Source organism: Pantherophis guttatus, chromosome 9 (genome assembly GCF_059756535.1).
Source record: "Pantherophis guttatus breed Tessera chromosome 9, ASM5975653v1, whole genome shotgun sequence".
NCBI classification, from domain to species: Eukaryota; Metazoa; Chordata; class Lepidosauria; order Squamata; family Colubridae; genus Pantherophis; species Pantherophis guttatus.
Genome location: NC_142071.1, coordinates 15,820,799 through 15,942,694, shown reverse-complemented (window position 1 = coordinate 15,942,694; position 121,896 = coordinate 15,820,799). Strand labels below are relative to the sequence as shown.

The window sequence follows — 121,896 nt, the reverse complement described above, 5'->3', positions numbered from 1 at the left end:
TCCAATCCTCATAGCATCCCTGCCCAGCAAAATACAGGTGCTGAGCAACCAGCATGCATTTAGAACGATTGCAGGGTCCTGGGCCATGTGATCCCCATTTGTGACTATTTTATTTATTTGGAAAATTTATATTGCCGCCTACTCGCACATGGTGACTCAAGGTGGCTTCTGACAAGCAAAGTCAATGGGAGAAGACAGATTTGCTTTATGTCCATAGTGACTCACTTAACAACCCACAGCAAAAAAGGTGGTAAAATTGGGCATGACTCATTTAATGACCACTTTGTTTAGTGACAGAAGTTCCGGTCCCAGTTTGTAGTTGTAAGTCAAGGACTACCTGAATCTGATTCTTCATGTTTATTGCAACATGCTGGTTTGTCACACAACATACTAACCCATTATTAAATAAGCCATCATTCACTCAGTCCATATTCTAGGTTTGCACACACATTGCCTCTTAAAACTATTCACGTGAACTGAATTCATGTATGCCCTTGGTTTTATGGGGTTTTTTTGTTGTTAGCTGCCCAGGGTTGTGTTCTAAGATGAGCCTACAGACAAAACAGATAGGCAGGCAGGCAGGCAGGCAGACAGACAGATGATGGCTAGATGCTCTCTCTCTCCCTCCTTCCCTCCCTCCCTCTTCACAAAGTTAGATTTCAGTAGCTCCTCAGGTACTTCCACAGAACAGCCAATCCATTGGCTATACTCAGATATACAGGTGAAACTCGAAAAATTAGAATATCATGCAAAAGTTCATTGATTTCAGTAATGCAACTTAAAAGGTGAAACTAATATATGAGATAGACTCATTACATGCAAAGTGAGATAGTTCAAGCCTTGATTTGTCATATTTTTGATGATTATGGCTTACAGCTCATGAAAACCCCAAATTCACAATTTCAAAAAATTAGAATATTACATGAAATCAATAAAACAAGGATTGTATATAGAACAATATCGGACCTCTGAAAAGTATAAACATGCATATGTACTCAGTACTTGGTTTGGGCCCCTTTTGCATCTATTACTGCCTCAATGTGGCGTGGCATGGATGCTATCAGCCTGTGGTACTGCTGAGGTGTTATGGAAGACCAGGATGCTTCAATAGCGGCCTTCAGCTCTTCTGCATTGTTCGGTCTCATGTCTCTCATCTTTCTCTTGGCAATGCCCCATAGATTCTCTATGGGGTTCAGGTCAGGCGAGTTTGCTGGCCAATCAAGCACAGTAATCCCATAGTCATTGAACCAGGTTTTGGTACTTTTGGGCAGGTGCCAAGTCCTGCTGGAAAAGTCAGCATCCCCATAAAGCTTGTCTGCAGAAGGAAGCATGAAGTGCTCCAAAAATCTCCTGGTAGACGGCTGTGTTGACTGTGGACTTAATGAAGCACCGTGGACCAACACCAGCAGATGACATGGCTCCCCAAATCAACACAGACTGTGGAAACTTCACACTGGATTTCAAGCATCTTGCAGTCTGTGCCTCTCCATTCTTCCTCCAGACTCTGGGTCCTTGGTTTCCAAATGAGATGCAAAAGTTGCTCTCATCAGAAAAGAGGACTTTGGACCACTGAGCAACAGACCAGTCCTTTTTTTCTTTAGCCCAAGTAAGACACTTCTGACATTATTTGTTGTTTAGGAGTGGCTTGACAAGAGGGATACGACATTTGAAGCCCATGTCCAGGATCTGTCTGTGTGTGGTGGTTCTTGATGCACTGACTCCAGCCTCAGTCCACTCCTTGTGAAAGTCCCCAACACTTTTGAATGGCCTTTTCCTGACAATCCTCTCCAGGCTGCTTGTGCACCTTTTTCTTCCACACTTTTCCCTTCCACATAACTTTCTATTAATGTGCTTTGATACAGCACTTTGGGAACATCCAACTTCTTTTGCAATTACCTTTTGAGGCTTTCCCTCCTTATGGAGGGTGTCAATGATGGTTTTCTGCAGAACTGTCAGGTCAGCAGTCTTTCCCATGATTGTGATTCCTACTGAACCAGACTGAGAGACCATTTAAAGGCTCAGGAACCCTTTGCAGGTGTTATGGCTTAATTAGCTGATTAGAGTGGGACACTTTGAGCCTAGAATATTGAACCTTTTCACAATATTCTAATTTTCTGAGATTGTGAATTTGGGGTTTTCATGAACTGTAAGCCATAATCATCAAAAGTATGACAAATCAAGGTTTGAACTATCTCGCTTTGCATGTAATGAGTCTATCTCATATATTAGTTTCATCTTTTAAGTTGCATTACTGAAATAAATGAACTTTTGGCTGATATTCTAATTTTTCGAGTTTCAACTGTAGGTGAAACATGGTTTATTAACTCACTGGAATCATAGGGCATGGAATCATGCATTAACCATACTGGGTGGGTTCCCACAGCGTACCATTACAAAGTAGCCAACTCTGTTTTAGCCTCAAATGCTCAACTCAACCATTCTTTGAGGATTGACTATATTATCTCAAAGCACCTTCAGAATGAAGTAAATGATCTGTAGCCAGGAAAACCCCAAGGTCTATGGAAGTACAAAAATATTTTAGAGAAACAGAGAGTGGAAGGAAGCTTAAGCAGTTCAAGAAGAAATCGTAAAACTTCATGGCAGCAGGAAACATTTTGGAGACAGGCAAGATATGGATCAGGTAGGAAAGGGTTGCCATGAAGTTTTCTTCTCCTGACAAAAATATTCTTTTCATGAAAATATTATTTCATGGGAACTGACTTGTTTCAAAGCAAAGCAGATGCCTTCAGCAACACTTTTACTCCAAGAGTCTGTCAGGCCCATGGAGACCTGACAGGTCTCTTAGAAAATGAGACTATTTTCTACATCCCAACACTTTGGAAATGTTCCCACTTGCCTATAAAAAATTTAAAAACACAAAAGTAAATGGAAATGGAATAACATGCTTTTCTGTCCTTGTCTAGAGAAGGGACTGCAGACAGACATATCCACAGGGCTGGTCAAACAAATAAGGTGGCAAGTACAATTGGATGATTGTAGCCCCTCCCCCCCACAAGAAGACTAAATATACATATTAAGATGGCATTCACCACTGATATGATTAAATCAGATGGTTGTAGGTGCTAACTTATTTTTTTAAATCCCACCCTTCCTATGGGTGCCCTTCAGGTGGCAGGGATCATTTTTACCATCTCTTGAAAGCAACTGTTTGGCAGTCATTGTGTGAACATGTGTGCACCATTTTTTAAACATTCTGAGTGGGTTCAGCAATCAAGCAAGGTTCCATACTCCCACAATGATAGACTTTGGATAGTAGCGCTTCTGATTGACTCAAACCTGAAGCAGAAGTCCACGTCAGTATTTTGTGGCTTGTTCAGTGACTACATTTCACAGGATCAAAAGAACTAAGATGTACTATAATATGAGCAAAATGAGGCCTCTGACGTTTAAGGCAAGGGAAGATAAGTGATACGTGCTTCCACACTTTATAAGCGAGGGTGAGCTTCCACAAGTTAAGCCAGAAAGAAGCCATCTTTACACAGTCAAAAACCCTACTTAACTCCCCATTTGCTTACATTTGCATGTGTTTTCCCTTCAAATGCAGTGAACCGAACAGCCAGCTTTCACCAGTCATGGTATGAGTTACAGGTTCCCCCTACTAACCCATAAAATGTGGTTCACATAACTTGCTAACTGTCTATGGAGATTCTCAGTCATCCAGGTCAGTTCTAAAGATGCTTCTTGGATGAGAAGCGAAATGTCTTTAAGCAAAAACAAAGTCCAGTTGCCTTTTGAAAAAGCACCTTTGGGATAACTTGTTAACACAACGCATGTTAATCCAACCAGGTCACATCATGGTTCAGCTTGTTGGTAGCCAGACCTAGAAATTAGTACCAGAGCTATGATCTACTCCATACCATCAAGCACAGGGCAGATTTTTCAGATTTTATGAGATGTCCCTGCCCTTGAGAAGGAGCTCATTTCTTAGAGTGATTTGCATAAGAGGCTCTGAAACAAACCAAGAAAATAAATCAGCATGTGGCAGAGATTATTGGTACAACCATAAATAAGACCCTGGCTTGTTCCCATGGGTTTCTGCAGCAAGATCGGGAACTCATCCAATCAAGGAACGTTAGCATTATGCTACGGCAGGTGCCAATGCAATCTTCATCTCCAGATGAACAGACCAGGCATCAGATGATGGAAGCATTCCCCACTGACAGCTGCTGGACAACTGCTGCTGGTAAGTGGTCAATATTAGCCAAGCTGGAATAATAACTTGATCCTTCTAAAGTAGCTTCTTAAATTCCTTTAGTACTGTACAACCCAGACCACAAACAGTTGAAAGGTGTTTACAGAGCCAACAGCTCTGGACAATTCATTCGTACAATAAAATCAATATGCCCTTCAAATAAGCCAAAGAACCAGGATGGAAAAGTAGCCAGCAAATCAGTATTGCTGTTTTGTTTTGCTTTCTAAGACGGTGATTGGGAGTCCAAGCTTGGCCTCAGTCAGTTAAAGAAATGACAATCCTTTACCTGCCCATCCCACCTTGCTAGTTTTCATGAGGCCAGGCGACAAAGGCATTGCACAACAGGCAGAAGCATGGGTCCTCACTTTTGCTAAGCATCTTATGCTGATGACATGCAGTATAAGGCAGGGGGATAGGGAATTGCGAGTTGGATCATCCCACTGCTCAAACAGAGCACTCCTTGGGAAAGTGGAGTCAATTCTCTTTGAACCCGCCCTGCAGAGCATAAAGCAGGAGCGGAGAATGGATTCCTGAGTTTTAAGATTTCTTCAGAGCAGATGATGGCACCCCCTGAGCCCATGCAAACTAAGTCCCCCAGCATCGTTGCCTGCCCATGTCTGCCTGTTGCCATGGGCACCGTGGGCGTATGTGGGGGCTGCATCTTGCTAACAGATATTTTTATTCTAACCATAAAGGAATTATCATCATGTAAGGCTCTGGGAAGTAGTGGTGCAGCTGGGTGTAAGCTAACTAGGGTGGCAAAGCACAGGCTGAATGTGAGAAATGATCCAACCCATTTCATTTGGTGGGGGAGAAAACCTTTGGGAACAATTTTTCCCCTTTTCAGTCAGTGAGGGAAATGATATCCTCCCTCACCTGTTCACACCTCCTGCTTTCCAAGCAAACTGAATGCTTCCACCTTGTCTAGGTTTTGGTGTTTTGAAGGACCATTTCCATGAATTCAGTTCTATGCTAAGCCATAATGTGGTTTGGTTTGGGTAAAACCCAAGATTACTTTTTGCAAATCATGTCTAAGGGTAGCATACAATATAAACCCTGCCAGTTGTTATTTATTAAACATAGTTAAACCTTAATATGATCTGTCATCTGAACCAGACCTTTTTCTCTCCAGTATATACAGATCTTAATTCAGGATGCTGTTTTTATAAATTCCATTTTAGAAAGTAGCTCATTCTCCCAATGTCCAATGAAATTAATCTTAATATTAAAGGCATGATTTTCTTTCATGTATGGTTTGGGGCACAAACAAGCTTATTGGGATAGTCTTAAGGGCAAGGCTAACTCTAGAAAGTTAGATCAAGATTGATGTGTTTGAATCCCTTTCCTGCCTCATCTCTCTGCATTTCTTTTGACACAAAACGGATGTGTTCGCTTATTTTCTCACTTGTCCTTTCTTAATATTTCTAACACTTCTTCTGAACTGAGAGATGAACCATGGCTCACATGTTGCATTAAAGCAAAATGTATTTTCAATGCTTTTAATGTAGTGCTGTTTTTACTCCCAAGTTGTTCAGTCGTTGGTGAGTGGGTGGCCTTAGAAACTGAAATTATAAATATACTTTGCAAACCAGGGCTTATAGATTTGTAAGTTGGGTAACCCCTGTTAGTTTTATTCCCTCAGTAAACTGTGGTCAAATAAACTGTGGCTTATGTGTTATGAAGGTCGAGTCTACATATTCACAATATTATAAACCACTTTACTTAGAAGTGTTGTTGAATCTGTTTAAGTTAATTTAACAGTATTATCAGCACTTTTGACTAAATTTAGAGAGATGATAGCAGTAAAACTAATTACTGGGTAAAGTACCTATGACATTAATACAATACCCAGAGAATGAGAATGTTATTCACTTCCAGTATTGTGTTTTGCAATTGTTGAGTCATGCTATTGTTTTTGCATTTTGATGGACAGGTCTTGGGTTAAAACAATCACAATTTCTATGAACAACTGTAAAAAAATAGATCACCAGTATCTTAAAAACAATTGCTGAAATATTTAACTGGATTATGGAACTCTGTCATCAAAGCTGATGAGGCCGAGAAGTAAGTAGCAATTGTTTGAAGTATTGCATCTTTATAAATCATATAAGGCATGTAAAACTTTAGCTTTTTAATTCTTTACATACAGGCTTGGTCTGGATGTCCCTTTGATGACAAAAGAAAGTAAGCCTGTCCATTCAAAACACAGAATGGATGCAGAATAAGCAGAGGCATTTTTTCTAAAAACTAAATATCCTGGAGGCTATCTTCTCCTAGCAGAAAGCTAAGTTCAGTGCAATCTCAAACCAAATGAATGCCAAGTGACCTGACTCTATACAATACTGTTGTTGGGTTGAAGATTAGATATATTAAAAATAAAATCACACTTCTTCAAAGGCTCCACTTTCTTGTATAGTTTAGATTCTTCCCACTTCCCCACCCTACTCCTGATTCAATAACTGTGCATTATTTGGGCAGAAGATATTCCGTGGGACAGGATATCTTCTGCCTTCATATTATTTTTCTTCCTAGAATACCTGTGGACTAAAATCGAATCGATATTATCACTGAGTTTTTTTTAGTACGTCCTCTTCTGTTCCTATTTTGCCAAAATGTATTGCTACAAATCTATACGGTGACAAACAATTCTTGGAAAAGGTTTGATAATTTACGTTCTGTGAACGGCCATTATACGGACTCACCAAAATGATCAGCTAATTCCTGGGGTTTTTTTCTTAGCTGGAAATTTAACCAAGCTGCTGGATTGCTTTGTTTAGTGAACTGAACCCATGAGTTTTTATTTCCAAGAGGAGGAGGATGCATTTCTCCTAGAGAACTGTCCTCCCTTTTGAATTATCCTACTTCAGACTTGTTAAGAGAGTCACCCTCAAACACACTGGAACCAGAAGTGATGCATTTCTACAAAAACTCAAACTCACAAACATTATTTCTAAGATCCAGGGGCTTTTTTCAACAATGAAATGTGTGGGTGGACAGGGGACAAAATACTAATCAGTAGCAGGTCTTGTGAAGTTTTTCAGAATAATGTGCTCCTAGGAACCACCCACAGCACTTTGGACAAACCTCAAAAGCTGTTCCGTGGTTGATTTTAGGTGCTTTAGAAATAATAAATTATGTAAAAACAGAGAAGCACTTACAGGCAGTTGAGTCCTCAACTCTTTAGCTCTTTTCCTTTAAGGAAAAAAAAATTAGGCACTAGAATAACAAATGTACTGTAAGTTATACTGATTGCTTAAAGGAAGCTGGTCTAACACTAGGTACTGTTTGGGACACGGGCATTCATCTGTGCATCTAGGAAACCTACAAGGGCCATGGAATATAATGGATGGAATACATGAGTAAGGACCTACCCCATTCACCAGAAAATGGCTATAATGTTAAAAGCTCATTTTTTGCAGGAAAAAACATATTTAAAAATCCAGAATGCAAAATTACCCAGGCCTACTTTCTACAACCAACATACCACTGTCGTTTCCTCAGAACTTGGATTGCAGAGGAATGGCCACTACTGAACAAAATGCATTATCTGCATTATCAAAATACCATCTTCTGAAGCAAGTGCAGGCTCACATCAAAGAAGCCTTCGCCTTGCACATGTGGGACTGGGATTCCAGCCCTGCCCAAACAGCTGAACGTTTGCCTGCTTTTGTGGCATAGCAGCTGCTGTCCTGGGGGCATGAAATACACCAAAAAGCATGTAGCAGAATGGCTGCTCTCTGCCAAGGTAATGGTTCTTGGGTACTGCCTTGCCATCATGGCCACAGCACTCGGTCTCTTGTGAGTGGAATGCCAAGGTCTTGCCTAGGTCACTTCCCAAAGCTCACATTGTTTTTTTACTTAACTATGTTTCTCAAAAAGGGATGAGATGCTTCCCCACTGCAAAAACCAGAGCAATCCAAGGACCAATATTCTCTCTATTTGAACCACAGGGTGATTCAACAGGGTGTTCCTGTAAGCCAGGGCTGTCAAACTCCCAGCCCGTGGGCCAGATGCGTCACGTGTTGGCCACGCCCAGTTTAGCGAAGGAGAAAAAAGTCATATGACAACACTGTGACGATGCGAGTTTGACACCCCTGCTGTAAGCCATAAGAGGTGATTCAACAGTTCATTGTCTCTCTCATCCTGGACGTATATCCAACAAGATGACCCTGGCTTCATCTGCTAGCAGAATTCAGGAATGATGCTGTCAACACACTAAAAATAAACCATGGCTATGTTCTCTCATTTCTTACTAGAACCCTTAGCATGTTATGCCAAGGTTGGCGAATCAAACCATTGATGGCTCATTAGCCAACCTACACACAGAGACAGACCTAATGAATACATTTGTCTCTAAGCCAGTCTTATGTTTTAATGGGATGTTTTGTGCAGTTTCAGTATTTTACTCAGTCATAGTCTAAAATGATACAGGTAACAATCAACATGTTTCCAATCAACCCACATTCTCTACATCCATATTCATCCATATTTTTTGACATTATATGTTGCTTTCTGGTTCCTTAGATGACATCGTCATTCTATTTTTTCTTTTCTTCAATTGTCTATCAGCTTGCTGGAAGATGAAAAGATCACCTCTGAAAAAGCAAATCTTGTCAATTCTGTGCCCAGCTTTCACAGGGTGGAACACCTTCTGGATGGACACATCTTCTGTGAAATTAGACTTTGCCATTGTTATACAGACTTTGTTGTCAGAATTATAATTCACTCAGGGAAACTGAGCCCCCAAACAGCATGTATTCTATCCGTGGACCCCCTCCCCTTCAGGACAGAAGAGACAACTCTTAGTTTCTGAGAAGCCTGTTTACAGATTCAACTCCCTTAAAGTGTGTTTTTAATATTTTGACAGGGTTGGGGCTTTTGTTATAAATGGACCAATGAAAATGTACCATCTCTTTATTTCTTATTATGTACACAGTAGAGGGTTCTTATGTAATGTCACAAGTGTGGAACTAGTTAAAAGGTCCCTAAAAGGACATAGCCTATCCAGCTATAGGAGGGCGACTTTTCCTTGTTTGATTTTTTTTAAAAAAAGAGTTATAAAGAAGATAATCACAATGGCCACATGCATGCATACATACATACATATGGAAATTGCTCTGCCCTAGGAGGAAAATTACCATTGGCCTTAATAGCAGTTTTCTTTCTGGGGCAAATAGCAGCTGGGGGGAGGGAGGCTAATTTTGTTGGGATCGCTCTATACAAAAAGGGCTCTTAAAACCTCTGCCAGATGGTCCTGATTACCCCATCTCCTGTTGATAAAAATCCCAGAAATGCATAAAATACAATTATGCACTTCATATAATCATAGGTGGGGAAATGAGGACAATGGGGCTATGAGCTCAGAAAGCTTCCTGGCTAGAGCATTTGGAGAGAGTGGCGGGGAGGAGAGGGAGGGAGGGAGAGGGGGAGAGACACAGAGGGAGAGAGCTGCAGTTTTCTGAGGTTCTGTGATCTCTAAATCACAAACACAAGCAAAACCACAGCATGAAGAACCTGTAAGTGTGCCCTCTTTCATATGGTTATTTGTTGGCCAGGCTTCATAGGCCGTCATAGAAACGCTGGTGCAAGTGTTGCCTTCTGGACTGGCTCGTTTCCACAGACTTGCCTGATCCTCCAATGTTCCCCTCCCACTCCTTGGGTCTCAAGGACCAAACCCACAATTTAGATCATGCTCAAATGACACTGATTGCAGATTGTTGTCGCTGCCCAGCACACTGAGGAGTTTGGGTTCCCTAAAAGCTGGAGAGCGGGGAGACAGACACACACACACAGGAGGCGGTTTCAAGGAAGCCAGTGAGAAGTTGTCACCATTTCACCCAGCTGCATCTATTTCTGAAAAGGGGAGGAGGAATACCTTCAACCAAGCTCTCCTCTTCTTCCCACCCCCACCCCCCTAAGCAACAAATGAATCCATTAAGGAGACAAGGAAATGCTACCAGCAGCTGCTGGTTGCCGTGGTGACACAGTACGTAATGCTGCTTTTGCTAGGTTTTCCCCACATAAATATCAAAAGCACTAACCTGGAGCTAGAGGGAAGGACTTACACCCACGTTCCCACTTCAATTCCCTCTCTGCCCCCTCCCCAAAAGCAAGCCCACACATGCCAATCATTTTTTAACAATCTTGTCATTTTACAAACAAGCCCCAAAGAACAAGCAGGGACAACAAGAGACCCTTCTTGCACCAGATGCAAGAGTCTGGCAGTAGCATCGGGTTCGTGTCAAGGATGAAGGCCACGATGTTCTCCTCCTCCTCCTCACTTGCTGCTACCATCAAAAATGCATGTTCCCCGGAGAGATGTTGAACATGGAAGGGTCGAACTTCTGCCCTCGGAATGGAGAGCCTTCCGCATCCCAGCCCTTCTTCAGCATCTCATGGACTTTCTGAAAACAGGGCAGAGGCAAAAGCTCAAGAGATGAATTTATCTTTGCAAGGGTGGCCCAATGCCCATACTTTAAATCAGGACTCTCTGGAGAATTCGGGGAATTGAAATCCACAGGTCTTAAAGTTGCCAAGGCTGGGTACCCCGGTTTAAATTACAGGACAGGCATTTTCAAGGGATTGCAGACAGATATTTAAACTATTTGAGGAAACCAAATCAATTCAAGTTAATGTCAGCCCATGGTTTTATTCTGATGGGGTGAAAGCCATGAATATCACTACAAACCCATTAGTACAGCCTTCAGTTAGAGTGTTTAAGAGTTTTCAACAGTTTAGTGCAATTTTCCCTACCTGGAACTTTCCAGACATTGGGGACTGCATTTCCCAAAATTTCAACTAAAATAGAATTATACCTTGAAGATGGTTTTGATCGTGATGGTTGGGAATTTTGGAAGTTGAAGGTCCAATATGTTGAGAAAGTGCAGGTTGGAATAGACAAGGTATACCTCCCCCTTCCCAAACTGTGATTATTCTTAATAGTTGATGGCAACGGTTTGATAAAGCATATCTGGAAGTTAAATAGTACAGTAGTACAGATTGGCCAATATGGCCACATCTAATGGAAACCAAAATGCATATGAATTTGCAGTTATACCAGGAAGAGCACAGCATAAAGGAGCAAGGAGACATAAAGTTCATTCCCATCATAATACATCATGGTTTAGGATGAAAGTACAAGAGAACGTTGTTACTTTCGGTAAATAATGTGAATGGGATCTTGTATCTGTAGGTTATGCTCAGGAGTGTTCCTCTATTTACAGGTGGCTGTTTTTTAAACAGTGGTTTCCATTTTTTAATTTACCAAGATGAAAAAATGTTTAGTTCCTACAAAAGATTTTGTTTGATTGATGAATTCAGCTAGTTTGCAGGATGAAAGCTAGATACATCCTGGTAGTTCACATAGAGCGCTATGAACTGAGTTTACCCTCTAATAGCCCTTTAAGAAAGAACACCACCAAATATCGATTTTATTTAGTAGTTCAGCTAAAAAACCAACCTAGAATGGTAGATTGGGACCATTAGGAATGGTCCTAATGGTAAGACCCAATATTAAGTATTCTTTTTTTAAAGAAAAGAACCATCTCCAATAGCAACAAGGAACAATCAGCAAACCATAATTATTTTTCCACTTTAACATAGGGCAGTGGAGTTTTATGAAACGTACCATTTCATGGCTCTGGGGTTTGCCTTGAAGTTTCTGATGATAATCAAAAGACAGTCTGTCCAGCACTGCATGTTCCTCTTCGTCCACCGTGGCCATAGAACGCTCCTTATTGATTTTATCAATGTCGATCTGTTCTTCGCCTTCCAAAATGGCACTCCACCAGTATTCACCTACTTTGCTGAGGTTAATCTAGGAAAAGACAGAAACAACATTAGCTGAGATTGAAGCAGATAGCGACAATCAAAGAGGAGGAGGTCCTTGGTGCCATTACAGCCTGGGACTCTGAAACAACTTTCTTCAACCTGGTGCCCTGTAGAAGTTTCATCTTGTACAGAGGTGTCAAATTCGATTTCATTGAGGGCTGCATCAGGGTTGTGTCTGATGCCAGGTGGCCGTGGCTTGGGTGGCCATGGAAATGCAAACGCAAAAAGGGAAACATTTCTCTCTCTTTTTTTTAATTGAAAAGTTTTAAAAAATTTTACACATATTTTCCCTTCCCTCCTCCCCCCTCCTGCCCCAACCCTCCCCCCCACCCGGACTTCCCAGAGCAAATACAGGATATAGCATTTAACAAACATATATAAAAAAACATAAGCTAACTATCTATAGATTTATCTCCCTTTTGCACTTTAACTCCCCTTGTTCATATCTGAATATAACCATTTAAACCAATTATTGCTTGAAAATAATCAATCCAACTTCATTCTTGTCCGTTCTTCAATAATAAGCAAGTCTTCTTTCTTCCAGCATTGCACAATCAGAACCCAATTACAATTAACCATCATATCTCCAACCCTTACATATATTAACACATTAACAAAATATTTTAACCAATCTCAAATAAATTATATTGTAAAAACCTTATTTTTACTTTTTACCCTATAAACTCATATTGATTCTTCCTGGAAACATTCCTTACTTAATAGCTTTGCATAGACTTATTCATCTTATTCTCTACAAATCCACTGCTTATAATCAAATAACATCTTCACTATTTGATATCTATAAAAAATATTGTAAAAACCTTCCCTCAACCCTTGCACCATTTATATTTTCCTTATAACCCACAAGTTTATATTTATTCTTCAACAAAACATTCTTTATAAGCTTATATAAATTTTTCAGCAAAGCATTCCTTGAAATATAACTTTAGTGTTAATATACTTCAGGACAAAAGTGAAAGTTTGGTCAGTAGCCCATAACTATTCAAACGTAACATTACTTAATATAAGACAAATCATGTCCCTAAATATAAGTAAATCATTCATTTACACTATAACATAACTTTTCAAAACAAATCATATCCCTAAATACAGGTCTAGTCATTCATTTTCACTACTACTATCCTCCCCAGGCAAAAAGATTGTAATTTTTCCATCTCAATTTTTTCCTGACTTTTTTGTGAACCTTCTTCTTCAGTCTTATTCCTCCATCTTCTTTTATTTTTATAAGTTCTTGAGTTTTCAGCTGAAGTTGCTGTACCTTATAATCTTGTTCTCTTCGCAAAGTAATTCCTTTCATTAAACACACCTCTTTAACTGCGATTGAGAGTCCATTTTTGTAAAAAAGTTGTAAAATTCCACTTTGAAACTTCCTTCTTATATTAGAGATCCCAACACCTCCTGACAATTTTCCAACTGACTGTATCAAAGCCTCTGGAGAAATCTCTCTCAATATTTCCTGGTTACACTCCTTCAAACCTCTCAGCCTTTCCTTCTTAATTTGAAAAACATCTATTCCATTTTCCAAAAGCACATTAAACTGGATTGTTTCTTTCACCTCTTCATTCAGCAACTCACTATTATTTGGCAACTGAAATACCGATACAGTCTCTTCGCTTGTAACTTTGTTTCGAACTTGAATAAAATCCTTGTTGAAAAACCCTTCCATTCTTTCCAACACAGAGGTAAATGATTCTAAAATTTCTTTAAAGAGATCTTCAATCAATATTTATGTATTTACTGATGTTTGTAATAGTGAGCCTTCATCACTTTCAAAAAAGCCAGCCTTTTTTTCCCCATCCACCTTGAACAATGCTGGGTGTTAACAGCTTTATTGAGAGTCAACTTTCACTTTCACACCCTATTAAGCACAAGCGCCATTTTCTTCACTCCTTTAAGCAGCTTCAAAAAGTAGCAATTTAAGCATGGAATTAAGGGTTTGTTACTTGCGATTGTCTGTTCTCCTGTCTTCACTCCATCTGCATAGATAATCAACTTAGATCTCAGTAAAGATTGCAGAAGTGGTCGCGTCGTTTTTTTCTGCTTAAAGCAGAAGCGCCCTGGATCTTGGAGTTTCACTGGACTTCCTGGGGAGCTCTCACCCTCTGAGCCCCCAAAACTATTTCAGGGGCTTTCGGGGAGCTCTACCCCCATCCGATTACTCTCCTTTCCCTCTTCTCCTGGGGGAAAGATTTTCCAGCCGCCAGACAGCTGATTTGCGCTGTCAGGGAGGCTTTACAAGATCACAGGGCTGGCGCTCCGAGAGAGAGCGTCCAGCAACATCAGCGGTGCCACCGGAAGTCCAGAAACATTTCTTGATGCCTCCTTGCCCTGTGATCAAATGCCACTTTTGCTAGTAGTTTGTTTTGCTAGCACTCTGCCAGCGAAAACAGAGCTCGGGAGAGCTGCAGGCGCCCCCCCAAGCTCCATTTTCAGCTGCCACGGCCTCCTTCAGCACACTGCCAGCTGTCACCAGGTTGTAGATCAGCGCCTGGTCCTTTGCTGTTTCCAGAATGGCCCCATGGGCCAGATCTAAGTACCTAGCAGGCCTCGAGTTTGACATCCCTGATCTTGTAGGATGGTTCCTATTTGATAGGCTAGGAAAGACAATATTAAAAAGAACAGAGGAAACTGGAGGCTAAAACATACGAAGAACGGTTGCAGGAATTGAGTATGTCTAGTTTAATGAAAAGAAGGACTAGAGGTGACACAATAGTAGTGTTCCAATATCTCAGGGATTGCCACAAAGAAGAAGGGGGTCAACCTATTCTCCAAAGAACCTGAAGGAAGGACAAGAAGCAATGGATGAAAACTGATCAGGGAGAGAACCAACCTAGAACTAGGGAGGATTTTTCTGGCTATTAGAACAACAATCAGAGGAATGATTTGCCTCCAGAAGTTTTGGGTGCTCCAACACTGGAAGATTTTAAGAAGAGACTGGATAGCCATTTGTCTGAAATGGTATAGTCTCCTGCTTGAGCACGGGGTTGGACTAGAAGGCCTCCAAGGTCCCTTCCAACTCTGTTATTCAGTTATTCTGCCTAGCTCTGATGCTTCATCATAAAACAACATGCAGCCTTTTATAGAATACATCCAAAAGAATGCAGTCCTCAATATAAAAAAGGTTTCCTCAAAGGGATCTATAATTGAAATGTCTCTCCTATTGAGTAATTTTTCAAATCCTCTTTTTCAGCTGGGACAGTAAAGATACCCACATCATAGAAATGTTTACAAAATAATAGAACGGGAAAATAATTTCCTTAAACTACTTAGATTAACATAGATGAAGGCAGGTAATGCACAAGAAGGAATATAATTTCTTAGCATGCATTGGCTCTCTGCTATAGGGTAACTTTTTTAAAAAAAAGATAAAATGGATGTGTAATGTAAAAAACAAAACAAAACAAAAAACCCTTCAGTATCACATTCCACATATTGAATGGAAAATTAAGATAAGCCATACTCATGAAATGAATCGGTTTGCATACACCAAGAAAGAAGATTCATATATCCACAATATAGAAAGAAACTTAGTTTGATTAAAGCGAACAGGAGGAGGAGGGATTGAAGGGGGAGGAGGAGGCTACACATTGAATCTCCACTCTTCATGTGTAATAGACTGCATAGTTAATGGGCAACTATAGGAGAAGATTCTATTCTGTGACCATTAATACAATTATTAAAGAAACAGGCCTGTTTTGCAATGTGGCAAGAAAGAGAGAGCTGCTCTTTGGGAGGCTGTGGGGAGAAACCAAGAAGTCACAAATACCACTGGCGGCAAGAAGGAGAAATTATTGATGATCACATTGTTTAATTAACAATAGAAAAGATGATAACTTTGGTCAAGTGCCCAGTTGAAACTCAAGGTTTCAGAGAGCTTAATGCATAGCAGAATCATAAGTCTGTGGAATCTAAAAGGAAACAAAAAGTAAGGGGAAATGCAAAGTGAAGGAGAACTGTTTCTCATGAAAATTAGGGCATAGTTTGCTTCTCAAAACATTATCGATTATTTGCAGAATATTCCTGATGCAATCCCACACGTTTACACTTTTTGTTAAAAATATTCAGACTTGACAAACTCTATAAAACTGCCCTTATTACTTTTTTTGCCATGTAAATGAAGATGAAACTGCATCTCGATCCATATAACACAAACTATCAGGTTTGTGTTGAATCAGAAAAAGGCTAAATCACTGAAGGCTTCCAGTTGTCAAAAAGAGAAGGGGAACGCACCATTTTAGAAAGTTAGGCGTGTATGAATTCAGCCACTATGGTTAGTAAGCCACAATTTATAGCTTAATATATCATATGAATTCAATCCATTGGTGGCTAATAAATAAAATGAAAACGAAAATAAAAATGAGTTTGAAGATTCTCAAATATATCTAACATATAAGGCAGAAGCAAAGTCAGGGAAATAGGTAGTTTCCAGAAATTAATGACAATTTCTGGAGCACCCAGAATAAAAAAATGCAGGGTTTATCACTGAAGACCACTAGAAATTCAGAAAAGTTGCACTTCAGGTCACAGCCCCATTTTCCTGTTTTCCCTATTCTCTGGTGCGTAAGCTCTGCATTCAGTCAGCATGACAATTGTTTATACCTTGCCTCCTCTCAATGGGCTTTCAGCTGGCTGCCCCCTTGCCCAGTTTTTCTTAAACATCTGGTGAGCTCAATTAAGCAAAAAAGTACAGGTATTCTTCGATTTACAACAGCTCATTTAGTGACCATTCGAAGTTACAAAATGATCAGTTTTCACACTTACAACAGCAATCCCTAATAGTTTCACCTTCCTCTCCCTGTACGCAATAGCACTTCATGATTTTAAAAACATAATAGCTCTTTTGGAGCAATGCAGTGTTCTACTGAATTTGGTAGAGCAATTTTTTTCCAAAATTCAAATGCCATACAAGAAATGCTATCTGACTCATCAAATATGAGTTGTCACAATACCTTTCACCTAAGTATTCAGCTGATTTATACACTATCAAACTTCATGTCTGCAAGTCATTTCTGGTATCTAGAATGAAAACAATTTACCATAAAACAGCCTTGGCTCTACTCTCCTATATTCAAAAAACTTAACAGTAGCAATAGCAACAGCACTTAGACTTATGTACTACTTCATAGTGCTTTACAGTCCTCTCTAAGCAGTTTACAAAGTCAGCATCTTGCCCCCAACAATCTGGGTCCTCATTTTACCCACCTTGGAAGGATGGAAGGATGAGTTAATCTTGAGCAGGTCAGGATCGAACTCCTGGTAATGATCAGTTATCCTGCAATACTGCAATCTAACCACAGGGCCACCACAGCACATGCAGTAGTTTCAGAGTTATTATTAAAGCACACAATAACTGATAATGATGGGGTGTCTAGAAAAGCCAGTTAAATGTAATGATTAAGGTACCAGGCTAGAAACCAGGAGATCCTGAGTTCTAGAAGGAGGCAATGAAAAACTTTCTGAAAACCTCTGACAAGCAAACTGTAGGAACTGGTCCAGGCAGTCTCTGAGAATCGGACATGATTGAATGGAGAGAAGAAAAAAAATTATCAAGAGAAGAAGTTGGCAATGCCACACTATGAAAAAAATCAGGCTGGTATTGTTACCATTCCAATCAAATAATACGCCATCCCATCTGCAGCACAAATGCCACAAGCCTGATTTTTGCAAACTCTTCCATTTTCATCTCGCACCCTTAGATCTGGCTAACTGCTTCTCCTCTCAGTTTTAAGCGTTTAAGAAGGTATTCTTCAAACATCTGAAGGAGCAGGTGCAGATGTGTAGGTTGCTTTGTTTATATTTATTTATTTAGCCTGCCCACACACCAGGACACTCTGACTAACTCACAATATCCAATACATGAGCAAAACAGTTAAAAACATAATACAAATTGAGACAGCCTACACAAACAGGTGTCTCTCGAGCACATTAACCCCAGGCCTGAAATCAGACCCAGGAGAATGAGTGCCATCCATATCTTGGGAGGTGGGGGGGAGACAAGGAAGGTATGCTTCCTCAGTCCAACAACATAACAATGTTTAATGAAGGGACCTGGACTTGATCTCCACTACCTAGCTAATATTCAATTTGGACTTCTAATTAGAAATGGATGAAAATTTGTAAAACAATTGATCTAATCGGCGCTTCCCAGACAAAACAGAACCAACCATTTTTTAATCAATAAACTTCTTTGAATTTTGCAGTGTTAAGCTCAACATTTGCATAAGGCTCAGAAAAGCCACATGAGAGTATAAATGGAAATTTTTCTATGGCCCTGAAAAAACAAACTCAGAGATCTACTCTAAAACTAAACGGAACATATTTAGGATATAATGCATGCATAACTGACATCAAAAGTACATAAATTATTTCTTTAAGTATTAATAATTGTTCAATTTCTACTTCTAATACTAAGTTAAAATATAAGCCCTACCCTAATAAAGATTCCTGCCGTAATAGAGATCCCTGTGCTATAGTCTGTACTGGAATACAGTTCTGATCAAATGCTAAATTTCTATTTCTTTTTTGCCTCCCATCTCCCAGTCCCTCCATTTGGTTGTATATTTTCTTTAAACATTTTTTAAAAAAGACATTCCAGAGAACTCTGACATCTTTGATCATTTTAATAGTGCTATTACTCTAATGTGAGCATTGGGTTGTTTTCTCCTCTATAGTGCATGTCATTATGTGCTACTATGAGCAGTCCAACACACCCAGACACAGACACATATAACACTCTTGTAAACCAAACTACAGGTTACAGGGGAGGAAGAATTCAACTGAACTGGAGCCTGCAAAACCCAGGAGGAAGAATACAGGTAGTCCTTGACTTACAAGCACAATTGAGCCCAAAATTTCGGTTCTTAAGTGAGACATATATTGAGTTAAGTGCCCTATTTTACAACCTTTCTTGCCATATTGTTAAGTAAATCACTGCAGTTGTTAAGTTAGTAACACAGTTGTTAAGTGAATTTGGCTTCCCCACTGACTTTGCTTGTCAGAAGGTTACAAAAGGTGATCACATGGCCCCAGGACACTGCAACCGTCATAAATATGAGTCAGTTGCCAAGGGCCTGAATTTTGAGCACGTGATCATGGGGGTGCTGCAACAGTCATAAGTGTGAAAAATGGTCCTACGTAACTTAAAAATTCTGTTGTAACTTTGAACGGTCATTAAACGAACCATTGTAAATTGAGGATTACTTGTACACAATGCCAAGAGAACCAGGCCAACATCAACCAAAAGGCTCTGTAGACATTTTCTCAAATGTGTGTTTGATTTCCTCATTTCATAGGATATTATAAATCCTTCCCTGCAAAACTTGCATATAACATTTTTGTTCACGAATCCTGCCCATAAGCATCCTATCAAATCAACTCCTTTGAAGCAGACATATAGTAAGCATGAGACAAGTTCCTAAAGATGACAGTAATATGACACACTGTTTATGAATTTCCAAGGCAACTGCCTGGAAAAATTCCAGCCTTATATTTTCCACTAAAAATCAATTATTCATTCAATCCATTGTGATTATGAGTATTCTCACCACTTTTGCCTTTGGAGTTTCTCTCCAAAAACATAAACATGTTATAATTGTCCACCAAAAAGCAACAATAGAGTGTTTGTCGAAAAAAATCCAAGCAGCTTGCTACTGTGTTAGTAAAAGCAGAAACAAAAATGGTTCAGCCCAGCACCCAGAACAGGTTCTAAAAACAGCTCCTGTGAATCTATTTTAGTCCTGTTCTCCGACAGCTAATTAGGGTAATGGAGAAGGGTCACACAGAGAAATATTACCAATAAGGCCAGGAGTTTTGTGCATGTGAACCAAAGACAGAAGTAAAACCACTCTTCCAATTGGCTGACTTTGAAGAACAGTATTAAAGAATTCAAAAGTATAATTTCCTCCTGAGATACGCTTGATTTGTATTAACACTTACTTCCACATAAGAGTTTTTGCCATATCAGAAAGCAGCACCAGGACTACTTTGCAATGGGGGGAAAAGGAATTAATTTTATTAATTTATATCCCACCTTTGTTATTTTTGCAAATAACTCAAGGCAGCAAGCGTATCCAACACAATTTCTTCTTCCTATTTTCCCTCAACAACAGCCATATGAGATGAGTTGGGCTAAGAGAGAGAGAGTGACCTAAAGTCACCCAGCTGGCTTTCATGACTAAGGTGGGACTCATGCTCTCTTGCTTTCTAGCCTGGTGCCTTAACCACTAGACCAGCGGTTCTCAACCTGGGGGTCGCGACCCCTTTGGGGGTCGAACGGCCATTTCACAGGGGTCGCCAAAGCCCTCTCTCGCCCCCCCCCACGCCTTCACTCACCCTCACTCTCTGCTCTGTTGGATCGCCGGCTGTTCGCTTACCCCGCCCACTCCCAATCTATTGCTGCCTCCTGAGTCCCAGCTGATGGCTAGAGGAAAAAAAACTGTTTAAATTCTTGCCGCGGAGCTTCAAAGGGCCGCCCTATAGCCAGTGGTGGGATTCTGCCGGTTTCGCCCCGCCCCTTGCCCCGCCCCTCCGCACCACTATTTATTGCCAATAAATAGTGGTGGGCAAGGGGCGGGCAAGCCAGCAATTTAACAAATGGTTCGGTGTTTTTTTGTAATTTTATTGGCCCGCGGAGCTTCAGCATAGGCTAATTAGCCCTTGATTAGATTGGCTCCCGACTCTCAGCTGATTTGCTCTCAGCTGTTTTGCTCAGGGCTCTGCTGCTTGCTGGAGCAGATTTTTTCCCCCCTAGCTATGCTGAAAAATGAAACTGAAAGTAAAGCAGGCTGTTGGCTTTGCTGTAACGTTGGAAAATTAGGCAGGCAGATTTCTTTTCTTTTTCCTCACCAAAAAAGGTAGGTGCAAACAATGGGAAATTTAGGGAAAAAGAGGAGAGTTCAAGATTTTAAAACACAAAAGAAAAAAAAGCTCTATTTAACTAGGGAATTGTAATAATTGAGATACTATTAATTGTATATTGTGTTGAAAGCAGAAATGGTTAAGTTGTGGTTTGGAGGAATATAGGGGGGAAATTATTTGGTTTATTATTATTGGTAAATATAATTAATTGATTTGTAAGAAACTGGATTGCATGGAAATAATTGGAATATTCATGTTCATATTGATTAATATACAAAAAAGGTAGCTATATAACTAATTGATTTATATTAAAATGTTGAATTTATATTAAACAACTGTAATATTACATAATTAACCAATGTGAGGATGGATATAAAAATAGATGACAATGGGAAGGGGTATAATATAGAATAGAAGGGAAAAATTGAATTTGATTAACATTAGAGATGAGGATGAAGGGTAATATTGGTTTTTTACAAAAATAGATGAGGAATAAATATGGCAAAAAGGAAATATAGAAATTGTAAATTTAATTGAAATGACTAAACACCGTTTAAATTTGTGAACCGGCCAAATACTCTATTCAAAGAAAATACATTGTATGTTTGTATGTGTGTTTCTAATTATTATTTATTCATATTTGTTCTCTTTTATTCTTTAAAGTTTAACAATTCATTCTTTATCTTAATATCTTTATATTTGTTTGGGGTTGGCTTTCTTCCCTTTCATCTTTTTTATTGTACAGCAATCTTTCTCCTCAAACCTACCACCTCTCTCTTTTCTTTCCTTCTTACTTTCTCTTCCTCCCCTTCTTCTTCTCCTCCCTACTTCCTCTTCCTTTCTCCTTCTCCTCCTCTCTTCCTCCCTCTCTTACCCTCACTCCTACTCTAATTTCCCTTCCCTTCCTTCATCCCTCTCTATTGCTGTATCCTTTGATGCATATGGACTACTCTGAGGGCTGAAAAAGTTATTTCTGACTGGTCCTCGCACTTTTGACCAGTCCTCGAACTTACGACTGTCCTCACATTTTACGTTTTTGCCCTATCTTGTCACCATGGTGAAGAGAAGCAATTGTGAAATGAGTGACACGGTTGTTAAGAATGCTACAATGGGCATAAATGATGACCAGTCATAAGTGCGAAGACCGGTCAGAAGTGCGAGGACCTGACAGAAATGACTTTTTTCAGCCCTCTGAGTAGTCCCTATACACATAGCCATGGCCACCTGGTCACATGACCAGCTAGCCACGCCCACCCAGTCACATGACCTCCAAGCCACGCCCACAAAATAAGCCACGTCCACAGAACCGGTAGTAAAAAAATTTAGAACCCACCCCTGTTTGGGGGTCACCACAACATGAGGAACTGTATTAAAGGGTCGCGGCATTAGGAAGGTTGAGAACCACTGCACTAGACCAAACTGGCTTTTTAAAGCAGCTATGGCAATTAGTTTTAGGAATTGCCTGATCATAAATTTCTGAACTTCATAAAGCTGATGAATAAATGACTTGGAAGTCACCTGCAACCCAATAACATCCCACTATTTTGTCTATGGAGATTCTCAGTCATCCAGGTCATGGTTGTCCCAAAGGTGCATTTTCTAGAGGCAACTGGACTTTCTGGTTTTTCTTTGAAGATGTTTCACTTCTCATCCGAGAAGCTTCTTCAGCTCTGACTGGATGGTGGGGAATGGAAGGATTTATACTCCTTGCAGACAGCTGGCCATTTGCATTCTTTTAGCAAGTCATTAAGGCTAGCTGGAGGTTTATCTGTGTCATCAGGGTCACCTGAATGGTGCAGATGAGTGTGAAGCCTTCTTGAAACTGTTGAAAGGACTGTGTTGTAGACTGGAGATAGATGATGTTGTATCCCTCCCCCTTTGTTGAGAGAGGACTGTTCAATTTTGATATAGATGGCCTCTTTGACCCCTTTCAAACCAGTGATCCTCTCTGTCCAAAATATGGACTTTGCTGTCTTCAAAAGAGTGGCCTTTGTCTTTTAAATGCAGATGGACTGCTGAATCTAATCCTGATGGGTTTGTTCTCCTGTGTTGTGCCATGCGTTTATGAAGTGGTTGCTTTGCTTCCCCAATGTATAGATCTGTGTTCTTCCTGAACACAGATGACTACAAGGCCAAGATGAACAACCTTCTGAAATTCATGCTACATATCAGATACTGAAAAGAGATCCCACCAATAGTTACAACAAAAAGATCATTGATTTCTTGCAACACTTACTGAAGGACAATGCCATTGACAAGCTACAATATTACTGTCTTTGCCCTGGGGAAGCCATCCCATGCATATATGGACTCCCTAAAATCCACAAAGAGGGAACTCCACTCAGACCAATTGTTAGTAGCATCAACTCTGTCACCTGCAACATTACAAAACACCTAACAACCTTATTAGCTCCTCTAGTTGGCAACACTACCTATCTCATCAACAATTCACAGGACTTCGCCAGCAAGGTTTGGAAACTAAAACTGGACCTGGATGAGACATGGTTTCCATGGTGTGACTTCCATCTTTACCTGCATTCCGACAACAGAAGCTGTCATGGTAGTGAAACAACAACTGCTACAAGACAGCTCCTTAGGTGACAGAACCAATCTCAATCCAGACCACATATGTGCCATGCTGGACCTCTGCTTGATCACTAGCTATTTTAAATACAATGAAGGTTTCTACAGACAAAAACACAGCTGCGCCATGGCTTCACCTGTATCCTCTACATGGAAGAGATAGAAACCAAAGCCCTAGACTCCTTCACAGGAATTCCACTCACTCACTGGTATACGTATATGGACGATACTTGGGTCAAGATCAAAACACAGGAATTGGAAGCATTCACCAAACATATCAACTCTGTGGACAGATACATCAAATGCACATGGGAAGATGTTAAGGAAAATAGTCTAGCCTTCCTGGACTATGCAGTACACATTAAGGAAGACAGAAGCCTTAACACTGAAGTTTACAGAACCACCCCACCCCCCACCCCCACACACAGATCAATATTTACATTTTGATTCCCACCACCAACTGGAGCACAAAATGGGAGTCATCAGAACCGTACACCACCGAGCTGGAGGCCTGCCTACCAGCACAGATGGGAAAGAAAAAGAACTAAAACAAGGAAGCCCTCAGAACATGTGGCTATCCCAAGTGGGCCTTCATCAAATCTCAAAAAAGACCCTATAGGAGCTCCTCAATAACAGATAACAAAGAGGTCAATAAACAAAGCAACATTGTCATTCCATACATTGCAGAAGTATCGGAAAAGCTCAGGAGGATCTTTAGCCAACGCAACATATGTACACACTTCAAAGCCAAGAATACACTAAGGCAGAAGCTTGTCCACCCCAAGGATAAAACACCCAGACACAAACTGAGCAACATGGTATATGCAGTATAATGCAGTGAACCATGTGCAACTACTTGGTAAACAACCACTTCATAAATGCATGGCACAACATAGGAGAACAAACATATCAGGACTAGATTCAGCAGTCCATCTGCATTTAAAAGATAACGGCCACTCTTTTGAAGAAAGCAAAGTCCACATTTTGGACAGAGGACCACTGGTTTGAAAAAGGGATCAAAGAGGCCATCTGTGTCAAAGAGTCCTCTCTCAACAGAGAGGGAAGGATATGACATCATCTATCTCCAGTCTACAACACAGTCCTTTCAACAGTTCCAAGAAGGCTTCACACTCATCTGCACCATTCAGGTGACCCTGATGACACAGATAAACCTCCAGCTGGCCTTAATGACTCACTAAAAGGATGCAAATGACCAGCTGTCTGCAAGGAGTATAAATCCTTCCATTCCCCACCATCCAGTCAGAGCTGAAGAAGCTTCTCGGATGAGAAGTGAAACATCTTCAAAGAAAAACCAGAAAGTCCAGTTGCATCTTGAAAAAGCACCTTTGGGATCCCATTTTTTTTGGTTGCTTAGCTGTTTCTGCACAGAAAAGTTTTAGTAACATAATGTTTAATTATTAAATGCAGTAAAAATCAAGCATAAAGATATTCCAATTAATTGCAATAGAGATGTTAAACTTGCAGCCCAAGGGCCGGATGCATCACATGCAGACCATGCCCACCCCAGTTCTGCAAAGGGAAAAAACACTGCAATACGTCATGATATGTCATATGATGCGATCGAGTTTGACACCCCTGAGTTACAGGATCACACTCATGATCTTTAGTATCTTGTGTGAAATCTCACCTTAAAACCCAGGAGAGGGAGATGGGCAAATAAAATTATAGAATTGTTTCCAGCCTGACAGGATGGTCTGTTCTTCCAACAATTAATCCTGGATAAAGGAATCCATCAGATGGAAGAAAGGAGGTGGATTGACAAGGAGAGCACCAGCATGTGTCACTGAACTGGTTTCATTTGATTTTTGCTTTAAAAGTATGTTTTTAGAATATTCTTGAAGTGCTACTAAAATAGTGAGCTTCAGCCAAAAAGTAAACATCAAATTCACAATAATAAGTACATTCTTAAAAAACACAAGTTGGTTGACCTTATAGAACTAGAAAATAAAAAAAAGTGGAAATGTGTACATACGATTGAGAAGGCCAAAGCAAAACTAACAATTGGCAAGTGATCTTCCAAAGGAAACAGGAACCCTCTAAGATTAAAGGAGATTGGTAGGGAGGTAAGATAAAGACAATAGATAGTTAAGATGTTAAATCAGTTTTCCTGAACTTGATGTTCCTGAACTTGAAATTGGCTGAAAATTAGTAATAGCTCCCTGAAGAACTATGGGTAGTCCTCAACTTACAACAATTTGTTTAGTGACTGTTCAAAGTTACAAGGGCACTGAAAAAGTAACTTATGACCATTTTTCACACTTATGACCTTTGTAGCATCCTCTGTGATCAAAATTCAGATGTTTGGAACTGATTCATAGTTATGACTATTGCTGTGTGCCAAAGTCATGTGATCCCCTTTTGCAATCTTTTGACAAGCAAAGTCAATGGGGAAGCCAGATTTACTTAACAGCCAGATTGCTAATTTATCAACTGTAATGATTCATTTAACAACTGTGAAAAGAAAGGTCATAAAATGGGGCAAAATGCCCTTAACAAACTTCTCAATTAGCAACATAAATTTTGGGCTCAATTAGTAGTGGTAGCTGAGGACTACCTTTATTACAAACTTTAATCCCTTGATTAAACAACACAAAGAAATATTTAGGATGTCCACAAGAATGCAGACATTTTGGCCACTGCTTTATGTCATCACATTTAAATATCTTTTTTGAGATTTCTTTAACACAGGTAGTAGCCTCCTAAAAATGTTAGAACTGCCCCCATATATGCCAAGATTTTACTGAATTTCCTATGTTCAACCCCTAAAGTGATCCAGTAATGAGGAGTCCACAGTAGAAGCCAAGACTGAGCAAGTTACCTAACTTCCAGGAAGCTTCATTTAAATGCATGGCAGGCACATATTCACTGGCAGAGTTTAATGCTACCAGCACATCACAAGAAAGCTTGAGCAGTCACCAATAATGTATAGGTAACGTCACTGGAAGGTATCATCTTGATAATGCATTGCTAAATATAATTGGATGAAATCCTTCCCCAGGGTAGAAGGATACCCTCATCCTTCTACAATGCTTTACTAAAACCTATTCATTTCACTGAAACAAATCGTTAAATGCCTATATCTGAAAATAGTTGAAAAGATTTCAATCAACTTGCTTTGCATTACAGAGAGTCTATTATTTTCCTTTTCTGACATAAACCAGCATCTTTAGTCTAGTCCATACTACCCGAGATAATTCTGAAGGCTGAGCAAATTTGATCTAGAAACACACAAGTTTAAGTACATCAAATCTGTAATGACTTATGTTCGGGTCGTCACTGTGTTTTTATCACATTGGTGCAGGATAAAAATCAAGCACCAGAGTTAGGAAGGCTTTGCCTAATTCTGACACCCACAGCCAACACTAGAACTAACAACAGCGGATTAAAACTGCTGCAGAACCTGCCTTCAGCATCAACTATTGCTGATTAAATCTAAATTTATTAATATAGTACAGCACGAAAACTTTCACCTCCAGCAAAATTTGCAGCAGTGAGCTGTATGTATAAGAAATAACATAGCATGCCAGAACTCCAAGTGTGTATTTTTGTAACATGCTGAAGCTAAATTTGATCACCTAGTTTGTTGGTTCATCTTTAGTAATCAAAGTGAGGACACAGCCCCATGCAAAGAAGATTGAGGCTGTATATCTTTGTTTGCAATATAATAAAAACTGTTGATAAGAAAGACAAAGAAGTCTGGATAGTGGACACTACAATACTTGGAGACAGCAGAAGAGCTGTCTCCAAGTATTAAATTAGCATTACCCATCCCCAAATCTGGTCAGAAATGTGGTCACAAAGCTATGATTAAACTGGGCCAGCCTTCCACAAACCACCCTGCCTTAACCATTTTTCAATTCTAATTTAATTCTGGTGTCATGTAAGATTTGGCTCAACGTATCATGCAATCTAAATCTAAAGGAAGGTATGATGGGCCCAAATGCAAAGTAGAATCAACTTTTCTGTCTCTTAACCATTCTATCACTTATGCAAATAACTTCAAAAACAACTTTCATAATGCCACAAATCTTTCTGCCCACTCCTTCAAATCCGCCTGCCTGAGAGAATCTTATCCATGAACTCAACGCTCCAAATCATCTCTCTCAATCTCTACTCAAATTAAGGGTATGAAACTGAACCAAATAGTTATTTTAACCTTGGTTTAGTTGTGTTTCTTTCTCCCAATTCTTCCCTGTACATAATTTTTTCTAAAGCAAATGATAGGTGTGCCCATTTGATTAGGGATAGCATGTCTTCTTTGTATTACTCAACAAAGCATATTCACACACTGCTCTTGCCTTAAGGCAGGGGTGTCAAACTCAATTTCATCGAGGGCCACATCAGAGTTGTGTTTGACCTCGGGGGCCCAGGGTAGGTGTGGTCAGGATGGGCATGGCCAGCTTGACATCACTCATGTTGGGAGCGCCTGTGGAGGCCCGAGCGCTCTGCCAGGAAAAACGGGCTCCTGCAACCCCCTGCCAGCGAAAACAGAACTTGGGAGGGCCACACACAGCCCTCCCAAGCTCCTTTTTCACTGGCAGACGCACCATGGGCCAGTCCTTTGCTCTTTCCAAGGCACCCCCCCGGGCTAGATCTTAGCATCCAGTGGGCCAGATCCAGGTCCCAGGCCTTGAATTTGACACCTCTGCCTTAAGGCCTTACCATCTGGACACCAACAACTACTTTTTAATGCCTTAGCACCTCAATATTTTTGGGAAGGTTGAAGGTTGAAGTGAGAGTTAACAACAAAGCAAAGTTGATGGGAACACATCACATCTGTGGGCAGAGCCAGATTTTTCTTCTGTTTGGGAAGAACTATTTTGAGGTTCAGAATACCATTTTAATGTGTTTTCCATTTTAAATGCTTTTAAAGAAGTTTCAAGAACTTCAACAAAAATAAGTGGGGACTGAGGGTTGCAACCTGGACCTGAGTGTTCCAGCTGCCCACTTCTGATATGACTTCAGCTGTGACTTAGACCATTGGGTTGAAGTTAGGATATGTTGTGGCTCCATTGCCTGAGCCTGGGCTATCGACAGATGCAGACTCTGAGAGTGAGGGGGAGGAGTTGGCAAGGCCTCCCTCTCCAGGACCCTCCTCTCTGGCAATGCCTCCGGAGGACACCGAAGGCCAAACGATAGGCTCAGAGCCAAGCACGTCCCCGCAGCCACAGGTGGACAGCGACGAGGAAGATAAGTGCTGCTGGACCCTCGACAGAGGCGCAGGGAGAAGCGTGCACAGCAGAGGGGAAGGCGTGCCAGAGATTAGCTGAGTCACTGGACCACACCCCACAGGGTATAAATGTGGGTGTGGTGGCCGGTTCAGTTTGTGACAAGCAAAAAACTGGAAATACTCCATGATCTCTGCGTTACTGGACTTTGCCTGCTTTATCGGACTGCATTTGGACTAATCCTGGTATTATTGACACTCTGCCTGTTTTATCGGAATGCTGCAGTCTAATCTTTGTTTTGTATGAGTAAAGTCTGAATTGGCAGCTAGCCACTGGGTTGCTGCCAGCTTTATCATCAAAGAGTTTTGTCGTGTGGCTTATTAACTCCGGGCCGTCTGTGGGTGTGTGCGTGGTATGGGGACAGAACAGGATACAGCAACTCCCTATGCTTCTAATAAACTATAGATAGTCCTCAACTTACAACAGTGACTGTTCAAAGTTACAACGGCACTGAAAAAAGGGACTTATGGCCATTTTCCATACTTACCACAGTTGCAGCATCCCCATTATCAGGTGATTTATATTCAGATGCTTGGCACCTGACTCACATTTGTGACAGTTGCAGTGTCCCTGGGTCATGTGATCACCTTTTGCGACCTTCTGACAAGCAAAGTCAATGGGAAAACCAGATCCACTTAACAACTGTATTACTAATTTAACTACTTCAGTGATTCACCTAACAAATGTGGCAAGAAAAGTCATAAAATTGGCCAAACTCACTTAACATATTTCTCACTTAACAACATAAATTTTGGGCTCAATTGTGGTCGTAAGTTGAGAACTACCTATCCAAGCAGAGGCATTTTTGCACTTGGAAAGAGTTAATTTTTCAACCCTCCACCTCTTTCAGACTTCTAAAGATTCTCCCTTATTTTATGACTCCACCAAGAATTCCAGAGTGAATACAGGGTCCTCCCCAGCTCCCATTTTCTATTAGGACATTGACAGAAGAGTAAGGATGAGGGACGGAGAAGCCTGAGGCCGTTTAAAGAGCTACAGGGCCCTAGAGAAAAGAAAGGGAAGGAGAAACAGACCAGTAATAAAAAAAATTGACATAAGAAGCAAGAGTTAAAAGTCTGTATCAGTCTTTTAATGTAAAAGGAAGAACATGATCTGAAACCTCAAGATGAAGCACTTCTGTTAAAGGATAACATTTCAGGTCTGGTTAGTGTCTTGATGACAGAGCGCATGGAAAAGCCTCATAGCAAAGAATATCAAACATTAAAAGCAAAACTGTGGAGTTATATATGCAGTTATACATGATGTTTTTGCAGCAAAAATTAGCAATGCCTTCACTATGCTCTTCAAAAGGAATGTATGTCCATCATATTATGTTTTTGGAAGGGTTACCCAGCTGAGAGGTGGCCCAACTGAAAGGTGGCCCAGCTGAGAGGCGACCCACCTGAGAGAAGGAGAGACAGCCGAGCTGAGAGACAGAGAGGCAGCCCAGTGACCCACCTGAGCGGAGCCAGTACAGTGCAAATGGAGGCCACTGGGTAGTGGTGAAACAAAGCTAGGTGGCAGCAGACCAGTGGCTGTGATCAGCACGGCAGACCTTGAGCAGCAGCAGTGCAGAGCTACATGACAGAGGAGTGAAGCGCCCTGAGCCGAGACTAAGAGCAGTGTGGTAGACTAGCAGTGGCTGAGAGCAGCAGAGGACCAGCTGAGAAGCAGCATGCACAGCAGTGGCTGGCAGACCAGCAGCAGCTGAGAACAGTGTGGTGGACCAGCTAAACAGAGTGCCCACATTAGCATATCATACCTGAAAACCCCGGCAGTGGCCAGGCAACCAAAGGGCAAGAAATCTGGGGGGAAAAGAATAAATGCAAAACACTTGTGGACAAGGAGAAAAAGGATAGTCAGGGAGTAGAGGGTTAAGAGCAAAGCATCATCTCCTAGAAAATAGCCTTCCAACAATAAAAGTGCATATTACTTCATAAGGGCCAAAAACTCTTGTAAATTCTTATTTTTAAAAAATTTCTGAATTCCCTTTCTTAAAAAAAATTCCTTTTCATTTTTTAATTTTTTTTCCAATTTTAAAATTCCTTGTTCCAATTTTAATCTTCCTTTTTTAACTCTTAAATATAATTTTAATTTGAAATTCTTTTTTCAATTTTGAAAATCTTTTTTCAATTTTTTAATAAAATTCTTTTTTCAATTTCTTTTTTCAAATAAACATTTTTTTAAAATTTACTTATTTTTCTTTAGGAAATTTTAATTTCTTAATGATCTAAGAAGAAAAAATAAAAAAACCATAGAAAAAACAGGATAGAGTGAAGAATTTTTAAAGACAGAAAACAAAAGGTCAAGAACTCTTATAAAGTATTGTAAACTGATGCTTCGCAACACGGAAAATATTTAAATTTTTAGAATGTTTTATTTTTTTAGCAAACAGACAAAGAAAAAAGTCATGGAGATAGACACTATAGTGACTTGTAAAGTGTGCCATATGTTTCAGCTTATGCTCACAGAAGATCCAAACTATGAATCTATTAAATGTAAACTACTTGAATTATTAGAAGACAAACTAAAAGGTTTAGAGACAAGTCTAGCCACTTTGAAAATCAATGAGTAAAATGACAAATCCCAACTTAAACAAGAGGACTATACCAAAATAAAACATAATAGGGAGCAGACAGCTTTTTAAAAAAATGACCCCATATATGAACATAAAGAAGAAAACCGATACACTCAAATAGAACACAATAGGGAACAAACAACTTCCATAAAAAAAGAAGCCTACATATGTATCCCAACAGCAAGACCAATGGCAACATGTCACTCTTAGAAGAAAACAACCAAGAGCAAAGTCCCTACTATCTACTATAGCCCACTCCAATGAAGCACCTCTGGAAAGGAACAATTGTTTTCATAGTTTCCCCCTGGAAGAAAATATAGATACTCACAAAAGAGCATTCATCAATAGTTTCCAAAAAAGAGGCACAACCAAGTATTCCTGCGACAGGAAGAAAAGTATTCCAGACTTCCCTAGCAGAAAAAAGGCGAATATTGGTGATAGGAGGCTCAATTCTTAGGGGACCAGAAACTATAGTCTGCAGACCAGGCAGGCAGTCTAAGGAGTTATATAATCTCTCTGGAGCAAGAATCAAAGATGTAACTAGTACCTTCCTAAAATAATCAACCCCATGGATTACTACCCCTTTCTTCTCCTACATTTACTTATTTATTTATTTATTATATTTCTATACCGCCTTTCTCCCGTAGGACTCAAGGCGGTGTACAGTCAAGAAAAATATAGATACACAAACATCATAAAATTGCTAATTAAAATTATTACTTAGTTTGGTCAATTAAATAAAACCCAGAATTAGATAACATTTTTAAAAATCATTCACATTTTCATATGTTTAGCCCCGCCTGTTGGAACATCAGGGTTTTGAGGGCACGGCGGAAAGCACAGAGATCAGGGATATTTCATATCTCAGGGGGCAGTTCATTCCAAAGGGTTGGAGCCCTCACAGAGAAGGCCCTCCCCCTGGGAGTTGCCAGTCGGCATAATTTGACTGACGGTACCCTGAGTAGTCCCTCCCTGTGAGAACGAACTGGTCGTTTTCAGGAGAAGGAAAACAGAATCAGTATAAAACAACAATATTTGGCTGATGTCAAACTTTAAAAAAAAAAACAAAAACGAATGAACCCCTACATGTGGGGACCAATGACATAACAATGAACCTGAAAACAATAACAAGAGATTATAAACAGCTAGGGAAGAAAATTAAAGAATTAGGAGCACAAGTCGTGTTTTCATCTATACTTCCAACAAATATATAATATAGGTAGTCCTTGACTTATGACCATTCATTTGGCAATTGTTCGAAGTTATGACACTGCTGAAAAAGGTCCTCAAACTTATGACTCTTGCATTATCCCTAAAGTCATATGATCATATGTGGTGATGCAGTGGTTAGAATGAAGTATTGCAGGCTAACTGTGACTACAGTCAGCAGTTCGATCCTGACCAACTCAAGGTTGACTCATCCTGCCATCCTTCTGAGGTGGGTAAAATGAGGACTCAGATTGTTAGAGGCAATATGCTGACTCTGTAAATCACTCAGAGAATGCTGTAAATGGTGTATGAAATGGTGTATAAGTCTAAGACTAGTACTACTGCTATCACAATTTGGGCTCTTGGCAACCGGTTCATATTTATAACCGGTTGCAGTGATCCGTAGTAACATGATCGCAATTTGCAACCTTTTTTGCCCGTTGCCCATTCAGAGGAATGAGTCCACACTTACAACCGTGGCATTCACTTAATAACAATGGATTTAATAGCCATCGTAAAATAGTCGTAAAATCAGATCTGACTCAAATTATGACTGCAATGACTTATGATGGAAATTCCAATCCCAATTGTGGTCCTAAATTGAGGAATACCTACAGGGTATGTATATGTGCAAACACAAGAGTGCATGAAAGGAAATGATGAGGTAGTCCTTACTAGAATACATTTTCCAGGTTCTAAACTCCAGACAGAGTTCTCTGTGTTGATCTTGTGGGTAAGGGCACCTTCCATGAGCACTCGGTGTCCACTTTCCTCTACCACTGACACATGGATTGAACTACTGTTGATGTCCACCGAAACCTGAAAGAAGCACAGAAAAATAAATTAGCAAGGTGATTCATCCTTTAATAGTCCTTTCAGGGTTACAGCAGAAGATTAGAATACAAACGCAATGCAGTACAAAGGAAACATCACACTTTTGAATTTCTAATTTATAGACTGCTAGCCTTTATTACCTTGCCAAGTCCACAGGTTCTACAAGATATAGAAGGATTATTAATAAATGTGGAATGGGTCAGGTTGTGTGGGACTGACTTGTGTGTCTTTTAGCAGAAGATGAAAAGGACTACATATGTCCAGTATAGGACTCTTTTAAAGTAGCCTTGTGTAAAGCAAGGTTGAAATGGAAAATGAAAACGAGTAGGTAGAATAGCTGTTCTTTCATAGAACACAGTCCAGGATTCCAAGGTGGAAGGCTAATCCTTTTACTGCAAGCTGCTCCCTCCATGGGGAAGTCAGGCTCCTCATACAAATCAGCAACAGCAATTATAGGATATTTTTATTTTATTTTATTTTATTTTATTTCATTTTATTTTATTTTATTTATTTTATTTATTTATTTTATTTTATTTTATTATTTTATTTATTTTATTATTTTATTTTATTTTATTTTATTATTTTATTTTATTATTTATTTTATTTTATTTTATTTTTTTATTTTATTATTTATTTTATTTTATTTTATTATTATTTTATTATTTTATTTTATTTTATTTTATTTTATTTTATTTTATTTTATTATATTTTATTTTATTATTTTATTTTATTTTATTATTATTTTATTTTATTATTTTATTTTATTTTATTTTATTTTATTTATTTTATTATTTTATTTTATTTATTTATTTTATTTATTTTATTTATTTTATTTTATTTTATTTTATTTTATTTTATTTATTTTATTTTTTTATTTTATTATTTTATTTTATTTTATTTTATTTTATTATTTTATTTTATTATTTTATTTTATTATTTTATTTATTTTATTTATTTATTTATTATTTTATTTTATTTTATTTTATTATTTTATTTTATTATATTTTATTTTATTATTTTATTTTATTATATTTTATTATATTTTATTTTATTTTATTTTATTTTATTTTATTATTTTATTTTATTATTTTATTTTATTTTATTTTATTTTATTATTTTATTTTATTTTATTATTTTATTTTATTTATTTTATTTTATTATTTTATTTTATTTTATTTTATTTTATTTTATTTTATTTTATTTTATTTTATTTTATTATTTTATTTTATTTTATTTTATTTTATTTTATTTTATTATTTATTATTTTATTTTATTTTATTTTATTTTATTTTATTTTATTTTATTTTATTTTATTTTATTTTATTTTATTATTTTATTTTATTTTATTTTATTTTATTTTATTTTATTTTATTTATTATTTTATTTTATTTTATTTTATTTTATTTTATTTTATTTTATTTTATTTTATTTTATTAAATTTCTATACCGCCCTACTCCCGAAGGACTCAGGGCGGTGAACAGCTACAGGATAAAACACATAAATACAAAAATTTAAAATAGAATAAAAACGAATTAAATAATTTGGCTGAACAAATTTAAAATACCCCATAATTTAAAAACAAATTAAAATTTACATTTAAAAAGGGGAGAAGATTTAGGCCAGGCCAGCTTGATGAAATAAAAAAGTCTTAAGCGTGCGACGGAAGGTGCGCAGATCTGGGATCCTCCGTATCTCCAGGGGGAGCTCGTTCCAGATCGTAGGTGCCCTCACAGAGAAGGCTCTCCCCCTAGGGGCCGCCAGTCAACATTGTTTGGCCGACGACACCCGGAGGAGCCCCTCTCTATGGGAGCGTACTGGCCGGTGGGAGGCTATTGGTGGTAGCAGGCGGTCCTGTAGATAACCAGGTCCTAAGCCATCAAGCGCTTTAAAGGTGATAACCAGAACCTTGAAGCACACTCGGAAGACCACCGGGAGCCAGTGCAGCTCACGCAGGAGAGGTGTTACACGGGAACTCCACGTCGCTCCCATAACCACCTGCGCGGCCGCACTCTGCGCCAGTTGGAGCCTCCGAATGCACCTCAAGGGGAGCCCCATGAAGAGAGTGTTACAATAGTCCAGACGAGAGGTGACAAGGGCATGAGTGACTCTGTGTAGAGTGTCCCGATCTAGAAAGGGACGCAACTGACGGATCAGGCAAACCTGATGAAAAATCCTCCCAGTCATGGCCGTCAAGTGCTCTTCTAAAGACAGCCGTGAATCCAGGAGGACACCCAAGTTGTGAGCCCTTTCCGTGGGGGCCAATGATTCGCCCCCAATAGTCAGCGATGGCACCAGCTGACTGTATCGGGACGTTGGAAACTACAGCCACTCGGTCTTGGATGGGTTGAGCCTGAGCCTGTTTCTCCCCATCCAGATCCATACGGCCTCCAGGCCCCGGGACATCACTTCAAGGACATCGTTGGGGTGGAGATGTACAGCTGGATGTCATCAGCATACTGGTGGTACTTCACCCCGAAACCACAGATGATCTCGCCCAGCGGCTTTACATAAATGTTGAACAAAAGGGGTGAGAGGACCGATCCCTGCGGCACCCCACATATGAGGGGCCTCGGGGTCGACCTCTGCCCCCGTCAACACAGACTGCGACTGGTCAGAGAGAAAGGAGGAGAACCACTGTAGTACGGTGCCTCCCACCCCCAACTCTTCCAACCGGTGCAGCATGATACCATGGTCAATGGTATCAAAAGCCGCTGAGAGATCTAACAGGACCAGGACAGAGGAGCAACCCCTGTCCCGAGCCCTCCAGAGATCATCAACCAACATGACCAATGCCGTTTCCGTGCTGTACCCAGGCCTGAAACTCGACTGGAACGGATCCAGATACGACGTTTCATCCAGGTACTGGGGAAGCTGTCGCGCAACCACACTCTCAACAACCTTCGCCAAAAAGCGAAGGTTGGAGACTGGATGATAATTTACCAACATTGCCGGGTCCAGGGAAGGCTTCTTGAGGAGAGGCCTCACCACCGCCTCCTGCAAGGCGGCGGGGAAGGCACCCTCACCCAATGAAGCATTTATAATCCCCTGGAGCCAGCCTCGCGTCACCTCCCAGGAATATATGCAGTCAGATATATGGTATAGGTGCCTCACTGCTGCCAGGAGGAAGACATAGCACTAGCAACATTAAAATATTATTCCTTTGTTGTCCCAGAATTAGGAGTAACTCAACAAGGAATTAAAGTTACTGAGCCATTTTCTCAGAACTGGTCCTCATCTTGTAAACAAACGAGTATCTGAAAGCAGACATTTAGCCATTGAATCACCCGTTTTTTTCCTTGTTATTTTCCTTGAGGTTCTTGTTGTTAAGTGCTCCTGGCATAATTTATTATTTAAATGTTATTTTACAATGTAATTGTACATGTTTATCCTGAAGTAATTGCTATTAAGTCCAATGGGATTCAGATAATAGAGCCCTCCAGCTTGTGCTGAACTACCAATGCCCATCTTCCTTTTATACTAGGGGTGTCAAACTCGATTTCATTGAGGGATGCATCAGGGTGTTTCACCTCGGGGTGGGGGGCTGGGGCATGGTCAGGGTGGGCATGGCCAGCTCGAAATCACTCATCAAGGCTCCGTTCTCACTGGCAGAGGGCTGCAGGAGGCCGTCGCGGCAGAAAATGGAGCCTGGGCAGGCCGCACACAGCCTCCCCGAGCTCCATTTTTGCTGGCAGAGGCACCACGGGCCGGTCCTTTGCTGTTTCCAGGGTGGGCCCATGGGCCAGATCTAAGCACCCCGCAGGCCTTGAGTTTGACACCCGTGTTTTATACTGATTGAACTGGTTAGGCTTGAGGAATCTTAATTCATCTATCCGTGGAGGTCATGGGTTTCCTACCTCTGGTATATAGACCTGCTCGAATTTAGTAGTGAATAAAAATGTATTTTGTATGGTCATTGCTTTCTAGAAAGACAGTTGGTTTAATAAATGGCATATGGACAGAACAAACAAGTGTGCTCAGCATTTCATTTGCTTAGGGAACAAGTGACATTGGCCAAACTTGGGTTCAGTTGTAAGGCTTACAACCTTGTCATTTTACAAAGATGTAGAACGCACACAGACCTACAACCATAAATACTATATTTACAAGAAACCTTTTCTTTTTCTGGTCTAAAATACAAGTTCAGATGGACTGTGTTTTCTGTAGGAATGTAATGCACAACATAATTGATTAATCCATATCAACATGTTCCAGGTACAAGTCCCTTGCCAGAGTTATTAATTCTATGCTAATGTTTGTATCACTCAGTTCTAATGCTGGGCAGATAAAAGTTATCAATCCACACAGTATTATTCCATTAAGTCTAGAGTAGTAATTTTTCATTGACCATTTCCTTCAATGCTCAGCAACAGATCTTTAAAAACAAAGATTCCTTCCCCCTTCATTGTCCTGAGATGGCTACTATAAAGGATGGGAGCAAGCAGAAATAATGACTTGTATGGACTGCTAATTATATGTGAATAATTCAACATACTCCAGAAACTGAGGAGCTCAAGATTGCAACTTAAACATAGAAGAGGAAGAGGGATTTCACAGCATTTTTTTCCACTCATTATTTTATCGCTGAGCAGGTGAAGGAGAATGAGTTGTAGTGAACTAGGAAGATGCACTTCTTAGAATAAGCCACGTTTAAACCCAATTTTGAAGTTCTGACAGATGCACATACACATACCATGGCCACATGACTGCATTTTGGGTGTTTGGCAGGCAGCTCGCATTTATGACCGTTTGCAGTATCCTACAGTTATGTGACTGGGATTTTCAACTTTTTTGCAAGGAGCTCCAGTGTTTATTTCCGGTTTCCACCATTGTATAAACGGATTCACTCAATGATTGCTGTGTTTACTTAATGGCTACTGCAAATAGGCTGACATGGTGGCGCACTTAAAAATTTTACAACCACAATTCCAGGGTCAATTACAGTTATAAGTCAAGAACTACCTGTATAGCAGGAAAAACAGCCGTTCTGACTATGGAATATTACGGAGATCAAGGTTAAAATCCTTGGTGTAAGAAGCTAAACCTGGTTATGATACAGTGGGCAACCCTCCAAGCTGTAGATTGGACAGCATTTTCTAAATCACGATCTAAGGAAAAACTCCTGCTTTGCTTCCTGTAGGGAGAGAACAGCCCTTTTTCGGTTTTCTTGGCTGAAGTTTTCCTGCAAGCTTTAAAGAAAAACAGTTTTTCATACAGCACACAATTTATGGCATCTTCTGCCACAAGAAGACCAATTGTTTAGACTGCTTTAAATTTCAAGAGTAGATAAATTTATAGGGGAAGGGCTATAAATAAATATTGCCTAAGGCCATTTAATGAAGCTTCATGTTCGGAGGCGATATACCACACGGAGTGGGGAACACTTGATCTTCAGCTTGATACATGCGAGACTGACCCTCGGATATCTGTTCCAGCTCACAAATAATGCTAGAGGTTAACCTCAGCTGAATGTTAAATGTATAACTTTGGGTTTATATACTTGCCCTTTCTCTCTTCTCTTCTGGCACAGACACAACTGATTTGGAAGTCTTGGGTTTTGCTTTCAATTAACTTGGGTTACTTTGCACATATGAACCAGCACTGTGATTAATTATAATTTAGGAAAAATTGTGTTCTTTATTTAATCTGTACATAAAATACCCCTTTTTTGTGTGTGCCTTCAAGTCAGTGTTGACTCCTGCTAACTGCCTGGACAAGCAATTTTATTGGCAAGATTTTTGAAAGTGGTTTGCCACTGTCTCCTTCTTAGGGCAGAGAGGGAATGACTGGCCCAAGGTCACCCAGCTGGCTTTGTGCCTAAGGCAGGACTAGAATTCAGAGTCTCCCGATTTCTATCCTGATGCCTTAACCACTACATTAATTTGGCACTCCTGATTATTCTACCTTGACCCAGTTGGGATCTAACAAGAAAATGCAGCTTGTGGAAAACGGAAGCAAAAGTTTCTTCAATTAAGCTGGAGGTGAAAGGAAGTTGAAGGACACAATACAAGGTTTTCTGCTATCTGTTCTTAGGATGTGCAGGAGAAAAAGTGCTGCCTAGTGATTAAAGCACAGGCTTTAAAGCAGGAGACCATGAGTTGTAGTTCCACCTTAGACAGGAAAGTCAGCTGGGTGATCTTGCACCCTTCACTCTCGCTCATCCCAACTCACCTCACAGGGTTGTGGAGAAAATAGGAAGAGGAAGGGGTGCTGGATATGTATATATGCTGCCTTATTTGTAAAAAATAATAAAGGTGGGATACAAACAAATCAATAAAATAAACAGTTGCTGGCTTCAAAATGGTGAGCACCTGGGCAATCAGAATCTACTTGTTTTAATGGGTATCGTATGCAGTGAATACAGGTAAAAAAGAGGCTGGTTTGCCTTGCCCAATCCCACCCACCATTCTGAAGTCAGTGGGTGTTGCTGCAAACACCTTAGTAGGTACTAATTCTTCTGCTAAATAGCCATATTACCCTGTGTGTGTCAGCTGACTCTCTTGAAATTCTGATGTGGAGCTAATGTGAACTGAAACAGATGTACCAAGAGGGAATGCTTGATTCAGCTGCCCTGAATCACAAGAAAAACAAATCACTTTACACATGGGGAAAAAAATGCCTACACATGTTTTTTTTCTCTAACAGTGTTTCTGATATGAGGAAATTAAAAATCAAAAAAGACCACACTCTAACCATTCTGATCACATTGCCTCTCCCTGCATACATCTTTCATCTCCTCCTTAGAGGACTGTAACAGAGCTCTGCAGACTGACAGAGATAAACTGCATCCCTCTGTTGCTTGGAAAGGAAAGTCAAGGAAAGGGTAGGAAGACAGAGAAGGGTGAGGACCGGTATTGTAAATTGAGGGGGGGCCGGGGGGGGGAAGGCGCCTTCAAGCGAAGAATATCTCCTGGTGACATCACACACAGAGAGATACAATTCCCCTAGTAAAAAAAAAAAATGAAAGTAGATTGATTGTGCCTTCTTTGGGATGTTATTTTTCAAGTCCCCACTCTAGTCTATTCCTTTGGACTTTATGGTGGCTCCCAGATCCCACCTTTTTTTTTTTTTTTGCTTTAATTTATATGCCGCCCTTCTCCGGAGACTCAGGGCGGCTTACAATGCGTTAAGCAATAACCTTCATACTTTTGTATATTTATACAAAGTCAGCTTATTGCCCCCACAATCTGGGTCATTTCACCTACCTTTGAAAGGATGGAAGGCTGAGTCAACCTTGAGCCTGGTGAGATTTAAACTTGCAGTAATTGCAAGCAGCAGTTGTTAATAACAGTGCTTTAGTCCACTGTACTACAGGCTCGCTATTAAGCAAACATGAGAAAGACTTCAGGGAAAACATGTTTCCTTTCCAGAGATCTCCCAATCTAAGCATGATTGTCTTCTGTCACTGCAAAGTCATGGCATGAAAACTGCTGATTGCTCTGGAGCAGAAGTCTGAGGGCAAAGTAACACAACAAGGAATCAAACAACCCCTCCAAAATAGGAGTCACCAGAATCCAGCCTAACTCCTCTTTCTTTTGAATCACCAATCCAGGAAGCCAGATGATAAGATACCCACCTCTGCTAGATGCTTTATGAACAGACATCAACCATCTTATAAATCCTTTCTACAAGCCACTTCACTGCGGAAGAAGCAGATCTAGCAACAACCAATATTTAACTCTGCAAAGCAAAAGGCATCCTGGTAAATCATATAAAATTTTCTATTCAGAAAAGAATAGAAAAGGCATCCTGGTAAATCACATCCTTCAGGAAAATCTAGTCAAAATCAATGAGATAGTTTACACAATGTTTGGTCTGTATTGATTATATCAGCTTTAACAGTGGCTGGGCATAAATCACTGCAAAAGAAGTATTGGTTGATGTTCCTGTGCAAAGAGTCTCCACCCAAACAGAGATGTTCGTTCTACTACTTTTTCATGGATAAAAACCACAAATCAAAATTAAGACTTTCAATTCACTTTACACATTAAAAGACTGGCTCTGAGTAAAGACAGAAAGCTAACTCAAAAATGGCGTAAATCACTTCTGGTTTGGCGTTGCAGCAAGACAATCGGGGAAATAGCGGGCTCTAATGAGTGCCGCAAATACTCTGGCTGCCGAACCGCTGTCAATGGGTCTTCGGACCGGAACCATCCTGCAGGGACGGGGAAGAAAGAGAGGCACCTCGGATGACCAAGAGGAACAGGCAAGTTCCTCAGAGGTCAGAGGGAACTCTCTGTGAGTCAGTGGCAGGGGGGCGGCAGCCATGGCAGTTGCCACAAAGCTGGGACAACTGGGCTAAGTATGGAGCTGGAGAGAAGAAAGAAACGGAACAGAGTCTTTTTGAAGCCGGGTGAGTGACAGCCAACTCAGGCTTGAATAATAACAAGAGAAACATCTTTCAACTATAAGACCCCTAATGTGTAATAGCAGCTAAGGAGCATGGGGGCAAAGAGGATTTTGAAATGTAATTTGGAAGAGAGAAAAACCCAATTAAAAATTGATTTCTGAACAAACTAATTGGAAACTTTAAATAATTAGACATGGTTAAAGGATTGGAAAGAAATGAAGAGATCCTTTTTCCCCCCTTTCTTTTTTAAACGTCAAGAAAAATAAAAAGAATGGACAATAAGCTTTAAGAAGAAGAAAAAAGGGATGTATAAATAAAAAGGGAAAAAAGAAAAAAAAAGAAGTGAGAAGAGTTATTTAAATTTGGACTGGACTTTAAATATGATTTGATATTTTTAAATTGAAAAAGAAAAAAGAGAAGTCAAGTAAGATCGTGATGTAATGGAAACAAAATGGATACTTATTAAGCAATTGGAAATTGTGGATTGCAGAGAAACACCATCTGGAGTAAAAAGGAACATTGCAACTTGGTTCTTTGTTTTGGAAAATTGTGAACTTCACCAGATAATAAACGTGAGAACTTATGGAGGAGGATTTCCTTGTCTACAAGAAGCTTGACTTTTGGAGGAATAAAAAAAGAAATAGAAGGGAATACAATGGAACTTTTAGAATTGGAGCAACTATTTGATTTGGAGAATGGAAATAAAAGAAATAACTATAATATTGCACAGAGGACAAAATTTGAGGATATAAAAATCGAAATGGAATATACATGTGTGGACAAGAAAATGAAGATGGAGAAATAAGACATAGAAGTGGAAAATAAACAAGATAAAGATATTGTGATTAAATATGAAGAAATAATTGAACATGTGAATACTAATAATAAAAAGGAGGTCTCTAGAGATTATATTGAGATTAACAATAACACGATGATTATACTGAGATTAATAATGATATAATGATGATTATATGGAGATTAATACTGAATGATAAAAGAATAAAAGGTTGGAAAATATTAAGAAATTTAAAGAAGTCCAGGACCTGGATTTATAAAATGACTATATTGAGATAAACAAATATGAGAAGAATTATGTTACAGATATTTAGAAATGAAATAGGGATTGAAGCTAAAATATATGGAAAATAGATTACATTAAAAGAAATATAGCAATGGATATAATGAACCAATTTTTTATTAAGATGTCAAAAGATAATATTTGAGGAAATTGATGGTTATAATAACTGGGATATTATTTAAATACTTATAACAATTGTTATAATTTGAATATTTTTAATAATATAACTACAAAAGTAAAAGATGATTATGTTGGAAGTAACAGTGAGAAAAATAAAGATAATTATATTGGGATTAACAATAAATAAAATGATTACACTGAGATTAACAGTGAGAAAAACAAAGATGATTACACTGGGATTAACAGTGGAATAAAGATGATTACACTGGGATTAACAGTGAGAAAAATAAAGATGGTTACATTGGGATTAATAGTGAATAAAGATGATTGCACTGGGATTAACAGTGAGAAAAATAAAGATGATTACACTGGGATTAACAGTGAATAAAGATGATTACACTGAGATTAGCAGTGAGAAAAATAAAGATGATTACGCTGGGATTAACAGTGGAATAAAGATGTATTTTGTACATTGGGATTAACAGTGGAAGGATAAAAGAAAAGGTTAAATTAGAAAATTGATAGCTATAATAATTGGGATATTGTTTAAATATGTATAACAATTGTGATAATTTGAACATTTATTACCTAAGTGAAAAAGAAAACTGAAACAATATATGATTATGATTTATAAACAAAAATTACTTAATTGGTGTTATATAAATGGTATGGTTTGATAGAATTTAGGATAATTGGGAAATTGTGTTAAAAAGCATTATTTGAACTAAGAATTATGTTTAAATGTTAAATTGCTATATTTCTAAAATTAAAAAGATAAGATTTAAATTTGATAAAGTAATAATGGAATCAAGATTTAATGAGCATGATGATATATCAATATGTTTGAATTGTAGTTAATAGTGAGGATTTAGGGTAAGAATTGTTGTATTATGAGTTATTAATTGAATTAAAAATTAAGATGGGTTAATAGAAGGGTAATTGTTTTGATTAAGTAAATATGTGTTAATTTTTTTTTAGATGACATTAGTTGAATATGTGATATAAGATTTAGAAATAAGTGCTATGGCAAAATAGTATAGATAAAATTTTGTTAAAGATTTTGTTAAAAATTGAACAAAGTGTTGACTGGATCAAAGCTCTGTTCCAAAAGGATGTAATTTGTATGTTTGGAAAAAATAAAAAAAAACTTTTTGCAAAAAAAAAAAAAAAGACTGCATAGATATGCCGGAGAAAATGAGTCCTAAAGATTTCTTGGGGGGGGGGGGGGGTTGGCAACCATCATAAATCTGCATATCAAGTTTTTTCTGCATTTCATATGCAATGGGAAGGGTGAGAAAGAAACTTAAACTAACTCTAATAATAACCCTACCTTAATTTTATTTGGTATAACATGGGATAAAGAAGAACTTGACTTTCAAAATTAGGTTACTCCACCATCAACGTTACAAGGTAGACCAGATCAGGAAATCAACTCCAGAAGATGACTATGGAAATACTGTAGGTTATAGTAATAGAATCTTGCAAGTCTGCTTGTGTTTTTGTTTTTTTTATTGAAAAGTTTTACAAAGAAAATTCCACCCCCCAATATTCCCCCCACCCACTTTCCCTCCCCACCACCCCACCCCCCTTCCCATCCCTCCCTCCCCCCCCCGACTTCCCAGAGCAAAATACAGGGCATTTCAATTAACAATCATAAGCTAAATTAACCTAACTTATTCTTAAACTACCAAATCACCCCCTGAAACCTTAACTCCACTATGGCTAGAATTTAACATTCATTCATAAGCTATTTGATATTTTCTTGTCTGATACTTATTTTGAATATAATCAATCCATCTTCTCCATTCCGATATGTATCTTTCTTGTGTATAGTCCTTCAGATATGCTGAAATTTTCGCCATTTCTGCTAAATTCGCTACTTTCAATGTCCATTCTTCAATAGTAGGCAATGAGTCCTTCTTCCAGTATTGCGCTACCAACAGCTTAGCTGCTGATATTAAGTTCAAAATCAGTTTAGTCTCTAATGCTGTACAATCCATCGTTATACCCAATAAAAACAATTGAGGAGTAAATTTCAACCTTTTTTTCAAAATGTTCTGCATCACCCACCAAATTTTTATCCAAAATGCCTTAATTTTCTTACAAGTCCACCATATATGATAATAAGTTGCATCATCACATTCACATCTCCAACATTTAGCTTGCAAATTCGGGTACATACATGATAATTTTTTAGGATCTAAATGCCATCTATAAAACATTTTATAAAAATTCTCTCTCAGGTTTTGTGCTTGCATAAACTTAACATTTCTAACCCAGATCTTTTCCCATGTTTCTATCATCACTGGTTCCTGAAAGTTTTGTGCCTATTTTAGCATACAATCCTTAACCAATTCCGTTTCTGAATCTATTTCCAATAAAGCGTTATACAACCTTTTAATATGCATCTGACTTTGATCTCTAATCTGTTTTACCAGGTTTTCCTCATTTTGTATGACACCAATTTTTTGATCTTCCCTCCATCTAGCTTGAAGCTGACCATACTGAAACCAAGTATAAATTATCTCTTCTTCTTTCAATACATTTAAAGGTTTCAATTGCAATTTACCCCTTTCCATAAAAAGAAGCTCTTTATAAGTAATCACCTCCTGTTTTTGTTCTATACTTATATTTTCTATTGCATGTCTGGGATTTGCCCATATAGGTATCTTGTAGTTTAGTTTATATTGATTCTTTTTCCAAACCCTCAACAACGCATTTCTAAGTATATGACCCTTAAACACTTTATCCACTTTTTTTTCATATAACAAATAAGCATGCCATCCATATAACAAATCATAACCTTCTATATTTAGCATTCTCTCTTCAGTTAAATTAAACCAATCGCTAATTTGTGATAAAACAGCTGCTTCATAATACAATCTTAAATTAGGCATTTTAAGACCTCCTCTCTCCTGTATATCCTGTATAATTTTCAATTTCACTCTTGGTTTCTTCCCACCCCAAATAAAAGTATTAACCCCTTGCTGCCACTTCCTCAAATTTCCATCTTTCTTAGGCACGGATATCACTTGAAACAAGAATAAAAACCTGGGTAATACATTCATTTTTATTACTGCTATCCTTCCCAGTAAGTCTGCTTGTGTTTTATCTTCCTCCCTCTTATGTCCCTTTAAGTCAGGGAGCAGCCAGCCTGAGGCTCCTTCTAATACTGCCTCTATCAGGAATCGGATGTTGACTTACCTGAATATCCCTTCTCTGCTGCATGGAGAATCCAAGTGTGGGACATACCCAAGCTTGATATCTATCGGCAGGAGTCTGCCTGATCCCGGGGTTCCAGGGTGGAGTGTACTGTCTGCAGCACTCGTTGTCCAAAGGACGCCTCAGCCGAAGCATAACTGTCTAACTTGTAGTGACGGATAAATGGTGTCAACGAAGACCAAGTGGCCGCCCTGCAAATGTCACTAACGGAGGCTTGGGTAGCCTAGGCAGCTGTTGTTGCTGCACTTCTAGTTGAATGGGCTAAAATTCATCCTGGTAAAGGCTTGGCTTTAAGTGCATATGCCTTTGCAATACACGCCTTCAGCCAACGACCCATGGTGGAGGGGGAGACTTTCCTGCCCTTTAATGATGGGTGGAACGAAACAAACAGTGCTTCTGATCTTCTGAAAGGTCCTGTTCGTTTAATGTACCTGTGGAGGGCCCTCCTAACGTCCAAGGTGTGCCATTTTTCTTCCAATGGATGTTTGGGATTTGGGCAGAAATCAGGCAAAATGAGCTCCTGGGCCTGATGAAACCAGGAGTTCACCTTGGGCAGAAAGGAGGGATCCATCCGCAGAACAACTCTGTTCGAATGGAAGATACAGAGATCCCCTCGCACCCATAAGGCCGCTAACTCAGAAATCCTCCTGACAGACTTCCGGTCGGCACCGCAGGCTCCATGGACAGTCTTTTAAGACCGCCAGCCCTGCGTCTCCATAAAAGCCGCTTTGACAGCGCAAACCGGCTGTCTGGCGGCTGAAAAACTCTCCTTCGGGAAAAGAAGGAGAGGAGAGCCGGTGGGCGAGAGTAGAGCTCCCCGAAAGTCCTCTGGAACATTTCCAGAGGCTTGGAGGATGAGAGCTCCCCAGCCAGCCCGCCAAGAAGCTCCGGAGCCAGGACAACTCTGCAAAAGCAGAGCGAGAAGCCGCAATCCGATCCTGCTTTCAAAAGTGAGTTTGACTGATTACAAGCACAGGCTGAGCGGAAAACAGGAGAACAAGCTTTAAAAGTACAGATCTTAACTCCGAAGTTACTTTATTTCAAACTGAAACTCATTGAGCTGGAGGCTGAAGATGGCGTCTTTGTTATGGTTTTGAAAGTGAAAGCCAGAAACGAAAGTGCTTGAGAACTTTGCGCTGGGAGAGTGACTAGCTGCTTATTAATTGCTGGGAAGTGAGAGTTTGTGGAAAACCAAAAAAAAAAAAAAACTATCCTGCCTGATAAATTGGAGACTATAAATTACAAACATTTTAAAGTTGTTTAAAAGACTTTGTGGCTTTCAAAGATCACTTTAAAAGAGGGGGGGGGAAGGCTTCTAGACAAGTGAAAACAGGAGTTGTTAAAGGAGGGGGAGGTTCTCCAGTTGTGTCAGTGGTGACACAGAAAGCACAACTTCCGGCTGATCCATAGACTCAGACTCAGAGTCAGGAGGCTGCACTTAATGATTTTAAAGAGTTTATGAGAGAAGCCATGAATAATCAAGCAATAGCAATGAAAGAAGCTATGAATAATCAAGCCACAGCAATGAATAATCTAACACTACTTGTGGAAGGAAAATTAAAGAAAGTTGAGGAGGATATCAGTTCAATCAAGGAGGTGGTTGCAGAAAAACACGATGAAATAAGAGATGATATTGTTTATGCTATATCAAGATTGTCAAACCTTGTTATCCAGCTTGATGGGAAAGTTGAAGAAATTAATGAAGCCAATTTAAATTTGGAAAGCAAAATGGGTGATGTCATGACCAGAACAGAGAAAGTGGATGATGAATTGGTAATGTTACAATACAGATCCATGGAGTTTGCTTTGAGATTGAGAGGCCTGAAAGAAAATAGCAAAGAAAACTTAAAAGATATTTGTGCTGATGCTATGGCAGAGATAATTAAAGAAAGACCAGAAGATGTGGCAATCCAAATTGATAAAATTTACAGGGTTAATTCCTGGTTGGCAAAACAAAGACAGCTGCCAAGAGATGTGGTGGTCTATTTCACAACTAGGAGGATCAGAAATGATATTTTACAAGCTTCTTACAAGAATAAAGTTCAGGTGGCTGGGCAAGAGGTGGTGGTTTTGAAAGAGATTCCTCCAAAGATGTTGAGAAGTAGAAAAGACTTTGGCTTCCTGGTAAATGAGCTGAGAAATCAACAACTGGCATACAGATGGGACGTTCCAATTGGTCTAATAGTGACTTATAATGGAGAAAGATACCGGTTAAACACAGTCTGGAAGGCAAAAGATTTCTATGTAAATGTTTTAAAGGATGGATACCCACCCTCACCAAGGGGGGGAAGGAAGAAAACGGAGATGTTACAACAAGAAAAAGATGGAAAACAGATACAAACCTATGCTGAAGTTGCAGCTGGAGGAATTATTATGGAAGAAGATTTGGATCTTGGGGGCTTACCCCCAACTTTGGAACCACCTAAGAAGGGAGAGCCGAAAGTACAACGACTGACCCGATCAACTTATAAACTTCAAGAACAACAATTAAAAAGGCAACAATCTCAAGGTTTATCTCAAGAAGTTCAAAAAACAGAAGCAGTGGGGGGGGGGGGCTAGGCCGAAGAGTAAGGTGGAGGAGGAGCTTCAGCTGATGCTCACAAGGCTTCGAAAGGCTAAAGATGGCAACTAAATTCCTATCTTGGAATGTCAATGGCCTAAATTCACCACACAAAAAAAGAAAGTATTTCACTACTTGAAACAATTTAACAATGATGTTATTTGCTTGCAAGAAACACATATCAGATTATCAGATCAAAAATATTTGATAAATTCAAGATTAGGTACAGATTTTGTGGCATAAGCGCTAGAGAAGAAAAATGGACTAGTCATATATGTAAGGAAAGGACTATCAGCTAATTTAATTGAGGCAGATGATCAAGGAAGATATATTGCAATTGAATTATTAACACAGACCGGAAAAATACATTCCGAGTAACCTCAACCAGAGGGCGGACGCGCTATCCCGTAAGCCGGAATACTTTTGCCCCAAGGACTCCCTTCCCCCCCGGATGGTGCTGCCAGCGGACTCCTTGGCCGCGGTCCAGGAACCGGTGGACCTGCGGGCTCAGGTGCTGGAAGCGCAGCGACGGGACGACTGGTCGCAGCAGCGGAGAGCGGACGTCGGCCCCGCGTCCCCATGGACTGTGGAGGAGGGCTTGCTCAGACACCGGGGTCAGCTGTATGTGCCCACGAGTCCGCTCCGAGCCCTCGTCATGAACCAGTGCCATGACAACCCCGCGGCGGGGCACTTCGGCTTCTTTAAGACTTTGAACTTGGTGACGCGGACTTTTTGGTGGCCTCGGGTACGGCACGACGTGCACGCCTACATGACATCCTGTGTGACGTGCCGACAGGCCAAAGCCGTGTCTGGCCCCCCTCCTGGACTCCTCCAGCCGCTGCCGACACCGGAGAGACCGTGGGGAGCCATCTCCATGGACTTCCTGACAGACCTGCCCCTGTCCGCTACGTACACGACCGTCCTCGTGGTGGTGGATGCGCTCACGAAGATGGCACATTTCATCCCGTGCCGCGGCCTGCCCGCGGCCCGCACCATGGCTCGCTTGTTCCTGCAACATATCTTCCGCCTCCACGGCCTGCCGGACCAGGTGGTTTCGGACCGCGGGGCCCAGTTCACGGCCCGCTTCTGGAAAAGCCTGATGGCCGCGCTGGAGGTGCAGGTGTGCCTGTCGTCGTCGCACCATCCGGAGACTGACGGGGGCACGGAGAAGGTCATCGGCATACTGGAGCAGTACCTCCGCTGTTTTGTCAACCAGCAGCAGGACAACTGGGCCGAGTACCTTCCCCTGGCGGAGTTCGCTTTTAATAACTCCCAACACACCTCCACCCAGATGACCCCGTTCCATGCCAACGTCGGATACCATCCACGGCTTTTCCCGTTGACCATCATGGACTCCCCTGTTCCCGAGACCTCCTCTCAGAGCTGCAGGCGGTGCAGCAACTGGTGCGGCGGCAGCTGATCCAGGCGAAAGAGGATTATAAACGGTTCGCCGATCGCGCCCGCCGGGCGACGCCACCGCTGGAAGTAGGAGATCGGGTGTGGTTGTCCACGAAACACCTCCCCACGGACCGGCCGGTGAGGAAACTGGCCCACCGCTTTATCGGTCCCTTCCCTATCGAGGCGGTCATCAATCCGGTGGCCTACCGATTGACTCTACCCCGCTCCATGCGGCTCCACTCTGTTTTTCATCGGTCCCTCCTGGTCCCTGAGGCCCCCGCGAGCCATCTCCGCCGCCCGCCGACGCCTGCCCCCCCAGCCGCAGCCGACGAGGACGACGCCTCGACATACGAGGTGGACAGTATCCGGGACTCCCGTGGGCTGAAGGGGCGCTTCCAATACCTCATCGCCTGGAAGGGGTACGGGCCCGAGGATTTCACCTGGGTAGACGCGTCTGCCATTCAGGCCCCTGACCTGGTGCGGGCTTTCCACGAACAGTTCCCGTCCCGACCCCATCCCGTCAGACCTGGGGGAAGGGCCCTGCGGTGGGGGATAGTGTTGTGGCCCCGCCCTCTGAGTCTGTCCCATCGGAGGAAGAAAGCTCCGAGCATGAGGAAGAGGAGTCAGCCAGGCCTCCCTCTCCAGGCCCCTCCCCTCTGGCATTGTCTCAAGTGCCGGCCGAGGGAGAAGAGACAGCTGATTCAAATCAGAGTGATGAGGAAACATCATTCCTGGACGCACGCCTCCGAAGGCGTGATAAACGTTTGCAGCAGCTTAGGAGGCGTGCTAGGGATTAGAACTGAGTCACTGGACCACACCCCAGAGACTATATAATAGAGGGTAGTGGTCAAAGGATCCTTGTGACGAACAAAGCAAACCTTGGATAGTCACTAAAGCCTCGTCCGGAGCTGCTGAGAGAAAGATTTAAAGTGTCGGACATTTGGACTCTTGAGTATTTATCTTTCTGTTTTACTTTGAAAATAAAGTCACTTGGCAGACGGTGTGTCTATCGCTGCCAAGTGGGAGATAAGAACTGGGTGCGTTCCAAAGTGTTTCCTTAACCCTCGACTGGCTGTGTGTGTGTGTGTGTGTGTGTGGGTACGGGGACAGATCAGGAGTATATATTGCAGCCTCAAACACGAAATTGTTTAAAAATAATTATGAAGCTCTTTGGCAAAAAGTACAGAAAGAAATGGAAAATTGGAAAAAGTTACAACTATCATTTCTGGGAAGGATAGCAGCAATAAAAATGAATGTACTACCTAGGTTTCTATTTTTGTTTCAAATGATACCAGTGCTTAAGAAAGATGGAAATTTGATGGAATGGCAGAAAGGGGTTAATACTTTCATCTGGGGTGGGAAGAAACCAAGAGTGAAACTGAAAATTATACAGGATGTACGTGAGAGAGGAGGTCTTAAAATGCCTAATTTAAGACTGTATTATGAAGCAGCTGCTTTATCACAAATCAGTGATTGGTTTAACTTAACTGAAGAAAGAATATTAAATATAGAAGGTTATGATTTGTTATATGGATGGCATGCTTATCTGTTATATGAAAAAAAAAGTGGATAGAGTGTTTAAGGGTCATATACTTAGAAATGCGTTGTTGAGGGTTTGGAAAAAGTACCGATATAAGTTAAATTATAAGATACCCATATGGGCAAATCCCAGACATGCAATAGAAAATATAAGTATAGAGCAAAAAACAGAGGTTATTACTTATAAAGAGCTTCTTCTTTTGGAAAGATGCAACTGAAACCTTTAAATGAATTAAAAGAAGAAGGGATAATTTATACTTGGTTTCAGTATGGTCAGCTTTAACCTAGATGGAGGGAAGATTAAAAAATTGGTGTTATGCAAAATGAGGAAAATTTGGTGAAACAGATTAGAGATCAAAGTCAGATGCATATTAAAAGGTTGTATAATGCATTATTGGAAATAGATTCAGAAACTGAATTGGTTAAGGATTGTATGATAAAATGGGCACAAAACTTTCAGGAACCAGTGATGATGGAAACGTGGGGAAAGATTTGGGTCAGAAATGTTAAATTTACGCGAGCACAAAATTTGAGAGAGAACTTTTATAAAATGTTTTATAGATGGCACTTAGATCCAAAAAAATTATCATGTATGTACTCTAATTTGCAAGCTAAATGTTGGAGATGTGAATGTAATGATGCAACCTATTATCATATATGGTGGACCTGTAAGAAAATCAAGGCATTTGGATAAAAATTTGGTGGGTGATGCAAAATATTCTGAAAAGAAGGTTGAAATTTACTCCTCAATTGTTCCTATTGGGTATAACTATGGACTGTACAGTATTAGAGACTAAATTGATTTTGAATCTAATATCAGCAGCTAGGCTGTTGGTAGCACAATATTGGAAGAAAGACTCTTTGCCTACTATTGAAGAGTGGATACTAAAAGTAACGAACCTAGCAGAAATGGTGAAAATCTCAGTGTACTTGAAGGACTATACACAAGAAAGATATGTATCGGAATGGAGAAGCTGGATTGACTATATTCAAAATAAGTATCAGACAAGAAAATATCAAATAGCTTATGAATGAACGTTAAGTATTAGAAGTATTTTGTTATCTATAGTGGAGTTAAGGTTTCAGGGGGGGAGTTAGCAGTCTTAAGGATAAGTAGATTAATCTAGTTTATGATTGTTAAATGAAACACCTTGTATTTTGCTCTGGGAAGTCTGGGGGGTGGGTGGGACGAGGGGAGGGAAAGGGTGGGGGGAATATGGGGGGGAAGAAAATTTTTGTTTTTTGTAAAACTTTTCAATTAAAAAAGAAAAAGAAAAAAAGAAATCCTCCTGGCAGAGGTTATTGCCACGAGGTTTGCAACCTTAATAGTCAGGAACCGGAGGCTTATGGAACTCAACGGTTTGAATGGAGAAGACCTGAGAGCTTGAAGGACTATGGCAAGGTCCCACGTGGGAAATCTATGCACTACTGGAGGTCACAGGTTAGTGGCTCATCCTCGGATGTTGTGTGAGAGGACTTCGAGTGTCACAAGATAGTATTGTAGACAAGGCTGCCACCTGCCTTCGGAGGGTGTTGGGAGCCAACCCCTTGTCCAGCCCCCCTTGTAGGAAATCAAGGACCTCTGATACTGATGCTGAAGTCAGGTTGACGTGCCCCATGGAACATCAAAGACAGAAATGACGGCCAAGTGTCCTTGTAAATCTGATTTGTCGAAGCACACCTGGAAGCCTGTATAGTTTGTATCACCTCCCCGGAGAGATCATCCTTCCTCAGGAGGATCCTCTCAAGTGCCAGATGGTCAACTGGAGCCACTGAGGCTCCAGATGGATTATGACCCCCTGGCTGAGAGTAATTCTGTCCTGGGGAATCCTCCAGGAATGGGACACGGACAGGCTTACCAGGTCCGCATACCAGGGATGCCTTGGTCAATGAGGAGCAACGAGAAGGACCTCCACCCTTTTGGCTAACACCTTCTGAATCACCCTTGGAATGAGGGGAAGGGGGGAAAGATGTAGAGTAGCCCCTGAGGCCTGAGACAGCGGAGGGCATTGCACCCTTCCACCCCTGGACACAGGAATCGGGAAAAGAACCTCGGTAGTTGCATGTTCTTTGGATTAGCAAACAGGTCGAGGATCGGGCAACCAAACCTCACCGACAGCTCTTGAAAGAGAGCCGGATGGAGGCGCCATTCTCACTGGTCGATTTTTGTCCTCTTCAACCAATCCACTTGCATATTGGTTGAGCCCAAGATGTGTTCTGCTCTGAGTGAGAGGGTATGTCTCTCCGCCCAGCTCACCAGCTTCTCTGTCTTGTCCATGAGTGCCCCCTTTGCGGTTTATGTGTGCTTTCATGGCCACATTGTCCATTAAGATCAACACATGTTGGCTTGTCATGGCGGCCTGAAAGTGTCGGAGGGCCAGGCGGACTGCCCTCAGCTCCAGCCAGTTTATGTTGTTTGTTAGGTCCGCCGGAGACCATTGGCCCTGGGCCACTTGGGAGAGAAGATGGGCTCCCCAGCCGAAGAGGCTCACATCTGATGTTGGGGCTCCTGGAATACACATCCCTTCTTTATCACCGCAGAAGTCCACCAGTGGAGAGATCAACGGACCCCGGTCGGTAGAGGGATCCTGCTCCTGGAATTGCAGCGACCGGTTCCCTGGTACAGTAGTGTTGTGGCCTGCCAGCAGCCTGCGCGGATTGTGGCTGATCTCGATGAGGAGGCTGGTGTGGTGTCGCGCCAGCAGCCGGCGGAGCCGGTGCTCACATCAGACAGCAAGGAGGCTGAAGAGGATGTGGTGCCAGAGTCAGAGACTCAGCCAGGGCCTTCAGAACCTCCAGAGGCTCCTTCAAGTGGAGAGAGCAAAGTGGAGGAGCCTCTCCTCAATGCTCGAGCATGCAGGGCTGCCAAAAGGCAGGAGTAGCTACTCAGGAGGAGGAGGTCTCCTCGAGAGTAAGGCTTGAGGATAATTGGCCACCTTAGCCTATTTAAGGCACACGCCATTAGTAAGTTTCTTGCTTGTAATTATCATCAGAGCATTTTTGGAAAAGTCTTATCGTATCTTGTTCTCTGGGCTGGTTGCCAACCTTTGCCAGACTTTGGTTTATTCTTGCTACTTAATAAATTTGATAAGGACCGTTGGTGTGTGTCAATATCCTCAGGAATCCGGAGTTGGGGCAGAACAGGTAGCAAGCACCACTGTAGTGGGCGGGCAGTGCAGGGTACAATTGCAATACATGATATCATCTTCCCAAGTAATTGGGATAGGAGGATCAGAGGGACCAACTTGCGAGAAGCAATCTGCGTAACTAAAGTCCTGATGCTGCATTGACGATCCTGGGACATGAAGACTTGGCCTCTGATTGAGTCTATCACCGCTCCTAGGTGAAGGATGCGGGTGGTCGGTTGAAGATGGCTCGTTTCCAGGTTTAGGGAAAAGCCGTGAAGATGAAGTCCAAGTGGATTGGTCCGTATAACAGTATTCAGGTCGTTTTTGGCTTGTGACTGGGAAGACGACTGAATTAATATGTCATCAAAATAGCATTGTATTCTGACAGGGATCAATTTGATAGTTGCAGCTACCGCCGCTAACAATTTTGTGAAGGTCCTGAGGGCCGATAAGAGGCTGTACAGCATGGCCCGATATTGAAAATGGTGTCCAGCGTATGTGGATCGCAGGAACCTTCAATGGGACGGATGAATGGGAACATGTAAGTAGGCCTCTTTGAGGTCTACCGATGTCAGCAGATCACCTTCCCTTATGCAGCCCAAGATCGATCTGAGGGATTGCATTTTGAAGTGTCTGTACACGATGAAGTTGTTTTTTTTTTTTTGCAAAATTTTTTTTTCAAACTTAAACATAAAATATAAGTTTATTTTTTTTTAATTTTAAAAACAAACTTTATTCAATATAAAAAGATAAAAATTGTACAAAACGTTCTTAACTCTAAAAAAAATAAAAATACAATTCTAAATTACATACATACTAAAACTAACAAACAGGATTATCAGTCTATAATATTTAAACATGTGAATATATATATACATTAACCTTAATTTCTTAATGACGGTGTATATTTGTTACCTTTAATTTCTTACTGTATTTGACTTTACTTTTTTTCCTCATCGATTAATCCATTCATACCATCTGTCCCATATTTGGAAATACTGTGAGTCTTCGTTGTCGTTTAGTTTTAAAGTTAATCTATCTATTTCTGCACATATAAATATCTTTTGAATTATTTGTTGTTCTGTTGGCAACTGTTCTAATTTCCAGGATTGGGCTAGGGTTAATCTAGCCACCGTGATTATATGTAACGTGATGTATTTTATTTCTTTTCTACTACTTTTTTTAAGTATACCTAATAAGAAAATTTCAGGTTTTAGGTCAATCTCTTCTTCCGTTATTTCTGTTATCCAGGTTCTAATTTTCATCCAAAATTTTTTAATTTTTGGGCAGAGCCACCAAAGATGATAAAAGGTTCCCAGTGTTTGTCTGCATTTCCAACATATCGGATTACAATTTGCGTACATTTTTGCCAATCTAGCAGGGGCTAGGTACCACCTATACCACATCTTGTAATGGTTCTCTTTGTATGTTGTTGGCTTTGTTATTCTACAATTATTTTCCCAAATCATTTCCCACTCTTCCAATTGTATATTTCTTCCAATATTCCTAGCCCAAGCTATCATTTGACCTTTAACTATATTTTCTGCCAAATTGAACTCTAGTAGGTATTTGTAGATCTTTGAAATTAATTTTCCCTCTTTGGTTTCTAATAAGTTATCTAATTGGTTAGATTTTATTTCAACTCCTCCTTCTTCACTGTCTTTTTTGTATCTGGTTTGTATTAATAAATATGGCCATCAGTCTATTTCTATACCCTGGTCCCTAAACTCTTGGCGTGATTTTAGTCTTCCATTTATATCCAGAATTTCTTTGTATCGTATTATTTTTTGAGTAGCTGATGCATTGGGGTGCATTGTTGCCTCTAGTGTAGATATCCAGCCTGGGACTTTCATATAGTGCTTACGTTTAATTTCCAACCAGGTGCCAATTAGTGAGTTTCTTATTATATGGTTTTTGAAATGTTTGTATGTTTTGTTTCCAATATTCCACAAATAAGCATGCCAGCCTTTTAATAAATCATGACCTTCCAATTTCGATATTCTTTGGTTATTCAGGTTGACCCAATCCTTAATCCATATCAGACTTGCCGCTCTATAATATTTTTCCCAGGCTGGTAGGCCAAAGCCTCCTCTAGTTCTATCATCTTGTAATGTTTTTAAATTTATCCTCGGTTTTTTCCCCTCCCATATAAATTTTGAGATTATTTTATTCAAATTTGTAAAAAAAAAAATCTCTAATTTAACCGGGATAGTTTGAAATAAGTAGAGGAGTATATTCATCTTTATCGCCGCAATTCTTCCTAGCAGCGATAATTTAAATTTCCCCCATCTCTCTAGGTCTTTTTTAATTTGTTGTATTAGTTCTCCATAGTTGTTGTCTTTGATAGCTATATTTCTGGTTGTCAAGTTTATACCTAGATATTTTATCTTTTTAACTGCTTGCAGTCCCAATTGTTGTTCCAATTCTTCTATTTGTTTTATTGTTAGATTTTTGGTTAATATTTTAGTCTTGTTTTTATTAATTTTTAGCCCTGCCACCCTGCCAAATTTCTCTATCTCCTCCATCATGGCTGAAATGATAGCCGAGATTTTGCAAAGAGATAAAGAAGAGATTATCAACGAAATAGACGAAGTGTTCAGAGTAAATACCAACTATGCGAGACAACATAGGCTCCCAAGAGAAGTCCACGTACGTTTCGTAAGAAAGAAGGTTAGAGATATTGTCTTTAAAATAGCTAAAGAAGAACCAATATATTATAAACAAAAAGAGATAATAACATTAAAACAAATACCAAAAAGAATTAGAGAGTGGAGGAAAGATTATGGATTCCTCACTGCATTATTAAACAGAAAACAAATATTATTTTGATGGTTATTGCCGGAAGGAGTATTAGTCACATGGAAGGGGGAAAAGATAAAAGTGGATACTATAGAAAAGGCACAAAACTTATATGACCAGGTAATGGAACAAGAAGGAATAGACGGCAGAGGAGAGGAGTTGGGAAGGAGAGGCAAAACAACATCGAGACGAGAAGACCAAATAACCCCACGCGAAGAGAACAACAAGGAGAAAGAAAAAGAGGAAGAGGGGGAAATTCAAGAAGAAGAGGGAGTAACAACAAGAGCACAAAACCAAGCAAAAAAAAGGGGCAGGAAGTAAAGGAACAAAAAGAAAGAAGACCAACTTTTAAAAATGGACAGAAATTTGAAAATCATATCAATAAACATAAACGGACTTAACTCTCCTGTTAAAAGAAATCAAACATTTAGAAAATTAATCAAACAAAAAGCAGACATAGTATGCCTTCAAGAAATCCACATAAGAAAACAAGAAGAAAAGTATCTACAATGCAAAAAATTAGGGAAATTATATATATCATTAACAGATGAGAAGAAAAAAGGAATAGCAGTTTATGTTAAAGAAGAAATAGAAAACAAACTTAAATATGTAGATAGAATAGGAAGAATGTGATGATCGAAGTTAATCTTAAAGGTAAAAATGTGTTATTAGTTGTGGTATATGCACCAAATAGTGAACAAAAAGAATTTTACCAAAACCTACATGAAAAAATAATAGAACAAAATATAGAAAATGTATGCCTGCTAGGCGATCTTAATGCCATTGTAGACCCAAAAAAAGACTATAGAAGTAATCAGAATAAAAAAAATAATAAGAAAAATTTGTTGCCGAAAACATTTTTATCCCTCATAGAAGAACTAAATTTAGTAGACATTTGGAGACTATATAACCCCAAAGAGGAAAAGTATACATACTACTCCAACCCTCACAAATCTTGGTCGAGGATAGATCTGGTATGGGCTACGAAGACCTTAACACAGGAGATTCAATCAGTAGAGATAAGGACAAATGACTGGGCTGATCATAACCCATTAATAATAGAATGGAGAGGATGGAGAAAGGGGAAAAGTAGATGGATGATGAATACACAGGTAATGAAAGAAAAAGAATATACTAAAAGGATAGAAGAAGAACTGAAATGGTTCTTCAAGGATAATAATAAAAGCCAGGCATCCTTACAAAATTTGTGGGACACAACAAAAGCCTACATTAGAGGAATAACATTAGCCTATAATAGTAAAAGGAAAAAGGAGAGGGAAAAGGAATATAACAAAATTTATGGTGAGATTAAAAATTGGGAAGAGAAATTACAGGAAAGACCAGGGGATGAACAAATAAGAGTCAATTGGATGGCAGCCAAACACAAATTGAATATACTTGAACAAGAAAAATATGTCAATACATTGAAATTCATAAGGCAAAATCAATTTGAACAGGCAAATAAAGCGGGGAGGTGGATGGCTTATAAACTAAGAAAAGAAAGGGAAAAACGAATGATCCATCAACTACAGGACAATGAAGGTAAATTGCAACAGAGCCCAGAAGAAAAAAAAAGGGATAGCAATTCAATTCTTCCCAAACCTATATAAGCAAGATAAGGTGGAAGTAGAAGAAACAGACCAATATTTAAAAAAGGAGGAAATGCCCGTGATAACAGAAGAGGAAAAAAAGAAACTAAATAGGGAGATTACGATGGAGGAATTACAGGAAACAATCAGGAAACAAAAAAATAATAAAACCCCAGGAACAGATGGGCTACCAATAGAACTATACAAAGGATTAGGAACATCACTAAATGGAATATTATTAGAGGTTTACAATGAGGCATTAAAAGAAGCAAAGATACCAGAATCTTGGAAAGAAGCACATATTTCATTAATCTCCAAAGACGGGACAGATACAACACAAATTAGTAATTATAGGCCAATTTCCCTACTAAATACCGATTATAAAATTTTTATGAACTTAATGGCGAATAGATTAAAAATAATATTAAATAACAGAATATATCCAGATCAGAACGGATTCTTGCCGACAAGACAAATTAAAAATAATTTAAGGATGGTGATTAACATAATAGAATACTATGAGGTGCATCCAGAGAAACAGGCAGCGCTGATTTTTCTGGATGCACAAAAAGCATTTGATCGGGTCAACTGGAGATTCATGACACAACAGATAAAAAACATGAAATTTGGAGAGAAATTTGAAAAGATAATATCTACAATATACACAAATCAGAAGGCAAAACTACTAGTGAATGGGGAATTAACAGATTTCTTTGAAATAAGTAGAGGAGTACGACAAGGGTGCCCACTCTCACCCCTGCTCTTCATTTTAACTCTGGAGAATCTGCTTAGGAGAATTAGACTAAACAAAAACATAAAAGGATTTAAAGTAAAAGGAGAAGAATACAAGGTCCAAGCCTTTGCTGATGACCTTGTATTCTTCACAGAGGACCCACTAGAAAATATAACTTTCAAGAGCAGAGTCTCGATCCGGTCATAGATGGTTACCACGCTTATATTCCTTTAACAAGCTCCATTCTCAATTTCCCATTACATCATTTACAAATAAAAATTCAAAACATAAAAGAACAAGTTTTAACATAGATTCTAACATCTTCATCTAAACAAATCCATTATATCAAAACAATTTTAATTTCAAATTAACTTTTACTCACTTTTATATCTATATATCAATCCTGATTATATCTTGTTCTTCACCTTGTATCTTTTACCATCAATATCAAAATAATTTTTGATAATATTCTAAGCTCTTATTCTAATTATTTCCCTTACAATTTTATCACCACAAATCTTAATTTCAAATTCAATACAACTCCATTTTTATTACACTTTATAAAACAAAGTTCTATCTAATTCTTAATCTCTTGACCCTTTCCCTCGAGTCTTAATATCTTAAATTTTATCAATTTATCTTTGATTTTATCCCACTTATCATCTATTACACTTTTCATGTTACACAGATTTAGCACAAAAACCAGTTTTATTTAGTCTAATTTCCAGCATATTTTCTTCCATACCTCCCTCTATGGTTTAGCTATTATCCAACGTATTCTGTTTGACTAATTCCCAACATAGTCTCCTTCAGAGCACCAACTATTTTTGGCTAATTTCAGTATAGTCTCCTCCAAGCCTACCACCGTTATTGGCTGATTTCCAGCATAGTCTCCTCCTAAACTCCCTCCATTGTTTGGCTGATTTCCAGCATAATCTCCTCCAACTCTCCTCCTATTTGTTTGGCTGATTTCCAGCATTTTATTGGCTGATTTTCAGCATATTATGTTTGGCTGATTTCTAGCATAGTCTCCTCCAGGGCTCCCACTTTTGTTTGACTGATTTCCAGCATAATCTCCTCCAATTCTCCTATAATTGTTTGGCTGATTTCCAGCATTTTAACTAGTTTCCAACGTATTTCGTCCGAGTCTCAAACTCTTATCTAGTTGGTATCCCTCCCTCTTATTTTAACTTTCCCTTAGATATAATTATCTATTTTATATCAGTTTCCCACCATATTCTTTCAAGTTAATTTTCACTATATTTCATAATAATCATCATTTCCAGCATATATTAAATTAAATCACAATTTATCGCTAATATCTGTGTGTCTTATAGTTTGTTCAATAAAACCTTAATCCCTGCATAATCATCAATCTAGCATTTGCGTGCAAATTAAAATTAAAACATATTACATCAAACAGTCAATTTTCTAAAAGTTGTCTCACATTAATATATACTCTTCTTTATTGTTTTTAGCCACCTATATATCATCCTCTATTTTAATTGCCATCTCTTATTTTCTATTTTTATTACTCCAGAAACCTTCCTGTTTTTATCCAAAAATCATATATACCTTTAGGCTTTTAAACTTTACATTTCAGTTAATTACATTTAAATTTATCTACTTTATTTCCTCCTTTTCTTCTTTTTCCTATCTGTCCATGAATGTTCCATTTCAAAGTTCATCTGTTCAAATTCTTGTCCCCCTGTCCCTTCAAGACAGCGGAGGTCCAAAGACCTGTCGGTGGCAGTTTAGCAGACGGGATTTTGGCAGAGCTCCGCGGAGTTCCCCATTTCCCTGTCTGTGTCCCCGCGGCGCCAACCGGAAGTTCTCCCCGATGTCAGCAGATCGCCTTCCCTTATGCAACCCAAGATCGATCTGAGGGATTGCATTTTGAAGTGTCTGTACACGATGAAGTTGTTGAGTGGCTTGAGATCCAAGATCTCCCTCCAGCCCCCAGAACTCTTTGGCACCAGGAAAAGGATTGAATAAAACCTGGTCTGTTCTTGATCTGAAGGCACCAGTTCAATGGCACAGATCTCCAACAGCTGTTGGATCTCCTTGTCCATCAGTCCCATTTTTACTGGGTTTTGGGACACCGAGCATTGGAGGAAACCGTTTGGAAGGCTGGAGGAGAATTCCAATGTGAGACCTATCCGCACAGTTTGAAGAACCCAAACATCGGTTGTGGATGATTCCCATTGGTGTTGGAAGTGGTGAAGGCAACCACCAATGGGAAAGGTGGCGTGGTAGTCACTTGCCTCGCCTGAAAGGTCTGCTACCAGTTTCCCGAAATGGGCGCTTTACTGGAGGTTGGAGTCTACCCTGATCCCTAAAGATAGATCTGTCTATTGAATCCCTGAGGGTAGGAGCACTGGAAGTAGGACCCGCTGGGCCCAGGGTCAGTCCGAAAGGGCTACCTCTGTGAATAAGGGGAATACCTACGATCTGCCTTCCTATAAGTAGCAGGCATTACCTTTCTCTTATCTTTATTTTCAATCAATATTGGGTCTAATGCATCCCCAAAGAGATTTGAACCTTTATACGGAGCTGAGACAAGTCTCCGCTTAGACTTCATATCCGCCTTCCAATAGCGTAACCATAGAAGGCAGTGGGATGTCACCATAGAGGCCAAGTCTCAGGAGGCAAATTTTGCTGTGTCCAGAGATGTGTCAGCCGAATATTTGGTGGCTGCCACCAATTTATTTATATCCTGGTGCAGCCTGATATCGTCCAGTGGCAACCTCTCCTGTAATTGGTGAAGCCATATTAAGGAGGCTTGGTTGAAAAATGAAGCCGATGTTGCAGCTCTAATTGCCCAGGCAGCTGCCTGGTGAGTCTTTTGGAAGGAAATGTCCGCTTTCCTGTCTTCTGTTTTTAACCCCTCCACTATGTCATTGGTAAGAATAGTGGTAGAAGTTAAATTCGCTACAGGGGAGTCCACTGAGGGAAGCTGCAATAGCCGTTCGAGAGCTGGCCCTGTGCAACTGCAATAGCCATTCGAGATCTGGCCCTGTGCAGTATAACTTCTTGTCCTGTCCAAGGCTGTGCCCAGTGGTTGGCTCCACTGTCTTTCAACTATGTCAACAAAAAGTGGTGGACAAGGAATAGACTCTTGTTCAGGTGTTGTCACCGTGAACAGATTGTCATGAGGATTAGGAGTCCCCTGGGAATGTTCTCTGGGGCCCACTGTGACCCCCAGATTAGTTGTTACTTTTGCTTTATGAAGTAACAACTTGAAGATGGAAGGGCGAAAGAGGCCAGTGAAGGCCGGCCTATCAGGTAGTAGCCCTTCATCATCTGAGAACTCAAGGTCTTTTTGGTCATCGTCTCCCAGGAAGGAATCTGCGCTAAGTATCCAATCCTGAGGGGAAGGGGAACCTGGCACCGGTTCGATCTGTGCTGGTGTTGTGACCCAGGCCCAAGTAGTTGATATTAAATGCAAAACAGTTCCAAAAAACAAACAGATTTTATTAAAACAGCTGAGAATTAACTCATTCTCAACATATTCTAATGAAAACGAAGTCCTTCAAATACCAGTTTTTAGTTTATCTCTGACCTTGGGTTAATTAGGCAAACTGCCAGAGGCTTTGTTTGGTAACAGTTCAGGAACAGAAGAAATTAACTACAGCCAAACAAGAAGCAATTCTCTCAACGGTTGTTTTCTGGCAAAGAGGCCAAGAGCTGTTGCTGGCCTTTTAAGCCTTATGGGAGGGACCAATCATCTCTTGGCCCTACTCCCGAGTCGTCCTCTCTGCTTTAGCTGCTCCTGCCTTCTGGCAACTCTTCTCATATGTGCACTAGGAATAGGCTCCTCCTGTTCCTCTGCCTCTCTACTGTCAGCCTCTGGAGGCTCCGAAGTCTGCACATCACTCCCCGATGGCCATGGCCCCATCTCTGCCTCTGATGCAGAGCCCTCATCCGGGCCTTCCCCAGCCTCCAGGACTGGCCCATGTTCTTCCTCAGCCTCATTGCTGTCCAACTCTGCTGCCACTCCACAGGCTGCTGGCGGACCACAACAGCTGGGGCCTGGGCCTGCAAATGGGCCTGCAAGGAATGGTAATGGCCTCTTTGTTGTAGCCCTGCTGAGATTCTTAAAATCGCGTCAGAAATCAGATTTTGAATGTCCAGGGACAGTCCGGAACCCTGACCCCGCTGCTGTCGGGGTAAAGGTTGCCTCAGGGACCGAACCTCTGGTAGAGAGAGTCACATGCAACATGGGCATTACAGTGCACGGCAAATGGAAAGGATTTCCCTGGGGGCCCTCGATAGGAGAGTTTTGTTGCTCCCCAGCCCCTTCTAGTGACCAACATAGCGGGTCTTCCTCTATCGGTCTAGGTAAATTAACCGATATCTCAGGGCCAGAAACCATTGCTTCAGTGATAGAAGCCATCTTCTATCTCTTTAGCCATCTCTTTAGTCTGGGACTTCTGTTGCACCTTAGTAAACTGTTTTTCTAAGGCCTTGTGGCATCTCTTAGCATCTTTATCCCAGCCAGAATGCCCCTTTGAAGGCAGCGGGTAGGAAGCCTGCCTTTGCTTGTATTACTCCTGGTGGTTGCCTTGGAGCCCTTAGCATCAGGAGGTTGTACCCTGCAAGATCTGGGAGGGCTGTCATCTTGCTCAATGTCCGAGGACAGATCCGCCATTTTGTACCCTGCCCTAGTAAGGTTTACAGACCAGTCAGACGCCTTGAGTGCAGAACAGGGTCACGAGAGAGGGTTGCAGAAGTTGATGATACTTGCAGTACAGATCAAACCTCACAAGCACAATTACGACATCACTCTGCTATGCTGGGTGAATATTTGGCACGAGAGCTAATTAAGCTCCCAAGCACCGCTGCTGCGTGCCTCAAGATGAGGCCGTCAGTCGTAGCAATTAGGCGCGCAATTTACTTTTGGTGCCTCCGCAGGTCTCCAAGGCTGCCAGCCGTTATTAAGCAAACTGCGCTGTGAGAAGTTTGCACGAAGCATGCGTGTGACTGTGGCGTGGGAGTGGAAGCCCAACTCCCTCTGTGCCGGTTTGCTGCAGGACTCAATGAAGGGGCACGCGATCAAAAAAATCAAGCCACAAAATGCCCATGCGGCTTGTCTGCTGTAAAGCGGCACTGAGATGCCTCAGTGCCTTTGCGGCGAACCGTTAGCAAAATGGCGCCAGAGTGGAAAATCGACTCTTCTGGCACCTCTGTAGACAATAGAAGCCGATTAACTGGCGCGGGAACGAAATGCTCTCCCAGCACTCACCCAGAGTTTGCTGCGGCTCACCAGGCAGTGACTCCGGAGCCACCTTGGGAATTGGGAGCGATGAGGTGGTGGCAGTTGTGCCGGCGGACCGGGGGAACCAGCTCACGCACTGGTGGCAAATGCAAGCGGGGAATCAGCCTTCCCGCTATCCGGAGTTGCCCTATAAAGGACAGAACTCCAGGTGCTGCTCATTGTTGTTCAGAGGCGGTGACAATCGGCCTGGATCCCCAGGAACGAGTAGCACACCGCCAGCAGTGGAGGAGTCAGGAGCCAGCCAAAGGCTACTCTGCTGCAGACTCCTCTGTTTGACAAAGATTAGAAATTGTCAATTCCTCACATTGGTTGGAAATCCAAGATGGAATAATTCAACTCTGATCTAACTGCCAGAACACTACTACACAGGTCTCTTTAGCTAGACTGAGTGGAAAAACTGAAGCTCAGCCGAGCAGAGGAGGCGTGGTTAACAAAAAAAGAAAAAATCTACACTCGGTCTCTGGCAAATAGATTCTCATCTATTTGTCAGATAACCCACGCTTGGATTCTCCAAGCAGCGTGCTGGAGAAGCTTCTGTTTTTGTTTCTATAACAGTTCACGAATATTCCCTTCAACGCCATCTCCAAGGCCCTCTACCTCTTGCTCACTATAATAAAGAGAATTCCTGGAATCCCTGATATTTCTGTTAACTCAACTTGGCTTACTTTGAAGGGCTGGTATTGGAGGGGGAAGTTTTGACCCATTTTTTAATGTTTGAGGGGTTCAGAGCATTTTAATAGCAACCACTGTGTTTCCAAGAAATAAGCCCTAGCCTGAAAATAAGCCCTAGCCTGCCTTTTACTTGTGCACCTAATATAAGCCCTATTCCCAAAGTAAGCCCTACTTAAGAGCCTGCACAGCTGGCTGGATGCCCATTCTGTCTGGTTGCTTGCGATGCCAACACAAGGTGAGGCAACATGTCCAGCAGGAGCCCACATGGCCGCCAGCCCACTTCAGCTTGCTTGTGGCCGCAACGGAGCAGGAGACCAAGCGGCGCACTGGTACTGTGGCCACGAAGCAAGGCAGGTGTAGAGCTGCCCCACGCACCCCACACCAACTTACCTCAGGGTCCCCGCAGTCAGGCCATCCACACCCCGACACTTGCCTTGCGGTGGCAGCACCAACAGCCATGTCCAGCAAGAGCCCATGTGGTTGCCGGCCCACTTCTGCTTGCTCACAACTGAAACAAAGAAGTAGGCCAAGCAGCGCACTGGTGCCGTGGCCACAAGGTGAGAGGGGGGAATGGAGTTCCCCACATGCCCAGCACCAGCTTATTTCAGGGCCCCCACAGCAAGGCCACCCACCCCTAACCCTTAATGAAATCATGTTTGACACCCCTGATTAAATGGTAGATTTAAAAGGAATTACAAACAAGACAAGATTAGTGCAAAAAGAAAGAGTTATTCCGTCGAGTTCAAGAAAGGAATCGTGGAGGACTCTTGGGGGAAGAATTTTATGGCTTTCAGCAAAGAGAAGAAGTTGGATCTCTGTATGGTCTGAAAATGGTGAGAAGATTATGGTAACCTCAGTAAACAGGTGGACAAGGGAAATGTTAAGAAGTGCAAGTGAAGATTGGGGGAGGCTTTGGTCTTACCGTGATACGCCCTTTCTCTGCGTCATCCCAGGAGTGGCCAAGAATGGGTTGAATCGTCTGTTTCCTGTTGAGACCGAGCTGTCTGTTTCTTTTAGCCACGCCTCCTGCCTCCACTTTCCTGCCCCCGTTTCGGCAAGGGCATATCTGTAAAGACAACTCAAACCATCTATGCATTAGTTCCTGGATCACAGGCCAAGCGAAGCAGGGTGGGGCTTGGCCACTCCTGGGACGCAGAGAAAGGGCGTATCATGGTAAGACCAATGCCCATTCTCCTGCAAGGTCCCAGGAGTGGCCAAGAATGGGACTTACCAAAGCCTCCCCCTATTCATGGGTGGGAAGCCACTTGGCAAGAGCCTGAAGCCTCCCCATGAATACTTTGTAACACTCTTCGCCCAAATGATGCCTCAGCTGAGGCATAGACATCAACCTTATAATGACAAATAAAGGGTTAAGGGGAAGCCCACGTGGCGGCTCTGCAGATGTCCTCAATAGAGGCCTGCGTAGCCCATGCTGCAGATATGGCAGCACTGCGGGTGGAATGGGCCGTAATCCCCCTAGGAGATGGTAAGGCTTGAACCTGATAGGCCATTGCAATGCAAGCCCGCAGCCAACGGCCTATGGTAGATGGGGTCACCTTGGAACCTGTAGATGAGGGATGGAAAGATATAAAAAGAGCTTCTGTCTGGCGAGACTGTGATGTTCTCTTAATATAAACCTTAAGAGCCCTCCTAACATCTAAGGTGTGCCATCATCGCTCCAGGACATGGGAAGGTCCTGGGCAGAAATCAGGCAAGATGACCTCCTGAGCCCTATGGAATTTAGAATTCATCTTAGGGATGAATGATGGATCCATCCAGAGCACAACCCTATTAGGATGAAAAATACACAAATCCTGACGTATTGAAAGAGTAGCCAGTTCGGAAATGCACCTGGCAGAGGTGATAGCCACCAAAAACGCCACCTTAAATGTTAAGAGGCGCAAGCACACAGTACGCAAAGGTTCGAACGGGGCTGATGTAAGGGCCTAAAGAACTTGAGAGAAATCCCATGTGGAGTAGCGATGGACCACCAGAGGTCGGAGATTAGCAGCTCCCTTAATAAATCGCCTAAGAATAGGTTCATGGGCCAATGATTCCTCTTCCCACACCACAAGACCACTGACAGTGCTGCAACCTGCCTGCAGAGCGTGTTGTGAGACAGCAAAAATTCTAAAACATGTGAAATTGTAGCAGAGGTGGGGTCGAGATCCCTAGCCCCACACCAGGCGATAAATGCTGCCCATGTGGAATCGTAAATACGATTCGTAGAAGTTCTGCGAGAGGCCTGGATGGTTACAATGACCCTGGAAGAGAACCCACGCTACTTCAGGAGTCGCCGCTCAAGTGCCAGATGGTTAAGTTGAGCCACTGGGGCTCCGGATGTTGCAAGGCACTTTGGCTGAGTGATATTCGCTCCTGAGGAATCCTCCAGGGCCGGGAGACTGAGAGGCCCACCAGGTCCGCAAACCACGGACGCCTGGGCCAGTGAGGGGCAACTAGGAGGAGTTCCGCTCTCTCCTGAATTACCTTCCTGACAACACCTGGGATCAGTGGAAGAGGTGGAAAGGCATAAAGTAGGCTGCTTGGCCAAGGGCTGCGTAAGGCATTGGTCCCCTCCACCCCTTGTGACGGGAACCTGGAGAAATACCTGGGAAGCTGAGCATTTTGTTGGGAGGCAAACAGGTCCACTACTGGCTGACCAAATCTGATTGTCAGTTCCAGGAAGAGCGTGGGGTATAACTGCCATTCTGCATTGTCTATTGTGGACCGGCTGAGGCAATCCACCTGAGTGTTTGCCACTCCCGCGATATCCTCTGTGTTGAGGGAAAACAAATGCTTTTCTACCCACTTCCCCAGGAGCTCCGCTTCCGTCATGAGGCTTCTGGAATGAGTGCCTCCTTTTTTTTTTTTTAATTTGATTTATATGTCGCCCTTCTCCGGAGACTCAGGGCGGCTTAAAATGCGTAACGGTTGTATGGTTACAATGCTTGACGGTTTGTGTGTGCCTAGGCTGTGATGTTGTCCATAAGAATGAGAACGTGTTGGCCCTGTACTAAGGTCTTGAAGTGGTGAAGGGCAAGGTGTGCCGCCCGAAGCTCCAGCCAATTGATGTTGCGGGTCAAGTCCGCTGGGGTCCAGCGGCCCTGAGCCATGTGGCCCTGAAGATGAGCCCCCCAGCCAAAGAGGCTGGCATCTGATGTTATCGTGATGTGACTGGGTTCCCGGAAGAGACAGCCCTTGTCCAGCGCTGGAGACATCCACCACTTGAGGGAGAGCAACACCTCTGGGGGAACACATACCTTAGTCTGAGACCTGCTGTTGCCTGACTGTTGGTATGGGAGCAGGAACCAGTGAAGGGTTCTTGCGTGCAGCCGAGCCCAAGGCACTATCGAGATGCATGACACAAACATCCCAAACAATCGTGCTAATAGGGCAATGGGGACCCGACGCTCTGCTCTTACCTGTCTGAGGAGGGATGTCAGGTTGTCCTTGCGGTCCTGGGAAAGGAAGTGTTCTGTCCTCGTACCATGTGCACAGCCAACCAGCCAGCCGAGGGTTAAATAAACTCTTCAAACACTCAACGTCAGTGATAAGGAACTTGGCAGCAACTCAGAGTAAAAGAACTTTTACTCTGATAACACGGACAAAAATACACACAGTTTGAATAGTCCAGTTTGTAATTAAATCCACAGCAAAATAGGCGTTGTGTCCAAAGGTGCAAAGTGACTCGCCAGAGATTAGCTTTGTCCATCACAGAGTCCGAATGGCCACCACACTCTCTTTTATAGCCTGTGGGGTGTGGTCCAGTGACTCAGCTTAATCTCTGGCACGCCTCCTTTTCTGCTGCGCATGCTTGTCTCTCCGACGCTGGCGTGGGTCCAACCACAATGTTTCTTTGTCACTATCCAACGGCTCAGAAACACCTGGCTCCTGGCCACTCTCTTCTCCTTAGGGAGACACCTGAGGCATTGCCAGAGAGGAGGGTCCTGGAGAGGGAGGCCTGGCCGTCTCCTCTCCTTCATGTTCGGAGCCTTCTTCCTCCGATAAGATAGGCTCGGAGGACGGAGCCACAACAGGAAGACCCGTCCCAGCCTGGTGTTGATTTCCATCCCTAAGTGTAAGAGTCTCGTGGTCGGAACCAGCTGACTCTTTGGAAAGTTCACGGAGAATCTGTGCTATTGTAAAACGGTGATTGTTGTCTGCAATGCCTCCCTGGTTTCCTCGAAGGAGGACGCTTGCACAAGAATGTTGTCTAAATAACATTGTAGACAAATAGGAATTGATCATAGATAAGCTGCTAATGCTTATCAAGGTTCACCAGAACCTTGGTGAAGACACGGGGTGCTGACGCTAGTCTGAAGGCCCTGGTAGTGAGACTGCTTGAAGCAGAAGCGGAGATACTGACGATGTGCCGGGAGGATTGGCACATGGAGGTAAGCCTCCGTAAGGTCGATCGATGCCAGGAAGTCGCCCTCCTGAATTCCCTCTATGATGGTGGTTAGGGAATTCATTTTGAAACTTTTGTAGACTAGAAACAAATTTAATTTTTTTAGATTTAGAATTGCTCTCCATTGATCTGTCCCCGTCCACACACACACACAAACACAGCCAGCCGAGGGTTAAGGAAACACTTTGGCACACACCCAGGTCTTTATCTCCAACTTGGCAGCGATTTACACACCGTCTGCCAAGTGCATTTATTTCCACAAAACAGAAAGATAAGATACTTAGCGTACAAAAGTCCAATCAGAATAATATTCCTCTCAGCAGTTTCCGGACGAGGCTTTAGTGACTATCCAAGGTTTACTTTTGTTCGTCACAGGGATCGCTGGCCACCATCCTCTATTATATAGTCTCTGGGGTGTGGTCCAGTGACTCAGTTCTAATCCCTAGCACGCCTCCTGAGCTGCTGCAATCGTTTATCATGCCTTCGGAGGCGTGCGTCCAGGAATGATGTCTCTCCCTCGCTCTCATCCGAGCCACCTATCTCCCTGCTAATCTCCTCTCCCTCGGCCGGCACCTGAGACAGTGCCAGAGGGGAGGGGCCTGGAGAGGGAGGCCTGGCTGACTCCTCTTCCTCATGCTCGGAGCTTTCTTCCTCCAATGGGACAGGCTCAGAGGGCGGGGCCACAACATCCATCCCCCCGAAGACTTTGGTACCATAAACAGAGTGGAGTAAAACCCCTGACCCCTCTGGTCCTCCGGAACCGCCTCGATTTCCGGAATTTCCAGCAAATGCTGGATGGCAGCTTCCAGAAGACTTTCTTTTTCACTGCTTCGGGATACCGGATAGCTGACAAAGTGATTCGGAGGAAGGGAGAGGAAGTCCAAGCTGAGGCTGAGCCTCACTGCATTGAGGACCCAGAGGTCGCTCATGATCATCTCCCATTGGGGCGCAAAAAGAGCCAATTGGCCGCCAATGGGTGCGCTTGGCATGTAGTCATCATGGTCTACGAAAGGTGCGACCTCCTGCCCCTCAAAAGGGCCGATTGCTCTGGAGGGTCTGCCTAGGCTGGGTGCGAAACCCTGTCCTATCCGTTTGGTGGTCAGAACATTGAGGAAAAGGTCATTGAGACTGTTGAAAAGAGAATCAGGCCAATACAAAGACCTGCGATAATAAGGAACCGTGCGCCTCTCGCCCTTCTTAAGGGAGGATGGCAGAACCTTCCTCTTGTCCTTATTCTCAACTTATAAAGGCTACAGAGCCTCCCCAAAGAGGGAGCCCGCTGTATAAGAGGCCGAGGCCAATTGCCATTTAGACGTGGCATCCGCCTGCCAATTGCAGAGCCAGAGCATCCTCCTTGATGTGATGGAGGCGGCCAAAGATCGAGAAGCATACTTAGCTGCAGCTAATGTTGCATCTGCAGAAAATTGTATTGCTGCAATCAATTTATTCAAGTCCTGGTGGAGCCTGGTTTCACTGGGTGGAACCCTCTGTTGCATCTGCTGGAACCACAGTAACGAACTGGGATTAAAAAATGAGGCTACAGATGCGGCCTTAATCGCCCAGGCTGAGGACTGGTGCGCCTTGCGCAATGTCAATTCCACTTTTTTATCCTCTGGTTTCAGCCCCTCCACTATATCGCCAGATACCAATGAGGGGGAGACAAGTGATGCCACTGGAGAATCTACCATGGGCAAAAGCAGTTGGTTTTCCAATGCTGGTGTCAGCTGGTAAAACCGATGGTCAAGACCGCCTGGGGTTGGGAAGGATGCTGATAGCGCCCGTTGTTGTTGCACTACATCAATGAAAAACTGTGACACCGGAACATTCTCCTGTACAGTGGCCGGTTTGGAGAAAAGGAGGTCACTGGGATTTGTGGGTCCTGGTGAGCTGAGAGAGGGGTCTAACCCCATCCCTGTGTCACACGTACCTTGTGCAGAAGAGATTTAAACAGGAGGAAAGGCCGGAAAACATTGGATGTTAACCCTTCATCCTTTGATAAATCCACCACTCCTTGACTCCCTTCTTGTATAAGTGAATCTTCGCCATCAGAAGATTCATCCTGCGATTGGCACTTCTGCCTATAAGACAGGTCTCTTGACAAATGCTCTCCGTGGGGAAGACTGGTGAGAGCCTCAACTGGAGGGGCTATAGGCCTGAGAATACTGCTCAATTTATCCACAATTGCCTGAGAAACAGTTTGCGCAATGAGCAATTTGAGATCAGCAGGTAAATCAGAAGTATAGGTCTCACCTTGTCTCAAACCACTTGCAGCCGGTGTGAGGGTGGCTGACACTTCTCTTCGAGGAGCTGAATGTTGAGTTGCAGCAGCGGCAGTAGCAGCAGCAGCAATAGGAGCAGCCGCAGAAGCTGGGCAGAAAACAATCTCGCACAAGAGAATCATTAGTATTAGGAGACAAGTTAAGGGAAGCCTCACTTGCATCCTCTGGTGACAAGGGCGGAGCAATTACAGGCTGATTAGTCAGCAATCTCTCAGAGGAAGAAGATGAAGAAGCTGGGCGAGAAGTACCCTGTTCAGTCCTAGCATGGATGTGTTGGGATTGATCTTTCTCTGCTCTGTGAAATTGTTTTTCCAGAGCCTTATGTCTTCTGCTGGCATCTTTTTCAGAAGCTTTGGAATGTTTTTGCTTCCCTTGGGCCCCAGTTAGGGGAGTGGCCTCTGGAAACACTGCAACATTAGTTGCCAGATTCGAATTACTGGAGCCTTGCTTCTTGGCTCTATGCCCAGTAGCTCTTCCCTCCATTTTGCAAGTTGAAAAATGCAGCCGTTACAAACTGTTTGCAGACTCCTGTAGCCCAAAACCTCCTGCAATCAGTATACCTAGCCGAGACCAGGCAGGGACTTAAGAGCCAATCGGGCTAGCAGGGAATTCTGAGTGTCCCTAGCCGAGACTAAGCAGGGACTCCAATGGCCTCCACTGAGGCTGTGGCTCTTAGGTATGCCCAGCAGCCGCTGGGTAGGGACTCCACGCCTCTCTTGAGGCCACTGCCACTGAATATGCCTAGCCAAAACTAGGCAGGGACTCCCTCTCGCTCCAGTGAGGAAAATGGGCCCTCAAGGACTGTAAAGTCCTTAAAGCAGCAGCTTTAAAAGCCAGCTGCCACCTCTAATCCTTAAAGGCAGAAAAATAGAAAAGGAGAAAAAATTTTATAAAGCTCACGATCCTGAAGATCAGAAGTGACCAGGAATGCTTTGAAATGTCTTGTTCAGGTTAAGACCGAGCCGAAACTGGGGCAGGAAAGTGGAAGCAGGAGGCGTGGCTAAAAGAAACAGACAGCTCGGTCTCAACAGGAAACAGACGATTCAACCCATTCTTGGCCACTCCTGGGACCTTGCAGGAGAACACATCGGCAACTGTTATTTCCTGAATTGGAAGGCAACATCTGTGAATGGATTGCTGATAGGAGGGCAAAGGCTTTGGTTGTGCGCAGGGCTGATATTCAAACATATGCCCTTGCAATGGCACCAGTGATGGGTTGCTCCCGGTTCTGTCTGGTTCTTGCGAACTGGTAGTAAAAGCAGCAGGAGGCTCCGCCCACCTGCCCAGATGTCATAATGGATGATCTGCACATGTGCAGAAGCTTCTGCATGCATGCGCTCCTGTTGCAAACCGGTAGTAAAGGTAAGTAGAACTGACCCGAATGGCACCAGTTAGAAATATCCCCAGAATAATTCAAAGCATCACAACACTGGCTGGATGGCTTCCTTCATTGATATGAACTGTCTCTAAGATGTTCGACAACACTGTTTAAGCTGGAAGATACTATACTTATTAAAAGTGCACTTGCATTCAAGTCCTTTGTTGATGGCATCGACTTTTCTAAATACCAGCTCTCCAACATGATTGCTATAGATGAAACTGTAGTATTTATGGGCCAAAGATCTCAAACGACAATTGATCAGAGGGGTGCCTCATCAATCTACATTCCCTCCACTGGTTATGAAAGTGCATGTGTTACTTGTATTTTGGCAATTCGTCTGGATGGAAACAAAGCCCCACCTCTAATCATCACTAAGGGCAAGAAAGATAAGATTGAATGTTTCAGGCATTTATATTCTTGAAACCAAAAAAGCCTGGTGCACAAAAGCAGTTAAAAGGAAGTGGGTCGATTTAATACTGCCACTTTGTTTTGCGAGGTGGCCAAAGAGGTCTGCTAGTCAGGGATTCAGCCAGCACTCACTGCGCTAAAGACATGAAGAAGTTCCTTGCAGAGAGAAAAATAGATCAAATAATGATTCTGCAGGAATCTATCTCCAGACTCTTGATATTGCAATAAACAAGCCATTCAAGGACCATTTGCACATGGAAATCAATGACTACATTGAAAATAGAATGGAGAGAAATCAGTGTGAAAACTTTGTGAAGCCTAGCCTGCTAGACGTTGTGACTTGGGTGAAGAATTTATGGGATAAAATGACTGACACCTGTGTTGCCAATGTAATACAAGCAGGCTACATGGACAAGAAGTGCTCATTTAAGGAGACCTTTCTTGCTAGACATGAGAGATTGGGGACAATGGTTCTATAGGAAATGGAATCGCAAGAAATTCAGGCTGGAATTCAAGGTTTGGAGAGTTATGATGTTCCAGAAGATGATATGACTGTATTGGGGGGAGGGAGAGGAGAAGAGGGGGGATTTGTTAGGGTTTGGCATTGTGGTTGCCTTGGGGGTGGGGGTGGGTTAGTGTGAGGTGTGGATAGCCTGGCTGCGAGGGCCCTGAGGTAAGTCAGTGTGGGGTGGATAGGGCGCCTCCACCACCCCCGCCTCACCTCACCCTGCCTCACCGGTGTGTTGCTTGGCCTCCTGCTCTGTTGCAGCTGTAAGGAAGCAGAACTGGCCGGTAGCCATACGGGGTCCTGCTAGATGGGGCTGCTAGAGCCACAATCGCAAGGCAAGGCAGGTGTCGGGTGTGGATGGCCTGGCTGCAGCGGCCCTCAGGTAAGCCGGTTAGCTCCACCACCACCCCTAGTCTCCTGCTCCATTGCAGCCACGAGCAAGCAGAAGTGGGCATACCATACATGGAAAAAATAAGACCTCCTCTGAAAATAAGCCCGAGTGTTTATTTTGGAGCCCCCAAAAAATATAAGACCAGGTCTTATTTTCAGGGAAACAAAGTAGCAGCATTAAGCCCATTAAGCCTCCACATTGCAGTTTTAATTTAAAAGTGGAAGGAGGGTTTTTCCCCCCAAATTTTGACAACACAATCTCCACAAACTGGCAAGAATGGACATTGACTTACCTGAATGTCCCTTTTCAGAACGCTGCGGATACACTCCAGCACTGGGAAAATCCTCATCTCTGACAGCAACTGAGAGGACTAATATTTAAATTAATCACCCACTCTGTGCTCCTACCACGCCCCCTTTTGCACTCAGATCCCCAGTCTTGAACGAAGGACCAGCAAACAAAATGTAACAAAACTTTATTAACAACAATGAAACCAACAACAAAATAAGGGAGGGAAATGGAGTGTATCCGCAGCGTTCTGAAAAGGGACATTCAGGTAAGTCAATGTCCATTTTCCAGAACGCTGCTCCTACACTCCAGCACTGGGACATACCCAAGGCTAACCATCAGGGGCGGGCAAACAATCTCCACCCACAGAAGCCCTTGAAACAACACCCTGCAGAACTCTGCGCCCAAAGGACGCCTCAGCCGACGCATAAGCGTCAATACGATAATGTCTAATAAAAGGCGACAAGGAAGTCCAAGTGGCCGCCCTACATATGTCCAGCACAGAGGCCTGAGTCGCCCAGGCTGCCGAGGTCGCCGCACTCCGAGTCGAATGAGGCTGAATCCCCGCAGGAACAGTCCTAGACTGCTTCTCATATGCAGACGAAATGCAGGCCTTAATCCAACGACCAATCGTGGACGATGACACCTTCTGACCCATTGTGGCAGGATGAAACGACACAAAAAGAGCCTCCGACCTTCGAAACGAAGCAGTTCTGCGGATATAACGCCTCAAGGCCCGACGAACGTCCAGAGTGTGCCAAAGAACCTCCCGCTGATGACTGGGTGAAGGACAGAAATCTGGCAGAACCAGCTCTTGTGAACGATGAAACCAAGAATTCACTTTAGGCGTAAACGCCGGATCCAGACGAAGCACCACGGTGTTAGGACGAAAAATGCACAAGTCCTCCCTGACGGACAAAGCAGCCAACTCGGAAATCCGTCTGGCCGAAGTTATTGCCACAAGAAATGCAACTTTAAACGACAGAAACTTGAGGGGAATCGAACCAAGGGGCTCAAACGGAGCCATAGTAAGAGCTTGAAGAACCAGAGGCAAATCCCAAGAAGGATAACGATGAACAGTGGGAGGTCTCAGATTCGTGGCGCCATGCAGGAAATCCTTCACCCAAGGATGATGAGACAACGAAGTGTACGGAGGAAAGGAGAGGACCGTAGCCAACGCTGCCACCTGACGCCTCAGAGTGGCCGACGCCAGCCCTTTGTCCAATCCGGATTGGAGAAAGCCTAAGACATCCTGGATAGTTGCAGACGTCGGGTCAACATGGGCCCCCGCACACCAGCGACAAAATGCTCTCCAAGAGGCTTCATAGATCCTGGTCGTGGATGGCCTGCGGGCCGCCTGCATCGTGCCAATCACTGGATCCGGAAGTCGGCCCTTCTTTAAGATGACACGTTCAAATGCCAAACGGCCAACTGGAGCCACTGGGGCTCTGGGTGACGAATGGCCCCTTGGCACAGAACCACTCGATGAGGGGGGATCACCCACGGGTCGGTTACGGAAAACTCCACCAGGTCCGCGAACCATGGTCTGCGTGGCCAACGGGGCGCCACAAGTAACACTTCCGCCCTCTCCGCAATCATCTTCCTGATCACCTGCTGGATCAACGTGATCGGCGGGAAGGCGTACAGAAGCCCGGCCGGCCACCGACACCTCAGTGCGTCGACGTCCTCTGCCAACGGAGACGGGTAGCGAGAGAAGAACCGGGGCAGCTGGGCGTTGGCGGGACTGGCGAACAGGTCCACCACCGGCTCCCCGAAACGAAGAGAGGCCTCCTGGAACAGCCTCGGAAGCAGCTGCCACTCGGCTTGATCGATCACCTCTCTGCTGAGCCAGTCCGCCCGCGTGTTGGCCGTGCCCGAAATGTGGTCCGCTCGAATCGACAACAGGTGACGCTCCGCCCAGTTGAACAGTCTCTCCGACTCGAGCATCAACACCCGTGACTTCGTCCCCCCTTCTCGGTTCACGTGTGCCTTGGCAGACGTGTTGTCCGTGAGGACCAGGACGTGGCGACCCTGGACCAGGTGTCCGAAGTGGAGCAGGGCAAGACGGATCGCACGAAGCTCGAGCAGATTGATGCTGAGTATCCGTTCCTCTGGGGTCCACTGCCCCTGGGTCACCTGAGCACCCAGATGGGCCCCCCAGCCGTGGAGACTGGCATCGGTAGTCACTATGATCCGGTTCGGCTCCAGAAAGCTGCAGCCCTTCAGGAGCGCAGATGTCTTCCACCAACGGAGTGACAGTCGGACTTGGGGGCTCACGAGCACCCTCCTCGTAGAGTTGGAACAGCCCTTCCGCTGGAAAGGAAGTAGAAGCCACTGCAACTGGCAAGAGTGTCTGCGAGCCCACGGTACCACTCGAAAACAGGAAACTAGCTTCCCCAGCAACTGTGACAGAGTCAGCAGAGACACCGACCTCTGGCTCAGGACCTGGTCCAGCAACCTCCGGATGCTGCTCACCCTCTCTGAAGACAGGAACACCTGCCCTTTCACGGAGTCTATCACGGTGCCAAGGTGCAGAATCGAAGTCGAAGGAACGAGTTGACTCTTTTCCAAATTTACAGTGAAGCCGTGCTCTCGGAAGGTGGAAAGCACGTGTTCTATGTCGTGCGCTGCACGCGCCTGGGACGACGAGAGGACGAGAACATCGTCCAGGTAACACAACACTCTCACCGGAACCGCACTGACCGTTGCCGCCACCACTGCCACCAGCTTGGTGAACGTTCTGGGAGCCGAAGAAAGTCCGAACGGCATTGCACAGTACTGGTAATGCTTGCCCGCATATTCGAAGCGTAGAAATTGTCGATGAGAGGGAAGAACTGGAACATGGAGGTAGGCCTCCCGTAAATCCACCGACTGTAAAAAGTCCCCTTTGCGGACCGAAGCCAGAATCGAACGAAGGGAGTGCATCTTGAAACGACGATAGCGCACCGCTAGATTCAAGTGCTTGAGATTGAGAATCCCCCGGACGCCTCCCGAACTTTTCGGCACCAAAAACAGGATCGAGTAGAAGCCGGTCCCTTGTTGATTTAGCGGAACCGGTTCTATCGCCCTGATCTCGAGCAAGTGTGAAATCTCTGCCGCCATGAGACGCCGACGGTCGGCTGCCAATGGAACTGGACACCTGATGAAACGGCGAGGAGGGGATTCGGTAAATTCGATCGAGAGGCCCTCCGAGATCGTGCGCCGCACCCAAACGTCCTGCGTGGACATCTCCCACCGGCGATGAAATGCTTGAAGACGACCGCCCACAGGACCCGGGATCGGTGAGTCATTTGCCTCTACGGAAAGGCCTGGAGCTGGCCCCACGAAATGGCCGCTTCGACGAGGTCTGAGGTCTGCTGCGGTCTCGGAAACGTTGACGGTCTGTGAAGCGGTCAGCCGGCTGAAAGGATTGTCTGTAAGAAGAGGATCCACTCGACCCCGAATAAGGCCGAAAGGACTGGCGCTGAGCGTACGGCACGTAACGTCTGTCCTGCTTGCGAAAGGAAGAGGGCAGCACTTTCCTCTTATCTTTATCCTCCACCAACACCGGATCTAGGGCCTCACCAAACAAATTAGGCGCTTTATACGGAGCTGCCGCCAGCTTCCATTTTGCCTTAACATCGGCTTTCCACGGACGTAGCCAGAAAAGGCGCCGTGACGTGATGGTAGCTGCCAGTGCCCTCGATGCAAATTTGACAGAATTCAGCGACGCATCAGCTGAATATTCGGTGGCTGCAATGATCTTGTTGACATCGTGGCGCAACCTAGTTTCTTCCGGAGGCAGGCGCTCCCGAAGCTGACGCAACCAGATTAACGAGGCGCGATTGAAGAAGGAAGTGGCTGTGGCAGTTTTGACAGTCCAGGCCCCTGCCTGGTGGGACCTCCGGAAGGCCATCTCCGTACGTCTGTCCTCAGACTTAAGACCCTCAAGCGGATCAGACAAAACCATTGATTGAGTAGTGAGGCTTGCCACTGGAGCATCTACTGTGGGTAAGTCCAACAACTTCTCCAATTCAGGAGCCGGACAGAACAGCTTTTTATCCAAATTACTGGGTGCAGTGGACGACCCAGGTTGTGCCCAAGGGGCCTGCAACACTTCAGTGAACAGTTGAGGGCACGGGATAAAGTCTTTTTCCTGCTTAACTTGCTTGAACAAGGCATCATGCGGACCTGTTTCCGACTGTACCTCTGGAGGCTGGGCTCCCACCGACCCCAGGTTCGTGGTCAATCTAGCCTTGTGTAGAAGAGATTTAAACAAGGCCGGACGAAACAGGCCCGTGAAGGCTGGTGAGTCGGGCAGTAATCCCTCGTCCTCAGAGAATTCCGGCTCATCAGCACAATCCTCGTCCTGCTCAGAGCTTTCCGACGTGTCGGACTCTCGAGGAGAAGTTCCTGCCGCAGAAGACTGGGCCGTTGTCTGTGCACTCGCTGCCATGATCGAAGCCAGGGCCGTAGAGAGCATTGACTGGAAGTCCATCTGCGACAGAGGAGGGGAGGGCTCCACTGCCCGAAGTCCTGCAGCCGTGGGAGTGAATGTGGCTGATGGTTGTCGCCCAGGACGCGCTGCAGCGTCCAGCCCTACTAATGATACATCAGGCATCGACTGTGAAACACCCCTACGTAAAGTTGACGAAGTGGGTTGTGCCATTCGTGTCTCAGACCCTGCTGTGATAGGGGGCGACTGACGGCTTGAACCCGCCTCCCGGCTTGGAGACAAAGCTGCTGCCTGTTTGGCCTTCTCCCATTGCCTCTCCAAAGCATTGTGACGCCTAAGAGCGTCTTTATCCGCTGCAGACGAGCTCTTGGATGAGTGGGCCCCATGACCGCTCGAGCGAGACTTTTTGCCCGACTTTTTCTTGCGGGACTTAGAAGGTCGTACCGGGCTGGCCTCCAGCTCAATATCAGAAGAAAACGAGGAATCGGCCATGGTTTTTTTTTTTTTTTTTTTTTAAGCAAGGCCCACCCCTGCTGAGGTCAGTAACACTGTCCAAAAAGAACTCACAGAATAATGGACTAGCGCTCTGCCTTGGGATAGGCCGACCAAGGGCTACACCAGAATTGGGGGGATATCAAATGGGGCCAGTGAGGTCTCTGGAAGGCCCCCCCTCTTTTTTTAAAATGTCCCGGCAGGAACACCCCACTAGGGTAGATCCTCGCCTGATCCTGCATCCAGATGGGCGGGATAAAGGCAGCGGCACAGATGCAGGCCCGACAAAATGGCGGCCGTCCAAACCGTCCAAAATGGCGGCCCCGTTGTAATGGCGCAGCAAACGATCGCGCCTCCCAGGAAAACACTTGCCGCCCTGGCCTCTCCCGGCCGCCACACTCTTGAGCTCCACGCGGAGGATTGGAGCTGCGCCCACCAGCTGCTCAGCGGGGAGACGGCGAGCCACCACGAGCCGCACCGCGCTCCTCCGATTGCCCCTCAATCGGCTGGCTCCAGGCCGCGGGAATGCCTCAACACGCGGCGCCGCCCGTAGAAACTCACGGGACGGACGCCGGAACGGAGCCGAGCTGGAGACGCTCCTCACCTTCGGCTCTTGATCCGCTGCTGCCCCTCTCTATGTGAAGCCGCAATGGGGGAGCGACGGCTAACCGCCCTACCCCCGACTCTCCAGCGGCAAAGTTACAGCCGGCTCCGCCCCGCAGGGACAGAAGCCGGCGGCAGCGAGCGCTCCACGCGCTAGGGTCGGAACGGCCCAGCTCCCCGGGCACGAAGCCGACCAACAGCTGTTTGGGGCGGAATTGAGCAGCCAAAAGTAAAAAGAGACAGAAAACACCTTTAAAGGAACAGAAACCTCCGAAGGGAAAAAAAAAAGGGGGCTAATCAAAAATAAATAAAAACCTCACGCAATCTAGGAGCACAGGAAAAATCCTCCCAGTCTGTCAGCAACTGAGAGAAAGACTGGGGATCTGAGTGCAAAAGGGGGCATGGTAGGAGCACAGAGTGGGTGATTAATTTAAATATTAGTCCTCTCAGTTGCTGTCAGAGATGAGGATTTTCCCAGTGCTGGAGTGTAGGAGCAGCGTTCTGGAAAATGTGTGAATCCTAGAAGCTATCTAGACCTCTTCTAACTGAGGACACCAGGAATTGAGACCTGCGATATGCAATCAATATACTGTGGTTTTCCCTTTACATTTTAATCTGGCTAATGGCAATCCAGGCTTGTTTAATGCTGGGGGATGGTTGGAAACGACTGCAACATTCTGCAAGTTTGGACTGCTATAGGATAGCATCATTATTCTTAGCCATAAAAGCAGCAAGGGAAGAATTCTAAACAGAGCTACAGTGGACATATTATTAGGAGAGGCGGGGACTCTTATCAGCCAGTGGGCCAAAAAACTTCTCATACTCTCATTACCTGTCTCCCTTTCAGAATATGCTTGGGCACTGGAACTTTAATTTCCAGGTCGCTATAGTCCTGAGACCAAGTGTAGTTTTCTCGCACAGCTCCATTATAACTGTCAGGATTTGCCTGGAATTGTTCCTGTTTCCTAAGGAAAAACAGAGAAAAGAATGAATTGGATCAACATAAGAACATCAATAACCCTTATAAGGAATATACCAGCCTCTAGGAGGCTCTCAGTCCACCTTTACCAAAACCTTTCCCAAGATGCAACTCTTGCTCCTATTATCACCTTTAGATGACGATTTACATCCAGCCTTCTGCACACCTGAAACATTATTGGCTTTTGACTCTCAGTATTATTAGGCAGCAGAATTTTACTGGCTACAGACAGAGATTCAAAACTTTATTCTAATATCCAACATCCAAGGTGAAGAAGCTAGTCTACATCAAGTTCCATTAAGGCTGGCTGATGTGCCATCTTAAAATGAACTTTCTAGCTTTCCCAGAAATAAGACAAGTTTTGACACTCTTTAGTGGCAGAAAGCAACAAATAACAGAAATTGATTATGCTAGACAAGAATAACTGTCTTTATTCAGAAGGTGGCTATGTCTCTTTAGGTTATTCAACTTCACTATCTTCCCCTCCCCACCCCCTCTACATACAGAAACCTTGTCTAGTTCTGGGCAGCCTCCAAGACAAAAGGAAAAGTTAAAAATAGCATAACAAAAGGGTAATGCAGTCAGACTTAGTAACATGGGAGAGAAATCTGTTCTTCCCCAAAGGCAGAATCATAACATGGGGACAGGATAAAACAATGGAACCCCCCAAACCACAAAAATTTTGAGTGAAAAACTAACTTTCCCCTCAGTTTTTCTTTTTCCTATGTTTGACATTTGTATTTAATTCTACTATTTAAATTTGCTGAATTATCACAGTGGCAGAAAATACTTGGTCCTGTCTTTTCTGAGTCATTGGAAAATCCAGGCACACTTTCCTTGGTCTGGGGTCATCCAGGGCTGCGATACAGAAGTAGCCTTGGCTTCCTGTAATGGATTTGTGAGAACATTCTTGAGGAATAGGGTGAAGAGATGCTGCCTAGGGAAAGAATGGGATAACTTGCTGCAGGACAACTCACCATGGCCAACTTGACATGGGACAACTTGCTGAGGGACAATTCATTATTTAAAATAATTTTAAAAATAATTTTAATTTTTGTCATTCACATTTCATTTTGTCCCTCCTTTCGCATCCTTTCTTTAATAATTTGAATCCACAATTTCTTCGATATTAATGCAATTCTTGTCCCGCAGCAAGTTTTCCTGCAGTAAGTTGGCCATGGTGAATTGTCACAGACCTGCCTAGGGAATGGCTGGATAAGAGAAGGCAAAGCCCGCAGCTGCATAAAGGTGCAGAGGAAAAAATCTTAGAAGAGACTCCCTTCTTTAAGCTCTCAGACTAAAAGGGAGATGGTGGCAGATTTGTACTTTTAGACTTGCAAGATTAACGTCAGTGTTTACAGGTAGATCAGACAGGAAACACGACCAGGTGTGCTAATTCTACTTAATTGTAAGGCTACATTAACAGAAAAATTCGAAAGTATAAAATTCACTAAGAGAAGTATGTAACCACTTTTCAGCTTACCAAAACTAAAATGTCAAACATTTTGAAAAGAAATTAACTTGGTTAATCCAAAAGAACTGTGGGTGTTGAACTGCTCAGAAAAAAAAATAAGCCACTTACATAAATTATACCTGAGTAATATTTAAAGTGGGAATTTCCTTTTGTTTCTGTTTAGCTACAGGGATCTGTGTGATTATACGTCAATTCTCACTGGAAATCAAATATAAATTAGTGCATCTGTTTATTATCCTATTACATATTTTAATGAAAAATATTACATTTACATCCCTCTGGTTCTCAAGTGGTCTCCAAATTAAGGGACCGAGCAGAGTTTAGATACCCAGTAATGTTTGCACGCATACATTCATGTATACTCAGTGAGGAGAATTTGTGAAATATCAGAGAAACAAAATGAGGGAAAAGGAGCAAAACAGTAAAAAAAAAAAAAAGGTAAGTAAAATGTTATCAGGTTATAAGTATTAAAAATAATCTTAGTCACTGCAGATTTATTGTGGATAAAAAAATCAATGTCCATAGAATAACATTTCAAATAAAATTGAATATTAAAGTAATACTGATGTGCAAAATGTATTAGATAGAAGGCACAATAGTGTATATATTAATATATATTGTTAGTGCATGTATGATATGTCCTATGCTTAATAAAAAAAAATAGTGTGCATTTTTAACTACTCCAAAATTACCAAATGGCACCAGGCCAAGGATGGCAAACTCCAGTGATGGCCAGTACTCTGGATAAAAAACAGCTATGTACTTCAAGATACAGTATAATGGAATTAGGTAGAAATACTTTGGTTTAATTCTAGACAGTAGTCAGAACACCAGTTGGAAACAATATCCCATATGTTTACCTTAATGATCTTGGTTCAATATTAAGATGAAATTAATAAGTCCAGCCCAATTTATCTGAAATGTCAAGCAAGTCTTTTGTTTTATTGCTTCTAACAGAAATAAACACAATGGATTTAAAGTTATCATTTAGCCATGTTTGTGCAGAAATACAAACCAGGATCTTAAATAAAGAGAACTGAAATTATAAAGTATAAGAATTAGCTCAATCTTTCAGTTTTTCATAGTAATTGCCAAGGACAGGAATTCACACTTTTAAATAAATACTAAGCCAGAAGAAATGTTTAGGTATTGCTTACCCCTAAAATGATCAGCATTTCAGGACACTCAATGCTCAAACAGCGGATTCAAGATGTTCAAACCATCTGCTCCAAACCATTAACTCAGTTAACTTCTAGTGACAGGCTGAAGTTAATATGAAGTGCAAAACACATAGGTTGCATCTATACTGACCAAACTTAATTGGCTTCTAATGTCCAAGAGGGTTGTTTGTCATAGGAGTAAGTTTATTAAAAATTTATTAAAAATTCAATTCATTTTTCTGTGCTACTGAAACAACTAGGAATTCGATGTCAAGATTAGGAAAAGAAGGATAATAGCAGAAATGGTCTTTCTAGAATGGTTCAAACACGGTTAGAATACGGTGTGCAATCATCTAAAAAAAAGTAGTTTGAGGAAACTAAAATTATCACAGATTAATCATCATCCCTGTGAGGAAAGGCTAAAGAGACCAAGCCCTTTCAGTTAAGGGGCAATCAAATAAATAAGGGAGGTGGGAGGTATTTTCCCCTCCTACAGTATTAAAATGAAGGGCCATTCAATTAAATTGACAGATGATAAATCAGAGGGAACCAGCATACGTGGAGTGAAAAGCTTCTAGCATAGAACACAGGTAGCCTTAATTTACGACCACAATTGAGCCCAAAATTTATGTTGCTAAGTTTGACATTTGTTAAGTGAATTTTGCCCATTGTACCACCTTTCTTACCAGAGTTGTTAAAGAGAATCACTGTTGTTAAGTTAGTAACACGGTTGTGAAGCGAATCTGGCTTCCCCACTGACTTCGCATGTGAGAAGGTTGCGAAAGGTAATCCCATGTCCCTGGGACACTGCAACTGTCATAAATATGAGTGTGACCATGAGGATGTTGCGATGGTCATGTGAAAAACAGTGACAGTTCATTTGTGACCAAAGTTACAATGGCACTAAAAAGTGAGTTATAACCATTTTTCACACTTACGACCGTTGCCATATCCCCATGGTTATGTGATCAAAATTCACATGCTTGGCAACTGACTCATATTTATGACGGTTGCAGTGTCCAGAGGTCATGTGATTCCCTTTTGCGATCTTCTGATAAGTGAAGTCAATGGGGAAGCCAGATTCATTTAACTATTGGGTTATTCACTTAACAACTGTGACAAGAAAGGTAATAAAATGGAGCAAAATTCACTTAACCAATGTCTCACTTAGCGAGAGAAATTTTGAGTTCAATTGTGGTCATAAATAGAGGACTACCTGTACTCAAGATTAACTAAAAACGAAAATTAAAAACTTTCTATAAACTTTGCAATTCCTCTTAGTAAGTTTGTGGGTTGGTACCTTTTTTTGCTCCAGAAGTAATGATACACTTCTGAACACTGAGAATAACAATAATTTTGATTATGCATTTATATAGCAGCTTCTCCAATCTAGTGCTTTTCAGATGATATATTCAGTCGGATGCAAAGTCATGTAAGGTAAATCTAGAAAATGTCAAATTATTTAGCATCTCAAACATGATTGGAAGGGAGCTACAGGCTCAAAGGCAGCATTACTCCGATGAAGCAATACGAGATAGGCTCTTCAACATGATTTCCTTGTGAGATATCCAGAAGAGTTAAAAAACCTCAGATGGAGACTGAGTTATATTTGTGCAGATGGGTAAGTGACAGAATTAGAGGTGTTTATATATTATCTATGAGACAAGACAAATTGATTACGGTATCTCCTTAACAAGGTTCCTCATGGAGGAAATCATACTCTATACAAAATTATTTCTTCCTCAATCGCTACTACCATACACACACTTCACTATAGCCAAGATGAAACATCACAATGCAATCTTCTCTTGAAGAACTCTACTAGCACGAGGACAAAATGCATGTAGAAGCTTCCAGTCCACTTTTCAGTTGTGAAATAAAATCTGGCAGATTCACCCTCCCTTTCTGGCTTTCAATAAGTACAGGGAAATATTCCTTGCCAGCATCAAGCCTCAGATAGCCTTGCAAGACAGACAGCTGATCTCTAGCTTTTTCAAAGCTGTCCAAGGCAGAGTGCCAGATTGTGCAGAGTCTCCCACTCTCTTCCTGGCTGGCAGGAAGTATGGAGCATCGGCAACACTGTCGTTCATATTGAGGAATATGCTCCAATGTGGTGCTTCACCTTTGCTTGTCTAATGCAATTCCAAAGGGAGAGAGAGAGAAAAAGCAGAAGAGAAGTGGGTGACCTGGACCAGAAGCCCTGCTGCTGACTATCAACATTTATCAAAACAATCAATCAAACAACCACAACAACAACCACAACAACAACAAAAGCAGGTTCTGTAATGGTGCAAAAATAAAGAAGGGGCCATAACGGAGTTTACAAAAGTTCTCTCATTGGATCATCATTTCCATGGAGACAGTCGTTATGGCAACACAGAACAAACCTTGCTGATCCCAGCGTCCTAAAATGCTTGGCGATTTCATGAGCCAAACAGATTGGACGACAAATAAAATAGGAAAGCAGAGGGAAGGTATTATGCTTCCAATAAATACAAATCTTTCTCTCCCCCCATTTCCCCACCCCCCAGTAAATATAATTGGACAACAAATAAAACTTCAAGAGCATGAAATTGGTTAATGTTCATATAACTGAATAATAGAGAAACTATTATATACTATTATGATAAACATTGCAGTTTCTCTGCTAAAGGGCTTGTGATAGACCTGTCCTTTGTATCTGCCTGCTCTAGATTTTCAGGGCCAATTCTGATAGTTTTGACTTATAAACCCTCAAAGGCCCCCATATCTTATTTTCTGCTATATAGGGGCTACATTGGACATGCCCACACACTTTGAAATGAAAAAGAAATTGCAGGCCCATCCATGGCTGAAGTAATTAACTTTCATTCCTTCTCAAAAGCTGAAAAGAGAAGGCTTCCTCCTCTGGACAAGGAAGGAAAGAAGATCACAGAAAACCAAAATGATTCTAGAGCAATTTCTAGAATATCTTAATGAAGAGATCTGGTCTGCCCCACAGGAGCTGCAGATTACCTCCAGGCTCCACACTTATTATTCCATTGGGAAAGAACATTTTTACAAGGCTGAAATATAAATGATTTCATGGAGGCAACACGGGGTGCTGGATTCATTTGGCCTTTTAAATACATTGTTTTCTGATTCATAAGAAGGACTTTCACCCTCTTAACTTCAGAAGGCCATGAATACCTGGCTCTTCCCTCAAGCGTTGGGCTAGGATGAGAGCTAGGGAATTGATGGGAGGTTGTGGCATCATGATATGGTGTGTGCTGTTTTTTTTGCAGGGTGGATTGTTATTATCTTTCTCTTTTTATTGAAGGTTGTGAGCCATTTAGGATTATTATGTATAAGTTGGGCAGCCATATAATTCCCATAAATATGATGTAGCCCCAAATAGTTTTCAAAGCTGACATTGGCCGAATATGAATCTTAATTTAAAAATAATGTGATTGATTGTGACTTTTAGACTATGGCATTGGCCAATGCTAAGCAGCAAATTGTATTGACTGGGATCGGATTAAAAGAATATTTTTCTAGACTATGATCAGTAGTTAATTTTTAGTTCACCTGAATCTGTGTTTTATTTACGGCTATAGACAGTGTTAATGCTGAAATTAGACCTCTTAAAAACAAAACATATACTCAAATTTTATCTTCAGTTTCAGATATTTTGTTCCTCCATAATACAGTGTTGGTTTTTCAAAGTGGGTTGCATACTTTTCCTGGAAGTTACCTGAAAAAAATGATGGACTTAGAAAAAAACAATTCAGGAGAATAAATCTATTTTTTTTCTGACCCCTGTTTATCCATATAAGCAGATATCAGCTTGTTGTACCACTTCCCCCCAGCAGCACGAATCTGTTCAATACAAAAGCCTTGGCGTTTAGGGAAACTCAAAAGATGGAGATTCAAAAAAGAAAGGTCACAGCAAACCAAGTTAAGTCCTAGCACTTGAACTATTAACAAAGCTGGATAGCTAAATGGGAACAGAGCAGTACAATAGTAGCTATAAACCCTGTGGCACTGACATTGTGAGAGACAGTAGGGAAAAAATTAGCTTTTAAGTAAAGGGATGAGTGCTGCTCATGCTTAGCGGACAGAAGGACCCCACTATTTTGTCTTGTTCTATTTGCACACGAGTGTATCTCTAGGGGGAAAGTGAAATCATTAAAAATATGAGCATGAAGAAATCAACTCTTATCAACATCAATGCAGCTCTATGTTATGTATGTATTCCTATTTCTTCTTCTATCAAGGATCTGCAAATAGGCTATTCAATTCACCACTAGAGAGCTTGTTTCTTAACTTAATAGATTTAAGAAGAGTTGCCACACTGTCCCTGAACCTAGAAAAGAATGGGGAAATTTTCCAGGAGTCTGCTCAGTCTTTACATGTTCAGAGAACAAATACAATTTCTTGCAGTTTCCTGAATCCTGGTCAAAATCTAAGAAGTGATTCAACAACTATTTCCCTGACATTTGCTTTTGTCTTGAGCGTGGACAATTATCTTTTTTCCTCTGCAGGAAGAAGAACTGGGTAGTGATACATGGAAATACTGGCTGTATATCAAGATTCAACATTAAAATCTGGGGTTTAATTTGCCTGAATGTAATAATGCATAATTTAATATATAATAATATATCTTTGATATATGATAGAAAACATCTAAGAATTCTTATCTAAAAAAATATATGTAATGTTCTCATTTGATATATATTTGATACTTACATACTAAAGTAAAGAAGAGCCGTGGTTGGCATAGTGGTTAGAGTTCAGTACTGCAGGCTAAATCTGCCAATTGCCAGCAATTCGATTTTCACCGTTTCAAGGTTGACTCCATCCTTCCGAGGTCGGTAAAAACCAGACTGCTGGGGGCAATGTGCAGACTCTGTAAACTGCCTAGAGTGGGCTGTAAAGCACTGTGAAGCGGTATATAAGCCTAAATGTTATTGCTATTGCTACTTCCAAGTGATTGTTCATAATCACCAAAATTTTAGGACTGAGAGGTTCTTTTTTTTTAAAAAAGCAACTTAAGTAAAAAAAGGGGGGGAGAAAAAGGGGGATGATAGTGACAGAACAGAACATTTGCCTACTAACTAAGCTATTAACTAACTAAACAAGTACATTTAAAGTGACAAAATATTCTGTTCTGCTCCATTCCATTCTATTCAGAACTCTGTCACTTGTCAGTGTCACAAAAACTCTCCAAGTGATTATGTGACATCAAGTCATTTTTGGCTCCTAGTGACCGTGTGCGTTTTTTTCCCATGATGATCTATCTCTGACTGGCTCTTCCAACAGTGCCTTCACTGCCATTATAACTGAGTCCATCTACCTTGCTGCTGATCTTCTACATTCTTCCGCTTTTCCCAGCATTAGAGCTTCTCCTAGTAACCGATACAAAATTATTTTAACTGGAGAGAGCAGAAATGGAATCAGAAGCATCCTGCACATTGTGGTCCTCTCTTGGATTCTAGCATTAGCTTAACAGTTGCCCAGGGCTGAAAAAAGGCCCAAGACTAAGTTACTTTTCAGGATCATCATTTAAATCCAATGCAACAACTGGGCAATACAGTGAAGATGACACGAAGAATTTACAGGCAACGCTTGCATTTACAGATGAACAGTACTGTGATAATAAGTACCTCAAGCAACAAGATTTCCCTCCCAAATTAAGTTCAAGACAGAGATGCTATTAAATATATAACACCTAGATTTTTTTAACCTGAGGCTATGCCTCCAACAGATAACAGAAAAGGCCGAAAGGTTCATAGCAATTACTAGCCTACAAAAAAATTGTACGAGCTGGAGGAAAGATTTAGTTTCTATGCAAGGCTTTGAGGATGTTTCACCCAATGGTAGGAATAAAAGGGGCAATTACTGTAACTCTATCTTGTCTCTACCAAACTACACACTAATCTGCATGAAGCTCTAAGCATGGGTCTACATGAAATTCTCTTGCATATACCTACAGGAAAGGTGACATGTCTGCTGGGTCCCAAAGGTGCCAGCGAAACAAGAAAAACTTTCTTGTTTTTCTTTGAAGACATTTCACTCCTCATCCAAGAAGCTTCTTCAGCTCTGACTGGATGGTGGGGAATGGAAGGATTTATACTCCTTGCCGACAGCTGTCCATTTGCATTCTTTTAGCGAGTCATTAAGGCCAGCTGGAGGTTTATCTGTGTCATCAGAGTCACCTTAATGGTGCAAATGAGTGTGTGAAGCCTTCTTGGAATGGTTGAAAGGACTGTGTTGTAGACTGGAGATAGATGATGTCATATCCCTCCCCCTTTGTTGAGAGAGGACTATTCAATTTTGACATAGTTGGCTTCTTTGACTCCCTTTCAAACCAGCAGTCTTCTTTGTCCAAAATCAGGTGACTTTGATAACTCGCTAAAAGAATGCAAATTACCAGCTGAATGCAAGCAGTATAAATCCTTCCATTCCCCACCATCCAATCAGACCTGAAGAAGCTTCTTGGATGAGAAGTGAAACATCTTCAAAGAAAAACCAGAAAGTCCAGTTGCCTCTTGAAATAAAAGCACCTTTGGGACAACCAGGCCCTGGATGACTGAGAATCACCATAGACGTGTCCATTGGATTTTTTTTTTTAAATACTTTATTGAATTTTCCAAAATAAAAAGAAAATATATATACAATCTCTATCTCCATCAGAGGTACAGTGTTTATACAATTTGGTGAATCATACGTTAAACAAACTTCATCCTTAGCTATAGAATATTCTATGCAATATAACTCAAATTCAAGTGCATAACAAGTCATATCCTAAAGTCATGTTTTGGTTTTGTTCTTCAACCAATTATACCAATTTCCCCATACTTCATCATATTTCGATTTCTCCTCATTCTTTAACTCACTCGTCAATTTTGCCATTTCTGCGCACTCTAGGATTTTGTTTATTAATGTTTCTTCTGAGGGTGTAGATTTATTTTTCCAGCATTTCGCAAAGGCTAGTCTAGCCGCGGTTGTAATCTGGATTAGTGTCCATTGGATTTTTACCTGATTTAAGAGAGAGATCATACTGCAAATCCCAAAATGAACCTTGTTCAAATAGGTTCATTTGCCTAGTTGATTTCTCCCACTTTCATCCCTCGCATCTTTTTTTTAAAATCATATGTTAGAAGAAATATCCTTCTGGGTTCAGCTCCAAGTGAGGAAAAAGACATTGGAAACATGGAGACTGCTGGGAAAGATAGTTTAATGGTGGACAGGATCAAATGGTTTGAGTTCCTGAACAGAAAAGGGGCGAGATGCAGCGAGTCCCGGGTTTTATGCCCTCTCTGACTTTGAACTTCTTGGGGCCCCGAAAAAGTATCCTGATTGGTTGTCAGACTCCCAGGGGGTGGGGGTCTTAGCTAGCCTTGCTGGCTGATGTAATCTTCCCAGGTGCCATGTGGTAAGTTTCTGTTGCTAGATGGGTCCTATTGTGTTAGTTTCTGTTGCTAGATGGGTCCTATTGTGTTGCAGATGATGGTCCATTGACAAAGGGTGGGGGGGGGACAGGAAGGTGGGAAGTGCTTTGTCTTTAAAACATGCTTCTCCATTTCTCATACAGGGAAACATAATATTCTGCCTTTTTAATATTTCCTAAAATATTTCATTCTTCTAGAAAAGGGGTGGGTGCTAACTTCTTATACATATTTATATCTGCCCTGGGCTCAAGATTATAAAATGTATGAATGTATATCCTGAGCATCTGGTAGGAATCCTAAGAGTGCTTTTCAATAATCAGAGGAAAAGACAATTTCATCCTTTGCCGCTCCATTTTACAGGTAGTCCTTGACTTAGTTTGTTTAGTGACTGTTTAAAGTTACAACAGCACGGAAAAAAGTGACTTATGACTCTCTTTCATACTTACAACCCTTGTAGCATCCCTATAGTCACGTAATCAAAATCTGGATGCTTGGCAACTGGTTCATATTTATGACAGTTGCAGTGTCCCGGGATCATGTGATCCCTTTCTGCGACCTTTTGATCAGCAAATTCAATGGGGAAGCCAGATTCACTTTACAACCATGTTACTAACTTAACAGCTGTAATGATTCACTTAACAACTGTGGCAAGAAAAGTCATAAAATGGGGCAAAACTCACTTATAAATGTCTGATTTAGCAACAATTGTGGGCTCAATTGTGGTTGTAAGTCGAACACTATTTGTACCTTTCCTCATGCATAATCTATTATCCAAAATTTCACAACAAATACTTTTCTTCTATTTTCTTTATTACAGTATGAAAGAATTCTCAAACTTGGGCAGATGACCCTCTTAAATAAAACAACCAATTGTGCAAAATTGCTGGAATGTTTAGCACCATTTTCTATGATTACATAGATAGAATAATAAAGTTGACTCTGGAAATTGGGATCTTGAACTACATACAACATAGCTTCAAGGTGAAATAGCAAAATAGCATCCCTCCCCAAATCCCTCCCCAGATTGAGCTAACCTCAATCTGGCAATATACATTTTGCACAGACATTGCAACTCCCAATTTCCTTACATAGTCCAAAAGATTATGCTAGCTAGAAATCTGGGAACTGCAGTCCATATATATCCAGAAAACTCCTGGTTGGTGAAGCGGGACTATGTAATGTCACCTTCCAATTTAAATAGTATTTTAAAGTTATATTCTTAAGCAAGTTGTCAGCCTCAGCTTTGCCTGCTTCAGCTGCCATAAGAAACGGGGGAGGGATTACTTATGGGGCGAAGGGAGGGGGAAGATGCAGGAGGTGTTTTTTTTCTTTCCATTGTAGGACGTGTCTTCCAAGGAATCGAAAGTGGATCTTCAAAGGAAACGGCTGACCAACTGCCCTACATTCCTGATGAATGACGCTGCCAGACGTGATGCCACCTGACCTTTGGGAGATCTTTGGATTGGCTGATGACCAATGGACACGGGGGGGGGAGAAGCTTAGTAGATGCTATTTCGCGCGTTTTGCTCACTTCCAGCTTTACCTGGGTTGCGATCATTTCATATTCAGTAAAAGTACTAAACTCTTCAAAATGTTTGAGTTTGGGTTTTTCTTTCCTGAGTATTGAAGGAAGCATACCTGACATTAAGCTGGAAGTCACATCCAGTCATCCCGGACAAAAACCGAGGGGACTGTAAATCCAAAATATGTCAGATCGAGGGAGTGATGGAGAAGAGAAGATGGGGGCAGCGGTTTCAACAGCAGCCGCCCTCCAGTCGGAAAAAGAGACTGCAGAATGGTTGGAAAGACTCCGTTTAGAGCCGGAGGAAGCTAGATGGTCGAAAGGAGTGGGGAGACTGCCGGACTGGGGGGAGGAACCCCGGGGAGTGACGACTTCCAGACCCCGTAAAAAAGAGGCAGTGTGGATGCAAGAGCAAAAAGAACGTCTCATGATAGAACAAGCCTTGCACCTTATCCGTGATGTAGAAGAAAGCAGAAAAAAACGTGAGTCTTTTGGAATTCCTGTGGAGAAGGGGGAAGCAGGCCCCAGGGGGGAGCCAGAAGAGACAGCCTGCGGGGGAGAGGAAGAGTTTGAGGAGGGAACATCCCAGGCTTCGGCAGCTCGAGGGAGAGATGCAGCCGGCCAGAGAACCCCAGCCTTGCAGGCCCCCCCCCCCCGCAGACGTAAAAAGCCAAAAATCCCCCCCCTTCCTGGGAAGTTTGATGGGAATCCTAAAGCCTTGGGATTTTTCCTGACCCAAGTGTGGAACCACATGCAGGACTGGGGGGAGGACTACGAAACAGAGGCGGCTAAAGTCAGAAGCGTCGCGAATGCCCTAGAGGGAGTAGCTGCTGAGTGGATGGTGGTTCTCCACAATAACAACTCCCTCTTGCTGAGAAATTACAACCAGTTCATGAGGGCCCTTAGGAGGCGTTTTGAAGACCATTTAGCTGAACGAAAGGCGAGACTCAGAATGAAGAGCATTCAGCAGGGCCGGAGGCCGGTAGCAGAGTATATCCAAGAGTTTCGTGAACTGGCACCCTATATGACAGGCTGGTCAGAAATGGCTCTTTTGGAGAGCTTCAAGGATGGATTGAATGAAGAGATATATCGAGACTGCAGAAGCATGGGGGTCCCTGATGATTTGGATAGATGGTACATAGTAGCTGAGGATGTAGAGATCGAGCTGAGACGGAGCGAACTCCGAGGAAGGCGGTTGGGGGACCAGTCATCCTCTTTCCACCGTAAGGGGGCACCCAAGATGACTGGCGGGAAGACCGAATTCAAACCCAAGTCAAAGCCCTTCACCTGTTTCAAATGTGGGAAGGAGGGTCACCGGGCTGCCGAATGTTTCTCCAAGCCACCGCCAAAAGCTTCCGGGGCCGGCCAAAAGAAAGGCGACAAAATACCCGCCAAAACCCGCGGCACCGCCCTGAAAGGAGAAGTCGTTGAGTTCACTCCCCGAAACCAGGGTGAGTTGGGAACTCCAATCAACGATGACGACAGCGAGACGGACTCCGACTCCGACACCGACGATCGGGTGAGTCACACGGAAGAACCCTTATTCATCCCCGTAGAAATAAGGGTGCCCTCCACAGGGGCTCACGCGCAATTGTTAGCCCTGTTGGACTCGGGGTGCACTAGGTGCATAATTAGCCCCAAAGTAGTGGAGGAAATGGGACTGAGACTAAAAACTTTAAAAAGACCCATTGCATTTTGTCAATTAGACGGGTCGATTGCAGGAGGGGGCCCAGCTAGCTTTATGACCGAACCCCTTGAACTGCAGTTGGGGAATCATGTAGAGAATCTCAGATTTATTGTAGCCCCTGGTATGGAAAGACCCCTCATTCTAGAACTTCATTTTTACCAAACTTGATTTAAGAGAGGCATACTACCGAGTGAGAATAAAAGAGGGAGATGAATGGAAGACAGCATTTAATTGCCCACTGGGATGTTTCCAGTTTAGAGTACTCCCTTTTGGACTACAGGGAGCCCCGGCTGTGTTCATGCAGTTGATCAACCAAGTATTGCACGAGCACCTGTATAAGGGGGTGTTGGTCTATTTGGATGACATTCTGATTTATTCTGACAACATGGCCGACCATGTAAGATTGGTTCGAGCGGTCTTGAAGAAACTCAGAGCAGCTGAACTCTATGCCAAACTTTCTAAATGTGAATTTCACCAAGACAAAATCGACTATCTTGGATATCGTATATCGCATGAGGGAATAGAGATGGACCCTGAAAAGGTCCGGGCAGTACTGGAATGGGCCGCACCGCGCACCCGTAAACAGTTACAGAGTTTTTTAGGGTTTGCTAAATTTTATAGACAATTTATCCCCTCTTTCGCGAAAATCGCACTACCAATTACAGACTTGCTAAAAACCAAATGGGAAGTAAGGCCCAAACCTTCGAAACCACTAGAATGGACTATGGACTGTCAAGCTGCTTTCGAAAAATTAAAACGGCTGTTTGCGGCTGAACCTGTCCTCAAACACCCCGACCTTTTGTAGTACAAGCTGACGCTAGCGACGTAGCTGTAGGAGCAATACTCTTGCAAAAGAATGAAAACGGGATATTACAACCCTGTGCTTACACGTCCCGTAAACTATCAGACACGGAAAGGAGATGGGCCATATGGGAGAAAGAGGCATTTGCAGTTAGATGGGCGCTGTTAACATGGAGACAGTTTTTGGAAGGGGCGAAACATCCTTTCGAAGTGTGGACTGATCATAAGAATCTAGAAGCATTAAAAACACCATGAAAACTATCACCAAAACAGGCTCGTTGGGCCCAACATTTCAAGCGTTTCAATTTCACTTTACGTTACCTTCCTGGTGGAAAAAATTTCATGGCGGACGCACTTTCCAGATTGCCGCAGTACAACAGCATCAAGAAGGAAGTGGTTCAACCAATGATCCCCTTGACAAAATTGGCAACACCTGTCACTACCAGAGCGCAGCGTAAAGCCGAACCAGAACTCTCGGGGGATTTACTCGGAAAATTGCGAGAAGCGCTAAAAACTGACGAGTGGTTTAAGAACCACTCGAATGAATGCACACTTCGTGACAGACTAGCTTGGGTTGGATCGAAATTGTATGTTCCAACCACTTTAAGGACAACCGTATTGACATATGCTCATGATGCTAAGGCCGCAGGACACTTTGCGTTTGTCAAGACTCTACATCTTGTTAAGAGACAATTTTGGTGGCCTGCACTTAAAAAGGACATAGAGGCATATGTGGCTAGCTGTCCAGTATAAAAGACCTCCAGGAAAATCCCCTGGATTACTGCAAAGTGTGGCTAGACCGAACGCCCCATGAAAGGAAATATCTATGGATTTTATTGTGGACTTACCAGATAGTGAGGGCTGCACTGTCATTTGGGTAGTAACTGATTTGTTTTCCAAACAAGTACATTTCATCCCTTGCTCAAAGATCCCTTCAGCAAAAACCCTCACAAAACTGTTTATTCGGCAGATTTACCGACTACATGGATCTCCGAAAAGAATAATTTCTGACAGGGGTGTGCAATTTACTTCCAGTTTCTGGAAGGAGTTTTTGAAATTGATAGGCTCCGCACAGGAGTTAAGTTCCAGTCACCACCCTCAGACAAATGGGGCCTGTGAAAGAACCAATGGGGTGCTCGAACAATACCTGAGGTGTTACGTAAATTACCAACAAGACAATTGGGTAGACTTGTTGCCATTTGCAGAAGTGGCATATAACAATTCTGTACACAGTAGCACCGGATTCACCCCTTTTAAGGTCGCATCAGGCCAGGATTTTGTACCCATTCCCGAGCTACCACAAGATGATCCCCAAAATCCCTCCTTGATGGATTGGATTGAACAATTAAAGAGCACATGGGCAGTGACTCGGAAGGCATTAGATGAGGCACACCGGGCTCATAAGGCGCAAGCCGATAAGAAAAGGTCCCCAGCTCACATTTATAAAGTGGGGGATAAAGTCTATTTATCTACCAAATACTTACAGACCACCCAGAAGTCCAAAAAGCTGGAACCTAAGTATGTGGGACCATTCCGTGTGATTAGACTGATTAATCCAGTAACAGTTGAATTGGAATTGCCAAAAACGTTGAGACGTATACATCCTGTATTTCATGTTAGTTTATTGAAACCTGAACACTCGTTTCCCCTAAGGGATGACCAAAGCACCCCTCCCATTCCCATTCTCATAGAGGGGGAGCAGTTTCTTTCATTTTTTTCATTACTTTTAGGCCAGCAGTGTCCAACCTTAGCAACTTAAGACCTGTGGACTTCAACTTTCAGAATTCCCCAGCCAGCCATGTTGTCTGGGGAATTCTGGGAGTTGAAGTCCACAGGTCTTAAAAGTTGTCAAGACTGAACATCACTGTTTTATACACTTCACCTCTAAGCACAGAAATAACTGTATTTATGTAAAATCTGTCTAAAAAGGTTCTTAATCAGCAGCTAAATTATCTTCTTCTAGTTGTAATTCTTTTCTATTTTATCTCACAAATATCAAAGTACCAAAACCCACTTACATGCCTAAAGCCATGATTGTTTGAAAGGAGATATGTACCACAGAGTAACATGACCATTTGTCTGTTAAGACTCAATTTATTTTGTTTGTTCTAATCTGTTTTCTTCTATGTACATAGCTAATTACATAGATATGTTATGTATTTGCTAAAGGGATTCTGGTCCATAAAAGCTTAGGTATGTTAGGGTAAACACTGCTGCTCTTTGAAATCTGAGTCACTTTAGAAGCAGTGAGCTACAAGTGACATAGATCTCATAAAAGCATGTGCTACTGCCATCTACTGGTAAATAGAAGAATAACCAGGATGGTTATTATTCAGCCATGATCCAGAAAAGAATCACTGGAAAAAGAAAAAAAGGGTCTCTATCCCTCCAGAAGGAGACGGTATAAAGGTTGTGTCTTAACACTTCTATCACTGAACACTTTCAATAATGTTCCTTTGTGCAACACACAAGAAAAATAACTCATAAAATGAAAACCTCGAACCAAGGAAAAATCACATTACTAAGTCGATTTTTGGCTCAAAACTAGATGCCACATGGTGGTGATCTAATTTAGAAACCTTAACAGAGCCACAAGTCCTAAATCTAGCTGAGATTTCAAGACACTAGTCCTAAAGAACAATCTAATCAAGTTTACAATGAATTTTACTGCATTTCAAAATAGAAGCTGTAATTGTAGAATTGGAAAGTATTTTTTTTAATTATCAAAATGAATGAGAAAGCACTTAAACTTTAAGGAAAGTTTAAGTATTTTCAATTTAATTGTTTTGGGGAGAAGAAATTATAGAAATTGATTACAGTTATACCCCACATAGATTCTCTTATAACAAACAGGTTATAAACGCTGTAAAATAAACACATACATTGAGCAAAACTACACCCAGTGTAAACAAAATAGGTGATGTTTTTCCTGCCTCATATTAAGACATGGTCACCCAACAAAATTAGAAAGGGATTCAATGCAAGTAGTAGTACATAATTGACTTATTAAAATGCTACAAGTTGGCACCTAGCTTTATCTGTTTAAAGAGGAATTAGCTTCGCTCATAGCATGGGACAGAACACATTGGGAAGAGCTGGTTATAGACAACCTGTGCAATTAAAATTGTTTATCTAAAAGGAAAGAATTGCTGGCTGGCTAGCAGGTTTCCCCTGCTAAATCTCATCTCTTATTTACTGACCAGTATCCCACTTATCACATTTCTTCTTCATATTGGAGCAACATCAAGGTCAAAAAATCTAATAAATGATGAAATGTTTCCTCAATTATTTCTTAATTGTTTTTCCAAAACAAAGTCTCCTCCACGAGAAAACTGATGCTTCCACTAAGTATGCCTAGTATGGCCCTTGAGATACTGCCCCTACAGTTGCATAAGGTAGATTTCATTAAAAAGTTGGGTACACCCAAACAGCCTCCTCATAAATATTAATGAACCCAAAGTGCTTGGGTTTTAGGAGCATTTCAACATCAATTAGGTCTGGCTGAAGTCCTGCATTTCAGGGTTCCTCTTTCCAACAAATTAAACTCCAGATTAGGACAGCTTTATTGAGCTAGCCAAAGGTTTACAAACCTTATGCAAGCTTTTGAGCTTCTAGGAACTCTTTACCCAGTTGATTGAATGACTATTCCCAAAGTACAGGTAGTCCTTCACTTACAACCACAATTGAGCCCAAAATTTCTATTGCTAAGTGAGACATTTGTTAAGTGAGTTTTGTCCCATTTTACGACCTTTCTTGCCACAATTGTTAAGTGAATAACTGCAGTTACTAAGTTAGTAATATGGTTGTTAAGTGAATCTGGCTTCCCCATTGACTTTGCTTGTCAGAAGGTCACAACAGATGATAACATGACCCTGGGACACTCCAACTGTCATAAATATGAATCAGTTATTAAGTGTCTGAATTTTCATCACATGACCCTGGGGATGCTGAAATAGTCATAAGTGTGAAAAATGGTCATAAGTTACTCTTTTCAGTGCCGCTGCAATTTTGAGTCACTAAATGAACTGTTGTAAATTGAGGAGTACCTGTAATCTTTTTTTTAAATTTTTTATTAGGACTACCTGTAATCTTTAGCAGCCTTTCCCAACCCAAAATACCCTTCAGAAAGAATGAGATAAGCATTCTTGAAACAACCAATTCAAAACTGAGAAAATTTTCCAGAAATTGGCATAAATGCCAACCTACGTTACACAACCAACTAGGTCAGACCTATAAAGCACATGGGTAGGGCTATTTACCAGTACTAACATGTCCTACATACAGGAAAGCATCATTTTTTTTTTTTTTTAATTTGATTTATATGCCGCCCTTCTCCGGAGACTCAGGGCGGCTTACAGTGCATTCAGCAATAGCCTTCATACTTTTGTATATTTATACAAAGTCAGCTTATTGCCCCCACAAACTGGGTCCTCATTTAACCTACCTTAGAAAGGATGGAAGGCTGAGTCAACCTTGAGCCTTGGAGAGATTCGAACCAGCAGTAAATTGCAGGCAGCTGTGTTAATAACAAGGTGCTTTAAACCACTGTAGTACCAAGGCTCTTTTTGTATTTGCACCAACTCTTTTATATATTTAAAACGATCACTTTAAATCAATAAAAGTTCTGGACAGAAGAAATACACATCTTTTACCCAACTTTCAAATTGGACTAGTGAGAGTTACTAGATTTATTTATGGTAGGGCTTGCAGCAAGAGACCTTTTCTGATATCGAAGGAATTAAAATGCAAGTATTAGTAGGCAAAGCAGCTCCAGGAGATCCCTGACAGGATACTGAAGTTTACTTCCTTTAAGAAATTAAGGCTAAAAGCAGAAAGACTTGCTGTGTTCAGGAAGCAACGCTTGGGAACTTAATGGAGCACACAATGGCTACAGGCAAAAGCTGTTGGGGAGAGTTGTGCAGAATATATTGGAAGGAAAATAAGCTTTGAATGCCTAAGAAAGACATGTATTTTCTGCCAGCTCTGATTTCAAGGCAAGCCTTTTCAAGCCTAGACAAACCTAAACCGTGCACAACAGGAAGTAACTTGAATTAACCCCTTCCAAAGCCACAATACTGCAATAGGACTGGGGCTCTTCTGGTGACGATTCTAGAAGTTTCTCCATTTTAATAAGTGTCAATTGTAAGCAAAGAAGTCATTTTTATTGACTTACAGCCAAAAGTGTATCTCAGTTAAATGAAGCAGCCAGCAGGGGAAATATCAATGTAAATTCAACCTATGTTTCAGATGGTTTTCGTGTCCTCATTCCCAGCTCCCAACCAAACAACATAACACAAGACAAAAGACATGATTACAGTTGCATTTTGAAAACTGCATCTGGCTAAAGATCTATCCTTTGACAAGTGAAAAAGCTGGTTGTGATTCTGCAGCAACTGTAAAGGTCTCATGATTACAAATGTAACATAAATGTAACATAAGAGCAACTGCCAAAATAATCCACGAAAAATGGTAGACAGGTTCCAAATTGCCATACAATTTCATTTTATTGGGACAAGTGAAATATCTAAATCTGCTGACAGATCTTTGGGGCAATGAGGTCTATCCTACAAAGTCCCAACCCTACAACATTTACAGACTGAAATTCACACACAACATTTGAAAGCATAATGAACCATGGTTCTATGCCCAAAGAAAATCAGGAGCATGCCTATTTCAACAACACAACACGAAAAATGTGTTACAGAAATATGCCTTGCCATCATGTTCCTAGCAGATGAGTGTGGAAGACTTAATAGGAAGAACTAAGCAAAAGTCACAGAAAAAGTATACCCTCATACCGTGTGTTCCTTCCAACACCACAAAATGGGAAGAATTAAACACAATTGATTCTCTTCAATCTGAGAACCTACTACAAGACTAGAACTATGTCCTTGAATTTAAGTAATCATGGGGGGGGGACGGACAATTAAGTTCTGGGTCACAGAAAACTTCAAGGCAGACAAATCTTTGGGGAAGCAACCAAGTCATAAATAGGTCTCACAGGTGTATTAATTCTACTCTACCAATGTAACCTACTTTTGCTCTATCTATCAACTCCTCTTTATTCTTTCCTGCCTCAGAGAAGAGCTCAAATGAGCTCTACTTGCAAACAATCCCTTGTGGTTATAATGATGATTGCCATCATTAGCCCTGGCTTGTCTTCAGAGACATCTACTACTTCTACCATGTCCCATTTAGTGCTGCAATTTTATTTTTTATTTCCAAGAACTTCAAGTGAGTCTTGTACTTCCAACTCTTCCAATGGGAGAAGGAAAGAGTATTTATGTTCGCTGCTTTGAAAAAAATTCCAATAAATATGAAGGTCATGTGGAATAGACAACTGATTGGTTTAAAAAGGCGGAGGGAGGTTAGCTGCTACAGTTTCAGAGTCTATGTTTGGCAGGAAACTTTTCTCTTTCATTGTTTCAAACCAATAAATAATGTTTGACTCCTGGACAGGTTGATGAAAAAGCAATAACAGCAAGAGAATCTTGGGAAACTTCAACTTCTTTTTAAAAATATTTTCAATTTAATGCCAAGTAAACTCCGATTTTTTTTTTTAAATTTTTAAACTTTTATTAATTTAAGAAACCACATAATACATTTATAAATGCAAGTAAAACAATTTACAACAAGCATCATCTTAATGATATCTACCTATAATATCTGAATTGTTACAATATCAATATCCTATATTCTTCAGTATACATTATTTCTCTCACCTTATATAATGATATTATTTTATTGATATCTGGTGTCTCTTTCTTAAATTTCATTTGATGTAAAAATTTATTTTATTCTATTGATATCTTTTTTTTTATTTAATTTTTCTTTCTTTCTTCTTCTCTTTTTTTTCACTTCCCTCTAACCATTTATACCACTTTTGCCAGACCAGATAATATTCAGATTCTTCCTTTCCTTGGATCTCCTTGGTAAGTCTATCCATCTCAGCGCATTCCATAATTTTGGATATTAATTTCTCTTGAGTCGGGACCTCTTCTTGTTTCCAATTTTGTGCGTATATGATTCTTGCTGCAGTCAAAATGTGTGTTATTAAATATATTATTTCTTTTTCATATTTGCTTGTAGGTATTCCTAATAAGTAAGTTTCTGGTTTTAATGGTACCTTTTGAGTTATTATTTGTTCCAGTTGCATTTTTATATTGTTCCAGGATTTTTTAGCTTTGGGACATGACCACCATATACGATAGTATGTCCCTTTATGCGCTTTACATTTCCAACAGCGTGGAGATGTACTGGGAAACATTTTAGAAATTCGTGCCGGTGTTAGATGCCACCTATAGAACAGTTTATAAGCATTTTCTTTGTATGGTACAGATGTTAATTTATTAATACTTTTCCACAATTTAAATTTTTTAAATTTTCTAAATTAAATACAAATTTATTCTACCATTTATTCAATTTTCTATCAAAGACTTCCTCACAATCTATTAATTCCAGGCCAGATCTATTTATCAGGTAAAAGGGCTTTCTTCTCAAGTGTTGGCTATACCAACAAAAAGAACAAGTGGATGAATGCAGCTATGCATGTTAAAAAGAAAAGAAAAGAATTTAGAATCCGTGTCAAAGAACATAAATAGAAATAAGAAGGCAGGAAGCTCAGCGGCACATGCAACTTTATTTTAAATACTGCCAGGCAAATGTATGCAGAATCAAGTCTATAAGTGGGCTAAGTGAGAAGGCGGGCACTCAAAATAAAAAGCAGATGAGCTCAGACATAGAGAATGAAGAGAACTACTTGTCAAAACAGATGGAAATATCTGAGCCCAGAAGAAAGGGTGTAAAGAACAGCTCTGCACCAACCAGATGGCAATGAAATAGACAACTCTTCCCTCTCATTGTTCAGAACTTGGAGACATGGGACCACTGACTGTCTGTTGCCATGAAGGATGGTGCAGAGGGTTAAACCAAATTAATAGGGCTCAGCAACTGAAATTTATCTATTGTCACATTGAATTCCATAACGCTCAGCATTATTTAACTGATGTGCTCAAGTATTACATTATAGTATGAGAAGCAGAAAGAGTAGAAAGGATCATATTGATTCTGTATTAAAGAGCTGTAGTGCATCTACCAAAGTTGGCATACAGTGTTGGAAGGGTAAATAAAATGAAAAGCCAAGCTCCCTTTTGAGTTGGAGCTAGCTGTCCAATGCAGAACCAGAAAGAGGAATACAGTATTTAGTTTTCAAAAGCTACCGAAGAGGAGGTCCTTGGTGCTCTCTGAGCTTGGTTGTTTTCTTGCAGACGTTTCATTATCCAATGCATTGATTGGGTAATGAAACGTCTGCAAGAAAACAACCAAGCTCGGAGAGCACCAAGGACCCCCTCATTTCAGCCCTGAGCTACAAATATTCTCCATGTTGCCGAGTACAGCTCTATACTGACTTGCAGCATCTCTCCAGGATTTGCAGTACACGCTGGGCTTTTGCAGGTCAAGCCCACAGTGGATGAGCGCAGCCTTTGCCATCCTGCCCACTCCCACTCAGAATGTTGCTTCATACAATGTTTTCAGTTATTTTGAAGGGTGGAATATTCCACAAAAACAGATATTCACTGCCTTTCTTAAAGTCATAAAATATTTGGGAAAATTATCCAAAAATATCTCATCTCCAGTAGAAAGGTAGAAAACCATCAAGTTTTACTTTACTGTAATATATCATATATTGGGGTTAATCTAAAAAGATAAATGTTTGAATCTAAAATACTGAAAAAGGTAAAATGTAAACACTTCTGAACTTGATGTCCATGTACCTCCCATCTTAATGGCATTTGCTTTCAAGTAATCATGCATAATTTTTCACTTAATATAGACTTGATTTGGACTAGAACTTGACATACAGAAATAATGAGCAATTTTGTTTAACACTTCCAAAGTGACAAGAACAACATGGAAGAGGCAAGATTCCATCCTTTATTTATTAACTATTTCCTGTTTTTCATCACTGAGACTTACTACCTTCAGCTAAACAGATGGAGATCACACTGTATCTCAATTTGCATCAATCTGTATTCAAAAATGCATTATTCATAGCATCTTATCAGCCAAGCTTTTAGATTGAATGTCTAGAGGGAAGCTTAGAAGAGTTCAAAAATACAGTACTTTAATATGCATTTGAAGATGCATTAAGTGGACACTGACACCACCAAGTGGAGGCATTGAAAAAGGTACTATAATTCTGAGATGTATGCAGCAAAGATCATTTGTGTGTAGTCATCAAAAAACCCTGATCATGAGTGCTTTGGCAACAGATAATCACATACTGTACTAGCCTAACTTTTCATGAAATCTGTACTGTTAATTTATAAATTTGATTCAAATATACAACATGTCAGGTCCTTCCCCACCAGGTTCTGGTGGGGAAGGCCTGGATGCATTCCTCACTTTATAACCTTTTTCCTATTGCATGCCTATCCTGTACTTTGATTTACTTTCCTGGGAATGTAAGGGGGGGGGGGGGAGGAAATGGCTAGAGAGCCATTTGTTTTATCTCAGCAAGTGACGCCTGAGAACAGCTTCTTATCACCTTCTCAGCCTGAAGTTCTCAAAACAACTTTGCATCTGGGGATTGGCTTGTTCTGCACTGGACTGAGGGGAGTGGTCTCTATCCTTTTTAACCTAAAGGTTTTGCGCTGGAATCTTTAGATCCTGCCTTCTTTGTCTTGCTATCACTTTCTCTGATATAAAAGTTTCCTTTTGAAATACCAACCATTTCAAGAGTTCTACTTTCTGGAAAACAGATTGTAAAGCCACCATGTATTCCAAACTATGTTTTACAGGTTGAGGCAATAGCTAAATCAAAATTTGGAAGCCCTCTTGTTCTGCTTTTGACAACTACATTAAAAGTCAGCATGGTTTCAGATCAAAAATGCCCCACCCTCTTTAATTAGAAAACCAGTTCCTATAGCAACATCTCTTTACAGTTTTACAGACATTTCAAAGCCCATTTTACTTCCAGGTATACATGTCACTTCAAGAGCTGTTTTACCTATATTCATTTCAAGTGGCTCTTTTCTCCAATCTTTTCTTGAAGCAACCACCTTCTCTGGTAGTCTGTGTTCAGAGAAAGTAGTCAACTCAAAATCACAGTGAGCTGCCAGGGTAAGGGTGAATTAACAAACATTGATCTCACTACGCTTAGTCTAATACTACAATCACATAATCCTTTTAAACATCTCTAATATAGAATAGTGCTTGGATGCTAAAGAATGGAATTTCAGCTAAATAGGCTTTTGGCTAGGTGTTTTCCAACTTAATTGGGGAAATGGCTGTTTTAAATACCAGTATTTTAAGAAATCTGCACACTACTTTAGAACAATTTTATATGCATCCAATAAAGTGATAACGTGATAGGAAGACATTTATAAAGTGACATCACAATGCAAACTATATTACTGCCTATTTGAAACTTGGATTTTAAATCTGATATTACTTGCTACTATCCATAAGCAGGAGAGAGTGATAATGCATTTTTAAGGAATTGTTCCAGACATCCAAATGTCTCACTCATTACTTCAATTTGATAATAACTAAGTCAGTACAGTACTATTAACACCATAAATTAAACATTGACTTAAAGCCAATGTTACCTTTATTGTTCATTCATGTAGTATTATACATTTTATTAGTTTTTAAAAATCACAAGAAGAGCCAGATTATCATTAAACCACAGATTACATAAAAGAGGTTGAACAACTGGATGTAAGCAACAATTTCATAGTAAAATAGTAACTTTGTCTTGCCAAGCCTTTTGCTCCGAGTACAGGATTTGAGATTTGTGAACCATAAAATCTCAGCCACAAAATGGGTGTTGTATTAATAGACACTGTAGATGATATCTACTTCCCTCTTAATAGTGCCCCAAAATCCTGCAAGCCAAGGAAAACAAAGTGACAGAGATTCAGGTGATTCAACATGTCTAAAGTAATTGTCAGCCCCATGAATTGTGGAATAGTTAGATACTAAATCACATGATTTATAGCTATATATCTCAACACTTACAACACTTGCTAATTTTGAGAGGCTAACTTCATTATATACCAGTATATGGTTAGAACAGCAATTTTAAGCAGTTACCAGGCAAACATATTTGTCACATGTTGGCTTCTCAATGTTGTAATAACCCATATTACTGACATATCTCTTATATATTGCCTTTAAATGTGTATAACAGCTTTCCAGTTTCGTCACTATGTATTTGTAGAAATAAAAACCCAGTATGTTAATGTTATCTCAGAAGCTAGGGATGGATGTTACAGCAAATGGAAAACTTTAAAAATCGGGAGCGCAAAACAAAAATTAAATAGATTTGAAAGAAAGGTTTGCCAAATTAGAATACATTATTCTGGATTAGGTGAACAGAGTCTGACTACTGTAGATAAAAGGCAGATTTCCAAGATTTTGACTGCTGAGATCTGTTTTTGCCATTCAGAGACTGCTACTGCATAGATTAAGCTCGATTATTAGAATTCCCACAAAAGCCACATGGTCAGAAAAAAGGTAGGAAGTACTGTGCATTTTAATATACAACTACCACAATGGTACATAATCAGTCACTTAAAGCAGCAAGACCATGGCTTGTTCACCAATGTGTTTCCATAATAGTCTTTCCTCTTTAGCAAAGGCAAACCTATCCCAAGTTTACTAGGTCACTATGGCTGCGCTTTGTCACTAACTCTTTGACGTGGACCAAGCACCACTAGAGCCACTCACCTGGGGAATTCTGTTTGTTCACTTTCTACAGGGGCAGCAACAGATACCGGAAGTTCTGCTGTTGTATCAGCAACTTGTGCTTCTATGGTTTCTTCTGCTTTTACAGGCTCCTCTGCATCTGCAGCCTTTCCACTTTCCAATCCAGAGTCCTGCTCCACTGCCGAGGTGATTTCAACCTCCTCAACAGCAGGAGGCACCTTTGTTCTCTCTCCTGCAGCCACCATGTCCGCCTCTCTTTTCTTCAACTTCCCCTCAATTTCTTGCTGTCTTTTCTCATCATCTTGGCGGGCCAGATGTTCAAAGGTTTTGAATGCCTGAAAGTGATGCAGCAATCAAGCAACAACCCAATAATTAACCTACAGACCATCACTAGAGATTAGCTAACACACTGCATTTCAATTTCAAGGAGATAACAGTATTGCTCTATGTGTCAGATCAGCTCTAAGAACGAGTATTTATCTACTTGTCTGACAGTCATAAGCAGTGAATCCAGTGCATTTTATGGTGAGTGTAAAGGAGGGACAAAGTCCATTATGGATAAAGAAAATTGAGTTATTTGGATTTAAAGAAAAATGCAGAGTAAAAGGTTAATAAAGGTCTGCCACTGCCCTATAACTGCACTTCCCAAACACCAAATTAGCCACCCTGAAGAATCTCTTCCTACTCATAACTTGATACGGCTATTTCATAAACATACTTGGATCCAAACATTTATTGTATTCAGCATAAATCATACTAACGATAGCCAGTTTTTGCTATATACACTATCCCAAGCCATGGTCTGTGCTTAAGTCTTAACTGCCTCAGTTTGTCCTATATTGTACAGTACAATCCATTTTCATGTAGCACACTATGAATCCAGCAGCCAGGCCACATATTTATATATTAGATTTATATAGCCACCGATCAATCTGAAATACAAGACTGGGGGTAGCTAACACTATTAAAGATAGGTAAAAACCTATGCTCCGATCTGAATACAGAATAATAAAAGGGCCTTGGAGGTCTTCTAGTCTAACCCCCTGCTGGAGCAGGAGACCCTATACCATTTCAAACAAAGGTTGTCCAATCTGTTCTTAAAAGCGACCAGTGTTGGAGCACCCACAACTTCTGAATCTCAATCAATAAAACACCATGACTGTCTTCACACCGAGTGCCCAATCCAAACCAACCAATTATTTCACGGTTTAACAGCCCAGTTCCCGCAACCTGTTTGAACTAAATTCCTCGCCCCACTTCAGCTCTCTCTGCCTGGCCTACTTCACGGGGCCATCCTGGGGTTTTGATTTGAGAGGCTGCCTAAAACACCCGGCAGGAGAGGACAAAATTCGGGCGTCCAAAGCAGAATCGGCCGGCGGGGAGAGGGACCCAGCCAGGCTTACCCGAACGGCCATGCTCTTGGCCACGCCAGGCGGGAAGCCCAGCCGGTCCGAGGGCTGCATCAACAGCCGGTAGAAGTCGGTCTTGCGGTAGAGGAAGCCGAAGAGGATGTTCAGGAACTCCTGGACGTTGCCCACATGCTGCAAAATCCCCAGCAACGCCTGGTCGTACATGTCCGTCATGGCCCCGGAGCGCTCCATGAGGCAGGCGGGGACAAAGCGAGTCCGGACGCGGAGGCCCCACTCGCCTTTCCCGGGAAAGAGGCAAGAACTGCCCCCCGCCCCCCCCCCCGCCGCCGCCGCCGCCGCCGCCGCCTTGCCTGAGCGAACCCGCGAAGGCGATTTTGCTGTCAGGGCAACCCTAACCCTAAGGGCAATGCGGTCACGTGATCGACACGCCCCTTCCGGTCCTGTCCCGAATGTTTCCCCGGTCAACTTCCGGTTGAGTGTGAGCTACCGTTCCCGATAAAAAGTTTTCCTCCGCGCCTCTCTGTGGTTTGGCTGAGCTTTAGAAGGAAGCGCTTTTAGACACACACAAACAAAAGGGGACTCCTTGGGCTGTTTTAGGGGATCCTCCCCCCCCTTCCCACGCGAATGTTGTTGAACGGGCTTATTTGCGAGAGGGCTCCTTGGTGCTCTCTGAGCTTGGTGGTTTTCTTACGGGCGTTTCATTATCAAAACTAGGTGCTGAGCTGAGCACTGATGAGGTTGCCTAGTTTGATAATGAAACGTCTCCCCCCAAAAATCACCAAGCTCAGAGGGCACCAAGGAGCCCTCATTTCAACCCTGAGCTATAAATATTCTCCTTTATTGGTTAGTTGCAAGAGTTTGTTGAAAAGTCGAGGAATGGAAGAGCAAAGAGCGATTCAAAGGAGGTCTTGGCAGTAATAGGGATCCGAGTCAGGGCAAGGGATCCAGGTCTATTGCTCAGACGTGTCGCTTTTTCCAAAGTTGCATCCTTTTTCCAGGAGGGTGCAACACCAGGAAAAAAATATTTTTTTAAATAATTGAAAATACTTGTAGCTCGAGTTTTAAATTTTGGCAGTGGTTTGCTCTCCAAGCTTGCTTCTATTTAGTTTCTGAACCTTTCATTACCAGACTAGGTAACATCGTCAGCAAGATTTTCTTGTCCTATTCTCCTTAGCTTATAAATGTCTTCTGTGCCAGTTTGGTCAGTTGGTTATGTGATTAGTTGTTCTTTGGAGTTATATTTAATTTCTGAGCAGCTGATAGGTTCTCTCCTCGATTGGTTTTCAAATGGTCTGATTGACCATTCTTTTTTTTTAAGGTTTTTTTTTTTACAAACATCAATGCATGAACAGTGTGGTACCTGGGTGTCATACATTCTAATACAAATAAAGCTAGTAGAACTAATCATAGTTATTTCATTCAATCAACATATATTTCTATTAATAATACACATTTACATTAAATTGCAATCTGTCATTATCCAATTCTTTGTTTTCTCATTACTTTTATTTTATTATATAAAGATATATACACTAATATTCCCTCTTCTCTTATTTCTATCTCTTATTCTAACATTTAGTCATGTCACCCTGTATTAAAAAAGTTTTTTCTATCCTACCTAACTTCTAATCATGTCACCTACCTAAAAAAAGCAAAGAGAGAGAAAAAGAAAAGCAAATCAGAACAAAAAGGAGAAATCATCTATCCATCATCTCTTGTCCGCTTCAATACTTCAATTGCTATGCTTTTTTTTGACTTGCCTCCCATATTCCTCCCTTGGATCTTTATCCCTGTCTGCATCTGCTTCTTGGCTATTCAATCTAGGTGTTTCTCCCACCTCTACCCTCTTCCACTGCCTAGTTTCCAAAATTTCTACCCAGGCCTCTATCTCCCTTTCAAGAGTATCTTCCTGTATCTCCAATTCTCTTTTCAACTCTTTTAATATGTTTTCTCCCTCATTTAATTCATCAGTCACTGTTATTTTCATTGTTATCTCCTTATCATATTCTTTTGTTCTCTGGTTCTTCAGCTCAATCTTTTCCTCCATTTCTTTTGTTGGCTCCTTCTTTTCCTGGGCATCTTGGTCTTTACTCATCATCCCTCATATAGTATTTTCCATTTTTTCCATAATCTGCTTAAATCCTTTCTCCATTATATCCTTTGTGTTTTGAAAAAATAACACCATTGCCTTCTAAATTCCACTAATTTCTTCCTTATAAAGCATCTTATTTTGTTTTTAACAGTTCAACTTTTATCCAGCAGGCCAAGAATTATTTCTTCAGTCCTTAAATTGCCCTTCAAGGAGTGCACTAATCACAGCTCTTTATATCCCATAGGTATACAATCAATTCCCAGAGTTTATCCAAAGCCTCTTTGCGTTCCCTTTACAGGTTCAATCTTCTAGCATAACATTCAGGGGTCCCTTTAATTAGATAGCTTCCTTATTTTTGTATTTGAGTCTCCAGTAGTCATGGGGTAGAGTTAGGGATAATCCAGTAAATATTTTCAGTCCTTCATATAGGTATTCCCAGACTTGTTACTTTTCCTTTTGTCAGCAAGTGGCACTCTCAACTTAAATTTCAGTATTGTCAATAGTCAATCGTCATTTTAGCTATAAATCCATTATAAAAGCAGAATAAGATTTGTAAATAAATGATTCCAGCATTTTAAAATGCCTTCCCAGTACCATGTCTTCTCAATTTAAGAGTCCAATTTTTGTATGTTTCAAAATTTATAATTTTTTCTCTTACATCTTTCACTTCCAATCTGGTAATTTCTCAGAATGCTTAGACGCCACTTTAACAAATAGTTCTGAGCCAATAGTTCTAAATTATTCCTTGGGGTTTAAGGGTTTAAGGCTAAATAAAATCCTCTCCCCCAGTTCGAGTCACAGTTCATCTACTTCGCTCCAGCACCAGTCATCGTTGTTTTTCAGTTGTCCTAGCTTTGTGGCGGCCATCTTTAGGCTGCCTCTTCTCCTCACCATGGCTGAGAGGGAAAAGAAACCCTGGGTCAGAAAGGACAGCTGCGACTCTCTGTGATCTCACTTTGGCTCAGTGGTGAAATCCAAATTTTTTTACTACCGGTTCTGTGGGCGTGGCTTGGTGGGCGTGGTGTGGCTTGGCAGGCGTGGCAGGGGAAGAATACTGCAAAATCCCCATTCCTTCCCACTCCTGGGGGAAGGATATTGCAAAATTTCCATTCCCACCCCACTCTGGGGTCAACCAGACTGGTATTTGCCGGTTCTCCAAACTACTCAAAATTTCTGCTGCCGTTTCTCCGAACTGCTCAAAATTTCCGCTACCGGTTCTCCAGAACCTGTCAGAACCTGCTGGATTTCACCCCTGCTTTGGCTCCTCTCAGAACCCACAAACAGGAGAGATTTCGGCACAGAGAACACAGAGCCCCGTTCTCTGTGTCTGATATCGCCGCGACATCACCCGGAAATCCATCTGGTTGTCCATTCTGACACACAAGACATTAATAAGCTTAGGGGAATAGGATAAAAGAATCCCACTGATTATGTTACCTAATCTGGCAATGAAATGGTCAGAAACTAAATTGAAACAAGCCTGGAGAGTAAACCACTGCCAAAAAGTATTTTTCCCCAATCTGAGCACCCTGCCCGCTGGAAGCTCTTTTCTGCTTGGCATCTCCATGGCTGAATGAAGGAAACATGAAAGTGGGTGCAGACGACAGCCCTGCTGAGTTAGATCAATGTTTCTCAGTGTAGGGAGCTGTATGATGTGTGGATTTCATCTCCAGAATTCCCCCTCCAGCATGCTAACAAGGGAATTCCAGGAGTTGAAGTCCATCCAAATTAAAACATGCTGGTAGGAGAATACTGGGAGCTGAAATCCACCTATCTTAATGTAGTTAAAGCTGATAAACATTGCTCTATCAACTACTGTGTCTGAATTGGAGGAAAGGCATATATAAAGCTAATATTTTCTTAGATTTTATTTACTTAGAGTTTCATTTCTCACCCAGATACCCACACAAAATAAAGATATCCATATTAATTATAAGAAAAATTCCTAGGGGGATTTATAATACTTTTAGTAAGTAAAGGTCAGTATTTTGAGGAGGGAGTAAGTAATCTGTTATGAATTAGGGTTTTTTTTTGTTACGAAGAAGTCACAGGGGGGGAAGGGTGGGGAGGGGGGGTTAGGGAGGGGGGGAGGGGGGGGGGGAAAAGGGGGAAAAATTTGTATTTGAAAACCTTTTCAATAAAAAAAAAAAAAAATTCCAGTCTGTTTTAGAACGGCACCTTTACTAATCAAATTACCAAATCATATGCAAGTTTTCAAGGTCTTTAGATCTCTCCATTAGACAGCATGAACTTGGGAGGTAATAAATTATCCCTGTTGGTTGAGAGCTCTGGTGGCTCAGCAGACTAAAGCACTGTTATTAACATCCATTTACATCTGCTGTCTGCAATTACTGCAAGTTCAAATCTCACCAGGCTCAAGGTTGACTCAGCCTTCCATCCTTTCTAAGGTAGGTAAAATGAGGAGCCGGATTATGGGGGCAATAAGATGACTTTGTATAAATATACAAAAGTATGAAGGCTATTGCTTAATGCATTGTAAGCCGCCCTGAGTCTCTGGAGAAGGGCGGCATGTAAATCAATTTTTTTTAAAAAAATGGTGCATTTGCATCCTACATTAACAGATTTTGCACTGAGCAGGAAGAAGGATTTACACTGAAGCTGGTTTCATGTGCAAATGGCAGAGTAGCATTAATTTTCCATAATATATTCAATTGTGAGAAACATAAAAGATGCTAAACAGCACTGTGTTTTTGGCAACCGGTATCATTATTTTCACAGGTTTTCAATTTTCTAACCTGATCTTAGAAAACTCAACTGCATTAATTTCACAAATTCAGTTTTACAAGGCAGACAGAAAAGTTCTTTACAACTATAAGTAGCTTATTTCTTCAGGTAACAAGTAAAAACTGTTATCTCAGCTTGAAAAAATACATATTCAGCAAGACATGGAAGAATTGATTGCCTGGAAAGTCTGTCAGAAAAGCCCTTAGACAGAGGGAAATCACTTTTGGAAGAAGAACATATTAGAAAGATGTGTTGGAGTATTATAAGTTCCATGAATAGACAGTCAACATATTGATAGAATACAATTATTGGGAGTTCATTATCTCAGTGCCCCTCTACTTTTCGAATTCAAGGATCCAATGGTCCATTTTGCTTTCTCTTCATATGATTCTTCATCACAACAGCGACTTTCTTGTGTGTTCATATACGAAGACCATATGAAAAGCATTTATTTTCAGGAAAAATACCCTCAGTTTACATCCAAATAATCAATAATCATATAGGGCAATCTTAAGATCCATTACACTCCCCATGCCCACTGACAGCTATACTGTAGCTGGAATGTAATGGTATTTCTATCCCAAAGTGATGGTGGCTGTACGGAGACACAGAATAGCTCACTTGTGGACTATACATGGTAGTTGTGATTTCTGCATTAGAAAAAGAAAGATGTTCCCGTATTGCTGTCCACCTAGTGAGACACTTGCAGTACCTATGAAAAAATAGAAGATATCAGCTTATTACATTTATTTATAAGAGCTATTGTTGAGTGACCACACACACAAAGGTTGAGGATAAATGTGGTAGTTTATTACCTTACATAGTGACATTATATAGTTTGTTACTTTCAAGTTACAGCGTACTTGGCAGAATATCATTGGCTCACTGAATCTTCCAGGTAACTAAAATCTTTGGTTAACCATTTATTGCTTGCTTAAGCACTTCTAATATTTAGCTATGGTTAAATTCTAACACATATATCCCATTTCCTCTCCTCCTGTTCCTCTTATTTACAGAGTTAGGGTCTTTATCTTCTAATGCCATTTCCTGGCGCCTACGTGCAAGTAACCTTCCCTATCTGAGGTTTGCCATCCAAGATAGGAAAAATTCCTGCACATATGCAGACTGCAGACTCCTACAAGCTATGGTGGTGCAGTGATTAGAATGCAATACTGCAGGCTACTTCTGCTGACTGCAAGCAGATTGGCAGTTCGATTCTCACTGGCTCAAGGTTCACTCAGCTTTCCATCCTTCTGAGTTCAGTAAAATGAGGACCCAGATTGTTGGGGTCAGTATACTGACTCTGTAAACTGTTTAAAGAGAAAGCACCGTACAGCACTATACGTCTAAGTGCTATTGCTATTTTGGAAGTTTTCCACAATACATGAATCAATTTCTAGAAAGAACAGTCAACCCACACCTTTCAAATGCATTGGATGATGGTACCTATAATTCTCAGCATAGGAAGGGATGATCTGGGGAGGAATATAGCTGCAATCCCTCATTACTGGAGGGAAGATTAGCCATTCTATCATGACCTGGAGACCCTCTAGTGAGCTGTGCTCTCCCACCAGGACACCTCCAGTTCTTTATCCCCACCTGGACTGGGCCATCTTCTCCTGGAAAAACTCAGTGCAGAAAATAACAAGAATGGGGCTGACACAACTGAGGGCAAAGCTGAGACAAATAGTAGCTTGGTACAAGTAGAAGAAGGTTGCTGAAGGAGTGGCTGTCAGATTAATCAACTGCAGCACATGATAGGGTGTCCAGCAAATGAAGAAGGCTGCAATGATTGTGAGCGCCATGCGAGTCACCTTCTGGCTGCGGGCGGATGCCTTCCAATGCACACGGTGCATGGCACGGAATAGATGCTGCAGAGTCAAAGAATACAACACCGTAATTATTCTGTCCTTAGCTGAGACATTAATGAGGCGGGGGTTGCATAACAAGAACTGTTTATTTACCTCAACAGCAACGATACGAACAGACAGAACAGAACAGCAACTTCTGCACTGACAGCTCTTTTATACCCCGAGCTGTCAGTGAACTAACCAATAAGAACACAGTAACTCTCCCACGCGTGTTAACCACACCTCTCTAGCCAATCCGCTGGCGGCATCCCAGTTGCCGGGCAGCCGCGATCACAACACTCCTTCATCCCCGACTATAACATACATAGTCTTTTAGATACTCCGGGTGCCTGCGTGCTCGAGTTGAACGTCTTAGCGCAGGCACCGGCTCTACGTGTACTGGTTCAGCTTCCAGAGATGATGCTGCGGATGGCCCCTCCTGCTCACCGGCTGGGATGACAACTACTGGTATGTCCCATTTCAACTCATGATGTTCAGGTGCCGGTGATGGCAGATTGATTGCTTGCGATGGCAGGAGGGTAGTTTCTGCTCGGGGGGCCGTGCGAGGGGTCACCGTGTCATGCGCGCTTGGGATCGTTGCCAGTCGCTTCCTTAGTTGGTCCACGTGTCGACGCCACAGTCGGCCGTCATTCAAAAGTATCCTGTAAGAGCAGGGGCCGGTTACAGCACTTACTAGTCCTGGTAGCCAGCGAGGCTCCCCCCCGAAATTCCATGCAAAAACCGTATCTCCTTCTACAAAAACCTGCGATCCCTTATCCAAACTCTGGGACCCCACCGGGGCATAATTGGTCTAGGACTGTCCGTAGATGCCGTCCCATCAAAACCTCGGTGGGACTTCTGTGCGTAGTTGGGCAAGGGGTCGTATGCTGGGCAGTCAGGTAGGCGGCCACCTTTTCTTGCCAGTTTGTCGGAGATAGTAGGGCGAGGGCCTCTTTGGCCGATCGCACGGCCCTTTCAGCCAAACCATTTCCCGCCGGATGGTAAGGGGAAACGGGGGCGTGGTGAATGCCCAAACTGGCAAGGTAGCATTGGAACGTGGCGGACATGAACTGTGGTCCATTATCCGTTACTATCACGTCAGGAACGCCATGGGTGGCAAAAAGGTGGCGCAGGACCTGGATGGTCGCCTCGGAGGTTGTGGAATTCATTATATCCAATTCGACCCATTTGGACAGGGCATCAACAGCAATCAAGAAGGTCCGGCCCATGTACGGGCCGGCGAAATCTAGATGAAGTCTAGACCAGGGGCCCCTAGGGGTTTCCCATTCCCGGGGAGGTGAGGAGGGTGGTGCCGGCCTAGATCCTTGACAGGCAGGACAGTTCGACACCCAGTCCGCGACTTCCTTATCTAAATCAGGCCACCATACGTAACTACGGCTCAACTCCTTCATGCGGATGATGCCGGGGTGGCCAGCGTATAAATATTCCAGTACCTTAACCCTTAGATCCGGTGGTACGACCACCCTATTTCCCCACAGGAGGCACCCCAGTTGTACAGAAAGCTCGTGCTGACGGGCACGGTATGGGTCAAATTGACTGGGCACCTGCCCTAATGGCCAGCCCCTGACCACCCACTCAAGAACCTGGGACAGGATCCTATCCCGGCGGGAGTGGGTGGCGATGACGGTGGCGGTCACCGGTAAAGCGACCTCACTCACTAACAGCACAGGTAGGGTAGGCGCAGGGTCAGACACCGGCACCGGTAAGGGGCAGCGACTCAGGGCATCCGCATGGGAAATTAGTTTTCCGGGGTGGTGAATCAAGGTGTAATTGTACGCGGCCAAAAAAACAGCCCACTGGGCCATACGGGGTGATAAAACTTGGGGAGTCTGGCGATGACTAGCTAAAAGCCCCAGTAGGGGCTTATGGTCAGTTACCAGCTCGAAGGATCTGCCATACAGGTACTCGTGAAATCTTTTCACTGAAGCTAACACTGCTAAAGCTTCCCGGTCGAGCTGGCTATACCTACGTTCAGTGGCAGACAATGTCCTGGAATAAAACGCTACGGGTGCCTCTAACCTGTTTGGGAGGCGATGGCTCAAGACAGTGCCAATCCCGTAAGGGGAGGCGTCGGCAGTTAGCGACAGAGGCAGGGCAGAACTGTATTGTACTAAGACCGCAGAGGAGGAGAGCAGGTCTTTCACATTCCTAAATGCGCATTCATGTTCGCGGCCCCAGAACCAAGGAATGTCTTTGGCCAGTAACCTATGAAGAGGCCCGGCCACTGAGGCCTTGTGTGGCAGGAACATGTTATAAAAATTTAATAGCCCCAGGAAGGATTGCAACTCTGCGTGGCAAGTGGGCGTGGTGGCGTGTTTGATTGCCGCCACTTTGGAAGGGGTAGGATGGATTCCCCTAGCATCGATCAAATAGCCCAGAAATTCAATGACACATTTGGACTTTTTTTAATTTGAGGCCGCAGGACCGAAAACGGAGAAGAACAGCCCTAACTCTTTCAATGAGCTCATCTCGGCAAGACGCCAAGATGAGCACATCGTCAAAGTAGGGCACTACTCCTGGCAGGCCATGGAGCAGCCGCTCCATGAGGTTTTGAAAAAGACCAGGGGAGGACTTCCGGTGGCTCCGCGGACGTTGAGGAAGGTCTCAATTGACCGCCAGCCACGCGATCTGTTAAAACCGCCCTGACAGCGCTAAACTGCTGTCCGGCGGTTTGAAAAAACTCTCCTTCAGGCAAAGAAGGAGAGGAGAGTCGGAGGGGGTGGGTAGAGCTCCCCGAAAGTCCCTGGATTAATGCCAGGGACTCGGAGGGTGAGAGCTCCCCAGTTCAGCCCTCCCATCGCTCCGGATCTGTGGTGTCTCTGCTAGCCAGAGCCAGACGTCGCGTCCAATTCTGCCGGCAAACAGTGAGTTTCAATGATTACTAAAGAGGCAGACAGAGCGGAAGCAAGAGTGCAAGCATTTTAAAAGAAACAGAGCTTAATTCCGTGTATACATTGTTGCAAACAGAACTTTCTTGAGCTGGAGGCTGGAGAGGAAGCTTTTGTTATGGGCGGAATGGAAAGTGAAAGTTAAAGGGAAATTGCTTGTTTAGAGTCTTCCGCTTGAAGAGAAAATTGCTGGGGACTGAGAAAAGACTGGAGAGAGGATTGACTATTCTGAAAAACTTTGAAATAAATATTGCAAGACTGTTTACAAGACTTTGTGGCTGTAAAAGGAATAACTCATTTTAAAATAAAATGGCTGCTAAACAATTAAAGCCACCAACTTCTAAAGGGGGAGGAGGTGACTCAAAAGCAACAACTTCCGGCTGATACACAGTCACAAGACCTTAAAGAATTTATAATGGGTGCCCTGAATAATCAGGCAGAAATGATGAAAGAATTCTCGGAGGAGTTAAAGAAAATTAAAGATGTGGTGGAGGAAAAACATGATGCAATAAGAGATGACATTGTTTTTGCAGTTTCAGGATTGGCTAATCATATGTTAAAGATTGAGGAGAGAGTACGGGAAGTTGATGAAGCTAATTTGGAGCTAGCAACTAAATTAGGAGAGGTTATGATAAAAACAGAGAAAGTGGATGATGAAATGGTCATGCTACAATATAGATCAATGGAATTTGCCCTGAGACTGAGAGGTTTGAAAGAAAAGAGTGGCAAAAACTTAAAGGACATTTGTTCTAATGCTTTAGCAGAGATGATTTCAGAAAGGCCAGAAGATGTGGCAATTCAAACTGACAAAATCTATAGGGTTAATTCTTGGCTGGCAAAAAAAAGGCAGCTGCCAAGAGACGTGGTGATTTATTTTACAACAAGGAGAATTAGAAATGATATCCTGCAAGCTTCTTACAAAAATAAGATTCAAGTGGATGGACAGGAGTTGGTGGTTTTGAAGGAGCTTCCTCCTAAAATGTTAAGAGACAGAAAGCAGTTTGGTTTTTTGGTGAATGAATTAAGAAACCAGCAGTTGCAGTACAGATGGGATGTCCCATTTGGGATAATAGTGACATATGCTGGGCAAAGACATCATTTAAACACAGTTGGAAAGGCAAAAGACTTTTATGCCAATGTCTTAAAGGCTGGACGGCCACCCTCGCCAGGGGGTGATAGAAAGCAATTGGAAATGACACAACAAGAGAAAGATGGAGGGCAAGTACAAACCTATGCTCAAGCTTTAGCTGGAGGATCTAACTTGGAAGAAGATTTATTGCTGAGTGGGAGTCCACCACCAACCCTTGAGCCACTAAAGAAGATAGAGATGCCAAGAGAACAACGATTGACAAGAGCCAGAGCCACTTACAAACAGCAACTGACACAACAGCCTCAAGATCTAACCCAAGAAGTCCAAAAAACGCAAGCAGTGGGAGGAGCTAGGCCGAAGACTAAAATGGCGGAGGAGGTTCAGCTGATGCTCTCAAAGCTTGGAGGGCCTAGAAATGGCAAATAAATTTTTATCCTGGAATGTCAATGGTTTAAACTCTCCACAAAAAAGAAAGAAAATATTTCACTACTTGAAGCAATTTCAGAATGATGTTATTTGTTTGCAAGAAACGCATATTAAATCTTCAGATCAAAAGTACTTGATAAATTCGAAATTAGGTACACATTTTGTGGCATCAGCACCAGAGAAGAAAAATGGCCTAGTTATATATGTTAAAAGAGGCCTATTGGCCAATTTAATTGAGGCTGATTCTCAAGGCAGATATATTGCAATTGAATTAACAACACAGAACAGGAAGTTGCTTGTAATTGGAATATATGCACCTAACCAACAGCAAGATAATTTTTTTAAATTTTTACATACTAAAATACTACAATGGGATTACAGATCTTTACTTTTAATGGGTGATTGGAATGGGGTAATAAATACCCAGAAAGATAAAAAAGTTTATCCAAGATATCTATGCGTGCTAAGCTGCCTAAATCTTTTTTTGATATTTTGGAGGATATGGAGCTGAGAGATATTTGGCGAGAAAGGAACGTATTGGAAAGTGATTTTACTTTTTTTTCAGATAGACATCAATCCTTTTCTAGGATTGACTTTATATTAACCACAAATGATCTTTTTTCTAGGGTGAAGAAGACGAAGATATGTCCAAGAACGTTAACTGATCATAGCCCGGTTTGGGTGGAATTAGAACAGGAAAGAGGGGAAAGGAGGTCTTGGAGGTTAAATGAAAATTTATTTAGATATGAAGATAATTTGAATGAACTTAAAAAACAAATGAAAGAATTTTTTGTTAACAATATGAATAAAGGTACTTCTATGGAAATGGTATGGGATGCAAGTAAGGCATATATGAGGGGAACATTAATTTTTCTGAACAATAAATATAGATTAAAACAACAAAGTAGACGGAAAGAGATAGAGGAGGAAATAAAAAAGAAAGAACAATTGCTAATAACTAATCCAGGAGATAAAAAGGCAAAAGATATGATAAACATTTTAAGAGAGCAATTTAATATGTTAATGGCTGGACAAGTAGCAACCAGCATACAATATGCTAGACATAATACATTCTGTAATGCCAATAAACCTGGGAGATAGCTGGCTTACACGATGATGAAAAAGCAAAAATCACATACTATAGACAAGATAGAATTTAGAGGTAAGGAGATTTACTAACAGAATTTAATTAAAAAGGCTTTTTTGGATTTCTATACAAAGTTATATGCTAAAGACTCAATTCAAGATGTTGATATTGATAGATATTTAAAGATAGACATTCCTGAACTAACGCTGGAACAGAGAGAAAGATTGAACCAGCCAATAACTTCTGAGGAAATTGCTGGGGTAATTAAATAATTAAAAATAGGTAAGGCTCCGGGAACAGACGGACTAACAGCTGTTTATTATAAACATTTACAATCTGAAATGTTAGAACCACTTAAAATCCTATTTAATAAAATACAGGTAGGTGGAGGAGTACCACCTTCTTGAAAAACAGCTTTTGTTTCACTAATTCCAAAGGAGGATCAAAACTGTATCAAACCTGAGAACTTTAGGCCAATTTCACTTTTGAATACCGATTATAAGATTTTTGCTAAGATATTAGCTAATAGATTAATGCCAGTTATGCAACA

General features: G+C 41.8%; 1 protein-coding gene across 1 annotated transcript; it reads right to left on the bottom strand.

Moving 5' to 3' along the window:
* Nucleotides 1-8,559: 8,559 nt before the first annotated feature.
* NUDCD3 (NudC domain containing 3) lies at nt 8,560-109,567 on the bottom strand. The gene is made up of 6 exons (XM_034436924.3): nt 109,181-109,567; nt 107,799-108,112; nt 81,863-81,995; nt 33,215-33,358; nt 11,841-12,029; nt 8,560-10,617 (listed from the first exon to the last, which is right to left on the bottom strand). Exons 1-6 carry the CDS (start codon nt 109,376-109,378, stop codon nt 10,507-10,509), a joined length of 1,089 nt encoding a protein of 362 aa, XP_034292815.1. The 5' UTR covers nt 109,379-109,567; the 3' UTR covers nt 8,560-10,506.
* Between the last annotated feature and the right edge of the window lie 12,329 nt (nt 109,568-121,896).

Bases quoted from the DNA above. Each gene is read 5' to 3' on its own strand.
- NUDCD3 (XM_034436924.3), bottom strand. From the start codon at position 109,378: ATGGAGCGCTCCGGGGCCATGACGGACATGTACGACCAGGCGTTGCTG. The intron at 33,359-81,862 runs GTAATGAGAGTA...TGCTTCTTTCAG, and splicing joins ATATTCTGAAAGGGAGACAG to GTTTCGGTGGACATCAACAG. The intron at 12,030-33,214 runs GTAAGGACTACC...GTCTTTTCCTAG, and splicing joins AACCTGGAAAATGTATTCTA to ATTAACCTCAGCAAAGTAGG.